Here is a 144,179-nt window from a genome sequence, read left to right on the forward strand (position 1 = left end):
AATTATTAAGTAGATCAAATAATTAGGTCAGGGATTTGGAAGAAATATCGAATAACTTGCAAACCGGATCAAACTGGCGAAACTCCTAGAGCTGACTCTTGACCTAACTGTCCAATAAAATCGGAGAAATGAAAATTTTAGAATTGGGAATTAAATTAAAGAAACAAGGAAAAAATAATTGAAAAAGAAAAAGAAAAGAAAAGCTTTATTTACATCATGCTTACCATATAAATATGACATCATAAATGAATTTTCTTATTTCCCACCAATTTTAACCAAGTCAAATACATAAAATGACACATAAAATCTTATAAAATTAAAAGAAAAAAAAAATTTGCTTCATCTTTTTTTTCCAAGTTGTGCCGTCCTCTTCCCTCTCTAATTCTCTCAAACCTCCATTTTTACACCTCCATGAAAGCTTGATTCAAGCTTGAAATCCCTCATTAAACCCTAAATTCTCCCATAATTACTTCATAAAACCTTATTTTCTTTCCTTGAGAAGGAGATTGAGTAAGAAAGAAAGAAGAAAAGAGAGAAGAAATTGGGTGATTGAACTTCAAAGTTGAGGTAAGTCATTTAAATTGAAAGTTTAGTTTACTACTTGTGTTCCTAGTTCAATTAACCTAGAAATTAACTTAAAATCAAAAGAAAACAACTATGGGGGATTAGTTAGGAATGCGGCCAGCAATTAAGGGAGTTAGTAGTGCATGATTTTGATGATAGTGAATAGCTACTTGAGGTGAATTAAGCATGTAGACAATGGATATACACTTCAAGTGTAGTAAATCTCATAATTGTGAAATTAGGGTTCTTAACCCTCTTGAAAATTTGGGAAAAATTAAGGAACTGGTCAAATGATGCAAATGACCTTAAGTGAGGTTGAAAATGGTCAATTGGGACCATTTGTGATGTGTTTGAATTGGTAAAATGAAATTGGAATTCGGATTGGTTAGGGTCACTATTCTGGATGCTTGACCTAGGTTTTTTCAGGGATCAAAACTAAAAATTGTGAATTTGTTATTGGATTTATTATACGTTATGATACTGAAATACTGTAAAATTGTGTGTTTCAGTTGAAAAGAATACCGGGAAAGAATCTGAGACATTGAGTCAAGGCCTAGAGGTGACTCGCACGAGGTTTGTGCACAACATAAAATCTTTTTATAAATTCTCCTTGACACTTTATTTTGATGAATAAATTATGATTTATCTTTATTGCAAATTTGTGACTGAAATGAATATTGTGCTTTTGACCTAAATTGTTGAAAATTCAATTGTATGTGTTTGAATTGTCAATAAATATTTAGTAAAATGTTAAGATAGTTTTGAAACCACAGTGTCATGACCATATATCTGAATGCCTCACTAGCATGCCTAGTGGGAGGAATTAGTTTTGAATTTTGATTCTCTCTCTGGCTGAAGTGTTGAGGTGTGTGCCAGTAGAGGAATAAATTGAATGGGTACCCATAGATTGAGTTAGCTAGCCTTGAGATTCCTCATAAGTCTCTGGCTATTGAGATGAACATTGTATTGATGGCATGATATAACTGTGTGTTTTTATGAAATTATTTTGTAACTTCTGAAATGAGAGTATTTGACTAAAAATATAAATTGTGTTTTTTATCTGCTTTTCTTTTTCAGTACCATAATTGAATAAATGTGATTTGATTTACACATAAAATTGTATTTTTGTTATGTTTTGCACCACTGAGTCATTATACTCAGCGATAGCTTTTCATTGCTATCGCAGATAGAGAGACTAGTAGAGCAGCGAAATGAGCTGTTAAGGATTTCAGAGCTACTTCTGGACCTTTTGTCGCGTATAATTTTATACCCTAATTATACATGTTTATTTTGATGTATGTAACTGTATATACATTTGTAAATTGGTCATGAGCAGTTGTACAGATTTTGTAATAATATTATTTTGGATTTTCTGATGTAATTTCTAGACTGATGAATGTAACTTAATTTTTATTTAATGAAATATGTATGAAACTAATTATAACTATTTTCGAAAATATTTGAATTGAAATGTTGAGTTGTGAAATTTTGATTTGAATTATGGGAGTTGAGCCAATTTGTGTCGATTTGAGTTGAAATGGTGGTTGAGATTTGATGAAGTGTTATATTGGAAGTATTTTCTACAGGTTAAAATTTTCGATTTTCTCAAATATAGCCGGCACTCTGCCGAAATTTTTTCAAAATTTACGGAAAAATAAAAGTGGACAAAAATTTTATCAAATCTTTAAACTTCAAGTAAATGTTTTTAATACCTGCTAGAAAAGCTCACCACTTTCAAAAAGTAAGAAAATTGTTTTAAAATCCCTTGTAGTATATTTAATAGGTTATTGGTAGATGGAGTCAGTAATTCATTAGGTATACTACGGGATCATGTTATGCCTTATAGAGGGGTAAGGTGTGACAGACAGAGTAGCTTAAGGCTCTTGATTTTACAATGCACTTCACATTGTATACGGATTTGATCCTATAATCCCTTCCTGAGTCATTCGGATATTTTATTACAAATTTTCATATGACTAAACAGGAATGCACACTAGCTGGTTTATTGAATTTGCTGGTCATAGCATAGTAAAATATGCCCGGTAATAAAGGAAAGGAAGTTGCTTTGGTTGCTTCTTCTTATTCTGAAAGGTCCAAAAAGAAGAAAAACAACAAGAAAAAAAAGACCTCTATCCCTGGTCCATCTGGAAGGATTTCCAAGAACTAATCATAGAACAAGAAGAAAATTGAAGCTATTCAGGATATTTCCACTGTCAGAAGGAAGAGCATTAGAAAAGGAATTACCCTAAGTATTTGGCGTCTCGAAGGACAAGAACGATAAGTCTTTAAAAGGTATATCTATATCTTATTATTTAGATTCATATAATACTCATAGTTTATCTACAGCTTGGGTTTTAGATACTTGTACAAGTTCTCACATATGTTTTGATATACAAGAACTAGCAAGCAGTGAGCGCTTGGAGGCCCATGATGTTAGACTCCGGATTAGAAATGGAGCAACTGTTACAACCTTAGCCATAGGGTCTAAATCATTGTATCTAAAAGGATATATTTTGTTTTTGGATCATGTATTGTATATACCTGATGCTTTTAAAAATATCATTTTTGTATCTAGTTTGACTAGTAATGAATATGACTTTTGATTCATAGATAATGTTTGCAATATTTATTTTAGAAATAAAATTATTGGTATGGGTTATTTATAAGATGGTCTTTATTATTTGGATAATAATAACAAAATAAATCAAAGCAATCAAATTGAGTTTAATGTCATCATTGAAACCAAATTAAGTTCAAAATATCTATGACATTTAAGATTAGATCATATTGCAGAAGATAGAATTACAAAATTGGAGAAAATAGGGATTTTGTCTTCATTGGGTTCTGAACCTACTCCAATTTGTGAATTATGCATTCAAGGCAAAATAACTAGATCACCCTTTGTTGGACAAGGGTTAAGGGCTGCAGATAATTTGGAATTGGTACATAATGATGTATGCAGTCCATTTAAAGAAATGACAAGATGCAGTTATCACTACTTCATTACCTTTATTGTAAATAAATCAAGGTATGGGTATTTGTATTTGATAAAATACAAATGTGAATCTTTTAAAAAGTTCAAAAAATTCAAATCTGAAGTAGAAAAACAAATAAAAAAAAAAGCATTAAATTTCTAAGATTAGATCGAGGAGGTGAATACTAGAGTACTGAATTTAATGAGTTCTTGAAAGAACAGGATATTGTTTCTCAATTAACTCCTCCATGAATGCCACAATTGAATAGTGTATCTGAAAGAAGAAATCATACTTTATTAGATATGGTACAAAGTATGATAAGCTATACTGACCTTCCAATTTTCTTATAGAGTTTGCACTAGAAACAACTTTATATCTTCTTAATCGTGTCCTTTCCAAATCATTCTCTTCTGCCCCATATGAAATATGGTATGGGAAGCAATTAAGTCTTAAACATGTTAAGATTTAGAGTTGTTCAACTTACATTAAAAAGTTAAAGACTGATAAATTGGAAATAAAATCAAAGAAGTGACAGTTTATTGGGTATCCAAAAGATAGTTTTGGATATTATTTCTATCTTTCTTCATCACAAAGAGTTGTGATAAGTAGAGATGTTATTTTTCTTAAAAAAGAGTTTATTCAAGAAAGTGACAAAGGAAGGCAGATAGAATTAGAATTAAAGAATTCAGACCAACAAACAGATAAAATGGATATTAAACCACCTAGTCTGCTAATACCTATTGATCATATATCCATAGCACTTCCTCGAAGATCAACTAGAATATCTCATCCTCCGGAGAGATATGAATTTCTTCATAAGAATGAACAAGAGTTATTTATTCATAAAAAAATAAATCATGAGGATGATCCTATGACCTGTGAAGAAGCTATATCAGATATAGACTCTTCAAAATGGATAGAAGCAATGAAATATGAAATGGATTCCATATATAAGAATCAAGTTTGGGATCTTGTAGACCCACTTAAAGGTATTATACCAATAGGGAATAAATGGGTTTTCAAATACAAAATTGATTATGATAAAAAGGTAAAGACCTATAAAGCAAGGTTAGTTATGAAAGAGTTTCGCCAAAGGCAGGGGATCAATTATGAAGAGACCTTCTCGCCTACAACCATGCTAAAATCCATTAGGATTTTATTGGCAATAACAGCATTCTATAACTATGAGATTTGGCAAATGGATGTCAAAACTACTTTCCTCAATGGGTACATAGAGAAAAACATATTTATGGAACAACTTAGGGATTTTGAATCCAAGGATCGTTCTAAAGTATGCAAGCTTAAAAGATCCATTTATGGTTTAAAGCAAGCTTCAAGGAGTTGGAACATCCATTTTGATGAAGCCATTAAATCTTTTGGTTTTATCAAAAATAAGGATGAGTTTTGTGTGTACAAAAAGGTTAGTGGGAGTGCATTTACTTTCCTTGTCTTGTATGTGGATGACATATTACTAATGGGTAATGATGTCGGTATGCTAACTACTGTAAAAATCTAGTTGTCTAACACTTTCATTGAAATTACACGATTACCAACTCAATCATTTGTTTAGAAGATTTCTTTGGCCGACTTAATAACTATTCAGTCTCACTTTGCACATTAATGAGAATAAAATGTTTACAATATACAATATAATGATATGCTCTAGGGCATACTACTAACACTTGTGTAGCAACTACCTTTGAAGATTGAGTTCTTTGTGGCATTCTGAACTTATAAAAGAATTTATCTTTTCTACTTATCTTTTTATCTTTCTTTTTTTTTCTTAGTTCAATTCATAAATATCAAAACTACAAAAATATTTTATTTTATCCTTTCTTTTTTTACTTTGTTGCAAGTTAAAACCAAAAATACCAAAAAAGTTTCAATATCGTAGAATTTCATTCTTTTGTTTCGAGTGTTCTTGCTTGATTTTTATTTATTTCCTATTTGTTTAATATTAGTTTTCTTATTTCTTTCTCTTAATTCAAATTTCCTTTTTGTTCAATTCGATTGAGTTATTTCTTCCCTCACCAAAGCACATCAATTTGATATTAGAGCTTAGATGGTAGCACTTTGTATTCTTGAGAGTGCAAACACATGAGGAAGTGTGTGAATTGAGTGTTCTATATATATATATATATATACTAAAAAAAATGTTTACAACAAGTTATGAAGAGGTGTTGTCACAGCTTCACAATATCATCCAAGTTTTGGAGAGAATGACTAGGCTGTGCAAATTGAAATAAGGTGACAAGTGTGTAGAAGAATATTTGATGGAGTTCGTTGAATGCTATGATTGTCAAGAGCCTCAACAATAAACAATTGTGAAATTTCTTGCAGGTTTGAGGTATGATATTGGAAGAATAGTTAAGTTGCAATAGTTTGATTCTTTGGATGAATTAATTCAACTTACATATTAGGCGAAAAGGCAATGTGTGTGTGATATCAAATTTGCTTCTACATCATCAAATTCTAACGTAAAAGAGGAGATAAGCTTTGAACCTGTTCAAGAAGAAATTGAGAATAAGCATGAAGTACTCTTGATAGAAAAGGTGCAAAATGACTTCATAGAAGAAATTATTGTGTATGCTGCTAAGGGAGAATTGCTTTCTTTGAATTCCATAGTACAAGATGATGAGGAGCAACATGAGGATTTAAAGCCTTTATCATTAACCATTCCCAATGACATTTCATTGTCTTTGTCAAATTGTAGTTGCAAAAAGGTGCAAGTCAAGGTACCAAAAGTGTTTGACACTCTTGTTCCTCTACCCCAAAGAGATCATGTTGTGTCCAAACAAATAATGAACTGAGTATTAAGAAGAGTGGACTTTTCAGATCTTGTTATTAATGTCCTTAGCGAGGATTTGAGAACAAATGCTTTTGAAGAAAGGGGCTAAACTAATGTGTCTTGGTGAGGGAAGAAATAACTCAATCGAATTGAACAAAAAGGAAATTAGAATTAAGTGAAAGAAATAAGAAAACTAACATTAAACAAATAGAAAATAAGTGAAAATTAAGTAAGAACACTCGAAACACAAGAATGGAATTCTGCCAGATTGAAACGCTTTTAGTATTTTCTGATTTTAACTTGCAACAAAGTAAAAAAAGAAAGGATAAAAGAAAATATTTTTTAGTTTTGATGTTTATAAACTAAACTAAAAACAAAACAAAAAAGATAAAAGGATAAGTAGAAGAGAGAAATTCTTTGATAAGTTCAAAACGTGACTAAGAACCTTATCTTCAAAGGTAGATGCCACACAAGGAATCTTGTGATAAGTCAAGTAATTTACTACAATTACAACTGATTTATAAGAATTAAAAATTGATAGTACTTTGCTAAGCTTTCTTTTCATTCTTTAAATTATCTGAAATCTTTGAATTGTCTTAAACATTACATATGTTAGTCTATTTATAGGCAAAGATAAGAAACTAAATTAGAAAATTACAAAGAAACTAATTAAAAAATTAAGAAATACAGATCTAGAATAAATCCTAATAGAAATAGGAAAAGAAAAGTCAAAGATTTCTAATTAATAATGTGCTAGCCAAGATCTTTCAAAATAGTAATAATTTCCCAAGATTGTATTTTGAGTTGACAAGTCAAAATTTGTTCATATTATTGCTGGCCATAATCTTTGAAGATCTTAGAGAATATTTGATGGTCAAATATTCCAAATTGACTCTCAACCCATATATAAACATAAAAGGCATAAAAAATACTAAAATCTCTTTAATATGGGCTTTCAAAAGTGAGGAAATAATAAAATATTATAGATCATGAATTTTTTAAGAATGATGGTCCACCACAAGGTAGCCCAATGCATGCCTCAATAATGTACTCCATTTGGGCTTAATTTTCTTAACTTCAAATAGATTTAATTTTTTTTCTTTTACTAAGCCCATGCAATCATAATGAAAGAGTTTTCTATATTCTTTTCACCTTACATACTTGTGATGAACATGCTTCCAAATTCTAAAATTGATGAAAATTCTTGACCCCTTGTAGGCACATCACTTTAGTTAGGCAGTTTTTAGCTTATCTATAAGTTTGTTTTTGAGTTTTTGGGGCATAGGCCTGAGATTGGTGTTTTGGGCAAATGGGTTTTCTACAAAATAGGAATTAGAAAAACTGAAAATTCTTAGGTTTAGCTGCAAAAACCATTGTTTTGATAGTTGGAGTAACTGTTGCTTCTCGAGAATTTTTGAAGTTCAGGACTTTGGCAGTCGAAGTTTCTTACTTCAGCAGCAAAAGTAGCAACTACCTGAGAAGTGCTTTTAAGGTATAGGACTTCGGTAACCGGAGTTCCTTACTTCGACAGCTAGAGTTAGTTCTGCTTCCCTTTTTTTTTTAAGGCTCCAAAACTTATTTTCAAACACCAAAGAGATCTAGAATATGTTGTATGATATATGTATAGAGTTATAGAGATCTGGATAACTCATTAGAGTCTTTATTTTAAAGGATTGGACTAGAGGTGACCACAGTTCAGGAACCGCTGATTACTGTTCCTGAACCGCCGGTAATCATGAACCTGAACCAAACTACCATGGGACTATTTGGAAGACGGTTCCTGAATCTCCAATTCCGGTTCGAGCCCTGGTTTAAAACGGTTTGAAGGACGGTTTGAAAAAGAACAATTCATGAAGGTTTGGAGGACAGTTTGAGAGTGGTTTAGGGGTGGTTTAAGAGCGACTTAGATGAAAAAATTAAAGAAAAATTTTATTAATTTAGAATTTAAGTTATATTTATAAAAATATTTTAATTTTTCTTAGAAATCTTTCAATCAAAATAAAATAGGAAAAAAAAGAATGAAAATAGCTTATTTTTAAGAAAAATTTAATAAGCAAAAACTTGAACTTATTAAAAAACTAGAGATGAAATTAATTTTTTTAAACAAAATTAGAAAAATGTGCATGAACTTAATTTTGCCTATGTATCCCTTTAGGATTTAGAGGAATCAAAATTTTCAGTTATATTACTTGCCCTTTTTTAAAAAATTATATGATAATTGATAATTAAAAAAGTATAAAAGAAAAAACAATTAAAATAGAGGGTATTGAAATTTTATTGAAGATATAAAATAATAACAGAGTAATTGAGATAGTATTAAAAATTTTAGTGAGCATATAAAATAATAAAGTAGGGAAATTGTAAGAGTACTGAGAATTAAAAGGAGTGTAGAAAATAATTATTTAGAAAATTTGAGAGAAATGGAAAGAGTATTAAGAATTAAAGAGAGTATAGAGAATACTTATGTAAAGAATTAATGATATATATATATATATATATATATATATATATATATATATATATATATATATATATATATATATATTGAATTAGGAGTGGAGAGAGATATTTAATGAATTCTTTTGTGTTTAAATTGCCGGTTTGGGCCTGTTCGAAATCGTCGGTTCAATCTAGTTTAGAATCGCCAGTTCACTGTTTTTAAAAAATGTGAACCTGAATCAAACCATAGAAGGACGGTTTCAGTCCGGTTTAAAGCCAATTTCGATTTTGACCGTTTCGGTCTGGTTTTGACTGAACTGGTTTCGGTTCGGTTTTGGTTCAAAACTGGACCGTGGCCAACCCTAGATTGGACATGAGGAACCCCAAAGGCTACAGTTAAGGAATAGCTACCATTCGCGATTATAGTGTTTGATAGGTTACAAGAGGTGAGTAATACTAACCTAAAGAATGCAAACCTTTTAATTAATTATAATGAGAATCATGATCATTCACATGAATCATTTCATGATATTATCAGGTTGTATATATCTAGAACACGAATATGCTGCATTATTGCGTAATCATTATTGATGCACAAAAGATGTTGGATGACCCATTGATTTCCCCATAATATGGATATGTTGCATGTTATGATCATGCATGATATTATGTGGTAAGACTAGATGAGGCCTAACAAGTCCCTGGCTCACTATTTATAATAGAGGAAGACTCAAAGAGTTTCTTTATGAGTCAAGCACATTGTTTATGTTATGTATTTAAGAAAAAGTCTTGAGGAGCTTCTATGTAAGGCAGGCAAATTAGTTATAGACAATCACTGGTGACAAGTTATCTTATGTTAATTGTTTATAATATGTAAACTCATGTGACTGATGCATTACATATATATGAATTGAACAATATGATAAATGTTTTGGTTGATTTACTCACTAAGTTTCCCCAAGCTTACCCCTTTTTCTTAACCCCAGGTGAAGAGTTGCAAGATTAGAGTTTTTTACAGGAAGAGCTAGCTAGAGGCAAATGTCTAGCAAGTTCCTTTGAATGCTTGAGTTTGTATAGTGGACATGTAATTTGTAAGTTATTAGATAATGTGCTTAGTTTCAAAGGACTGCAGTATGTTATGTGTAATGAAAGGAATAGTTGTATTGTTGCTGGATTCTCTTGTATTTATATATAAATGAATGTATGGATTGCACTTTAGCATTTTGTGAATGATATGAAAAGGTTCAAAGTTCTAAACCATTTTGAAAGAAAATGTTTTATGCTACGATGGAAATGCTAAAATGTAATTGCTTGTGAGTTGCTCAGATTTTTGGTAATATGGAATGAGTATATACTTTAACAGGTTTCAGGCTTGCTACCAGTTCCGGTAGCCTTAAGCTGACCCGTTCTCTAGTACCAATAATGGTTTCTAGTTAGGTTATTACAAAAATTCTTTAACTTTCAAAAAGTGCTACATTAAATCTCTCTTGCCATAATCCGGTAGATTTTTGGTAAGATACTTACATGGCAGTGTTATGTCTCAAAAAAAAAATAAATAAATAAAAAGGGAAAACTCTACATAAGAATAGGCCAGTGATAGGTATTGTATGTATATGAAGATGAGTAAAAGTAAAGAAAAAGATGTCTAGTTTATAATAAGAAATGTGGCAGATGAGTTGTGATAGTAATTTCTTATTTTATTTTATTTTTTTTTAATAGCACGGCATCGTCATGTAAGCGTCTTGTTAGAAAATTAATTAGATTTTGACTTCAAGGATTTTTGTGTAATATTTTCAAAGTTTAGAAATTTTACGGAAATAAAATGAAGATGAGGAACAAAAGTGAAAGACACTCAAACTTGAGATGATTAGTAAAAATTACCCTACTATGTTTAGCATATTATAATATGATTAATTAAATTACATAATAATATGGGTGAAAATTTATCAAATTAATATTTAAAGAATTAATAATTAAGAAATTAGAAATTTTATTATAAGGAAATATCTAAATGTATTTGATATGAAATGAAAGTAACGCGATAAAATTAAATAAAAATAATAAAAAATAAATGTATTATATATATATATATAGTAATTTCCTTAGTTTCCCTTTCTTAAACAATATTTTACTTTTTTGTTTAAAAAAATATGACTTGGTAAACATAGCTCCATTTGAAATTTGAGGTTGAAAGATTAAAAAAATATATTTTTAAAAAATAATTTATTTGCTACTAAAAAATTTTAAAAATTTTTTTAATTATTTTATGATTTTATAAATAAAACATATTAAATTTAATTTTAAGTTAATTTTTGATAATATTTAAATAACATATTTAATTTTTTAGCATTTTAAATTGTAAATATTGTTTTTGATACACGGTTAAAATTGTAAATTTACAGTGGATAAAAATAAAAGGAAGCAAGGATATAAGGAATATAGGGAATTGTTGGATTCAAGAAATAAATACATCACTTTTAAGGTTCTTTTTTTATAAGACATGAAGATATAAAATACATTATATAAATAAAATTAGTTAAAGATAAAATATATTTACAAACATACTAAAAAATGAAATATAATAAATTAAAGTAATTAATAATAGTGGATTCTAATTTGAAACTTTTTGATTCCATAGTCTTAATTTTATCTTATCTAATTCTACCGGCTGAAATTCTTTTCAGAATTATAAAATTTTAAATTTTAATAAAAAAAAAAAACAAATCAACACCAAATCGAGATATTTATAAAGAAATTGAACTAACATGACTATATTCTGAAAATAAAAATAAAGCATCAACGATCACTTTTAAAATAGTTGTATTATCTTATTGATTATAATCAAATTGCTTCCTCAATTAGAGTAATTTTTCATGAATCATTTCTTAACTTTTAAAAATTAATATAAATATTATGCGAGAAATATAATATTTTGGGTAGGGTCCAAATATTAAACATTATCTTCAAAAGTTGTTATCGAACAATACAAATACCTAATAACTAACCATTAATAAAATAATTGGCAGCTATTAAAAGAACTAACAGGATAATTAATATTGTAGAACAGACCACCTAAGTGTTTAAGGAAGCAATTTAGTGGCATTATACCAGCCGAATGAATTTTTTGAATTAAAAACATGAAACTATTGCATCTATTATGTCATGACCCAACCTATGGGCCGGACCGGCACTATGACCCGGGCCAGCCTAAAGCCTCTGAGACCCGTAGTAAGCCTAACTATTCCTTAACCCAACTCTAAGGCCCATTTGGGCCCAATTTCAAGAATTCAACTGGACAGAGTCCAGCCATAAAGTGGACCTTTCAACGGGGAGTTTTTGACTCACCCGACCTGTAAACACAATATATAATCAATTGGGGAGCTCAGCTCACCCTCCACATACTCAATATGTCATAAAAATAAATGGGAGCTCAGCTCCCTCATCCAGTCCAACAACCATGCATATAATAATAAGTTTACAGGCCCAACATGACAATTATATTACAGTCCCCAAAACAAATAAATATTTCTAACACATGCGGAAATTCTAGGAGTTAATAGAATTATACAAACATTAATAAACAACCTGCGAAAGAGAAAAGCAGGTTAACCACAACAAAATCCTCTTGTAGCTTAAAAAATAATGAACAGGAGTGAGCATTCGACTCAGAGAGTAAAATATCAATTTCAACCATAATCTCTATAACTATCTAAAGCTAATGCACCCTGTAGAGTGAAAATGCAACATCAGCAATATTTTCACATCATAACAGTAAAAATGTAATTTGGAGTACTCACACACCCAGTAATGTCAAATCATAAATATATGGGAGCTGATCCCCTATACAGCTCTCTTTAATCCAACCTGTACCAGCGAAGAACTCAAGCTGGACTTTCGCTTAATAAACCAAATCGGGGTCCCAGCGAAGAACTCAAGCCGTGTCTACCCCGAAGGACCGGGTCCCAGCGAAGATCTCAAGCTGTGTCTACCCGTCCTATCCATAGCCAACACCACATCACACGCACGCCAACACACGCACACTGCTCCAAATTACCACAACAACATCCATGGCACTTTAACAGTTGTGAATACAATATAAAACGTGCCTAGAGTTTAACTACATAAATATATACATATAAGTGATGCATGGGCATGCTTGAACATATAATAATATCGAAATTACAATTAAATTTAATATTTTACTTTTACTCACCAGACTTGTGATCCATGTGGCGGTCAAGGAAGAAGAAGGTCGTCGACTCACCTAATAATTTTATTATAATTATTTAATAAATTTGACTCAATACAACTAAGAAAAAGACCAAAGACGTCCTAAGTCGTGCCGAAAATCCGGCAGAGTCTCCCCTATACCTAGGACCTATCCAACCTGCAAAAGGGCTCAAAACACACTTCTATATTCACAAATCATACACTCACAACTCAATCACATCACACAACCCCTCCTGGGCCCATCCAAATAGTCATCAATCACAATATGTAAATTTACAGTTTAGTTCTTATAATTGATCCTTTTTGCAAAAACTACCCAAATAAGCTCTAGAAAATTACGAAAAAGCAAGGTTCGGGTTTACCTATGCCGATTCTGACTTTGGGGACGCTCTCGGGACGTCTGACAATGGGAGGGTATCCAAAATCTCGATCAAATTCGAAGACTTTTTCGATAGCCAGTCTGTCTGGCCGGAAATTCACAGATCCGGACAACTATCGAATTTCCACGAATTGAAGATACCTACACGAAGCCCACAACACGGGAGTTAGTATAAAATTTTTACGAAATTTTCTAAGCTCATTTAATGCTCGAAAAAACACTACGAAGTTCCGTGGGACCCACCGAAAAACGGTGTCGGAAAATTTTGAAATTTATATTGCCGCGAAGCTCTCGACGAGTGGAGCGCTCTGGTACTCTCGGTTTTCTCGTGGGGTTCACGGTTTGCGAGAAATCTAGCCCAAAAATCAAAATGGGCTAAAACTTCCCGGACAAAAATTGGACAAACCGCTTGATGGATTTTAGTGTTCTTGGTGTCTATGGAAAGGTCTCGAGGTGAAGATGTTGTTTGACACAAGACCCGGCCCAATCGGTGGTCGAATCAGCCTGATTTCGGCCGGGAAGTTGAAACGGCGCGCGCCAGTCGGGTGGTCTTTGCGCGCGTTTTCCGGCCGGCTGGAACGTCGGCCGACCGTGGGGAGGTGGTGGGGCGGCGCGCAAGTGAGGTGGGGTGGCTGGGGAGGCGGCAGCGCGGCCTGGGGGTGAGAGAGGAGAGAGAAAACGGGAAGGGAAGGAGGAGAGGTCGGGCGCGAGAGGGAGAAGAAGGAAGAAAAAGAAAAGGGCCGGTCCGATTCGACCGATTCGATCCGGCCCAGTTCGATTCGGCCGGTTCGATTCAAGATACAAAATTTTAAATTTTCACTCTGCCTTGGGACCGAAAACGAGGCCCAAAAATTTCGAAAAAATTCTAGAAAACTTAGAAAAATTCGTAAACTCCAAATATATTTTTAGTTTTGTCACGTGGTCTTTAAATTAATTTTTAAAAATCATCAAAGTTTTATATTTTCGAGAAATCAAATCCGATTTCGAAAATCTGAAAAATTTTAAATAATTTTCTAAAATTTAAATAAAATTAAAATATTAATATTACTCACAAAATAATAAATTTAAAAATTTGGGGTGTTACATATTAACTGATCTTTAAAGTGTCAGAAGCCCCAAACTCCAAACTGATCATAAATACCAAACCATCTTCCTTTTGGACAACCAACAGGCATCCCTCCAATCCTGGAAAGGAAACAATAAAACTTTCCTGGCATGGCATCCATGGCTGCACTATCATTAAAGAAGCTTCCCAAGCTATTGATTGTCGTGGTGGGTATAGCAGCATTGGTCCCGGCAGGACTATCACAACTTCTGCAACCACAGGGACCAACACCAGGTCCGTTGCCTGGAATTCCAGGGGTCCAACAATGCTGGTCATTTTTTACAAGCATACCAGGATGCATCATGGAGATTTATATTTCAATTTCCACTAGCCAACTAGGCATTATAGGGCCTGAGTGTTGCAATGACATTGAACAAATAAGTAACAAATGCTGGCTTAAGATGTTGCCCTTCAGTCCAATCTTCCGTCCAGTCCTCCTGAGTTCTTGTAATGCGCCTAGTCCTGAAGACTTGTTGGAATCCACAAAATGATGAAAGTCACTTTGCCAGGGCAACCTTAATTGAGTTTCCGCAAATTAAGGCCTTTTTCTGGAATAAACTAACCTGAATTAATAATGTTATTATTGATGTTTCGTTAATTTGCATGGTTTTTCTTTGGAGAAGTTCAAGAAAATCTCATCCTAAGGAACACCTTAACAGGGAATGCCGTATGACAATATCAACTTCATTACAATTTTTGACAAGAACAATAACTTATGATCCTAAAGTATTTCCCACCATAAGATGCTAACAAAGTGATACCATTTCAGGAGTGGTGCAAGCTTTTTTCTTTTTTCTTTTAAAAAGGCAATCAACACAGCCCAATGATAGCTATATATATATATATATATATATATATATATATATATATATATATATATATATATATATATATATTATTTTTTTTTTTTTTTTTTTTTTTGAAAAAAAATTATATATTCTTCCAAGAATACTTTCCCAGTAACAAAATAAAATTTTTGAATTTATTTAATTTCAATTGAGATTATCCTACCTAATATGAATTCAATTACCTGCTCTGTTAGTAATATGCTTCCCAAGATCCATGTATGCCACGCAGTAATTATATGGTTTTGATTACGGGAAATTTTGGAAACAAATTATGGATCAAAACATTACATATTCTTATCAAAGCAAAAGATTTGTGCTAAAATAAGCAAATAAAATTGAATTCTTTATCTCCTCGTCAAGCCTACCATATATGGCAAAAGAATTTGAAACAATTTGACGAAGATTTATGCTAAAACGACAACGTTTACCAATTTGGAAATTTTTCTTATCAATTTCATTGGGAAAAAAGTTTATATAAATGAAATCCATATGCTATTTCTTTTCTAATTATTGCTTAATTCCTATATCAAAAAAGAAAATCCATTTTCTTTCTAACAAAAGAAAAAATCCATTTTACAAATTACATCATCTTTATAATAAGTTAATCAAATCATTTTGTTGTGATTTGATTTTCAATCATGAATAAATATGTGATTTAATTTTCAATTATACTTCCATATTTATATAATTACAAATAAACATGGATGATGCAGAGTGATTAAATTGACTTAATCTTAGTATTATGATTAAAATGACAATGAATTAATGGCCATTTGTTTACTAGATTAATTGAGAAAAACTTTCCAAAATCTATTTTGTAATATATATATATATATATAGTAGATATATTTTATTTTTTTAATATTTGTAAATTAGCCATTTTAAAATTGTGATTTGTTAATGAATCCAAACCATAATCTTTGATAATAAACTGCAATTTTTTTTATTACAGTTTAATAATTTTAAATTAGATAACACTTTTGTGTCTAATTTTTTAATTACACTATACTTTAATATCTAAATTTTAAATTTTAATAATCATAACATTATATTTCTAAGATGATGGTAGTATAAAAACTATAATAAAATTAAATTATAGTCTGTTCATAATTTCACATAAACATTTTTTAATATATATTAAGTACATTAAATTTGTTTTACCTATACATGAATTAGGACTAGCATTTGATTGAGACTCTACTTATTGGACTAAGGGAGTTCTATGATTATTTTTTAATTAGTAGAAAAATATTAATGAATAGAGATGGATACTCTAACCACTGAATTATGGATCTTTGATAAATATATTTTTTATGAGTAGGGACTCAACCCTCGATTGTTATGACAATATGTTCCCTTTATATATTTTTATCTGTCGTATTTGAGTTTTATATAAATAATTAAATAATCTCATTTTTATAAAAATATATTAATAATTGATTATATTATTTTTTATCTTACTTAAAAAATTATATAAATTTTTATTGCATTTAATAGAGATAAAGAGTAAAATTAAAAAAAATAAATAATATTCTTTAATTTTCTAAACATGATAAATAATTTTAAATAAAAAAATTTAAATATGACAAATAATTAAATATTGATTTTTTTAAAACATTAAAAATTATAGTTTCTTATGCACAATTAATAAAAAATATAAATATATTTCTGTCAAAAAATTTATTGTCAACATAAATTAATATATATATCTTCCTTTAAAAAAATAATATATCTATCTTTAATAATTAATCATTCTAAAATAATCAAATAAAATTATTACTTATAATTAATATTACATTAAATCGTTGAGTAAAAAAAATAAGTATATTAATATAATTATTTTTTATTAATTAGATAATTAAATTGATATTCAATTAAATTCAAATCAATTAAATTAAAATCAGGTAAGATGGTGATCCACAAGAACACAACAGTTTTCTGCAGAGTCAAATTAATAAGAGCCAGAGAGTTTGAGATGATGATGATGAAGGTCTTAGCAGTTAACAAACTATTATCCACAGTACGTATGGATATATATCTGGAATTAATAATTAAAAAAATAAATTATCCTAAAATAAATTGAAATCCTCATCTCCTCAAAGCCTATGGATCAATCACATAATTTTTTTTTTTAAATTTTTTTTCAGCTAGACTTTGAAACAATGACAGAATTACAGATTATAATCAATACAACTCCCTTATAAAAAGCCTACCAAATTCCACATTTCCCTTTATTGATCCATTTCAAGAACTTGTTTTAATTAAGTTTTACCAAAATCATGATGAAGAAACAATTATCTTTCTCTGTTATTCTTGTTTTTCTTATTTGCTCAGCCACAGCCACAGCCACAGAAGAGGCATCAAAGAGGGCATGGTTGAAATGGTTCGGAGAGACTGAACATCTTCCACCCACTCATCCCAAATGGGACCCTAAAATTGTGAAGTGCTTCCAAGATTTCCAGGTTGAAAAGAAGTGCGTTGGTGAGCTTATAGCATCGATTTGGAATCACAATGTTTCTCTTATTGGCCCGGAATGTTGCGACTCAGTTAATCAACTCAGTGAAGATTGTGCAGCTACTGGTTTTGCTGGCCTTACTCATTCTTTCTACGCAGTTGTATTGAAGGATTATTGTTCTCATGTATCACCCCCACCATCTGCCTCCTAAAGCTTGATTTTTCTATCTGGAGATCATTATTCAATCATGTTTAGGATTCATTTGCTTGATTAATCTATTGATTATAATTATTAGTGATGTTTATTTATTTTATTATGGTTGCGTCATTGGCTGAAATCCTATTATATTATATTGATAATAAAGATTAGCTTTGAATTATATTTTATTTTTGGTATTGCTAATTGGATTAAACTAAGAACAAGTCATGTAACCCTGTAGAGTGTAGACGGGTATTTTCAGGTCAAGCACCAATTTGGAAAAAAAAAATTCAATTATTTGCTTAATAATTCTATTAATGAAAATCACATGGGGAAAAATATTCACTTTCTTCTTAAAAAAAAAAAACACACAATCCATCTGCAATAGCTTGTTTGAGAGGAAGTTTTTGGAGGTAAGAGATGGTTTTTAAAATACCATAAGTGTTTGAGAGGAAGATTTTTTTAAATGAGGTACAATTTTCGGAGATTTCAAAACTTCTAAAACCCTCACTTTTCAATATGCCAAATTGATGGATCGGAGAGATTTTGATACCTTACTTTATAAAACCTTCTCTCACTTCATTCGAATACACTGCAAATCTCCCCTCAAACAAACTCAAAATTAAGTTTTATTTGAACTTATTAGAAAATATAAAGATTAAAACTTAATTTTAGATTTATTTGACTCTCTATTAAAAATACAGAGATTTATTAAATATTTTTTCAATTTAAAATTGTTGTTGTTGCTAATAATATATGTATGTGCACAGCCATATCATTCGCAATGTTATGGCTAAAATTTAGTGGGTATTATTAATTTACCGGATTTTATTATGAAATTAATTTATTAAATTAATCAAGAAAAACTTTTCAAAATTTTTGCAACAAGTATTTTACATTTTAATAATGTAAATTAAAATTTTTTGATTTAATTAACTTCAATTAAGATACAAAATATTTAATATTCATTTAATTATTATATATAATTGAATATTTTAAATTAGATAATTTTTTTTATCTATTTTTCAAATTAGACTACACTTTAATCTCCAAACTCTTATATTTGTTTTTAAGACTAAAAGGTGATGTCACAATCCAATCTCATGGGCCAGACCCGCATTAGGACTTGAGTCAGCATAAGGCCCCAAATGCCCGTAATAAGCTTAACTATTTATTAGCCTAACCTTGAAGTCTATATAGAAGCCCATAAACTTGACCATTCAATGAGGAGTTTTTAGCTCACCCAACCTGTGATCACAATATACATATATATGGAAAGCTCAGCACTCCCTCACAATCATCAACAAATCATTATGAAATCAAATGGGAGTCCAACTCCCTGATCCAACAAGCTATCCATCCACACATTTACACATACATAGATTAATAAGTTACAACTCCAAAATAATTAATCTTATAGTCTCAAACTAAATAAAATGATTCTACACATGCAGAGATCTCAAATTCAAATTTAACAATACAAAATACAAAAATAACAGCTAGTAGACTGTGAGATAGAAAGCAGGTTAAATACAAGAATAAGCTTTCTTGTAACCTAGAAAAAAATAGGTGAACAGGAGTGAGCGTTCGACTCATAGAGTAAGATATTGATTTCACATACAATTTCTATAACTATCTAATTCTAATGCATCCTTAGAAATAAAATGCATCATATTCATACAAGCCATATAGATCAGGTCAAATCACATTAAATACAATCTAGAGCACCCACACACTAGTGTCAAATCCATACTCACACATACATATATAGGGAACTGATCCCCCTACACAGCTCTCTTAGTTCCAACCTCTGCCAGTGAGATCAACTCAAAGCAGGACTTTCTCTTATTGTCCAAATGCGGGGGCCAGCGAAATCAACTCAAAACCGTGCTCACCCCGACTTATCCATAATAAGGATCGGGTCCCAGCGAGTCAAGCTCCAGCCATGTCTACCCGTCCTACCTATATCAATGAACACCACATACACACCAACTCACACACAGCTCCAGATTGTCATAACACAACAACCAAGGCAATATCAACAAATATAAATGCAAAACAGGGCATGCCTAATATATATATATATATATATATAAGTGATACATGAGCATGCCTGAAATATATTAATATTGAAATTACATATAAGATCAATATCTACTCACAACTTAACTGAAGGTCACTATGGCGGTTGGGCGGAGGAGGAAGGCTGGCCCGGCTTATCTAAACAATTACATTACAAACTGATCAATATTTATTTAAAACAAAACTTTGAAAGAGTTAAAGACGACTTAGGTTTTGCCAAAAATTCGACAGAGTTTCTCCTGTACCTAGAACCTACCTAATCTGCAAAAAGGCTCAAATAACACTTCTAAATCATAGACCCCAATCCATATTCCATTAACATCATATAGCCCCTCCTGGGCCCTCTAAACTAGGCAATAATTACAAAATTAAAAAATTATATTTTAGCCCCTAAAACTAATATTCTGCAAATATCATTCAAATTAGCTCTAAAAATTCTAAAATTTTGCCCTGCGGTCGTTAACAAGGTTATAAGACTATTGCAAAAAGAATTATAATTTTCTAATCACCCATGCATATTTTATAAATTTTTATTCTAAATCTGATACTAAGAATTAAGGAAACTTAGAGTTCGGGTTGTTACATTCTTTCCCCCTTAAGAAAAATTTGTCCCCAAAATTTTAAATAAGCAGGGAATATTAAAAAGAAGGATATTAAAGTACCTTATTCTTCAAACTTTTCGTATGTTATAGTTTACATTCTACTGCTCTTTGGCTCTATTGTAGTGTCCTAGCTACCATTGTCATTTCATAGTGAAACTCGTACCTCAAGTCACTCCTCAATCTTTTTCTGACATCTTCAGTACTTACTATACCTCCATCATGCTTGACTTGATATCTCATAACTTCAATCAACTTTGATGCTTACCCCTCTTCCATTGCGCCCCAATGTGTCTCTTAGTGGCTTCAGTCTCCATTCCTCTATTTCAACAACCTTTGCTCCCTAAAAACATGACTTATGTTCCTTATCTTATGGTATCCTATGAGATGCTTTCCTGTAGCACCTGTCATAGGCATCTCATTCGAAATTTCTACTTGTCCTATAACCTCAATGGTCAATACCTATGCATCTTCTCACTCCCATGATACTTTTAATTTCCAATCTCCTTTGTGTCATTACTAAGGTTCTTAGACCAACTCCTGTCCATCTTATGTAACTAGTTATGTAGAGTTCCATCCAAATACCAAGTGTACCCTACACCATCTATGCTTCCTCTGCACTCTGATATGGTTTCCTGCAGCACTAGCCTTTATTCCCCTTTATTATCAATCTCTGTGGTGCAAGGATGTGACTCATATTGTCTGTTTTACAATGTCTCATGAAACACCCTTCTGAAACACTACTTTTGCATGCACCTTACCCAAGATCATTGCTAGTTCTATTAGCCATTGAAGCTTTAGCTAGATCCTCCCATACTAAAAACATTTTTACCTTCCTAATTCCATGATACTGCAAGCTTCTAACTTACTTTGTGTCACCAAAGAGTTCCTTATAACAATTCCTACCTATCTTAGGTAATTAGCTGTGTAGAGTTTCACCTAGTCAACACTACTTATCATAGCCTACTCCTTTCCTGAAAAAAGAGTTCCTTGACTTCTGCTTGAAACTTCTCACTATCTGACATGCTTTCGAACAGATTGGTACTTAAATCGAGGCTTTATTATTCCTTTAGTCTATCATCTCACCATAACCTATTTTAAACATCTCTTTATGTGTCCCTAGCATACTTATTCCTTCTTATTCTCATCATTGTAACCAACTCTACCGAGCTTTTCTCCCGTCCTTTAGATCTTATCCACTTCCTTTTCTTGTTTCTGCTATTGATGATATCTTTCCAACCTTCTATACTTATTCTTTAACCTTTGTCCTCTCTCACTCGTGTACCTTTTTCCTTCAAAGTTGTCCATCTCATCATCAACTTTAACCTTCTTTTTATTTTTTAGTCCTATCTTGATTACTAGTCCTATTACTTCTAGAATTCTAACCTTACAATTAGCTCCTAGTTGCATATCCTTCACATTATGTAACATGTGTAATTAAGCATAGAAAATTTATCTTGTATCTCCTTTCTCAACTTGACCATCAGAACATTATCATTCTCTATTATCCTTTGTAGAAAATTGTTCATCATGGTTAGATAGGAGCCCTTGAAACTATATGTAACACCCCTAATTTTTAAATTTATTATTTTATAGATAAATATTAATATTTTATTTTATTTAAATTTTAGGAAATTATTTGAAATTTTTCGAGTTTTAGAAATCGGGTTCGATTTTTCGAAAATATAAACTTTGATGATTTTTAAAAATTAATTTAAAGACCATGTGGCAAAACTAAAAATATATTTGGATTCTATAGATTTTTCTGAGTTTTCTGAAATTTTTTTTAGAATTTTTGGACCTCGTTTTTTGTCCCAAGGTAGAGTAAAAATTTAATTTTGAGTACCCTGAATCGAAGCGACCGAATCGAACTGGACTGGATCGGACCGGCCGAATCAGGCTAGCTCCTTCTTCTTCTTCTTTTTCTTCCCGCGCGCTTTTTTTCTTCTCCTCTCTCTCCCATTTTCTCTCTCCTCCCTCACCCCCAGGCTGTGCTGCCGCCTCCCCAGCCTCCCCACCTCGCCAGCGCACCGCCTCGACACCTCCCCAACGCCGGCCGGCCTTCCAAGCGGCCGGAAACGATGCGCGAAGCTCCCTCTGCGTGCGCGCCCCATCTCGGCTTTCCGATCGAAATCCGGTCGATCCGGCCACCGATTGGGCCGGGTCTTGTGTCAAACACCATCTACACCTCGAGAGCTTTCCATAGACACCAAGAACACCAAAATCCATCGAGCGGTTTGTTCAATTTTTGTCCGGGAAATTTTAGCCCATTTCGACTTTTGGGTTAGATTTCTTGCAAACCGTGAACCCCACGAAAAAACCAAGACTACAAGAGCGCTCCACTCGTCGAGAGCTTCGCAGCAATATAAATTTCAAAATTTTTCGATACCGTTTTTCGATGGGTCCCACGAAACATCGTAGTGTTTTTCCGAGCATTAAATGAGCTTAGAAAATTCCGTAAAAATTTTATGTTAACCCCCATGTTGTGGGCTTCGTGTAGGTACCTTCAATTCGCAGAAATTTGACAATTGTCTAGGTCTGTGAATTTTCGACAAGACAGACCGGCTACCGAAAAAGTCTTAAAATTGGATCGAGATTTTGGCTACCTCACCGTTGTCAGATGCCCCGAGCGCGTTTTTGATATCGGAATCAGCATAGGCAAACTCGAACCTTGCTTTTTCATAATTTTCTAGTGCTTAAATGGGATTAAAAATCCATAAAATATTCGTGGTTGCTCAGAAAATTATGATTCTTTTTGCATTAGCCTAGTAATATTGCTAAGGACCGTGGGGCAAAGTTTTAGAATTTTTAGAGTTTATTTGGGTAGTTTTTGCAAAAAAGGTCAATTATAAGGACTAAACTGTAATTTTACATATTCTGATTGATGACTGTTTGGATGGGCCCAGGAGGGGCTGTGTGATATGATTGAGTTGTGGGTGTATGGTTGGTGGATATAGAAGTGTGTTTTAAACACATTTGCAGGTTGGGTAGGTCCTAGGTATAGGGTAAACTCTACCGGATTTTCGATACGATTTAGGACGTATTTGGTCTTTTCTTGGTTTGTATTGAGTCAATTGTATTAAATAATTTTAATAAAATTGTCAGGTGAACCGGGACAGCCTTCTTCCTCCGCCCATCCGCCACAGTGACTGCTGTCAAATCTGTGAGTAAAATATTAATTTTAATTGTAATTTCGATATTATTATATGTTCAAGCATGCCCATGCATCACTTATATGTATATATCTATGTAGTTAAACTCTAGGCATGTTTTATGTTGCATTCACAACTGTTAAAGTGCCATGGATGTTGTTGTGATAATTTGGAGCAGTGTGCGTGCGTTGGCGTGCGTGTGATGTAGTGTTGGCTATGGATAGGACTGGTAGACACGGCTTGAGATCTTCGCTGGTACCCGGTCCTTCGGGGTAGACACGGCTTGAGTTCTTCGCTGGGACCCCGATTTGGTTTATTAAGCGAAAGTCCGACTTGAGTTCTTCGCTGGCACAGGTTGGATTAAAGAGAGCTGTATAGGAGATCAGCTCCCATATATTTATGATTTGACATTACTGGGTGTGTGAGTGCTCCAAATTACCTTTTTGCTGTTATGATGTGAAAATATTACTGATGTTGCATTTCACTCTACAGGATGCATTAGCTTTAGATAGTTATAGAGATTATGATTAAAATTGATATTTTACTCTCTGAGTCGAATGCTCACTCCTGTTCATTATTTTTCAGGCTACAGGAGGATTTTTGTTGTGGTTAACCTGCTTTTCTCCTTCGCAGGTTGTTTATTAATGTTTGTGTAATTCTATTAACTCCTAGAATTTTCACATGTGTTGAAAAGATTTATTTGTTTTGGGGACTGTAATATAATTGTCATGTTGGGCCTGTAAACTTATTATTATATGCATGTTTGTTGGACTGGATGAGGGAGCTGAGCTCCCATTTATTTTTATGACATTTGAGTATGTGGAGGGTGAGCTGAGCTCCCTAATTGATTATATATTGTGTTTACAAGTCGGGTGAGTTAAGAACTCCCCGTTAAAAGGTCCATTTTATGGCCGGACTCTGTCCGGTTGAATTCTTGAAATTAGGCCCAAATGGGCCTTAGAGTTGGGTTAAGGAATAGTTAGGTTTACTACGCGCCTCGGGGGCTTTAGGCTGGCCCAGGTCCTAGTGTCGGTCCGGCCCATAGGTTGGGTTGTGACACTATAAGTTCCACCTGAACTAACATGGTTATGGAAAAAAATATGTGCTATGCTATAATTCCAGACAAGATACTTCACGTGTTTATTATCCTTAATATAACAACATATGCTGCCAACGACTCTCCAAACTTTAGCCTCAAATTTGCCCATCAGCAATAATTTCATCCACTGAAACTCATCCACCAATAGTACTTCTTCCAGCTTATAGTTCAGAAAGGTTACAAGTTTTGGTAATTAACTGGATTTAACTCCTGTCAATACTCTGATTGTCCTTTCATACTTAACATTAGGTATGCACTTACCATCATTTTTACATCAGGGGATTGCGTATGAACTGGTACTTACCAAACTCTTAAATACTGGGTCACTTTGACTCAGAGTCCACTCCTTATATAACCCTCTAGAACCAAAAGCATAAGTTAAACTTGAAGAGAAAGAGAATATGCTCTTACAGTCTACCACATATGATTCCATATAATAATGTGTAACCCATATCTCTTAGTCTTTTTCTTCAACTTTTATAATCTCTTTATGAAATTATACTCTACCTATAAGGTATCAGCTGCATCAACCCTCTACTATTTAACCATCCTTCCTTATATAACATTTTATAATTTATTAACTTTACTTATACCCATTCTATATTTCATTCCTATCATCATTTGTATTGTGCCCCTAACTTTTGTTATATTCTGAAAGATATCTCTCATGAATAGATTCTTCCAATACTAACTTCACCCTACCTATAATCATTATTTTGATCCTTGCACCTTCTAGTGATTTATAACTACCTATACCTGTCGCTTCCCGTTCTACCCCTACTGTTGTTCCGTCATTATTGCCTCATTGCAAAGTGACTATTGATCACACTTAAGACATTCTCCTAACATTCATAATAAACCTTTAATTATCCTTTCCTTACCTCTATAATCTAACCTAATCCCTGTGTGTCGTTTCCTACCCTTCTATTCTCTCATTATACCTATAAGATCCATTACATTGATCTTAATCAATCTACTGTTAACTAGCATCATCCCTCAGTCTAACAAAACAGTTCAAGACATCATTGAATACTATCTAATCGCAACTTGCTCAGGTTACATTCCTTGCCCAACTCTTCTCACACTGTTAACAGGTTAAAGGAATCTCGTCCCATTGCCACCTACTCCATCTTGGGAACAGGAATAGACAGAGTTTGATCCATGTCCTGTAATTCTGAACTCCATGTTTTGGCTCCTGATACTTCTTTAACTATGACCTATTATAAGTCCTATACTTCTGGATTCTATATCTTGACAGCTATCCTCACTCATGCAATCTCGTTATAGGCTTTTTAATATTGCTCTTCAGTTCATCCTATTTACCTTGCTCAGGATGATACTTTATGTACTTATATCTCACTTTGATCTTCCTACTCTTGTCCTATTCTTGGCTATTCGTTTTTTTTTTTAATTTATCTCTTTTATCTTACCCAAAATAAAACCTTGATTACTTGAATCCTTAACTCCATTCTTCTTCTTAACCTAACGGTTATGCTAGATAACTGTACTTTTCAGTGATTTTCTAGGTTATCTTTACCTTTGTACTACTCAAAATTGGTCTTTTGACCACTTTGATTAGCACTTCCATTGACATTTGAATTTCTCTCCTATTACATTTGAAACCAATTATCCAAATTTTCATTTCTATATTTTCTTTTATCTACTAACATTCTATGAGTTATTTTTATTAACTTTCAGTCATTGTCCTTTCCTCTACTTAACTAAAACTACCCTCTAATACCTCAAGGAGGAAATTTACAGGATCTCCTTTTTCCCTTGCTACTCCAAAGCTCTGTATCCATCATGATCTGATCCCTTATAATCCTTACAATGAAAATTGTACTCTCCCTAAAGGGGTACTTGAGTCAACTATTTCCTATCACACTACAGTCCCATTTAGGACATTATTCCATAGATCATTATATCAGTGGTGCTCTTTTGTTTTTTTTTTTTTTTTTGAGAAGACATAAGATTAAACCCTACATCATAACTGACTACAATAAGAGTACTGCATCTGCCACCTTGCCAAAATCATGTCAAATCATTTACTCTCTTATCATACTGCAACTCTTTAAAATATCATTTCCCAGGCTAAGAACATCATTCCTATCTTCCAGTCTCCTTTAGGGAGTAGAGCCATACTTACGCTCCACTGTCACACCAAGGAGGTGTTACCTTTATTAAATCTTAGGCAATACATCCACCGTAACGTCAATACTGCCAATAATCTCATACCAGAGGCCGGATGATTCCACTAAGTAGGTGTCATCAGTACATTGAAACCATACTAAAAACCTCTAGGCTCGTGCCACTTATGCTATAACTCTATGCTCAAGTTAGGATAATTGAGTTACTGACTCCAGTTATCTCCCAACTATAACCTTTGATATTCTATCTCAAGGATCTTAAACCCTAATTAGGAGTTTTCCTAATTCCTTTATAGAAATAGAACTCTGCCTTAATATAACTATACCAAATAGAGGTCATTTGCAAATACCCTCGTTATGGAGCACCACGGGGATGCACGTAGCTCTACACAATAATTCCATATCGGTACAGTAATCTGTAGCTTACAACACAAACATCAAGAACATTGCATAGTTACTACGGTACATCCCACATGCAAGTTTTTTTGAACCTCTTATCTCTCTTGAACTTACTAATATTATACACTTACTCTGACTGGGCTATCCACTAATGACTGCTAGCAATGGTACCCTCACTCCCATCTAGGGTAGCTATGCTGTCTTAATTCACCTTTAAGTGCTTGTGCCTTGCACTAGATAGGCACATCGTTAGACCCATACTGACAATAACACAACATTCTTTGGAATATGTATTCCCATGGTAGACCTCAACACATCTGCCAACTTTATTTCACATCTCTATGTATTCCATGAAAATTAATATGCTAACTAAAGCACTTTTATATTAGCTAAGGTACAACGCAGAATCTAGAAATAAGGATTTATAGAAGAAGACAAAATAGGATCCTATACTCCGCATGTGACCTCCTAACAAGACTCCTTTTACACTCCCAATTATACTCTTTCTCATGAATCTAGGCCTAAGCTCTGATACCATTATTGTCACAATCCGATCCCATGGGCCGGACCGACACTAGGACTTGGGTTAGCATAAGGCCTCCAAATCATTATGAAATCAGTAAGCCTAACTATTCATTAGCCCAACCTTGAAGCCCATATACAAGCCCATTTTCAAGAAATCAACCGGACAGAGTCTAGCTATAAGCTGGAACATCCAACAAGGAGTTTTTAGCTCACCTGACTTGTGATCACAATATACATATATATGGAGAGCTCAGCTCTCCCTCACAATCATCAACAAATCATTATGAAATCAAATGGGAGTCCAACTCCCTCATCCAATAAGCCATCCATCCACACATTTACACATACATATATTAATAAGTTACAACTCCAAAATAATTAATCTTACAGTCCCAAGTTAAATAAAATGATTCTACACATGTGAAGATCTAGAATTCAAATTTAACAATATAAAATACGAAAATAATAAATAGTAGACTTACGAGGTAGGAAGTAGGTTAAACATAATAATAAGCTCTCCTGTAACCTAGAATAAAATGGGTGAAAAAGAGTGAGCGTTTGACTCATAGAGTAAGATATTGATTTTACATACAATTTCTACAACTATCTAATTCTAATGCATCCTTAGAAATGAAATGCATCATATTCATACAAGCCATATAGATAAGGTCAAATCACATCAAAGACAATTTGGAGGACTCACACACCCATGTCAAATCCATACTCACACATACATATATAGGGAACTGATCCCCCTACACAGCTCTCTTAGTTCCAACCTCTGCCAGCGAGATCAACTCAAAGCAGGACTTTCTCTTATTGTCCAAATGCGGGGGCCAGCGAGATCAACTCAAAGCCGTGCCTACCCCGACTTATCCATAATAAGGATCAGGTCCCAGCGAGTCAAGCTCCAGCAGCATCTACCTGTCCTACCCATATCCATGAACACCACATACACACCTACTCACACACATAGCTCCAGATTGTCATAACACAACAACCAAGGTAATATCAATAAATATAAATGCAAAACAAGGCATGCCTAATATATATATATATATATATATATAAGTGATGCATGAGCATGTCTGAAATATATTAATTTTGAAATTGTAAATAAGATCAATATCTACTCACAACTTAACCGAAGGTCACTGCAGCGGCTAAGCGGAGGAGAAAGGCTGGCCCGGCTCACCTAAACAATTACATTACAAACTGATTAATATTTACTTAAAATAAAACTTTGAAAGAGTCAAAGACAATTTAGGTTTTGCTGAAAATTTGACAGAGTTGCTCCTGTACCTAGGACCTACCTAACCTGCAAAAGGGCTCAAATAACACTTCTAAATCATACATCCCAATTCATATCCCATCAACATCATGTGGGCCCTCCTGGGCCCTCTAAACCAGGAAATAATCATAAAATTAAAAAATTATATTTTAGCCCATAAAATTAACATTATGCAAATATCATTCAAACTAGCTCTAAAAATTTTAAATTTTGCCCTGTGGTCCTTAACAAAGTTATAAGACTATTGCAAAAAGAATTATAATTTTTTAATCACCCATGAACATTTTATAAATTTTTATTCTAAACCTGATACTAGGTAATTAAGAAAACTTAGAGTTCGGGTTGTTACAGGTGAAATCACCTAAATTTTTGTATTTAATTATGCTTGAGATCATCATAATTTTATACTATTCAATTGGTTATGCTTTGCACTCGGCTATAATTATTTTTATTTTTAATGTTTTATATTTATAATTTAAATTTTATATATTTCTACTAAAAATAAAATTTATATTAAATAGTACATACTAAATTTAACAATAAATTTTATCAAATTCATAAATATAAAAGAAGAAAATTAACAATATTAATATTTTGATGCATAAGTTTTTCCAAGTGATAATAAAAGCATAGCAAAAAATAAAAATATAAGTTAATTATATGATAAAAGTACCCAGAAAATAATTAACTAAAAATTAAATATTAATAAAAAACTCTCATTTAAATTTCACCGCAATCACTCAATTTTTGCAAATAGTTTCATTTTAGTCATTATATTTTAATTTATTTTAATAAAATTATTATTTTTTTTTTTACTAATAGTCACTCAAATTAAAATCCGTTTGAATCTCTAGTAAAATTCTTATATTACATATCTTGTGTGGTTTTAAATCATAAAAAGTTATATTCTTTTTAGGTCAAATTAAAATTTATTTCTTTTTTAATAATTTTTAACTATAAATAGAAATGATCAAATATAATAAGCAATATATGGATAAAATTTGTGTTATTCTTTGATTTTTAATACTCAACTCAACTCAACTCAACTCAACTAAACCTTTATCCCAAGAATTTGGGGTCGGCTATATAGATTCGCTTTCTCCACTCTAAACGATTTTGGGTTAAATCCTCAGAAATCTATAATGCTTCTAGGTCATGTTGTACTACTCTCCTCCAAGTCAATTTAGGTCAACCATTTTTTTTCTTTCTATCCTCTAACCTAATGTGCTCTAGTTGTCTAACTGGAGCCTCCATATGTCTACGCTTTACATGACCAAACTACCTCAATCTCCCTTCTCTCAACTTATCCTCAATTGGCAACACTCCTACCTTTTCTTTAATACTCTCATTACGGATTTTATCTAGTCTAGTATGGCCACTCATCCACCTTAACATTCTCATCTCTGCAACTCTTATCTTAGACACATATGACTCCTTCAGTGCTCAACACTCATTAACATATAACATAGCAGGTCGTATGGCTGTACGGCAAAATTTTTCTTTCACCTTATTGGGAATCTTGCGATCATATAAAACTCCCGTGGCACGTCTCCACTTCAACCATCCGGCTTTAATCCTATGACTAACATACTCCTCACATCCCCCATCTACTTGAAGGACTGAGCCGAGATATTTAAAGTGATTGCTTTGGGACAGTACTACTCCATCCAAACTAGCTCCTTCTCTATCACCAATTTGGCCTTCACTGAACTTGCAATGCATGCATTATGTCTTTATTCTACTTAACTTAAAGCCCTTTGACTCTAGAGTACTTCTCCAAAGCTCTAGCTTTTTATTGACTCCTTTTCGTGTCTCATCTATCAGAATAATATCATTCGCAAACATCATGCACCAAGGGATACTCTCTTATATATGTTTCGTCAATTCATCTAAAACTAATGTAAAAAGGTAAGGGCTTATAGCTGATCCTTGGTGTAATACAATTGAGATGAGAAAATCTCTTGTGTCCCCTCCCACTGTGCGCACAATAGTACTTGCTTCTTTATACATATCTTTCAACACTTGTATGTACCTAATAGATACCATATTTTGTTCTAACACACTCCATAAGACATCTCTTAGAACACTATCATAAGCCTTCTCCAAATCAATAAAAACCATGTGTAGATCTTTCTTCACATCTCTATATTTCTCCATCAAGCTTCTAATGAGAAAGATCGCTTCCATAGTTGAACGATCGGGCATAAAGCCAAACTGATTGAGAGAGATAGAAGTGCCATGATGTAGTCGATGCTCCACAACTCTCTCCCATAACTTCATAGTATGGCTCATGAGTTTAATTCCCTTATAGTTTGAGCAACTCTGTATGTCTCTCTTATTTTTAAAAATAGGTACTAAAATACTCCTCCTCCATTCATTAGCCATTTTCTTTGAGTTTAGAATCTTATTAAATAATTTAGTTAACCATGCCACTCCCATATCTCCCAAACACTTCCACTTCAATTGGTATTCCATCGGGTCCACAGGCTTTACCCACTTTCATTCTCTTAAGTGCTTCCTTTACTTCTAAAGATCTAATTCTTCTAATATAATTCACATTCTTTTCTATTTTTCTATAGTCTATATTTACGCTATTACCATTTTGATTATTATTAAAGAGATCATTAAAATAATTTCTCCATCTTTCTTTAATGTCTTCATCTTTTACCAACACTTTTCCTTCTTTATCCTTAATGCAACTAACTTGATTGAGATCTTGACATTTCCTTTCTCTCCTCCTTGCTAATCTATAAATATCTTTCTCCCATTCTTTAGTTCCAAGTTTATCATATAACTTTTCAAAAGCCTGTGCTCTTGCTTGACTAACTGCCTTTTTTGCCTCTTTCTTTGCTATCTTATACTGTTCATATGCCTCATTATTATCACATTTAGGTAATCTCTTATACCATTCCCTTTTTCTCTTCACTGCCTTTTGTACTTCCTTATTCCACCACCATCTCTCTTTTAAGGGTGATCCATGTCCTTTAGACTCTCCAAGTACTTTTCTAGCTACTTCTCTAATCTTTGATGCCATCTGTATCCACATATCATTGGCCTCCATATCCAGCTTCCATGCTTCAGACTCGAGAAGCTCATTTTTGAACTTCACTTGCTTTACTCCTTTGAACTCCTACCACTTTGTTTGAGCTACACTATTTCTTCTGACCTTACTTGAATTGTTCCTAAACTTGACATCCAAGACCACTAACCGATGTTGACTTGCTAAAGCTTCTCCTGGAATGACCTTGCAATTCTTGCATAGAGCTTTATTTGTCTTCCTGGTTAAGAGGAAGTCGATTTGGCTTCTATGTTGCCCACTTGAAAGTCACTAAATGTGACTTTCTTTTTATAAAGTAGGTATTTACTAGTATTAGGTCGTATACCATAGCAAAATCCAAGATGCTTTTTCCCTCCTTATTTAGACTGCCAAAACCAAAACCTCCACGAACATTCTCACAACCTTGCCTATAACTTCCTACATGTCCATTCAAATCTCCACCAATGAAAACATTCTCTTCATTCAGTATGCTTTGCATTAAATCATTCATATTTTCCCAAAACCTTTGTTTACTCTCACTATCTAGTCCTATTTGTGGCGCATAAGCACTAACTACATTTATTATTTCTCCTTCTAGGACTAGCTTTACTAGTATAATTCTATCTCTTACTTTTTTCATAGCTATTACAGCGTTTTTCAATGTCCTGTCTATGATTATGCCCACTCCGTTTTTGTTTCTCTCCTTTCTGGTAAATCACAATTTGTACCCTGAATCACCCACATTCTTGCTTTTCTCTCTTACCCATTTAGTCTCCTGAATGTAAGCAATATTCACCATTCTCCTTTCCAAGGTATCCATAAGCTCCATTAATTTTCCTGTAAGTGATCCAACATTCCAAGTACCAACCCTGATCCTCCTCCTATCCTGTTCCTTCCTAATTAGTCTTCTTCTATGATATATTCTAATGTTTTCTATGTCTATCTTGTGTTTTGTTCCACTATCTATTCTATTGTCTGTCCTATGGACTAACTTTTTTACCCACACCCGTCCATGATGTGGGAACCCTTGCTCACTTAACACCATACCTAGGTGCCGGCACGACGCATCGCTTTCGGTGAATGCCCTACCCCCTTGCATATTTTTCACTACACCCGGGCTCCAAACGTTTAAAAATTCTTTGATTTTTAATATAAGAGATAAATTTTTTATGATTTAAAATCACATGAAACATGTTATATAAGAATTTTATTGAAGATTTTACCAAATTTTACTTGGAGTAATTGCTAATAAAAAAATAAAAAATAAATAATTTAATTAAAAAAAATTAAAATATAATAAATAAAATAAAATAATTAATAAAATTGAATGACTAAGAAATTTATCCCTTAAAATTTTGTGCATAGCCTCAGAATATTTGAATATCGTACACAAGTTTAACAATTCGAAATTTTCAGTCAATTTGATTTTTTTTTAATTTTTTTTACAAAAATAACCCTATTAAAAAATAAACTTCAAAAAATTAATTAAATTAAACTATTTTAATTGAAAAAATTGAATTAAATATATTTAATTTGATTTTTCAATTAAAATCAAATTTTGCTTAGTCTCATAAAAAAATTTTCCAAAATCAAATTCCTGATTTACCTCACGCAATTTTACCCATCAAAATAGTAGTATTGAGGTCATTTAGGCAATTTAAATTCAACCGTTTCACTTTTATTTCACTTGCTTCATTGTAGCATCAAGTAATTAGGGGTGAGCACTATTTGATTTGAATCGAATAAATTAAATCGAATCACTATAATTTGATAATTTAGTTCAGTTTGATTTTATATTTTTAGAATTTTGATTATTTCAGTTCAGTTCAATTTTGAAGAGAAAAAATTAGTTGAATCGAATCAAATCAAATTATTTTATTATTTTTAAATTAATTTATTTTTATAGAGAATTTATGAATTGTATATAATTATATATAGATAAATTATTTAATTTCATTGATTAATAGGTATTAGGTTCAAATCAAAATCAAAATTAAAATTAAATTAAATAACTTAAAAATTAAGCCTAAATTAAAAATTTCATTAAAACTTAAAAATTGATCAATTTAAATTAAATAAAAATAAAATAATTTAATTTAATTTAACATTTAAAATATAATAATTAATTAATTTAATTTTAATAATTTAATTCGATTTAAATTAACTACTTAACCCTTCAAATGACATAGTTTGAACGTATGATATACTTTTCTAGAATAATGGTAATATATAACTAATTTTAAAATTAATATATTAAAGAATTAGTATAATTTGTAGTCATAAATTTCACACAATCATTATAGAGATAATATTATTTTTTTAATATATTGAATATTTTATTTAACGTCTCTCATACTTAAAATTTTGACTTTGTTCTTAATAAAATAGCTTAAAAAAAAGATGTTTCCAAAAGAAAAATCAAATCAAATATACAAAATGAAAAGTACGAAAATATCCAAAGAATATCTGGAACAATGAAGTTTGGAAATGTCTAGGTACGGACATTCACAGGAAATATGCCTTCTCTCTCTGCGACCCATCTCCTTCTCGCCTGTGTATAATCCCTCCAGTCAACACGGACGGCTAAACGACCTAACCCCAAAAGCTTCTCCCTCTCTATCTTACTCCCTCTCCTTCCAATAAAAACCCTAAGTCATCCCTTTCCCTTACCAATTCAATTTCAGTTTCAATTTTTTTTATCCGAATTCCTCTTTCCCTGTTTATTGTCAATTTCTTGTACAAGAAATGTCATCGGAGATTGAGGTGGTGGAGGAGGTTCAATTTAATAATGGGGAATCGGCATCTGTTAATGGAGCCAATGGGATCGCTAATGGTGGTGTAGTTGGCGAGGAGAGTTTGAGGAACGATGTTTACACCGCCGCTGCTTATGGGGATTTGGAGAAGCTTCAGAGATTGGTGGAGACTGAGGGTTGCTCTGTTTCCGAGCCTGATAGCCTCGGATACTACGCGTTACAGTGGGCCGCTTTGAATAATCGGACTGCCGCTGCTCAGTATATCATCGAGGTATCTTTTTCTCCATAAAATGTAGTTTTTTTTTTTTTTTATGGCTTCTTCATTTATGGCCTCTTTTTTCTTTTTCAATTGGTCTTTATAGTGAGTATTTTGTGTTATCATTCGTTCTGCTACTGAGGATTTTCTCTCTCTCTTTGTTTGATGTTTGGATATTGATTGGTTTATTGTATTGGGTTTGCCCTGTTTTATACTGTTATGTTTTGACTATTTATTGGATTCAATTTGACAACTATGCTTGAATTAGATTGAAATTTAATGTACTGGCTAAATTTTCATCCACCAAACCTCTACTTTGATCTGCACTATCCTAAAACTTGTAATATAAAAGCCTTAAACTTTAACTTGGTGCACATGAAAATGCTTTCTTACCTAGATAGTCGGTTTACAGGTTATGTGATTAAGTTTCACCCTCCATCTGTTAACTTTGACTTTTGAAAAGGCGGTATCCTTAATTTCTAAGGTAAAACTTCCTAAACAGCTATTTAATGAACAAAAAGGTCTTAACTTATTTTTGCTACTTTACCGGTTATCAAGTTGATGTGACTGACATTACCAAAAAAAAAATCTCTCTCCCTCTCCTACTCCTAGTCACATTCTCTCTCTTTCTCTACTCTCTCAACCTTCTCTCACTACCTGACCAAGCTCAACTTTCATACCGAGTTGGCCTCTATGACTAACATCATGAGTTGTGTATGGAACTGCTCTGTCTGCTTTGACAGAGTGGTGAATGAATTGTCGAAGAAGACCAAGTCAGGGATGTAGATGTTGAAGTAAAGACCTGAAGTGATGGATGACATCACCCCCCACTGCCACAATGCATTGGTGCTTAAGCCCTAAGGCATGGATGAGGAGAAGATTGGGATTGGTTCAGCTGGGGCGTTAGGTTTGTGTAGAGGACGAAAAAGAAAGAAAAAAAAGCTCTCTTCTCATAGCCTTTTTTTTTTTTTTTTTCTGCAGTCGGTTTTGCTTGGTTTATAGGTGGTGATGATGGCTGGAATCAGGCGGAGAATGGAGAGCTTGATGATGGACATTGAAGATCCAGCAGAGCCACATCAGCTTGGTAATTGGGAAACCAACGAAAATATGTTATAGGAGTTTTGTTGTTCACTAAATCGATGTTTATAGAGTTTTATATTATGCAGTGCTATTACAAGGGTCAAAGTTGAGGGAGATTGGTCAAATTTAACTCTTTGTAACCTGTAAACCGACAATCTCAGTTAACAAGGATTTTCATGTGACCAAATTGAAATTTAGGGAAATTTATTAGAAAGGCAGCTGTTAGCTGCCACTTATTTTGCATTTATTTAGGGCATTTGTTTAGGAATTTTTGTGTGCATATTTGTTCTTACCTTTTGTTGTATGATTCTGATACAATTTTGGTAGTTTAGCTTAATTAGGAACCTATTTGTTAGCTGTAATTTTTTATATATATCTTTGATTTCTGGGGTAATAAACATCAGAATTTTTATTCCAAAATTTCTTAGTTCTTTTACATGGTATCAGAGCCATGGCTGATGAAAAGAAAAATGAGAGTTCTGGATCAGGGAAGAAAACTTCTAGTTCTTACACAATGACAACCTGTAACTTGATTACCCAAGTTCAGTTGAAGGGCGGGAATTACGAAGAATGGGCGCGAGCTATGTGGATTGCATTGCGGGCCAAAAAGAAATATAGTTTTATTGATGGATTTGTTAAGCAACTAGCAGATGAATCACTGGAACTCGAAGATTGGTGGGCGGTTAACTCTATGCTGGTTTCTTGGGTGTTTAACATCATTGAACCGACGCTTCGCTCGATCATCTCTCACATGGAGAACGTAAAGGATCTGTGGGAGGATATTAAACAGAGGTTCTTGATTGGGAATGGTCCACGAATGCAGCAACTGAGATCGGATCCTGCGAATTGTAGGCAGGAAGGTCAACCGATCGTGTCCTATTTCGGAAGACTCAAAACGTTATGGGATGAAATAAACAACTATGATCAGATACCAATGTGTATCTGTGCAGGCTGCAGATGCAATCTTACCATTGAATTGGAAAGAAAGCGTGAAGAAGAGAGAGTTCATCAGTTTTTGATGGGCTTGGATGAAGAAGGAAACGGAACAGTGCGCTCTAATATTTTGAGCACTGAACCCTTGCCCAATTTGAATCGTGCCTATGCTATGGTTATTCAGCAAGAGCGGGTGCGAACTATGACACGACCCAAGGAAGAAAGAGGCAATCCTATGAGTTTTGCAATTCGAGCAGGAAGTCGAAATTTAGGGGGGGATAAAGACAAATCCTCAATTTGTTCTAATTGCAACCGAGAGGGACATGATGCTGAAAGTTGTTTCCAGCTGATAGGTTATCCAGAATGTTGGGGTAATAGACCACGTGGAACTTGGAGGTGGTCAAAAGCGTGGCAATGGAGCAGACGTAGCAAGGAGGAGTTGCTCGTGTCAACACCACACAAGCAACTAGAGTTGATGGTGGGCGTGGAATTGTGATCGAAAGGGTCTTAGTGGATTAAATGAAGAAGCGGGCTACTTTGTTGGGCATGTTGAATTCTTGTCGAATGGTGGCAATGAGAGGTGAGGATATTTCCTTGGATTATTGACACAGAGCTTCCCATCATATGACAGAACGTTGGCATTTTTGAGTGAATTGCGTGACATTGTGCCATGCTCGGGTTACCTAATGGAAAAAGACCTAGGCGGTGAAAGAAGGAACTGTGTTGCTTGGAGGAGACTTGAAATTGCAACGAGTCCTTTATGTGCCAAATTTGAATTGCAATCTGATCTCTGTATCACAACTATTTAATGATTCAAATTTGGTTATTCAACTCACTAACAAAATTTGTGCTATACAGGATTTAAATTCGAGGAACCTGATTGAAGCGGGTGAGCAACAAGGGAGTGACATCGGTACATGCTTGCAAGGTAACTGATGTGGGGTCTTTTGAGCTTTGTCATCAGAGAATGGGTCATCCTTCTTATAAGATGGTAGAGTTAATTCCAGAAGCTAGTAGCGTAGTTAGGAAAACTAATAAAACTTGTGAAGTTTGTTTTAGAGCAAAGCAAACAAGAGAGATTTTCTTTTTTAGTGACAATAAAGCTGATGGTTGTTTTGAATTGATACATTGTGATTTGTGGGGACCTTATAGAGTCCCAACTTCTTGTGGAGCAATTTACTTCTTAACAATTGTTGATGATTACTCTCGTGCTATTTGGATATATTTGCTGAATGGAAAACAAGAAGTAGCTTGTGTTCTTAAGAAATTTGTTGTGATGGTTAAACGCCAATTTGAAAAAAATGTGAAAATTGTCAGTGATAAGTGAATTTATGTGCTTGAAAGAATATTTTGATGAACAAGGGATGTTGCATCAGACTTCTTGTGTAGGAACACCTCAATAAAATGGCCGAGTGGAAAGAAAACATCGCCATATTCTTAATGTGGCAAGAGCCTTGCGTTTCCAAGCAAATTTATCCATAGAATTTTGGGGAGAATGTGTACTTGCAACCGGGTATTTGATTAATAGGACTCCATCTATGTTATTAAATTGTAAAACCCCATATGAGATGCTCTTTGGGAAAGTACTTTCTTACAAACACGTTCGGATTTTCGGTTGTTTGTGCTATGCGCATAATCTGAATCGGGATAAAGATAAATTTGGTGGTAGAAGTCGTAGGTGTGTTTTTGTTGGGTATCCATTTGAAAAGAAGGGATGGAGATTGTATGATTTGGAAACTAAAGAATACTTTGTATCAAGAGACGTGGTATTCGCTGAAACGGAATTTACATATGCAAATGAGAAAACAATGGGTGATGAACTCATTAAAAATGGAGTTGAGGAGTTGGGTGATGAAGTTGATGGTTTAGAGAACAACTTAGGAAAGGAGCACGATGAAAGTGTGGGTAGAGAAAGTGAGGTGAATCCTGAAACGTAAGAATTGATCCATGAAAACAGTGAGGGAGTGGATAGAGGTGAAGTTGTTGAAGAGCAACTAGGTAGGGGACAAAGGGCCAAGCAACCTAGTGTTCGTTTGAAGGATTATGTGACAAACGCCATCAAAACAAGCCCCTCGGTATGCTCACTTTCCCAATCTGATTCCTCAGGTACGCCTTACTCTATAGCACATTATGTGGGTTATGATAAATTCTCTGCACAACACCGATGCTTTTTGGCAGCCATTACTATAGGATATGAACCAAGCTCTTATGCAGAAGCAGTTAAGGATGAATGGTGGAGAGGGGCTGTGAGAAAAGAAATACAGGCTTTGGAGGATAATGGTATATGGACATGTGAAAATCTGCCATTTGGGAAGAAAGCAATAGGAAGCAAGTGGGTATACAAAATTAAATACAATTCTGATGGAAGTGTTGAACGATACAAGGCGTGGTTAGTGATATTGGGAAATAATCAAGTTGAAGGCATAGATTATCAGGAGACTTTTGCTCCTACAAAATGGTTGCACCTTTCTTGCAAAGAATTGGGAATTCCATCAGATGGATGTCCAAAATGCTTTCTTATACGGTGATTTGGAGGAAGAGGTTTACATGAAGATGCCGCTTGGATTTGCTTCTCAATCACCAGGGAAGGTTTGTAAACTCCGGAAATTTCTATACGGTTTGCGGCAAGCACCTAGATGTTGGTTTGCGAAATTGGCTGCATCTTTGAAAGCTTATGGATTTCAGCAATCATATTCAGATTACTCTTTATTCACTTTTCAAGCTAGGACTGTTCAATTGAATATGCTTATTTATGTGGATGACCTTATTATCTCCAGCAATGATGTTTCCGCTGTACGAAAATTCAAGAACTATTTGAGTCGTTGCTTTCATATGAAAGACTTGGGGAAGCTGAAATTTTTCTTAGGGATTGAAGTAACTCGAATGGTATTTTCTTGTGTCAACGTAAGTATGCGTTGGATGTAATTTCAGAAGTTGGATTACTGGGTTGTAAGCCGGCTAAAACTCCTTTTGAACAAAATCACCCTTACCGAGAGTGATGATGTGGATGACCCTGCTCAGTATAGGCGTCTGGTGGGACGGCTTATTTATCTAACAATAACTCGGCCCGAGTTGTCTTATTGTCTGCATATCCTTGCTCAGTTCATGCAACAACCGAAGAAAGCTCATTGGGAGGCAGCTGTTGGAGTTGTGCATTATTTGAAAGAAAATTCAGGTCAGGGTATACTACTGCATGCCAATTGTGATCTCAAATTGTCTGCTTACTGTGATTCTGATTGGGCTAGCTGTCCTTTGACGAGATGGTCTTTAACTGGTTATTTTGTTCTTTTGGATGAATCCCCTATCTCGTGGAAGACTAAAAAGCAACAGACAGTGTCTCGTTCATTTGCTGAAGCTGAATATCGGTCTATGAGTACTACAACTTGTGAACTTAAATGGTTGAAAGGATTATTGAATTCTCTTGGTGTGGCGCATACTGAACCTATGAATTTGTATTGTGATAGTCAGGCAGCTCTGCATATAGCTGCTAATCCTGTCTATCATGAACGTACCAAGCATATTGAAGTGGACTGTCATTTTATCCGTGATGAGATATTGAATGGTAACATTCGAACAGATTATGTACGTAGTTCAATGCAACCTGCGGATATCTTCACAAAGGCGTTGGGAAAGGATCAGTTTGACTTTCTTCTTCGCAAGTTGGGCATTCGAGATCTCCATGCTCCAACTTGAGGGGGGTATTGGAAAGGCAGCTGTTAGCTGCCACTTATTTTGCATTTATTTAGGGCATTTGTTTAGGAATTTTTGTGTACATATCTGTTCTTACCTTTTGTTGTATGATTCTGATACAATTTTGGTAGTTTAGCTTGATTAGGAACCTATTTGTTAGCTGTAATTTTTTATATATATCTTTGATTTCTGGGGCAATAAACATCAGAATTCTTAGTCTAAAATTTCTTGGTTCTTTTACAGAATTCATGTTACAAATTGAAATTCAAGGATGGTCTCAACATAGGGCCCAAAGTTTAGGGACGATGGATAAAATTTACCCTAATACACTTTGGAGGTCTTTTAGTGGTAGATTGAAGTATCTTAGTGAGTTTGAATCACTGATAGCTGAATTAGATTTAAGGAGTAATATATTTACATGGTTTATTATGATTGACTGGTGATGAAAGGTTGAGTGCCAGAAATTGAGGAGAATGAGGTTAGCTGATTGCTTCTTACATAGGCAACTCAGTTCACCCTGCTTAATATTTGTCTACAAAATGTAGTTATTGATTAAGAGACTATTTAATTTAATGATTTTAGGATTTTATACTGAGGTAAATTTTTTTTTATCTTTAATCTATATTTTAGTAGTTTGAGGAGCTCTATGTTAACTGATTTATCATGGGGTATTCTTAATTGCCAGCATGGAGGAGATGTAAATGCAGTGGATCATACTGGGCAGACAGCATTGCACTGGAGTGCTGTTCGGGGTGCAATCCAAGTTGCAGAGCTTTTACTCCAAGAGGGTGCTCAGGTAGCGGCTGCAGATATGTATGGTTATCAGGTCAGTATAAATCAAAGGAGAGCCAACCATGGTGTTCTTTGATCATGGTTGCTAAGTTAAAACTTAGGAATGTGTTGCAAATATTACCTCTCCTAAATTTGATACTTGTACCACAAACTGGACCACAAATGCATTGACTTGGATAGTACATGCATTGACCTGGATCATGGGTCATTTTGTTTCAACATTTTACTTTTCTGGGGTGACTACATCCAGAAGAACTTAGATTGTACTTGCATTGCTTGATGATGTACCAAAACAATTGTTAAGGTACATAATCAGTGAATAATTGCAATTTATCCCAAATCTTTAGAAATGTTCTGCACACTAGTGCTCATACAAGCATATACTATCTACCAACTTTTGCTGCTTTCATTTTTGGCCTTGTCTTCTAAATCAAAGTGATGCAATCACACGCAAAAGTGAATTTGAGAAACTAGGATGATAAACTAAGAACAATCAACTACAAATTCAAGCATTTGTTGGATATAAGTAGTTCAATCCAGGCAAGATGATAAACATGAAAAGTAAACAGCAATCTAGACCAGAAAATGAACAAGTCATTCATAATTTCATTATTTCTGTTGTATTCATTTTATTTTGCAATAAAATTGCAGAATATTAATTACTGTAGTTAGTAATTCTTTTTGCCTGTGTTGTGATAACAAAGTACTGATTATTAATTTCGCATAATTGCAGACAACACATGTTGCAGCTCAATATGGTCAGACAGCTTTCCTCTATCACATTGTCTCAAAATGGAATGGTGACCCCGATGTTCCTGATAATGATGGAAGAAGCCCTTTACACTGGTACATGATAACTTCCACTGCACCTTTACCATATTGTTGAAAAGACTATAATGCTTTTTTTAATTATTTGTTTTCTTGCTGGATTTACACTGTTTAATTATTTATGTTCAATTGTGATTATTAAAATTGAAAACAATGCACCTAGTTTGTGAATGCTATCTATTAATTTTTATGATTGTGCATTTAGGTCCTTTAATTTATTATATTTCTTTGTACATTTTGAATATGTGAAAGTGTTCTATATAAAGTTGCTCGCTCTTAATCCATTATTTATTTTTGATAGCTCTACCTGACATTCATTTTTGTTTTGTAGTCTTGTTATTTGAATGCATTTATTGGTGAACTGTTTATTACCATGTAAGCTGGGCGGTAAAGCTTCATGTTGTCATTACAAGAGACAGTTTAAATCTGAGTCACACCTTGGATGAATTGATCAAGAGCTTACCTGAGATATATAGCCCAGCTGCTGAAAGAAAAGGATAAAAAGAGATTAATAGCGTTTAGGTTTTCTAATGATGATGATTTTTAGGTTCCTTCTATCGTAGTGGATCATTTCTACATTCTGGACCTTGGGATGTATTTCATGGTCTGTTATTTGCCAAAATATGTAATTGTCATAAATATATTTTGTATTATCTAATTTCATTTCTTTTTCATTGTTTTGTTGCATTAAATAGTTGCTAAACTAAATGACTTTTCATATTGTCCTTAGTCAATGATTAAGGTAATGATTCTTTTAACTTGTTCATTTGTTTCTTTTTGGAGAATTTTAGGGCTGCTTATAAAGGTTTTGCTGATTGTATACGACTTTTATTGTTTCTGGACGCTTATAGAGGACGCCAGGATAAAGAGGGTATATGCTTTTTGATTTCTCAATACCAGTTTATTTAGCCTATATTGGTGAGGGGAATAAAAATACTTGTGTGGATATATGACAAATTTCATCCTACTTCATCCTTTTGTCATATCTGTTTGTCAGGTTGCACTCCTCTTCATTGGGCTGCAATTAGGGGTAACTTGGAGGCATGCACAGTATTAGTACAGGCAGGCAAGAAAGAAGACTTAATGGTGACTGATAACACTGGTCTTACACCAGCCCAGCTGGCTTCTGACAAGAATCACAGACAAGTTGCTTTTTTCCTTGTAGGTGCTCCATAACCAAAATACTTTAAATTGGTTAGTAAAATTGCTCAGACAATTTTATTTATTTATTTTTTTTTTGTTGGGGGCCGCCGGGAGGGGGGGGGGGTGTGGTTTGTATATTTTCTTGTTTCAGTTTTTTAGGGCTATTATAGTTAGTTTTAATGTTTATTTGATGGATACATTATGTCTTAGTCAAAACACTCTTGTACTTTCTTTTATACTTTATTGAAAATAATTTCCTCGTGGCTAAATTAAAATAGTCAACAATTTGATTGGTGTGATGATTAGAAGCAAGTTATCTTATGCCTTAAATTGTTTGTTCCAAGACATATCTTAGAACATGTTGAATTGGAAGATGCAACATAATAGCTGGACTTACATAGAAAAGGTGCTTGTATTACCGTCTCATTTGATTCTTTCTTTTATGTTGCATTCAGTCTATGTTGCTTGAACTCAAGTACAGGTATTGAATATGGGTCCATATCTGGGGAGGCACCCATTTTCCAAAATTTTCATAGATCTCCCTGTAATTTTAAGTATCATACTATCAAAGTATGGTATCCATGTCCGAGTGTCCTTATATGACCCTTTTTCAATAAAGTGAAGAGTCAAAGAAAGTAACTATGCATTTAGTTTTGTGAAGTTATGCTGTTTCCAAGTAACTTCTATTCTCTTTCGGAATCCACCACCATTATTTCCTGGTGGGTTATATGGGTAAAGTAATTTGTGGTAAGAAGTGCAAAGTGCAAAATAACTTACTATTTTGTGTACAGTGAAGCCTGAGGCAACTCATATTTTTAGTGGTCTTAGTATGATGTTCTCATTTTGGTTTTCCATGTATTTTTAGAGAAATTTGAAACGTTCTTATGAAAATTGCTAAAGCATAACCTTGTATAAATTCCATGTCTAACTAAATATGATAATACAGGGAAATGCTAGGAGGTTGCTTGACAAACGTTGTGATGGGAACAGCCGCCTGGGACATCTCTCAAAGTTGGGACTTGCTCCTGTACTTTGGTCTATGATACTACTACTCTTGGTGACCTATATTCATTCTGTCATAATGGGTATTTGTTCTTATCCCTTCACTACAGAGTTCCTCACCTTTAATCATCAAGATTGCACTTCCCATATGTTTTCTTTATTTATTTGTTATTATTTATTTATTTGTTATTATTTTTTAAAATGAATTTTTAATTGCAATTTTTTATTTATTTTAATTATTATCGCCACAGATTCTAATCTACCAAGGCTAACAGCAGGCTTTGGCCTTCTTGCTTGGTTGGGTGTTTTCCTAGCAACTGCTGGACTTGTTATGTTTTATAGATGTAGCAGGTATGCTCTACAGCGCACTTTCACACTCTGTTTGGAAGGAAATGTATTTCAATTATGTGAAAGTTGGATACATTTTGACGTGGCGTGAAGCTCAAATAGAAACACACTCCATGCACAAGAGGAAAAATGAGGAGAGAAACCTTTGCTAAATTTTTATTAATAATAATCTGTCTCCTAAATTACATGTAAATAAGAGTATTTATGGTATTTTTTAGACTCCTAAACCTAATAGGAATGTAAAACTACTAAATCAGAATTTTAGATAAACTAAAATACAATAAGAAAATATAAACTAAATAGGAAAACTAAATTCTAAGTCCTAAATAGAGTAGGAGACTTTCTAATTAATTCTAATATAATCTCTATAGCTCTGGAAGTCTTCCCAAGATGTCCTAGATAAATTAGGACTATTGGACATTAAAATTAGTTAAAAAAGAAAAAAAAACGTTCTGTCTTGTTGTCCAAGCCCCGCATCACATTTCCTCCACTTAATGTATCTGCCCCATACTGGATGCAGTTTCCTTCCTTTCTACCGAATGTGTTCAGATGTATTTACACGCACTAGAAATGGAAATAATTATTTAAACATTCTAAAGTGTGCTCTAAACAGTTTCACTGTATTGGGTCAATAATACGATGAAATTTGACTGGATACACACTGAAACGCGCCTATGCGGATATTATAACATTGATGAGAGAAAAATGAAGTTTTCCAATTTTTTTATTGCTGCATTTTTTTTCCCATTATACATGAAACATGTTAATCTCATTTGATGTGACTTCTTTCTCTGTCTCTCTCCCCTTCTTTTTTTATTCCTTTTTTTTTTTCTGCAGGAAGGATCCAGGTTTCATTAGAATGAATGTGCATGATCCACAAAGCATGAAAGATGATGTGCGTTTCGTTCTTCTTATACTGAGCATGTTTTGTAGTTTTGTTCATTCCCTCACGATCCAAACTCTTCACCTCCAAGCTCCAACAGCCACCTACACAAAGAAGGGCATTCATTTGCATTTATTTCTTTATCAAATTGTCCATACAAGACATTTTTAATTTCTTTTATTCATTTCTTTTGTCCAATCCGTGCTGGTCTTTTCATGTTCCCTTACAGAAAAGGGGGCAAGAAGGCATTGTATGTTCTCTAATTACTTATCAATGCTTTTATATTATTATTATGCTAGGAACCTCTTTTGAAGATCGAGATAAATAATCCTGCTTTGCTAGCTGGAAATTGGACTCAACTCTGTGCAACATGCAAGGTACTGCATATTTTGATCTTTGAGCCTTGTAGCGTATTTATAGCTAATCTTATGATGCATTGTTCTTCCTGTTTCAGGGTTATTTTTGCTTTCCTTACATCGATTTTTCATTTTTCTATGACCAGATTGTTAGACCACTTCGTGCAAAGCACTGTTCCACCTGCGACCGTTGTGTTGAACAATTTGATCATCATTGCCCTTGGGTATCTAATTGCATTGGCAAGGTGTGTATGCAGTGTTGAATGATCGTATCTAATTGCATTGACAAGGTGCATATCCATTGTTGAATGCATGATCAATTCATTTGAACCAACGTATTCCACTTGATATTTTACGAGGAGAATATATAATTTATCTTTCCAAAGTATGAATTCAACCTGATAAGTTGATGGTCAACATCCTATTGATGATCCCTAGCTATTTGGAATTCCTTTGAAATAATTATCTATGAAAGTATGGCTGGAGGGTTACATTAATTGTTTTATCACGTATGACCTGAGATTTCCTAGGTCAAACTATGCCATTTTACTTTCATACTTCTTATCAAAGATTGATATTGTTATCACGTTGTTAATCACTATGGCTTTTCTCCTGCTTGTGATGCAGAAAAACAAATGGGATTTCTTTGCGTTTCTTGTTCTAGAAGTTTTGGCAATGTTGATTGCTGGTGCAGTGGCTCTTACAAGTATGTGCCTAATTGTTTTCTTGAATTCAAGCCTCCTTTAACTATTTTTATTTTTATTTTCCCCCTAAATTTTTTGGTAGTACTTGTCTTTTTGCTAATGGAAAATAATTTGGTGAGTGTAGGAGTTCTAACTGATCCTGCAGCTCCCTCTACATTTGGAGCGTGGATAAACCATGTTGGGACACATCATATTGGTGCTATTTCCTTTCTGTTTGTGGATTTTTCCCTGTTCTTTGGTGTGGCAGTATTAACTGTTGTGCAAGCTTCTCAGGTAAGGCTAGAATCTTCTATTAATATTGTATGCTTAGGGCTGTCAGTGGTATTTGTCCTGTACCAGTCATTACAGAAGTAATCTATTCATCAGGATTAGTTGTGCATCTGCACTTGCATATTTGATGTGATGGAGCATTTTTCTGGCTTATCTAGCTCTAATCAAGGTTCTAGGTGTTGAGTTGTCTTTTTAATGTGTCATGTTCTGGTTTTCCTGTGATTGATTTTTGCAAGTGGTGATTGTGCACATTCTAGGTGAAAAAAAGATATATGCATCAATTTATATATTGAGAAATATCAATCAAGGACTTTTTTGTTACTGAACTTTCATTTTGTTGGGTATTTGTTCCATTTGTTGTCAAGTTGTGCATTACATATCAACTTGAAAATGATTTGCATTATTGCTTCCACACCTGCTGAATCCTTTATTCTACTGGCACAGATATCTCGCAATATAACAACAAATGAAATGGCAAATGCAATGCGTTATAGCTATCTTAGAGGCCCAGGTGGTCGCTTTAGAAACCCATATGATCATGGCATCAGAAAGAATTGTTCAGATTTCTTGATATTGGGCTACAATGAAGATGTGGAGTATATTGAAGATTCTGCTCATTCTGAGGGGATTGGATTGATGCAAATGGCAAGGAATTCAAACTCACAAAATGGGGATGCCCATTCTCATCACATCAATGGCAATGGCCATGTTGCCATTAATGTAAATTCGGACACTAAGGAGCATCAGGGTCATCACCATTCTTCCCATTGCTGCCATAATAACCACAAACATAACCATCACCATAACTATAACCATAGCCATGGAAAATCCAAAACGGATAGCATTCCCCTGGGTTTGGGTCTTGGTCTTGGACGGAGCACTGCTCGTACTGTTGCGGCTTCATGATGATTAGTCAATGAGTGGTGGAAGCTGAAACTGATGTGTGTATCATAGCTCATCTGATTAGCTTTTGTAATTTAATTGGTTGTTGCTCTTTTTGGCCCCAAAGGCGTTTAATCTTGTACAAATTTTACTCTTTTAGAAGGTTATAGTGGCCGTCAGTGTTTATGGCAGATTCGGCATTCAGTCGTGAAAATTTAGGAAAATCGGGTAAAACGACAGTGAGCCCCTGCCCTTCTTCCTCTTGGCAGCTATGTTCTTTGTATTTGTTTATTTCTGTGGATGTTGTTTCTCTGCTTGCTATTGCTTGCCATCCAATTTGGATATGAAATTTCATATTGGAAACTTGAAATTTTTACCCCTGGATGGTGCCCCTTTGTTGGTTTCTTGATATTATATAATATGAATGGCTAATCATGTGGCTCTTCACAATCTTCTATTGGTGTGTGGCTCCTCTCTTGTTGTTGTAGATTCTTTTACCAGGATTGAGGGATTGAGACTTAAACTTGGCCGTACCAGTTAGATAAGTAATGTGCCTTCAGTTAGAAGACCAAGTCAGGTTAATGGTGGATGGGACATTGCAATTACAAAGGTTTCATGTTTGGATTGCTCATTGAAATTGAAAATAGTTATAATTGACTGACTTGATACAGGGGAGAGAAAATTATGTCTAAAAAAATCATATGGATAGAGAACTAATCATTTTAAATAAATAAAAATAACATTATCATTATTATTTGTCACTCATAAATACATTGCAAGAAGAAAGGGACATTGCCGTCCTCCACCTACTTTAATTATTTTTCTTGCAAGTAATGCTAAAATCAATGATACTTTGTCCATTCCTCTAGCAAATCATGTGCAAAATGTGTTCATGTTTTTTGTATTGTAACATTGCCTATGGCCAGTTCTCACTTAAGACCAATTCTAATAAAATATTATTTAAATTATATAAATTATTTTTATTATAATCAGGTGACAATCACATGTCAATAGATACTTTTATCCTACGTACAAATATATGTATACCCAGGAGCTAAAACGGCGGCGTCTTATGGTTCAGTTAGAGCTACAACGGGTTTGTAGTTATGATACGCAGGCTCAATCGCTTACTTCTCCCGCCGAATAATGCAAATAGGCCCCACAGCTGACATCTCCTCCTTTCCTTTTCTCGCTCACTTATAATAAAATCCCTCATCTCATCAACCGCTTCATGACTTCGATCTTTCCCCGTGTCGTTCATTAGACTGTTCTGACCCGAGCTCCTCACTCTTCCCGACTACTCCTCCTCCTCCTCCTAATCCCGTCCCTACTTTGCTGCTTTCAGTTTCAATCTCTCTCTCTCTCTCTCTCTCTCTCTGTCTCTCTCTCTCTATAATAATTGAAGCTTATTATCAGTTCTTGCTATGGATTCTCTCCCCTTAGAGCTTCCCTTTTCTTATAGGTATTTTTTTTTTATTATCTAAGATGAAAGTTTCTCTTCAGTGCACTTAGCTTCTTCATCTTTTCAGAAAAAAAAAAAAAAAAAAAACTATTGTTTGTGGTCATCATATTAAAGTCTTGTTTTGGGAGATGAGTTTACTGTAATTGTTGAATTGGGAAGTGTGTGATTTCTTAAAGGCTTTTATTTTCCTTTTTTTTGACAATTATATCTATCTAATGGTTTATACTGTATCCTTAATTAATCGATAATCATGACCTAAGAATTGATGGAGGGGTCCCTCTTCAAATGGGTGTTATTAATAATTACTCCCAACTTTTGAACCCTTCAAGATGAATCTTCTTGCATGGGTTGTGACACAACAATCTACCAGCAGTTTGTTAAATATGTTATGTTGTATTCTTTTATGGTACAGATGATGTTTCCAGTTATATATTTAGTCTATGTAGTGTGTGTTTGATGTATTTTTTTTAATTGTTGTCTGATCTTAGTTGAGGATTTTTTTTTTCTATGAATTTGTGATAAATTTTGAAACTATGGTGTTTCTGAAGTATAGTGAAGAAAGTTCATTTCCTTGTTGGTTACTCTGTGGTTCTGTATCCCCTTGTTGGGGGAAGGTAGAATTTTACGAGATTTCTTTTTGGTTAATTGAAAACAATTCAATTCTTAACTTAAAATTTATTTTAAAAGCATGATTTGGTGTGAATTCTTTTCTTGCAAATGATTTATTCCAAAGAAAGCTTGTTTGCATCACTAAATTGAGATTGCCTATATTTGTTGGCCCTGTTTGCTTCATAGTTTTTATTTTTATTTTTACAATGCCAAAAAGCAAGGAAGTGAATTTAGCAATCTAACCTAGTGAGGCCATAGTTGATGGGGCATTTTATTAGCATTCTGGTTACTTTTTACTGTACTTTCAAATATTAATTCTGTGCAGTTGTTATATATTTGATTCTACAGGATGAATCGATCTTAATGTTATATGCTTAGCTTTGTTAAAGGGTTCCAGCTATTCTTCCTCCCCCTTATTGAGATGAACATTAACCGGTAAAATAATCAATCAATGGGTGGAATTTGTTCAAGGAAGAGAGAACAACAGGTAATTGAGGACGGTGTCAGAAGTGGAGTCTGTGGAAGGTACAGCAAAAGTGGAAGTTCAAAATGGCTGGGAGCCTCACTTCCTCGACAGGTTGCAGACTTCCAGCCAGGAGGCAGTTGCCCAACCCTCATGGACTTATGCATACACAAAATACGCGAGGTTGCTAGCCTTCTTTGGCATGCTTACTTTTGAACTTTCCCTTTCTTCTTTTTCTCTAATCTTTTACTCTCTCCACTGTGACAGGATATTGAGAAATATGGCTCATTTTCAATGCTGCCAAGGGATATAAGTCAGCAAATCTTTAATGACTTGGTATTTTCACATTTTCTTACTGATGCTTCTTTTGAAGCATTCAGAGATTGTGCTCTCCAGGTACATTCTCTGGGGATGTTTTAGAAAATGAAAATTTTTTGATCATGATGTGCTTCACTTGTTTTTCAGTTCTTCTTACATTCCATATCACGTTGACAGGATGTCCTTTTGGGTGAATATCCTGGAGTGAAGGATAGCTGGATGAAGGTTGTCTCTTCACAAGGAACATCTTTACTTTCTGTAGACCTTTCTGATTCTGATGTCACAGATACTGGATTGGGTCTTCTCAAAGATTGTTCAAACCTCCAAGCGATGATTCTAAACCATTGTGACCACATTTCTGAACGTGGGCTGAAACACGTTAGTGGTACTGCTCTATTTGCTTTCTCATACTTGTTTGCCATAGTGCTGCAGTCTGTGGTGACTCTGTTGTTCTTTCTTTATTGTTTATAGTACGGTTGTTACTGAGGAGGAATATTATTTTTCCCAGAGTTTTATTCACATCGAATGCTATTTGGATATAATCTTCTTTGTTAAAATGAATTTTACCTTGATCAAAGGTTTGATGATCCATACTTTTCTTGTTTTATGTTATGCTTATACTATGTGAAGTGATTGTACTTGCTACGTCTTTTATCAGTTCTTTATTCTCAAGATGAACTGCTATGAACTAATAAAGTCCTTTTTTTAAATATTTTTTGTTACTCCAAGTCCATGCATTAAATCATTTAGTTTCTTTTCTTTTCTATTTGCTAGTAACTATATATATATATATATATATATATATATATATATATATATATATATCTTGAGTAGTTATTCTATCATTTCACTAACAGTATTTTCTGGTCATATGGATGATCATTGTAATCTTATTCTTTAGATCTTACCAACTTGACATCTTTGAGTTTCAAAAAGTGCAATGCTGTTACTGCTGAAGGGATGCGTGCCTTTTCCAGTTTAGTTAACTTAGAAAAGTTGGACTTGGAGAGGTGTCCCCGGATTCATGGTGGACTTGTTCATCTTAAAGGTTTGTCATGCCACATAACATGAATGCTGACGTTTCATTGTTGTATTTTTGGAGTACATTGCATCTTTTGCTTCTGGTAGTTATGCTTCTTAAGGGGACTGAATTGAAACTTTTCTTTCCAGAACATGATTTTATTTAAAGAATTTGAACATATTTTTGTCTGAATAAATTCGATCATATTCTTTGATTTCATGTTTCTATTGATTTACAAATTCGAGTACGTAGGCAATAGGCATGCAAGCTCATTTTTTATCTTCTTGTCCTTCTCCTCTTCTTCATCTTCTTTTCAAGGGAAGTTTTGGATCTAAGTCCTCCTACACTGACCCTTCCCTACCTTTTACCACTGGTACCTTGCGGCATATATACTTTCTCTCTCTCTCTCTCTCTCTCTCTCTCTCTCTCTCTCTCTCTTTTAAAGGTAAGATTGCACCTAACAAACCTACACTGAGGTGCATGATTATATCTGGTCAGGGGTGGAAAAAGATAAGCGGCTGTTGTAGCTGTTTTGAGGTAAGGGCCATTATAATAGAATTTGACTAAGGTCCAGGTAGCACTAGCCATATAGACTTGATAACTTTCTCATGGAGTTGTATGGGTTTGCTATTAATCTATCACATTTACAAATTATCAGGCTAGCATCTGTTTTAAACTTGTTTTTATTGCTCTGACATTCTTCTTTGCCCCCTCCAGGACTTATGAAACTGGAGTCTCTTAATATTAGATGTTGCAAATGTATTACTGATTTGGACATGAAGGCTCTCTCAGGTAATTGCTCTTTCCATTTTTGTTTGGCTGGAATGTGTGTATGGCTGCATGCATATGCATACTTCTATTATTTTGGGGGTCTATCTTTGCTTGTGATTGATGAAGTTACTTTATGCATTTGAAAATGCCCTCTTGCTAGTGCGTAGATTAATTTCCCAACTAAGGTTGCTGTCTTTTGGGTTGGGATTAGCTGTTGAGAGGTTGTCAAAAGGAAGTTTTTCTCATTGGCTATATTCAAAAGAAAGGTAGTGGTGTAGGCTTAAGATTCTCATCAGAGCGAAATAAAACTTGGTGCATTTTTTTTGCCATTTTCAGTACTCTCTCTCTCTCTCTCTCCCCCTCTCTCTCTCTCTCTCTCTCTCCACTGGCTAGTTTCAATTGAGGTCAGTTTATCTGAACTCTAATTTTTCAGGTCTCACTAGCCTGAAGGAGTTGCAAGTTTCCAACAGCAACATCACTGATTTGGGAGTTTCTTATTTGAGAGGTACTTGCATATTTTGAAGTTTTATGTAATTATTTGACAACAGTAACAGCTGCATGCTCTTCTTGTTCCACATTTATTGTGTTTTTGTGCTTGCAATACTTGGTCCTGCTTTTCCAATGAGATATTTCTTACTTAGAATTGGAAAAGAACCAAAGGTGATCTGCAGAATAAGAATTCAATGTTAGAAAACAAGAAAAAAAAAAAGCTTTTAAAAGTGGCAGCTGGCAGGCATCCTAGCTAAAACCTCTATAGCAATTGCTGTTGTTTCTAATGTCACAATTTCAGGGCCGTGGAGGGTTTCAACACCTGGCAAACTTTTATAACTCATCAGAATGTTCCTTGTATTGTTGGGCAAGATTGAGCTTGTGAATTGTGATATTATTTCAACAACACTTAAAACTGACTGTAGCAACAACTGGTGCAAAAATTGGTTAGTTTTATGTTATATGCTAGGAGTGCGAATAATGTGACCAACTAATGTATTATTTGAGCCATGTGAAAGGGATCATTCGGTTTAGGTTACTTTGTCCAAACACCCTCTTGTCACATCTGTTGCTCCTAATTACCCATTCCATGCTTCGAGTTTATGCTTTGTATAGTTGTATTTAGGTTTATGACTACCTCTCATTTTGCATTGGATGGTCTTTCTAAAATTTAATAAACAATCTTGTGTTACATATCATAGTAAAAGGAGAAGGAATGTTAGGAAAGTAGTGTAACTGCTTTTGGAGGGAAATACCTAAAATAGTTTAGGTTTGATAGAGTTAGTTTTGGATGTCTGAATCTGTTAGAGAGCAGTTACTGCTGTGTGTATAAAGGGTCAGCTCATACCTGTATGGATTCATTCAAGATTCAATTCAATAATATACTCTCTTCTTTTCTTTAAACCTATGTTCTCTTCTCTTCTCATCTCATTTCTCTATTCTCTTCCCATCTCATTCTTTTCTCTTCTCATCTAATTCTTTTCTCTTCTCATCTCATCTTTCTTCTCTGTTCTGAGTTCCAATCTCTGTTATCAGATTTGATCCATAACAATTTGGTATCAGAGCCTGTAGCGTGAGGGAACCAGCCAATTTCAGATCTGGAATGTCGCAAGATGACTAGATCTGGGACAGTTACTCAAGAATCTAGGGTTTCAGAGTTGGAGGAACAAGTTAGGGTTTTACAGGAGGATTTTAAGAAGAATAAGGAGGAATTGCGTGGGGAAAACAAGCAATCTGCAATAGAATTAAGGGAGGAAATCAAGCAATCTGCAATTGATACCAGGAAAATTATCCTGGAGGAGTTCCGATCCTTGTCTGGTGCAAATTTGGCTGAGAAGGCCAGAGGAAACCAGCATGGAGGCAATGAGGAGGCTGGTACTTCTATGGCTACTCTTGGAGGAAGGGGAATTCTTCCTGTGCCAAGGGAGAACATTAATACAAGTCAGAGAGGGGCTAATAATGTTGGATCTACAACTGAAGTTGAAGGTATGTCCAAATTTTTGCCCAAAGTTAAGTTGATTACTTTTGATGGCAAAGAACATAGGGCTTGGCGAAGGAAATGTACCAAGTATTTTGAGGTATATGGGGTTCGTAAGGATCAAATAGTGGGAATAGCAAGTTTATTTTTGATAGAAAGGGCTGATGCATGGTATCATAACTGGGTTAAGGGTGATGGAGGTCATTCTTGGGAAGATTTTAAGAGGGAATTGTGTGGCAGGTTTGGGGATGAAGGATTAGGGGATGTAGTTGAAGAATTCATGAGGTTAAGGCAACAAAGCACTCTTGAGAAGTATCAAGATAAATTTGAAGATATTAGAATTAGGTTGGAAAGGATGATGCCTAATCTTGGAGAAGCTTATTTTCTGTCAAGTTTTTTTGGGGTTTGAAGGATGATATTAGACCTATGGTTAAGATGATGAAGCCCGTGAATCTTTCTCAAGCTATTGAGGTTGCAAGATTGCAAGAACAACTCATAAACTCTACCAGGAAACCAATTTCTTATTCTAGACCCTACCAAAATGATATCGTTTCATCTTCAGTGCCTATTACCTATAAACCTAATCAACCTACTCAGAATTATCCTTATGCTCCTAAACCCCCTATAACAGACCAGAATGCCAATTCAAAACAACCAAATTCTGTGCAGAAAACCTTACCTACCACTAGTCAGTCTTCTGTCTACCAACCTGCAACTAAATTTACTTCCACCGATTACACTAATTCAAATACCATTAGACAACCCAGACCTTGTTTTACGTGTGGAGAGAAATTCTTTCCTGGCCATCAATGTAAACAGAAAACTCTCATGGCCCTGCAATTGCAAGAGAATGATGCCTCAGTATTTAAAACAAGGAATAGATGAGGGGGAAGAGGAATGGCATGATGTTATAGAAGGAGAAGTACCTGCTGTATCTGAAAAAGTTGCTCTGTCAGCGCATGCTATGGAAGGCAGTCATGGGGTTCATACTATAAGAATAATTGGGCAGCATAAGAACAGGGAATTGTTGATATTAATAGATAGTGGTAGTACCAACGGTTTCTTGGGTGCAAGAGTGGCAAAAGAGCTGAAGTTACCTATTGTTGAAGGGCCTGCAATTGCTGTGACAGTAGCTGATGACAGGAAAATTTCTAGCAGCAGCATGTGTCCCAACTTTAGATGGGGAATGCAGCAACACTCTTTTGTATTTGACTTCAAGCTATTAGACATGTGGAGTGTTGATATTATATTGGGAGTTGACTGGTTGAGGACATTTAATTCCATTTTATTTGATTTTCAGCAATCAAGAATTACTTTCTAGCATGCAGGGCAGTTGGTTACATTGCAAGGGATCAATGATTTGGGCACTCAATCTAAATTGCTGCACTGTACCAGTTCTCAATGTAAATTGTTGCATGGAAAGGGAATGTTCAGAAGTAATTCTGGTCATACTTTGCTGCATCAACTGATTTACCAGGGATAATTTGCAAATTCTTCAGGGCCTTATTAAGTGGGATAATTTCCAGCGGAAGAAGCTACATTTGGGCTCAAATCATTTGTCCTCGCTCAATTTCTTAAATTCTCATCTTCCTGGGGACAAGAAGATTCTCTTGCGGAGCGTATTGTTACATATTATAGTAAAAGGAGAAGGAATGTTAGGAAAGTAGTGTAACTGCTTTTGGAGGGAAATACCTAAAATAGTTCAGGTTTGATAGAGTTAGTTTTGGATGTCTGAATCTGTTAGAGAGCAATTACTGCTGTATGTATAAAGGGTCAGCTCATACCTGTATGGATTCATTCAAGATTCAATTCAATAATATACTCTCTTCTCTTCTTTAAACCTCTGTTCTGTTCTCTTCTCATCTCATTTCTCTATTCTCTTCCCATCTCATTCTTGTCTCTTCTCATCTAATTCTTTTCTCTTCTCATCTCATCTTTCTTCTCTGTTCTAAGTTCCAATCTCTGTTATCAGATCTGATCCATAACATCTTGTTAGTGCATTTGATGTCTCATAACCTATCCGTTCATCACTTTTTCCTTTTTTTTTTTTAATGATTTGAAGTTCCCCCTTTTGTTTTGTGTTAAATTTTCCTCATATACAATCATATATAAGGCTTTCCTTTATGAATTTATATTATTCTGCAATTGTTGTTTCTCCAGGTTTTAATATATTATTCAAATATTTTGCTATTTGTTGAAGTTGGTTCTTTTCATTGATTTCACACTTTAAAAAAAAAAATAAATAAATGCACAAATTTTGTTTAATTTAAAGAAATTTGTGCATTCTTGGGACTTATTGTCATTTGTGATTCTGCATTTCTGCTCCTTTCCAGTCTTGTAGAGCTGAAGTGACTGGATCTTTGTTTTTGCTTAGCAGGGTTGCAGAAGCTGATTATGTTGAACTTAGAGGGATGCAATGTTACCACCAGATGCTTGGATTCTATCTCTGGTTGACTCTCTCTTCAGTTCTTGTATTTTCTATGATCCTTTTTAATAATGGTGGGGAAATCAAGTCAGTGTTTTTCTGAATGTATTGATTATAAATTTGGAGATTGAATTGAATTAAGGATAGATTCTCAAGAAATTTTTCCCATCAAATAAGCATGGGTTTTCAGAAGCAAATTGCTTAAGAATTCTCTGGACTTTTATGGATGATAGCTTTGGTAACTTGATGTTAGATCAATTATAGATCATGGGCAGATAAATGATTCTTTTTTGCAGCTCTTGTTGCCCTTGCATATTTAAATCTGAACAGATGTGGTCTATCTGATGATGGGTGGGATAAATTTTCTGGTGAGCAAAATTTGGCTTATAAATGGATCAACCCTATTGTTAATGGAATGTATTATTTTTCTATATATTGCATGGCGCAGGTGGTCCTTAGTTCACTATATAAATCATATGCCTGCAGGACTAAAAAACTTGAAGGTGTTGAGCTTGGGATTTAACAATATAACAGATGCATGTCTGGTGCATCTAAAAGGTATTCTCTCTCTGTCTTGATTTCTAATATTTTTCAAATATTCCAGCAGCGTCTGAACATGTTGGTTGCATTGACTGAATCCATTACAATGTTGGCCATTTAATAGTATTATTTTTCTTTGTGGGTTGGTTTGGCGATACTTGAAGAGTCTGGTGCTTGGTTAGACTTGATGTAAGGTTTACATTATGTTCCAAGAGATGTTGTGTTGGCCTGAGTTTGTGAAATCTGTGTAAAAGTCAAAGCTGGTATGATATGGCTTTATTAGTTCGGCTGTCCCAAATTTAGATGCCACATGGTCTGAATGTTTACGTCAAATCTAGGACCATGACACAGCACACACAATGTCTAGCATACTTTGAATGACAATAAAAGGGCAAATTTTCTTTTACCCATCCTAGAAGCTATTCAATGCACATCTTGGCTTCTTTCAGCTGAGTTCTCACTGAATTCCTATTAACTGCGACTGGCTGGATTTGCATAAAAGAAAAAATCTGCACACTTTGTGTCATAGGTGAAAATTATTGATGTTCTTCATGTTCCTTCATTACAAATTTGTCTGATTCTGCTACTTTCCAGGCCTAACAAATTTGGAAAGCTTGAACTTGGATTCTTGTCAGATTGGTGATGAAGGGCTTGCTAATTTGACTGGTATGCTATTCCATCTTACATACTTTGCAGCTTGACAAACGTGATTACGAGTGACTTCTCTTGAATACTGTTTCCATGATGACTTCCTAACCTATGCTAGAACTCATCAGGAGATCAAAAGACCAACTTGCTTAACTCGATTTGTTGCTATTATCCTTTCTGAATCTATTCATTGTGAATGTCAAGTTACCGCCTTCTGTGCTTGTTTATCATGTTCTTCTAGGATCATTTCAAATTCTGGGCTGCTTCTCAGTGCATCATAAGGAAGCTGTTTTACTTGATTTTCCGTGTTAACCTTTAATTTTTATGGTATATTGGAGTTCCATAATAAAAGTTTGGAGTCATGATTGGGTTCTTTCTCCTGTAATTATTGTCATTTCTATGCAATTAATTATTATTATTTGTTTTTTTTTTTATAATTCATTGTTTTCCTCTTGTATCTAATAACTTTTTATTTTATTACAATGGTCTTGTTGATGGATCTTAGGGAAAGAACTATGTTGGTCTCGCAATAATTGAGTTGTGAAATCAACTATGATGTTATCTGAACTTTGTATTGCCAAAGGAAAAGAAATGAATCATGGAATTTTTATTCACAGAAACAATGTTAGTCACATGGTTCCTAATTTCCTTTTGTATAGATGATACTTTTTGGAATTAAATCTTAGGTTATTAGGCTATTAGCAGTTGAAATTTTCGAGTAAATTTAGTCGCTATATCAATGGTTGGACTGAACTGTTTTTGGAGTAAGGTTTAATTGACTTTGGCATTTGCAGTTGGATTTATTGTTCTGAAATTGTGAATTGATTCCTAGTGGTAATGCAACTCATAAATCATGAGCAAAGATGGCACCATCATTAGATCTTATTAATTTTTGGAACCTATTGCATGTTTGGTGATAATTTGGGAGGAAAAGGTGGTCAATCTAGAAGCTGAGACCATATTGTGCTACAATATTTCAAAATCTTGCTTGTGCCTACCTATGTAAGAAAGATTGTTACTCAATCATGTTCCTGCTGAATGGATTCTAGAACAGGGAATTGGAAACAGTTATATTTCCATCATTTTGTTAGAGGTGATTGTTTTTGAGTTCGAATTTGCATTCTTGTGGGGGTAATCTTAAGAAGTTAACATTACACCAAGTTCCACTGTTCCACCCATCCATATATGTCTCTTGGAATTGTAAGCTTCTCTAGTAGGATTTTAGGAAATTCGCAATATGCTTACTACCTACTAAAACAATGGGTTGGCTTGTTTTGATAATATTCTAAGATCATCATTATTATGTAGGAATGCTGGCTTTACTGTGTTTTATGCTTTAGTTGTGTGCTATATCACCAGGCCAAGAAAAAAACAATACTGAGATGTTACCTAGCAATTTGCATTTGTTAGGTGAACAATCTAAGGATTTATTGTGCAATATGCCTATTTACTACATTAAAGAATGTGATTGATTTTATACTGTGCTTTGGTTCTGTTTGCAGGCCTTCCACTTAAAAGTTTGGAGTTGTCTGATACTGATGTTGGAAGCAATGGGCTCCGCCATCTTTCTGGTTTGCATTCTAACACCAGTTACCATATATTATAGCATTGTATGATTCATTCCTTTTTCGGCCTCACTGTGATGATGTCTTCTTTTTATATCCCCTGGCAATCCATTTTAATTTATTGGACTACCTACTAGATTGAATAGCTTTTGGCATAGTTATCATGGATCTAAATCACGGTCGTGGTTGCTGGTAACAGAAATGGGTTTGTAACGATTGTAATGTAGCAATAGAAGCTTATCGCCATGGAAATTTTTTTGAGAAATTGCAAAGTTCATGAAATGAGTAGATATTTAAAGATATAATTAAAACTAAGATACACAAATAAATAATATGTATAAAGACATCAAATAAAGACATTAAACCCATCATTCGTAGACATCATTAGCATTAATAAATTTAAAATTAAAAATAACTAGGCAGATATCAGATCTCATTTCATTGCCTTTAAGTAACAGTTAATAATGTCCGTTTATTTTACATAACGGCTGTTACTAGCCTGCAATTTAATTGCCCTATCATAATATTACCCTTAGAAACCTTTATTTAACAGCTATGATTTAAAACCATGATAGTTGTACTTTGTTTTTGTATGCCTTTCCTTATATAGGATGGCTTTTCTCATATTTTCTTTACAAAATTTCATCTTTCATAAAAGGGAGAGAGAGAGAGGAAGAGAGAGAGAGAGAGAGATTGTTGACTAATAGTTTTTGTTGGAATACTGAAGGAGGGAACAAAATCCCTCATTGGGCATGGGAATTATAAAGGGCATATAAGTGCTGGAAAACCAAACCAAAATGGCTTACGCCATTTTGGTGATGGAGAGCCTAGTTTCAAGCTTAGTTTAGCATGGAGACCTGCCTCTTTATTGATCCACATACCTGGGCCCATGATTCTTTAAATGTTATCAAAGTGGTGAAGCCCAACGGCCATAGATCTGGGACCCAAAAGCATAGTGGGCTGAGTTGTAGTGAGCCAGACTTGTGAGCTAGACTTTGGTGGACCCACGTGCTAGTCAAGCATAGCTAGACTTTGAGGGCAGAGCCAGAAAAGGAGCCAAGCCCAAGTTAGATGGATCACCCTATGCAATGACAAGTGACAACTAAGCCTATGAGCCTGAGCTTGAACCTAGTTGCAGTTGATGGGGACTGTTGGAATATTGAAGGTTGAAACAAAATCCCACATTGACCGTGCATGAGAATTATAAAGGGCTTATAAGTTTTAGCAAACCAAACATCTTAGGCTATTTTGGTGATGGAAAGACTAGTTTCAAGCCCAGTTTAGCCTAGAGGCCTGCCTCTTTATTGATTCACACTTCTGCAGCTGTGATTCTTTAGTATTCCTCTTAATGAGAGAAAAATTTGTTGTGACAATGTAAGCATGAAAAACTAGTTGGCCTAGAGAAATAGAATGGTGACCTGGCATAGAGAAATCAACACAAGGGACTATATGGTTCGCCTTTCTTGGACTATAAATCTCTCTCTCTCTCTCTCTCTCTCTCTCTCTCTCTCTCTCTCTCTCTCTCTGATATAAATACCTTAGGGTTTGTATGAAGTTCTTATTTACGGCTTGATAATGCTCGCTTTCGCTCTCTCTCAGAGAGAGAGAGAGAGAGAGAGAGAGAGAGCGAGAGCGAGAGCAAGCGTTAACAAGCTGTAAATAAGAATTGCATACAAACCATAAGGTATTTATATGCTTTCATCTGTGTTTAGGAACCATTGCTTGGTGCAGTGGTAAAAATTTTGGGCTTTCAAGCACGTTGTTGCAGATCTGAAGTTGTGACAGCAAGTTTTTCATACAAAATTGTTAGACGTAGAATTCATATTCTTCCTTCCAATTCCCCATGTCATGGGACCATAACTGGGTGAAGGCTTTTTCACTTTGGCTTATGTGCTTTACATGTTGAAATTCATGTGTAAAAGGAGTTGAATATGAACTGGAGAAAGTCAACTACTTTTGCTTCATTTGTTATGTGAACTTTTCATGTTTGGCTCCTATAATATATCATTGTTATCATGCATTTTTGTGACTATTACAGTTTATATGTAGGATGATATTGGGATGTGAAATCTAAATCTAATGAGCAAAGCTGCTAGCTTTTCTAGGATGTAGGAAGTTTGAGAGTTCTGTGGGTATTAGAATTTCTCTACATTGGCTGATTCTTCTTTTTCCATTTTTCCTTTTCTTTTTTAATATGCAAAAAAATCTTATTGAAATATTACACAAGCAAAGCCACCTAAACCATGAGATTGGCTTCTTATCGTGCAAGCTTTCCATTACTTCTCTTATGATTTTCTTTGTGTTGTTTGGAATTGCTAATTTACATTAAAATGAATTCAATTTTAATGTGTTCTCGTAGTATGTCATCTGTATCCTTCTTAACAACGAGGCAGTTTTTCTACTGATCAGGTTTTAGGTTATTCTATACATGTTTGTTTCTTGGTGGGATCACTTAATTTAAAGACTGACTTGTAATCACTTTCTTTTCTTTCAGGTTTAACTCATCTGGAGGACTTAAATCTGTCATTCACCTTAGTAACTGACAGTGGTTTAAAGAAGCTATCTGAATTGACATCTCTTAGATCACTGAACTTGGATGCTCGACAAATTACAGATGCTGGACTTGCAGCTCTTACAAGTAAGCATTAATGGATTTCTTAAGATGCCTCTATGCATAAATGCTAGTATTTACTTTGTGCAACTAGTTGAGGCATTAGGTATCGTTGTGCATTGAAGTTTGGCTGGTGGAAATAATGTAGTTATATTATCAGGTGTGCTTTTTAATTGAGGTATTTGCACTTTTGAAAATGTGGTAAAAATTTTTGGGAAGCAGAAGTTAATTAATCAAATTTGTGTGTTTATGGGATATCCTGTAGGAAAGTATTATGGCAGCTGAAATTAGGACCAAGTTTTGAAGAATTTGGGCTTCATTGGGGATTCAAGATGTGGGAATCAAGAATATTATTTTGGGAGTCGGATATCTGATTCTAATAATGGGGCAATGGTCATAGAGAGGAAATTGGAATAATCACAAAAGTGTAGCGGGGTGGGGAAGAGGCTGTTGATGGGCCAGGCAAGAGAGGCAAAACTAAGCAGCCCAGAAAAAAAAAAAATTCAGTGCTTTTAGGCCAAAATCTGTTGATTGAAATTTAGGATATTGGGCTTCAGCTCAGCCTTAGGTCGTTGCATTTTTTGAGACTTCTCTTTTTCATGATTTTTTTTTAAATTTGTTTTCTTAAATTGATTGTCTAACATGGAAGATTACAAGTGTATACATTTGAGCTTGAAGAAATCAAATTCACTTGTGTTCCATTTGGATAGATATGCATTTGAAATGGAGGTGTATTTGGATTTGCTTTTCAAGTGAAAAAACATAGGATCAACATAATGGCATTAAAAGCAATTTCTAGTAGGGGTGGGCTTGGTTCAGTTCAGCTGGAGTTTGGGAAATCCCAGAACCAAACTGAACCAAACCTTGGTTCTCAGTTTGGTTCCTTGGTGCCGGTTCCTGGTTCTTGGTTTGGGTCTCTGTTCCTGACGAATTTATTTATAAGATGATTAATCATTAACTTAAAACATTTTAATATTTTGCTTTCATAAAATACCATTTACTGGCATGGATAGTGTTCTCACCATCTTATGCTGTTCATCTTTTGGTTTTCCGTAAGGGTTTGCCTATTAGATATGCAACAAACCCTTTTGTTTTTTGATATTTTTTCTCATATTTTTCTCTTTTAATACTATTTTCTTTTTTTATTAAACAAACCCCCCCAAAATATATATATATATATATATATATATATATATATATATATATATATATATATATATATATATATATGTTAATGCATGAGTTTTGGCAAACATGTATCATAAACTCATAATGTTATGGATCCTTATTTATACCGGAAATGTAAGCGTTCCTTTTGTGTATCCATGTCTTATCTATTAATAAGCATCCAAGGTTTTTTTTTTTTTTTTGGTCAATGCATCGAAGTTGAGTCCAGCCCAGATGTAGCAATCTTCAATCCTCTTACAAAGCTGATGTTCAAAATCAAACCAGCATCTGAATGTTGACTTTTAGCTAGCTTATCTTCATTTTTTTTCCGTATGTAATTATTATGATACCCTTATTAGTATTACTTTTAATGCAGAACTGACAGGATTGATACATCTAGATCTCTTTGGGGCTCGCATTTCAGATGCTGGAACAAATTCTTTGCTATGTAAGAATACATGCTACCACTGTATGAATACTCTTGTTATAATTAGTCAATGTCATTACGCTGCCAGAACAGTCGAGACATCTTGTTCTGGCCAATAAAAGGGAACAAATATCTTCATGTTTTGTTCTGGTAAAGATCTTCATCTGTTTGTCACTTGGTCTGGCTTCAGCTAATTTTCAACCAAAATTTCTCAATGCATACCAACCAAGACGTATTATATGAAATATGATAGATTTTATTTTTCTTAAGCTTTTTATGTTAACTTGATAATTTAGAACTTTTAATTGGTATGTTATAGCATTTTATTTAGTCCCTGTGTGTGTGTGCATGCATGCAATATAATATTTATGCATTTTTTTTTTTCGGAACACCAGAACAGCCAGTTTAATGATTATCCAGTACCAATAATGGCTCTGAATAATCACTGATTGTTATCAACTTAAATCCAACTTGCTTTTTTATTTTGTTACATCTTTTTATTTAACAATACCTGATTCCTTTCTTTGTTTAAACTACAGCCTTATTATGCTATTATTTTTGACTTGTGGTACAAGTCATCTGCTTTAACTCCCAAATGTCTTCGTGCCAAGCAGACTTCAAGAATCTCCAGTGCCTTGAAATCTGTGGTGGAGGATTAACTGATGCTGGGGTGAAAAATATTAAAGACCTAGCCCACCTGACAGTACTGAATCTATCACAAAATTGCAGCCTGACGGACAAAACCTTGGAGTTGATTTCTGGTAACATTTTACTTCTTATTACTATGAATATATATTCTTGAAGTTGCTGGTAAATACCAGTCAAAAATACAAGTCATTGCTATTGATGTGTAAAGTAAAAAGTCTAACATCCATGTGTGTGGTTTCATTAGTGATTGTTGTGTATCTTCTTTAAGTTCCACTTGCTTGGTCATGCTGCATTCTGTGATTAATTGCTCTCCTTCACTTCAAATAAACCTTCACTAATTGGTGATCTTAGCTCAAGAACTGAAGATTTGTAGAAAATGGAAAATTTGAGATGGAAATTTGAGAGAAACAGAAGGGAAGTGTACAAATAAAAAAGAAAACAAGTTCTCTGCCTCATTGCTCTTAGATAAAAAGGACAATGTGCCCATGAGAGTAACGACTGTTCCCCCCCTTTATCGTTACCAATACCTTTTCTTTTATGCTGTTATTTAACGTGGGTAATGGTAACGCCGCCCTCAAAAACCTGTATTTAAAGGCCGCCTTGTTACCTAATAGCTGTTATTTAAAACCATGGTCTCTGTTCATGCCTCGTGTAATATATATGGCTAGAAATGTTATTTTCCTGGATATAGGCTCGTAAGTTGAAAGATTGCATGCTTAGATAAGTCTTTGCTCATTAGAGGGCTAGAGTCCATGATTGATGGATCAGAGCCTACATTGATTAAGATGGTTGGTTTTCTCATATTTTCTTTAGCTTGGTGAAAAAATCAGTGCAAGATTACTCTATATCGAAGCAATTCTTTGATAGTCCCATTAGGGGTTCTGCAATATGACCTATCTAAACAGCCCATACATCCAGCCATATGCTTCCGCTGGGCAATTAAGATCTCTATGATCCTCTATTACAGTTCAACTAGAATAAACTCACAGATTGTCGAAATTGACTTGCATACTTGTTTTTCGTGTAAATGTAGGATTGGCAGAATTAGTGTCATTGAATGTTTCAAATTCTCTCATAACCAATGAGGGATTGCGGTATCTGAAGCCTTTAAAGAATTTACGCTCATTATCTTTAGAGTCTTGCAAGGTGACTGCATCAGAAATCAAGAAGCTTCAGTTAACAGCACTTCCCAATTTGGTAAGCTTTCGGCCTGAACATTGAGAAAGCAATAGTAAGACATCCTGTAAATATCCTGCCATCAACCTTGTGTAGCTTCATGTACAGTGTAATAAATTTTTATTGAAAGAAACATATAGGTTGGGCACAAGAATGTGATTGGTGTGTATGATTCCAGTGGTATATGTAAATATGGCTTGCTGCTGATTGAACTTTACGTAGTGGCTGGTGCTCAGTGCAAACTACTGTCTATACGCTGTAACTGAACTGCAGTTTGCAGTGTCAAACTCGGGTGGTGGAATTTAATTAAACATGCCAGAAATATGCTAGTAAATAATATTCTCAGAATCATCCTTGTATTGTTTGTATAGTTCATATGTTTCAGGCGAAAACATTCTGGTTCAGTTAAAGATGGTATTCCGATCTTTATTTATATGCACAATGATTGAACAATTTCATGTTTCCAATTCTAAGATGTTTTCTAAACTTGGAAACATGCTTCCCTTTTAGTAAAAGCTTAGGGAAGACGAAAAGAAATTTCTGAAGTTCACCATGTCATGAATCTCTTCTTATCAGGCCTGTCCAAGTTTTCAACAGGAATGTGATTTCTGATATGAGAAAATAATTTAATCTTTCATACAATCATATCTTTTGAAATATTTTTTTAAAAATTAAAAATAACTGAATTTTTTCATTTCAAATTTGAAAACTCATAAAAATAAATTAATTAGACTTGAGTTTTTATAAGATTTTAGTTTCAAACTGGGGGAAAAAAGTTTGTGAAGTCGACAGTATTTTGCATACTAACACGAAGAAACTGTGGTGTATAAACATTTCAAAATCCACATCTAGGATTTTCTTCTCCATAGAGATTGAAATTTATGCGAAGCAGCTACTGACGGTCCATTTAATCTAGCAAAATACATCAATATTGTTCTTTCCCAAAGCAGACTGAAACCACAACTCGAAGCGCTACAAAGATTGCGGTTAAACTGAAAACTACAGGCTTAGATGCTAAACAAACTACGTATTATTGTAACTAGACAAAATGAATGAGAAATGCAAACATCCTGTGACCTGTTGACTAGACTAAACAACGGGGAGACGATCGTGTGAAGGCAGAAACTTAACCCAAAATAAAAAAGGAATCCCTGCTACTTCATCTTGTCCCCATCATCACGTATAAGGAGAACATGGCTGAAACTGAATCCCAAAGGTACATTGCAAGAAACCTGCAGAATATATAAATAAGAGTTACATGCAGCCAAGCCAATTGCAATAACTGCATTAAAATAAGAAAAGGAATAAAACCATCCGCATATTATAGGAATAAAGCATTAAATAAAAAATAGCAGATAATAAAAACCTGACGGTCAATCTAAATTTGCCTATATTGATACGGACTTAGTGTTTAACAAAGTTGAATAGTGATAAAGGGTCTATATGATCCTAACTAGTTTGGAATTAAGACTCGGTTGTTGTTGTTATTTTTGCATAAACAAGAAAATATATATGTTGCCAGATCCAAAGATATAAAAAATGAGATTTTTGGTAATAGAAGTCTTAAGGTATAGAGGTGTGACGATAAGTCCTGGAATAGTACACAGTGAAAGAAGTACAAACAAATCAGCATCTTTGAATGCAAATCCAAATATGAACTTAGGTGAAGACCTAGAAAGTAGAAACATCTTGTGCATTCAGAATATCAAGTTTGCTATTTATGTGGTCTCCACATTAGAGAAATTGTTATTACTCATCAGCCTAAATATTCCTAATACCCTTTTAAGGTGTGCAGTAATTTTGGTGCATCTTCCTACATACCTAATTTTGTTATCCAATTTGAAGCTCCATGTTGTCCTATATGAAATCAAACATAAACTGATGTATATAAGCTAATTGCACCACTGGACTTCATTTACCATGTTTACTATTTTGATATATTTAAATTTTAATAGCCGCTGATCTCACTGGTGCATTACATTATCATAATCACAGCTATAACCATCTTTTATAAAGATCAATTGTTTATTTCTAAGCATGCAGATGCAGCATCAAAATCTAGGCAAACTTACAAGAAAAGGTTAGCTAAGAGTCTGACCAGACTCTATCCCTAACAATCCCAAAAACAGAGATCATTTTGGATTCTGCAGAACCTTTAGTCTGCCATAAGTAACGAAAAAATGCCATGCTCTCGAGAACAAGCTATTTGAAAACAAATATCTATTTAACTATACCACGAAATTAGCATTTTCAAACAATAACATAAATTGAGCAGCTTGTATATTGATAGCTAGTCTCCCTAACAAATAAGAGGAAACAACAACACAGACACACCCGCAAAAGGCCTAAGGTCACCACAAGTGTGCTGATTACAGGACATTTTATTGCAAGTGAACAGCTGCTAACAAAGCTTCCTTATTATTTTTAGAAGTGGCCAAATGACAATTTGAACTTTAAAATTATAGCGAAAGGTCGGAACAATGTCATACATATTTGAGTATCATATACAAATAAAGTTGATTAAAAAGAAAGACACACACACACACACACAGTCTTCAGTATTTTTATATATGTACCTTAGCAAGCAAGACTTCATCTATCCTAGATGAAGTTTGAAAGCGTTATACAAGATTTTCAAAGGATGCACCTCATGCGAACTCTAGAGCATGGTAAAGTTTTGAAACTCGTCTACGAAGTAATGGTTCTAACCGGAAGGAAGGAATTCCACTATGCAACTTTTTGGCTTCATACATCTCATTCCATGCCTGTACTATTTCATCAATTCTAAATCCTAGACCTGCAATGAAAAAAAAAAAAAAATTCGGCAGATATTTTTCTCAGCATCTTGGAGATGATTTGTTCATGATGCAAAATTTCTTACTAGTCTGAAGTTACCTTCTAATGCATTATCATTTGAAATATGGTTCTTTATCATAACAGCTATATCTGTTGGCGAAGCTCCAGCAAGCTCAAACTTCTCAACTGCAATTTCCAAACAATCTTGCCAGACTGGTAGCCCTAATTTGAATTCCATGATTGATCGCTCATAGAGTATGGTTCCCCATAGGAGATTAATCTGAGACCTCATGTTCTTCGCCTGCTCATTGGCTTCTTCTGCTGATACATCTTTAAATAGCCCATCGAAACCTGTTTTCTCAGATTGAGATTTAACCTCAAGTGAAGTAGACAGTTGACATTGGCGTTGTGCTTCCAATTCTTCCCACATCTGCATGCCTTTTTCCATGTAGTTCTCAGCACTATTATAAAGTCGTACAATCTCTTCTGGAGGCCATGATTCTAAGTCAACATTGTTGCCAACTGTGTAATACCAAGAAAGTTTAGCCTGCTCAAACTGCTGCTGCCCTAGAGCTGGAAGAGCTTCATAGAAATCTGGTTTGATTTTCAATGCTGCTTCATACTTCTGTCCTGCTTCAACATATTCCTTCTGTGCCCAATCATAAGCAGTTTTTATCTGTTCAAGCACTGATTCTTTTGAAGCATCTTCTGTGAAGTAAACCTTCTTCCTTGCTCTAGACATATGAACATTACCCCAGTTGAACAATGCCAAAGCTGCCATCTCTTGGAACGTCCCTGCTGCTGTGTTAAAAAGGTCTTGTGCTTCTTCATTTGTAACTGCCTCCTCCATAGCCTCAGAATATACCTTGACACCAAGTTCATGAAGACTGAGATATGCATCAGAACCAAACCCCACATGGTCTTTAAACAGCTTAGCAAACTCTACTATCCATTCATCAATATAACAAGATCCATTTTCTGCTTCGTTGCCTTTGTCCATCTTCCCATTCGCTGTGGATAAATTTTGTTCCAAATCCAGTTTGTGCACCTCCTTATTGTTAAGTTTCCAAAAGAATGGATCCTGCTGAGGATTGACTTTCACTAAATACAGCCTGATAGAGGTCTGGGATTCAGCTGATGCTTCAGCCCATCTCAGTTCTTCATCAGTGGTTATTGTTACCAAATCCCCTTCTTGATCCCTGTATTTGATAAGAACTGCTCCTGTGCCTGCAAATCGATCAGATATGGCTTCTCTGAGTTGCAGGAGGCTGCAATTAAGAGGAATCTGAGCCCATCTTATGTCCTCCCCAAATACCAGTTTCACAGTCTTCTTAGGTTCTTCCTTTGCTCCGCTAATTTGCTCCTCTACTACCACCTTATCCTCAGTCTGTTTCTCCTCAATTTCCCTAATAATCTTCTTATCCTCAATTTCGTCCTTAGCCTTCTTCTCCTCAACCTTTTTATTTTTCTTCTTCCGCATCTTCTGTTTCATTGCTTTTGGCACAGTTGAAGTGCTAGGAGGTTCAACATATTCTGGAGGCAGTTCAATGACTGTATCATTCACCCTTAGTCCTTTATGCTCAAGTGCTTTTTTCACCCTTTCTGCAATCTCTATTGCCATAACATTATTTGGTTCCATTTTCAAAACTGTAGTAACATCTTTCAAAGCCAAATCCAACTTATTCAAAGCCTCATAACACCTGGCCCTCTTTAACAGTGCTTTACTATACTTTGGTGTGACTTGCAGTGCCAAATTACACTCATGTATGGCCCTAGGGTATTCATCCACGCCCATCTGCATATAACATGCAGCCATGTTACTCCTAAGACAAGATACATCTATATGATTCGTGGGAAGCAATTTGATGGCTTTCTCGTATTTCATCATAGCTCCTTCATGGTCCCTCTTTTGAAACAGCCTGTTCCCTTCCTCCTTCAATTCTTGAGACATGGAAATGAAAACTGCAGTGTCCATGTCTTTAGCTTTAGGGCTATTTTGCTTCACATTACTGTCAACTGCCTGCCCTGTTGCCCGTTTCTTATTCTTCCCATTTTGCTTCCCCATCGTGAACACAACAATCCTAAGCACAATAGTTACAATCAAATATTTAACTAACTTACAAAGTTCAGAAATTGGTGACCAAATTGAACAACTGTAACCCAACAACCACTTTTGCATAAACACTTAAACAGGGTGAGAATTAATAGAAAATAACTTCAAAGCATTTGTTTCTTAGTATTCTCCAGAGCACATACTTACGAGCCAGTAGTTCTTATGGAGCAGAACCCATAACCAGATTCACATATAACTTCCAATCGAGTACCAATTTCTACAAAATAAGTTCAAAAAACCAATGTTTCTCCGTCGAATCTTAATTGGCTTCTCTCTTAAGCACCCCAAGAAAATATATATATATATATATATATATATATATATATATATATATATAAACGAAGAAGAAAACCACAGAATCAAATAACAGAAGCGAAAAACAATTAACTTGTTTCAACCTCTCTAAATCAGGATTTGTTATTGCTCATCCAAAGAAATAACAAATCCCAATTCAGAAAACAACAAACGCCGCCTAGTTCAGCTTAGAAATATTGCTTGAACAAAAGGAAAACGAGCAAGATTTCTCTCCGGCACGGAAAACTTATCTGGGAAATGAATTCTCGAGCTTATGAAGAGATTTTGCAGGAAAAATTTTTGCAGCAAGAACGCTTGGAAAAAAAAAAAAGGGAAACGAAATAAAACCGACCAAAGCCTGTACTTTTGTAGTGTCTAAGATTTTCGATTTTCACAGCTTAACGTAAACGCCACAAAAAAGCTGATAATCCAATGTCTCTCTCGCACATGTTTTCCTTTCTTTCTTTTTTTTTTCAGAATTTTTTTTTGATACTTTTGATGAGCCATTTTTTTATATTCAAAAGAAAATAAATAAATAAATAATTTTTTATTAATATTAAGGAAAAATAAAGTAGTGGGGCCCTCATGTTTCCTTGAATTCCAAGTATCTTGGGGACGTTTGATTAGCAGTTTGAGGCAAAGGTTCCATGACTAATCTGCCCCACACATCCATTTGTCTGCTTCTTTGAGTGTCAAATCCTTATTAACACTCTTTTATATATATATATATATATATATATATATATATATATATATATATATATATATATATAATTTAGTCTAATCCTATATTATATTATATTTTAATTTTTAAACTTTAAAAATTTAATTATTTAATTTTAAATTTTATATTATATTACACTTTAATATTTAAATTTTAATAAATTAATTATTTAATTTTTTTAATTTTAATATATAAAATAATTTAATCTATCTAATTTTAATATTTATGATAATTTAAAATGATTAAATTATTTTATATATTAAAATTAAAAGGAGTAAAGTATGATATTATATAAAATTTAGAGATTAAATAATTAATTTTTAAAATTTAAAGACTAAAGTATAATATTAGATAAAATTCATAAAATAAATTATAAATTTTCTTTTTCTTTTTAAGATGCTTGATTTAATTGTGTAGTTGATAGCAAATAAATATTTAAATAGTCGAGTCAAATTATTTTGATAAATTTATTAAAACCATAATCTATAACTAATAAGTTATCTATTAGCGACAATTTGTATCAATTCTAATTTTGAAATTTTTTTTATTTGAGTTTATTTTTATTTAAACTATATTACCTTGTTAAAATTTATTAATTATAAAATTTATGTATTTTCAAATTAATTTTTAAATCAATAAATTATTTTTAATTTTATATATCAAATACTGTGAATATATCAACTATAAGTCACATATGTAATGTAGAAGCTGTGTTCAACTAATTGCCATCTCATTGATTAATTAGTTAGTTTGGCTCATTTCTATCTTTGGCAAATTCCATGCCAATTTTTTAATTTCATCGACATTGACATCAAAACTTTAAATTTATTTATTGTTGATTAAGATACTCCAGCTTCTTTATTTTCAGTTTTTGATTGTTGAGGTTTACAGGAGATATATGTGTATTAATATTTTAATGTTTATTTAAATAATTCTTAATTATTGGGTTAGTAATTAAGTTTTTTTAATTAATTTTTTTATCTTATAGTATGAAAGATTAAGTAAACCTCCAAGACAATAGAATAACACAAAAAACCAAACGACCTCATTGTTGTTTTTAATTATGAGCATTTGAATAAATTACCTTTTAGAATAATAATAAAAGACTTTAAGAACTCAAAGAATAATGATTACAATAATAATAACAAATTCATTGCCATGCACAACAACTTCAAGATGCTAATAATGGAGAGAGTTGTGCAAGTGGCTTGTGATTGCAATATGCTTTAATAGGTTTGCAAAAGATGCTAATCTTTGTCTTAATCATCAAGTTTGCCAATTCTTATATATCATTGTATTATTTTTTCAGAAAATGTTATTGAATCAAGTTGGTCTACAATTAATAGATATCAAAAGTTTCTTAATAATATGAAATATCCTCAATACTCTTAACTAGTTTTGGAGGCAAAGTAAGAGGTTTTTCTCTCCATTGCAATCTCTCCTCTCTTTTTACACTTTTCCTCCATTTTCTTTTATTATTTTTGGTTTTTGGAGAAAAAAAATTATTATTATGTTTTCATTTCCTCTATCTCTTAAATGAATTGTTGTGAATAAAAAGTTGAACCTTAACTTTCTTCTACACTTTTTTCTTTGCACACATTGAAGAGAGCACACCTTGAATAAAAACATTCATCTATTTTCTTCTAATATATCTAAAGATTATTTTCTCTATCCTTCACCAGTAAAAACTTGAATATGCTAGAGTAACCAAGAGAATAATATGTTTTCATACTTCAATTATATATAAAAAATTTAAGTATAATATTGACTAATTTATACATTAAAATGATATAATTATACTTAATTTTAACATTAAATCAAAAATTAAGGATATATATATATATGTGTGGCGTATATAGTGATGCACCATGTCGTTCCACACGTGTGCCCAAGAGAAACCTTAAGTATGCTGATTAAGTGGCTATCGTGGTCAAGTGGAGAAAAGCTTGCTGTTAATTATTTGCTTATTTGTCTGTTTCTAGTTGTGGTTCTATTTTTCAGGATCATGTATGTAGAAATAGGAGTAGTTATTTGTTTTCAACCCACTCCTCAAGATCATGTGCGAGAAAGTAGGGATGATTGTTGCATTTCTTTTGTATTTAATTCTAGCTCATCATGAATGAGAAAGGAGGCTATTTTCTAGAACAGAACTGTGGTCCTATTCTCACCCAAAGCAGAATACCAAATTGAAGCTCTGACTGGGACCTATCATTGGTATCAGAGTTATGACTACCAACAAAGAATGCATTGAAAACCTGGAGTCTGGTCTTGGTGGACTTCAAAACGATTTCACTCGAATAGAAAGAGGTTTGAATGACAAGCTGCATCAGTTAGAAGTAGCTGTCAATAGGATGTTTGATTTAATGCTCTCCAACCGAGTAATGCCTAACCCTTCACTTTCTGAATCTACAACCCAATTAGCGTTACCAGTCATTCAATCAGCTGGCAACGTGTCGCAATCTCATTCAGAAGGGGGACGACAATTATTCTTCTCTAAATTTGCTAAGCTGGAGTTTCCCCGATTCTCAGGAGGAGATCCAACCGAATGGTTTGCCAAGGTCGATCAATCTTTGAATACCAAAACACCATGGAATCACAAAAAATACCATTGGCCTCTTTTCATCTTGAAGGAGAAGCTAATCAGTGGTGGCAATGGCTTCGTCACAGTTTCTAGGAAGACTAACAAGAGTTAACGTGGAAGTTGTTTTAGGAAGAACTTTGGGCCAGATTTGGGCCAACTGATTGTGAAGATTTTGATAAAGCCTTATCCAAAATAAAGCAAATGGGCTCTCTATGTGAGTACCAGCAGAAATTTGAAAGGCTGGGGAATAGAGTCCATGGGTGGTCTCAAAAAGCTCTCATCGGCACATTCATAGGTGGTCTTAAACCAGAGGTGGCTGAAGGCATAAGGATGTTTAAACCTAAGACTTTGAAGTAGGCGATTGGTCTTGCACTGATGAAGGACGAACAACTGCATTGCCACCAGAAATCTACAAGAATGGGAGGTCGAAACATTACTTACTCCACTCCTTTGGCAAAAACAAGATTTGCAACCACTTTCAAACGGCTGTCATGGGAGGAGATGCAAAAACAGAGAGCTCAAGGGCTGTGTTTTATTTGCGATGAGAAATTTTCCCCTGGACATCAATGTAAGGTCTCTCAATTGCTATTGTTAGAAGGATATGAAGAGGAAGAGGATGCGGAAAATTCATTACCAGACCAACCAGAAATATCACTGCATGCAATTAGTGGGTGGAGCGCTCAGAATACTATGTGGGTCTTAGCAAAAATTGGTGCTTATGAGCTAGTAGTCCTGATTGATAGCGGGTTTATGCACAACTTTATCAGTGAAAGAATCGTCAATATTCTTCAATTAACTGTCACCCCCACAGCAGCCTTTGATGTTAAAGTGGCTAATGGGAAGACATTGAAATGTCAAGGGCGATTCAATGATGTCAAAATTCTCCTCCAAGGTATTCCCTTTGTTCTCACATTTTATGCTTTGCCTTTAATGGGGTTGGATGTGGTTTTAGGGATTCAATGGCTTTCACAATTGGGGACAGTGACCTGCAATTGGAAACAACTGACCATGGAATTCCAGTGGAATAATCGTAATTGTCGATTACAAGGGGAAAGCGCACCACTAATTCACTCAGTGTCGATGTACACCATCTCTAAAGATGTACGACAAAGCAGTTCCATAATTGTTGTTTGTCTCCAAGCCACCGAAATTTCAATGTCAACCCATACGAACCCTGATATGTCTGCATTACTGGAATGTTATAAAGACCTCTTTTCGAACGTGTCACAACTTCCACCATAGAGAGCAATCGATCATCAGATTACTTTGAAGGAAGGTATAGAACCTATCAATGTTCGACCTTACAGGTATGCCTATTTTCAAAAAGCTGAAATTGAAAAACAAGTTCAAAATATGTTAAATTCGGGGCTAATCAGACCTAGCACGAGTCCTTTTTCATCTCCTGTTTTGTTAGTAAAAAAAAAGGATGGGTCATGGCATTTCTGTACTGATTATAGAGCGCTTAATGCTGTTACTATAAAAGATAGATTTCCTATTCCCACTGTGGAAGACATGCTTGACGAACTCCATGGAGCTATCTACTTCACTAAACTTGATTTAAGGGCTAGATATCACTAGGTACGAGTTCATCCTTCTGATATACATAAAACTGCCTTTCGTACCCACAATGGTCATTATGAGTATCTGGTTATGCCCTTCGGCCTTTGCAATGCCCCTTCTACATTTCAGGCTCTTATGAACTCTATCTTTCGCCCTCACCTCCGTAAATTCATCCTAGTTTTTTTTTATGATATCTTAATATATAGCCCCAATTGGACTTTGCATCTTGAACATGTTAAAACAGCTTTTGATATCTTACGGCAGCACCTATTTTTTTGTGAAATTAACAAAATGTGCCTTTGGGTTGCAAGAACTTAAATATTTGGGTCATATTGTTACTCCTGATGGTGTTAAAGTGGATCGGCAGAAAATTCAATCTATGGTGAATTGGCCTACGCCTACTAATATTTCTGAATTGCACTGATTTTTAGGCTTTACAGGTTACTACAGGAAATTTGTTCGCAACTATGGCCTTATTGCCTGCCCACTCACCAATCTCTTGAAGAATGGTCAATTCCGGTGGACTGAAGAAGCAGAAATTACTTTTGCTGCCCTCAAGACAGCCATGACCACAACACCAACTCTTGCCATGCCTAATTTCAATGAACCATTTATCATTGAATCTGATGCTTCCGGTGATGGTATTGGTGCCGTATTAACCCAGCACGGCCAACCTATTGCATTCATGAGTCAGGCTTTGGGTGTTGCTAAGAAGTCTTGGTCTGTTTATGCTAAAGAAATGCTTGCTATTGTTCATGCAGTTCTCACTTGGAGGCTTTATTTGCTTAGAAGAAAATTTTATATTCATACTGATCAATGCAACCTTAAGCATCTTTTGGAACAACGAATTGTCACTCCGAAACAGCAGAAATGGGTGGCAAAATTGGTTGGGTATGAGTATGAAATCAGGTACAAACCTGAACGTGAGAACAATGCTGCGGATGCACTTTCTCGGGCAGCGGGGAGCCCATGCCTTGAAGCACTTTATGTCTCTCACACTTCATTATGGGATGACATAAAAAAAGAGGCACTCCACAATCCATACATGTAACGAATTGGACAACAAGCTATTCATGGTCCTGGACAACCTTACAGCTGGCATAATGGTTTATTGTGTAATAAAATAGAGTGGTGGTGCCTCCTCAATCTCCTATCATTCACCAACTTTTGAAAGAGTTCCATGACTCACCAATTGGAGGCCATTCTGGGGTCCTGCGCATTTATAAGAGATTGGCACAATAGTTCTATTGGCCTTCCATGCATCGGTCTGTCAAAGATCATGTTGCTTCATGTGAAGTGTGTCAAGGCACTAAGTTGGAGACTTTAGCACCAGCTGGCCTTCTTCAACCATTACCCATTCCATGTCAAGTTTGGGATGATGTTACCATGGACTTCATTGATGGCCTGCCTGCTTCGCATGGTATGAACTCAGTATTGGTTGTCGTTGATAGTTAAGCAAATCTGCCCATTTTGTGGCTTTGGCGCATCCTTATACAGTAAAATTGGTGGCTGGAAAATTCATTGAATCTGTTGTGAAGCTTTATGGCATGCCTAAATCGATTATTACTGATAGAGATCCAATTTTTGTTAGTCGATTTTGGTAAGAATTCTTCAAAATGTCAGGCACCCAACTTAAGATGAGCTCCGCCTATCATCCGCAAACAGACGCCCAAACGAAAGTGGTGAACAAATGCATTGAACAATATTTGCGGAGCTTCGTGTATCAACATCCTCGCAAATGGCATTCTTTCCTCCCATGGGCTGAATTCTGGTACAACACCACCTACCATGCCTCCATTGGTATGACACCTTTCCAAGCACTCTATGGCAGACTTCCCCCCACCATTCCTAACTACAATGAAGGTCTATGTTCCGTCCATGAAGTGGATCAGTATTTGGTAGCAAGGGATGCATTGTTGCGACAACTTAAAATCAATCTTCATGTAGTAAATAATCGCATGAAATAGCAAGCTGATTCTAGAAGGCGTGATGTTGAATATCAGGTGGGTGATCTGGTGTTTCTTAAATTGCATCCTTACCATCAGCATTCAGTCTTTAAGCGGGCCTATCAGAAACTTGCAAGTCGATTTTATGGTCCTTATCCAATCCTAGAGAAAATTGGAAACGTAGCTTACAAACTCCAGCTACCACAAGGTTCTCGCATCCATCCAGTGTTCCATGTTTCTTTCCTTAAGAAAAAAATAGGTGCCACAATTGCAACAAGTTTAGACCTTCCACCTATGGATGAGGATGGCGTTGTGATGGTGGAACCTGAAGCCATACTGGATATTAGATGGTCAAACGTGGATCAAAGTTTGTAGCACAAGATCTTATCAAGTGGAAGAAATTACCTGCTGAAGATGCCACATGGGAAGATTCACAACTTATCAAGGATCGCTTTTCGGTTCTCAACCTTGAGGACAAGGTTGCTGCCACAGGGGGGGGGGGGTATTGATGCACCATGTCGCTCCACACGTGTGCCCAAGAGAAACCTTAAGTATGCTGATTAAGTGGCTATCGTGGTCAAGTGGAGAAAAGCTTGCTGTTAGTTATTTGTTTATTTGTCTATTTCTAGTTGTGGTTCTATTTTTCAGGATCATGTATGTAGAAATAGGAGTAGTTATTTGTTTTCAACCCACTCCTCAAGATCATGTGCAAGGAAGTAGGGATGATTGTTGCATTTCTTGTGTATTTAATTCTGGTTCATCATGAATGAGAAAGGAGGCTATTTTCCAGAATAGAACTGTGGTCCTATTCTCACCCAGAAGTAGAATACCAAATTGAAGCTCTGACTGAGACCTATCATATAGTACTTATGAATATATAATATATTCTATATAAGTCTTATACAATATTTTGTAAGTATATAATATATAAAATATGAAACTTAATGATACATTGATAAGATAATTAATAAGGATGACAACGGATAAGATACTCACGAAAATCATTTTATCCAAACCTGAATCTAATTAATATTCCTAATCCCAAATCTAATTAAAATTTATTCTAGATTACCATAATCTGTCCCAAACCCGATTATTATGACCCAAAAAATACCCAATCACATTTAATTTTATATTTTTTAATTCATAATCTACATAAAAATATTTTTATTAATAATTTATATTTTAAAATTTAATAATTCCATAAAATAATTAAATTCTATTTTTTAAAATAAAATGCATAAAAATTATTATAAAAAATATATTATATTTAATTTGTTATTTATACAAACGTGTTTAGGAAACGAATACTCAATACACAAAATCCAAATTAATCTGTACTCATCATGGGTATTATTAACTCAAACCTGAACCCGTCCAAAATTCAATTATATATTGCCCAAACGCATTTTATTACGATTCGGTTGGATTGAGTACCCACGAATACTCGATCCATAGCTATCATAAATGATTAAAGCTTATATAGTATTTTATGAGTATGTAATTTAAGTCTTACACAGGATTTTAAATATTTATAATCTATATAATTTAAACTATAATGAAATATTGATAAGATAATTAAGGTTACATAATATTTTATGAGTGTGTAACTTAGAATTATATAAAAGTATATAATACATCATATTTAATAAATGATGATATATTGATAAAATAATTAAAACTTATAGGCTTACTCATAAGTATACAATATAACTAATTTAAACTATAATGAAATATTGATAAGAGGAATTAATTTTTATATAGTATTTTATAAGTATATAATATGTCATGTATGGAACCTAATGACGTATTGATAAGATAATTAAGATTTACATAGTATTTTATGAGTGTGTAATTAAGTTTTATGTAATATTTAAAGTATATAACATATATGATTTAAAAAATAATAATAATATAATGACAAAATAATTAAGGCCTACATAACATTTCATGAGTGTGTAATTAAGTTTTATGTAGTATTTTAAAAATATATAATATATTCAATTTTAAAAAATAATGAGTATATATATATTTTTAACACCTAACAACACATTACTTAAATTAATAAGGTTTATATTGTGAGTATATGTAAATATATAATATATAATATTTAAAACATAATAATACACATAAAATAAAATAATTCTTATATAATAATCTATAATATTTAAAACATAATAATACACATATAAGATAAAATAATTCTTATATAATAATCTATAAGTATATTTTTAACACCTAATTACACATTGTTAATATTAATAAAATTTACTTTATGAATATATAATAAGTATACTATATAGTATTTAAAGCCTAATGATATATATATTCTATATAAGATAAATTAAATAATACTTATATAATAATTTATGAGTATATATTTAACACCTAATGACACATTACCAAGATTAAGGTAATAAAATTTAAAGCTTTTTTAATTGTGGCAAAACATAATTCTTTAGCATGTGTATAAAAATTAGTAATTTTTATTATAAGTTATAATTTATTTTTTGAAACTTGTAATGCTTTTAAAATTAATATAAATGGAGAATTTGAAATTTAAATTTTAAATTTTACACATTCTCTTTGGAAAATCTATAGAAGGGTAATAATGTAAAAGTATAAAAGTTTTTAGTTTGAAATTATAGAAATTTCTCCATTGATCCACATTTTATGTGGATTAACTTGATCCATATAGCACTACTATTTATTTTTTTTTAGATTTACTAAGATATCTCTATATTTGTTTTACGGTCCATAAGACTAATTTTTTAAAAATTTATGACTATCCCTCTTAACGATGCATCTTTCAAATATTGAATCTAAATTTCCCTTAGAGTGGAATTATCGCACCTAATATTTATTAATATATATCATTGTATTATTTCATAATATGTTGGTGTTTATCCCTTTCCATTCTTAATCATCAAACCTACTTTGTTTTTATCTCTAACTAATAAAAATGGTTTCTACTATCATAAATAAAAATCCCGAATTATTGCGCTTTATATAATTTTAACACAAAAAATTCCTTTAATTTTTTTACAACTTAATACAAAAATTAATTAATTTAAGACAATTTTAACATTTAACCAATTAAACTTTTAGCTACTAAAGGAGCAACCTATATGAAGGTTAGCCATCCATCCTCTAAATTCTCACTAATTTTTCAAAAATCAAGTACTGAGCAAATTTGAATTCACTCCTCAAATCCATTAGAAGTTTGGAATTGAATCCACTAACGATTTATTTTATTTTAAATCAATGTCTCAACTTCATCCTCTAGATTCAAGCTTTTAAATGAGTTAAATCCTTAAAGATTTCACCCCTAACAAAATTGAGTGGATTCAATTTGCTAAATCAAAATAAAAAAATTCAATCAATTAAAAATTAGCTGTTATTTCCTTCGATGAAAAAAAATTATAGAATTATTTGACAAAATTAAAAAAAAAATATATATATATGTATCGATCTCCTCTGTGATTGGATCACTCACTAACTGAGTTAATGATCCATCGATTTGATCTTTTCGCTGGATCAATCTTTGAGAAAGGTTTAATAAACATTATACCATCATAAAACACCCTCATCAATAATTTATTAATTAAAGTTACATAATTAAGATTAAAATGAAATTTTTACATCACCATATGAAATATAATTCATTAGCAAGAATTTGTGTAACTATATGAAATATATAGTATTATATACACATAAATGTTTTCTTTTATTTTTTTTTTTAAATTTTCAGTTGGATTATATCATTATTTAAAAAAAAGTTTAAATTTTTACAAGTTATAATATAAGATGAAAATATAATTAATGAATAATAAGTTATTAGGAACTATTTTTAAATAAAATTTGAAGTAATTGAGGAGGGATCAAACATGGGATTCATTCCTTTAATAATTAATGGTGAAAGAAATAACTAAAAAAAAAAAACACCAATTTGGGGAAGCAAGTTGGCAAAGCTAATAATAAATAAAGGGCCACATTGATGAGTGCCGATCCATCACCTTCACCCCTTTTTCGATGGAAGGGTGGAATTTTATGCGGCAAAAACCAGCGGTGGACAAACTGATGGGGTAGCGGGACCCTTACATTTTTGTACGCCAGGCCAAGGCAAGCATGTGACCTGGTCACGGTTTAGGAATCGTCGGTTACGATTTCTGAATCATCGGTTTGGGTTCAATGAAATTATGAATCTGAATCAAATCGTCAGGGGACGATTTGAAAAACGGTTCCGAAACCACCAATTCCGATTTGAGCCCCAGTTTAAAACGGTTTAAAGGGCGGTTCGAAAAATAACGGTTCAAAATAATTTGGAGGACGGTTTAAAAGAGGTTTAGGGATGGTTTAAAGATAGTTTAGAGAAAAAAAATTAGAGAAAAATTTTATTGATTCAAAATTTAAGTTATATTTATAAAAATATTTTAATTTTTCTTAGAAATCTTTCAATCAAAATAAAATAAGAAAAAAAAAGAAAAAAAATAATTTATCTTTAAGAAAAATTTAATAAATAAAGAGTTGACCCTGATTAAAAAATTAGAGATGAAATTAATTTTTTTAAAAGAAATTAGCAAAAAGTATATGAACTTAATTTTGCCTATATATCTCTTTAGGATTTAGAGGAATAAAAATTTCTAGTTCTATTACTTGCCTTTTTTTAAAAATTATATAATAATTGATAATTAAAAATTATAAAAGAGAAAAAAAATTAAAATAGAGGGTATTGGAAATTTTATTGAGGATTTAAAATAATAACAAAGTAATTAAGATAGTATTAAAAATTTCAGTAAGTATATAAAATAATAAAGTAGGAAAATTGAGAGAGTGTTAGAAATTAAAATGAGTGTAAAAAATAATTATTTTGAGAATTCGAGAAAAATTAAAAAAATATTAAGATTTGAAGAAAATGCAGAGAATAATTGTGTAGAGAATTAATGATATATATAAATGAATTAGGAGTGACGTAACATATTTATTAAATTTTTTTATATTTAAATCACTGATTTAATCTGGTTCGAAATTGTCGATTCAATCCGGTTCGGAACCGTCGATTCACGGTTTTTAAAAAATATGAATCTGAACCAAACCACAGAAGAATGATTTCAGTCCGATTTGAAGTCAATTTCGATTTAACAGGTTTTAGTCCGATTTTAACCGAATCAATTCTAATTCAGTTCTCGTTCAAAACCGGACCGTGGCCCCTCCCCTAACCTCAAGTAACTTAACTTATAGTGGGCCTCCAACAAGCGCCGGTACCCGAAAACACTAGCAAAGCAACCTTAAAACGGCAGAACCAAGACGGTCATTTTGAAAGGGCCAAACCCATATGATAACGTTGTAGTTACTTTCGGTTCAATCCGATTTAATCGGAATTTAAACAATATATAATTAAATATCAGACGCATTTAAATTAAAAAAATAATATTTATGTTGACTTGGAATCAAATTTAATTTTATATGTTACATATTTATCATTTGAATTTATTTAATTAATTTTAAAATATATATTTTATAATAATATTAATAAGTTATTATACATTCTATTTTTTTTAAATAAATAAATAGATTTTAATTAAATTTAAAATAAATTTATCTATTAAAAATAATAATAAAATATAATTTTAAATTTAATAATTTTTGTGGATATTTCACTGATATTATGTCTTTTTTATGAGATCTCTAATTTTTTACAAGATCCTGCGTATTGAATCGTAAATTTCTTCCTTAATCTAAAAGTGCAGAAAAAAGTAGAGGCGATTTAGTGATAGAAGAGCCGAGAAGAGAGAAATTAAGGAGGGATTGATAACATGCAAAAATAAGAATTACGTGAAATATAATAAAAAGAAAATGCTAGATAAAGTTAAACGCAAATGAATCTAAAAACAATGAAACTATATATATATATATATACATAAAGAAAAACACATAATACATTAAAGAAATATATTATAACGATCAATTAAATTATCGGTTAGGTTATTATTTGAAGCTAACACCTATTAAACTGTAAGTTTTGTTTAGTTTGATTGGTTAAAGTCAAACTAATGGAAATTAATTATTTATAATAATAATAATTTAAACGACATTGACATATATTTTGTGAAATAATTCACTAGGCTTTTGAATATTTTTATTTGATTATTAAACTATTGTCTATAATTATTATGATATAAGAAAATAATTTATTTTAATATTTTGAACATTACAAAAATATTGTCAGTTTTTTATTTTATTTAAAAAATTGCATTGTAGTTTTGAAGGTTATCTTTTAAAAAGTCTGGGTGCTTTTTTAGGCCCAATCTATATGGGCTGGATTTTCCAAGCCCATGCAATTGACTTCGCACGTCAGTATTCCAGTGCAGGAGGGCAAACAAGTCATGGGTGTCGTGGCAATACATCATTGGTCAATCAGCGTGGCGGTGACATTGTTGACAAAACCGAGTTACAGGCGCGAGGCGCTCTGTTTCTTCTTTCTCACAAAACCCGGAAGCTGTAAAATTTTTGTGCCTTTTTGAAGGTTTATAGATTATTATAGCCAGATAAGAGAGAAAACAACACAATACGAAAGATGAGATTTTTATGGTCAATTCTTGTTGTATACACTCTGTGGAGTCATGTTTTAGCCGATCAGATCTTCCCAGGTCCTGTGGGTAAGTCTTTGTTTTCACGTCTTATAATCAAGTTGATAGTTCTTTATTAATTTTTAGCATTTTTTATTTTTTTAAATCAGTGTAAGTTTGGGGGGTTGGTGTCCTACAGCTGTGGATTTTATCTGGGTTTTGTAGTTCTCTTCTATTTTCTGCTTTAGGGTATTTTTTGTTGAATTTTTTAACGAATTATTATTGTAGGAGTTTGGTGGTCTGTCTTTGTTGTTTTCATATTATGTACTCAATAAAGCTTATACTGGGTTTGAAAAGATTGGAAAGTAGATTAGAGGTATTGCAGAAAAAAATATAGAAGCTGTTAATAGTATTTTGTAATTTGCTGACGAGCCGTCATACACCCCCTCCACTCCCACAGCAAGGTCAGGTCAGGTGTTAGGAGATTTTGAAATATAGTATATATGGCTACAGACAATTGGTTGCCATTTGGAGAGCATAATTCGATGCTGCTGTGCTACCAATTCCTAGTGTTTTAGCATAGCAGAGCATTTATTGTTTATATGATCAGCATTATCATTTAAAAATTTCTAATCCAAATTTGTATGTTTTACAAGGACAGAAGGTTTAATTCATGTTAACATTTTGGCCAGAGAGTTGCATTGGGTCAAATCTGATCTGAGGCTTCTTTATTGTTTTCAATTTGTTTGTTAGCAATTCGGTTTTTGGGATGGGGTGTTTAGGATTCATGCTCAAAACTATTGTAACTGATCTCATATCTCAGTGCATATTGACATGCAAGCCAATCCCATTAAGCTGGGCCATCGTTCTGCTCTGTCTTTTGATGATAGAAGTCAGGACTATTGGTGCATAAACCACAGGAGGGGTGACTAGGAAATACAAGGTGATTATTTTTCTAATCCAATTTGCGTGGTTCAGACAAAGTGGGACAAGACAACTTGGTGCAACATATGAGTCCTTGAGAAGGCAATAAGGATAAATGTTGTAGTGGGTCAACAGTACTGTAGCCATCACAGAAGCTGATGGTGCATTAAGCCAGTAGTTACAATTTAGTGGTTTTGAATCCTGCTTTGTTATGCTCCTTCAGTCATCAGTCATGAAGAGACTTTCATGTATTTTTGTGTTTTGCTTGTTAATTAATTCAGATCATTATATACGACTTAACCATCTATACATTCATGCTAAGAAACTGTCTAGTTGTACCATTTTTCCTCAAGACATGCTCTCTTCTTCTGTGTCTTTTTATTCAGTTGTACTTCTCTAACTTCTGCAATTGGCAGGTGGTTCCTTCAGTCGCAGCTCTCGTGAACCAAAGTATAAGATTGAATTCCATCCAGAAGACTCACCTTTTCATCCTGTAAATAAGCTTTGGTTTATAGTTTTCCATTTGCTTTATAAATGATAAAAACTGAGTTTGTACCAGCATCATCTCAATCTGAGACTGATTTTGTTATAGTCGTTGTTATTCATTAAGTTTGTATGTCTATTTCTCAAACTTCTTACTAATATTCATATCATGGGTCTTAGATGGCAGTATTACATTATGCATACTGAATGGGACTTTTGGACAGTATTACATTAGATTGCAGTTATGGCTTGAAAAAAAAAAATCCTTTGGTGGATCTTGTAAGATGAGGAATGATTTCCAAACATTACAGATTGTGTTGCTGTTGAGACCCTATCATATTACTGAATTATATTTTGTCTTGAATAACTGAAGTTTCAATTTGTATGAAATCTTTACTACCTTGGTTTTACTCTGCTCAGGTTAGTATATTAACTTTCATTTTTTAGTCATTATGGCTTCCACAGGGCCTAGTGAGGCTTTTTGATGAAAACTGTGTTGCCACAAAAACCTAGTGAGCACTTTGGTCTTTCTTGCGACTATAACCTGTGGTTGACTTTCCCTACCAGTTTATGCATGGAAATTGTATTCTGGATGTTAACTGCAGAAGTGTAGCTTTTCTTTTAATGTTAACATGGATGCCAACAACTTTGCAGGATGATGACCAGGAGTCAGTGGTTATGCCTGACAAGAATGGACAGAATTATTTATGTTACTTGCCCAAGGTGGAGAAAGTCAAGAGTGGAAAGCCTGTTAATCAATTGAATGTGAGCAGCATGATTGTCGAAACTGAGAAACGTGTCAAATTGAAAACACCAGATGAGCTGCTTGAAGTGTTGAAAGATCGATGTTTCATCAGAGTTAGTATAAACAACTACCTTGAGCATTTCTTTTGTTTAAATAATGCTCTTCTTTGTGCAAAATTGCTACGTATAATCCTTATTTCTTGGTTGGAGTTGGTTACCTTGCTAGTAAATTCCTTTATTTGTTTTAGCATGACTTCTTGAACAAATTCCCCTGTCATGAATCGTTGTTATCATACTTATTCTTGTGCAGCAAGAGGGTTGGTGGTCTTATGAATTCTGCTATCAGAAGAAGCTGCGGCAAGTTCATTTAGAAGATGATAAGGTAACTCACTGAAGCATCTTAGAGTTGTCTTATGCTTACTTTAATTTTTCTTGTTGTTGCCTTCCAATTATGCTTACTTTGTATTATCAGTGGAAGCATGCTGATGTTTGTGGAGCAAATTTTATGCACTTCTCATTAGTTTGAATGTTTGATATCATAGCCAATGGATTAATTTGCTAAAGTTCTAATTTGATTGGATAGTCAAATATGTCCAAAGTTCACTGTCTTTGTAGTAGCACTGATGGCAATAGCACCAGTCAATTGTTACTATCATTAGAATTTGGAAAAGTATCCATGTCAATGAGATACTTGTTGTGCCATTGCAGGTGGTTCAAGAATTTGTTTTGGGTGTTTATGATGAAGAAGCAACAGCTGCGTACAACCAGAATCTCTCTGATGTTTCTACTTTGAAAGATCCTCGCTCAAAAGATGCATCTCAAAGGTATGATTGTGTGTTATGAGCTTATGGAAATAAATTTAATGAATTGGGAGAATTTTCTTTTTGAGAAAGAAACTTGAAGAAAAGATATTAACTAATATTTTAAAACTAGATTTTCACATTTTTGAAGTTTGTATCTGTACAGGTATCATGCTCATCAATACACAAATGGAACCATGTGTGACCTTACAAATCAGCCCCGTGAAACTGAGGTATAGACTAAAGGAATAGCTTTTTTTTGGCCTTTCAGTTCTCTTTGTTTCTAAGTGTACATATACATTTGTATATGTATTGTTTTACCCTCAATGTTAATGTGCAGGTGAGGTTCGTATGCTCAGAGCCTAGAGCTATGATTAGTTCTATCACAGAGCTATCTACTTGCAAGTATGCCCTTACAATACAGTGTCCAATGCTTTGCAAGCACCCGTAAGTTTCTCTCTCTCTCTCTCTGTGTCTCTCTCTGTCCCTCCACCAGAGATAAAAAGTAAAAACCACTGATGTTAGATAAGGCATGATAAATCTTTGTGACTTTACTATCAAATGTTGTTTAAGAGTAGAACATAGAAGCATGTTTAAGCATCTTTACCTGTAATAAAACAGCAGGGCACTCTGTCCCAGTTGTAACTTCTTTGCAAAGTAAATTCATATCAGGTTGTGGGCCATCTATTTGATTGGTGTAGTTGAGTGAATTTCTTTCTTGCTTGGACCAAAGAACTAGCCAATCTTTTTATGATAGTGAAAATTTAGTGGTAAGGTGCATTTGAACACCTTAAAAGTGTTAGGAAACAGAAGAAGAGAAAGCAGCCGCAAAAGGACCATGCATGGAATGTGCCACTACCACACTTTTCTTTTGGTTTGTGAAATTCAACTTCTTAAGCACAGTGTTAAAACTCCTATATCATCTTAACACTGAAAATTGCAGTTTCCAGATAAAGATTAATACTCTAAATGTTTATATGAATTAGAATCTGTGGTCATTAAATTGCTTACGTGCAGTCTGGAAAATATTCTCATCATAAATTTGGTAAAAACACACCTGTTTCTTCACCTGTTTCCTGAATAGGTATGGACTTCTTGTTACATTTGATTTAATGTTACAACTTTGTTCAGAAACATTCTCTGCGGTAGATTCCTCAAAACCGCATGATAAAGCAAGTAAAAGAGGGGAATGCATATAAATAGGGGGTGATGTGCTGGTTTATAATTCAGTCACTCCAAATAAGTGTGTTTATGTTGTTTTTTGTACTGTACTGGTTTATTTATAACTTATTGCATCTGTTTCTGACTCTGCAGATTGTTCCAAGAAGAGAGACCAGTTTGGCACACCATCAACTGTAATGTCCTTCCCAAAGATACCAAGGAAACTAAGGCAGAGAAAGACAAAGCTGAAGATAAGCAGGTTATTATGGCCACTGACATGGAATATCCATCAAATTTTGATTCAGATGAATAGGTTGGGCACTGCATCCAGGGACCTTTGTCAGTACCAACTGAATTAACTAAGGTGATAAAATGTATTATTATTAGTAGACAATGTTCTGCGTTCAGTTGCAATCTTTGCACCTTTTAAAAGTTTAAGCTTCTGAATCTAATGAAAAATACACGGATCATTCATGAAATAATACCTTCCTAAATATCTTTAGATGGAACGAGAAATCTGATCAGATCAACCCTGCTATAAATTTTTGCGAGTTAACCGAGTTGAAACCATTAACAGTATGCATCCATTAGCAAATTACCAGTGCGTACTCAATCTTGGCCAAGTGTAATAATTCCATAAAATTAATAATTTAGAATTACAAATGAATTTTTTCCCAAAACCATATAAAATTCATTTATACCGATCTCATTAACGTAGAATTTGGATAAAAATACTGAATTTTTTGTCATCTGGCAAGTATATAAAGCAGACTAGCAGTTTTTCTTATCAACTGTCTTTTCGACTAGTTTTTATCTGGTATCCTGATATAAGATTTAAATAAGCTTTTATAGATGAAATGCTAAATTCATTAACTAAAGGAAGAGTTTGTACCGACATAAGCATTACTGATCAAATAAATTAAGTCAGATAATGATAACGCTCATTGGTTGTAAAATTAAGCATGGATCTTCTTACATCTATTCTCATTTTCAGTTTAGAAGAAATTTATTGCTATGCAAACAAGTCTGATAAACCCAATCAGTATGCACTACCAAGTAAAATCATCATCAAGATTCAAGCTAAACAACTTTGTATGACAAAGACCCTAGTGGCTTAAATACATATTCATATACCATAATTTAAGGGGAAATGAGCAGAACAAGAGATACGACTCATCCAACTCTCCATGTGCAAGAAATCTTCCTCTGCCGAAGTCATTGACAGTGCAAGAAAATGGTTGCAGCCTTCTTGTTGGAGAACAAAGAAATTTATTAAGAGCAAAACTTCCTCCAGGCATCATTTGATTTGGTGGGTGTAATATTCTGAACCTCACAGCATTAAGTTGAGCTTTTCCAAACCATGAAATAACCACATCCAAACTCTAAAAGTTGGAAAACAGAATATGAAAGGTTAGGACATGCACTACCATTTTGATTTCTCAATAAGCATTTAATTGCTTTTGGTTCTGTAATGATGGTAAGAGCTTTGCTACTTGTATTACTTTCAACTCGTGAATTCTAAACCACAAGCTAGAGATTATAGGTATTGACCTCTATTCACAAGAGTTGCATTTTGCATCATTGTTTTAGCCAGTTCCTTCTCACTGCGAAGAAGCTTTCTCACTACTGCCAACAGAATCCAGCAATGCTAAATACTCATTTATGGCCTCGCCTTCTTTTGTTACTTCAATGTCATAGTCAGTCAAGGCATCTCCTTTTGCTATTTCATCTGCGATTTCATCTTCCATCTCTGCATCCCTCTGTTCAATTTTGCTGGTAGATGGACCTCCAACATCACTATCATTGCTCATATGATCTTCGCCCATACCCTCATTGTTGGTAGGTATTAACCCAGGAGAAATTGTACTGTTAGCAGGATCTGTTGGGTTAGAACTTGATTGTGTGAGCAACTGTTGCATTGCTTGATCCATCGAGCCACCAGCTTGAACAGCTTCAACCACTATGGAGATCAGACAAGAAAAATTAGATAATGACTTGATTGTTGTCTAATACCCAACAGCCTAAAAATCAGTGGCACCGCAATATATATGTAACATTCAATTAGTACCTCTTGATCTTTCAAAACCCATGGATACAAGCTGCTCAATTGTAGCCTCATCTTTTTGTCGTTGTCTTTTTCTTTTCTTTGATTCAATATCGCGCTGCAGGTCAAAGAAAGTTATTGATATGTACTGCAGGATTAAAATAAATATCAATACAACATTTTCATGATATAGCAACCTGGATGGCTGTATTAGTTTCTGGATTTGTCAAGTCATCTAATGCCTTCTGAGTGTCATTTTCATTTCTTCGTAGAGCTTCAGCAGCAAGCTCTTTATCAAACCTGCCAAGCGTAGTTATTAAAAGCACAGGCACTAGCATGAATGAGGTAAGGTTCAAGAAATAAAAATTCAATAAAAAATTAAAATTAAAATCAAATAATTATAGATGTAGCTCCATTTAACCAAACTTACTAATATACAAAGCATTAATAAGCATAGAAAAATAAATAAAATGAATATAGATTTCATCATTAATAACGTTTTTTTCTCTTTAAGAGAACACTATAAGAAATTGTTAAAAAATAAAATAAACCCACATTTTGGACATTCAAAAATAAACCCTAGATTTTTGATATCCACAAACAAACCCCAAATAGCATTGTTAGTGTTAGAAAAAAGAAAGGAAAAAAAAAAAGCAATTTTAGATAACCTAGAAACTTAGGAGCTAAACAACATGTTAATGTTTCATACTTCTAGAAATTGGGGTCAAATGATCAAGAAATTAATACCTAAATAGCATGTTAATGTCTTTTTTGAAAAGAAAAAAGAAAGAACTAATCTCAGAAAATCCTGAAATAAATGACCCATATAGTTAGTGGTGGTAAAAAAAAAAAATGACAATCTTAGAAAAACTAGAAATAAAGGAGTCCAAAAAGCAGTAAAAGTTGTGAGAGATAATGAGAGAAGATAAAAAATAAGACATGAGTGTTAAAATGGAAATATGATCCGTCTATGATCTTGAGTGTGGTGGTTTGATGAGATTTCAATGACCTTTTATCACCAGCAACACTAATTCCGACAGTTCCTTTATGTGTCAATGGCCAAATTCTAGTAGATCAACAAATTCTGATTCTAGTGGTACTGGCTTTTGCCAATGGAAGTGCTTGACAAAGGTGGAAATAAAGAAGGGGCGCCTTTCTAGAGCCTTGCTACTGGAATAAGGCACACACCTAGGCGCATAAGTGAGCACCTGCTAGAAGTTGTCTACCTTTCTCCTGTAGAAGCATTATAGTTGAGCCTTTTGAGCTTTGCGCTTGAGGTGTATCTTTAACAAAACTGCTGCCAAGTTGACAAACACCAAGTTTTTGCTTTGACTGCTTTCTCATTGCATATAAATGGGCATGGATGTGTCCATCGACCAGTGAAGTTATTTCAATTTACCATTACAAAACGCACTTGAAATTAAACACCATGGGAGAGATCCAACAAGTCAATAGTGGGGCAGTTGATACAATATTATACCCTTCTTGAAAATACGAAGATCAATTAGCAAGCATTGCATCCCAAGATGAATGTTTATCCCAACAGAGAAGCTCAGTAGCAACAGTAACTCCCAATGATAACTCCAAATTAGTTTTTTTTTTTTTTAATTTTTTTTTTATTTTTTATAAAGAAATTGCATTATGATAACCCCAAATTAGAGTAGTAAGTTTTCATAGGAATATAATTAACAACAATATTGCAAATGCATACCCAACAGAGATCAACTCTTTCAATCTCTGGAGATCCACAGCTTTCCTTAAGGGTGTCACTCCATAACGTTGTTGCTCCCTGTGTACATAGACCAATTAAGAGTACTGACACAAGATACAATCATGCAGAACATATATTAAATTGGTGACATTCACCTAATTTCATTTCTTCGACGAATGTCATCCTCCCGTTTCTTTCCTTTCTTATCTTTCTCCTCAACAAGAAAATTAATGGCACTTTCAACATCCTGATTGCTCATTCTCAGTGCCTTCTTTGCATCTTGTTCCTTAAAGCCCATGCTCATAACAGTTGATAAGGCTTCATCTGACACTTGTAACTGGAACCAATGGCAGGAAATTGTATTGAGGAGAAGAAACATGAAAAGAAGCTATATTACTTGTATCATAAGACAATGAGAGAGAGAGCGTGGGCAATAAAAAGAAAAGGGGAAAAAAAGATTCAGAAACCCAGAAAATTAAAAATTATTCAGAGCACCCACCAACACAAAAAAAAAAAAAAGTCCATCAACATTTCTCACAAATATCATAAGTTATCATAGAAGAACATACTAAGATCAAGTATTCACTATTTTTGATGTGCCAAATTCCATGTCAGTGAACGATAGAGAGAAGAGAGAGAGGACAGAGGAGGAATAGGATAGAAATGGAGAGAAACAAAATAAAGAACACATTTGTCTAACCTGGAAGAATCTTGCTTGTGCAGAGGTCAAAAACCTCCTACATTTATCAAACTGGCCACTATGATATGCCACAACTCCTTCCAACAGCTCTAGTCTCAAATATCTACGAAGATGTATTTGTAAAGAATTCAGCGCCAATTGCCAACCAAGACCAGACTTCAAGTTCTGTTCTTGAATATACAAAGATAATTGCTGATAAATACTCACAGAGCAAGCTCTGAAGAGCGACCTGCTTGAAGGAGTCTAAAACGGGAAGAATCCTTGCCATGAGCATGTTCAAGTCCTTCTCTAGCCTTTTCAAGGCGTACCCCCGCCACTGAGAGCCAGGCAATGTCACGGAGCATGAAATAGCACCACACCATGTCTATTTGCAGTATTGGGATATTGTCAACAAGCTGGAAGCAAACAAAACAACCAGAAAATGAAGGATATTTTATAATCAAAAAAATCTTTTTAAAAACATAAAGAAATAACAAAGTAATGGATTACTTACTTCAATAGACTTGGGATTGCATAAAGAGAAAGCTTCCTGCAGATAGAAATTTAAGCATACTTAGCATAGAGTTCTTTTCACAATCACAGTTTTGGAATTGCTAATAGAAGACCAACTCCAGTGACAAAACAACAATCATTGAGAATCTAAAATCGTTTGATCTGCATGAAAAAGCCTTCAATAGAAAGTTCATTTGCAATCATATACCATACTAAAACAATTAGAACATACATGCAGAGAAATCACATCAATTAAGTTGACAGAAAAGTATGAAAATGAATATCCACAATGGCACTATCTCCATATCTCAAATTTAAAATCCAAAATATACATTGAAATTTGCATTAATAACTTGCTCAAAATGATATATTTTGAATTTAGACCACAGAAAAAGTAAATTTGGAATTAATTAAGAAGGAATGACCATTTAAATAAATAGAAATGCAAACCAACCTCTCCCATAGTGAGCACTTCTAACGCATCTTTAAACATTTGCCTTCTAATTAGCCCCTTTCCATTTGCATGAAGCATCAGACCCATCATTATTGCTCTGTCAAATAATGGTTAAAATCTTAATTCTAGTCAATGATAGGAGGATAGATCCTTAAACACCTAAAAAATATAAATAGTTGTACTTATATAAATAAAATCTAGGAAAGTCACAAGCACAAGCTTCATAAAAAGCATACTGTTGATCAGTCTCAGAAAAGTGCAATTTCTGCCCACTTTGATCTTCAAGTTCTAAATTGAAATCCTCAATTGGCAACGAACCATCTGCATGTCTTTTGGACAATGCAGTGACAGCTGCTCTGCCAAGTTTAAAGAAAACAGACACGATAAAATGACCAAAAAAAAAAAAGGATAAGTTCAAGCAGAACACTTACAAAAATAAATGCATCAAGATACTATTCTCTATGGGCATCAACATATGGAACAACCCAATAAGCACCCAATTAAAGTATAAATTTGAAAGGCCATGCTTCATTACCAAGTGGCTGATACAGAAGAGTAAGTCAAGACTTTCCTATAGCAGATTGAAACAAATAGCTTACATGTCGTCAGTTATAATATTTTCAAGATACAGTTCCAAAAATCATTTCATTCCACAGTTTGGTAAACACAAAAAAATTGCTTCTGAAAGAGAAATGCTCGCTTAATAGAACTATTAAGCAAAAAAATTTTCTTTCAGATACAAGTTTTTATTTACTCATTGAAATATTTAATTTATTAATTTTACATTATAAAAGAAAGAAAAAAAATATAAGTTATTTCCTGTAAAGCAAAAGGTAAAGAAAAGATGAACCGTAAAGAGATGCTTCACTCAAATATATTACTTTTTCACTGAAACTTTGGAATAACTTCACTGAAAAATGCAATTCCTTAAGCTTAGATGAATAATAACCCACATAAGAAATCATGTCCAAAATCACACCGATCACAGGAACTCCAGAAAATATCAAGTTCTCCAAGGAATTCATGCTTAATATTCTCCCCAAAGTCTAAACATAGCTTATATAGAACTAGCTCAGAAAAGCGTCATGACCAGCAATCTGATTAACATATAAGAAAATATGCAGAGTGATTAGTGAGCCTGATAAAATTTTGACTGCCGTTCTACATATCAAAACACCATCTGAAGATAACCATAATTATAAAATAAGCACAAAAAAAAAAATCATCAATTTAAAAAAAGCCTAACGAAGATTTGATTTGGACACTAAATAGATTAAACGAATTTCAACCAGAGCTCTTAACATATACAGTAAACCCAAAGTCAAAAAAGAAAAAGAAAAATCAAAAACCTGAAACACAGTTAAACAGAGTGTCACAGCAAAAACTCACTTGACTCGAGCGAGTCTACGGTTTCGTTCTTCATCGGCCATTAATTCCTCTTTCAACGAGTTACCCTCCTCTAAAAAGACTCGAGTAACAAGAATCTTAGAGTTGTTTTTGATACCCAATTGACAAAGCTTTTCACTGCCATCACCATCTTTCAAGACTTTGCCAGCGCATATTAAATTGATTGAGTGAGTACCCATGTTTGATCGCTTTGCAACTTCCTGTCTGAGCATGGAAACCGTCCAATTCTGCAATTCTACCTCCAGAACACCTACCCATGTCCCTGCTATCTTTAGTTTCGCCATTGAAGTTGGAGAGCAGAGAGAGGAAAAATTGAGAGTGTCTTCGGAGTAGTGTTTAGAGCAAGAGGAAAGACGATCAATTTTAGGGAGAAATTTCTTAATTTCTTCTTTAAAACTGTCGCAGCTGTAATTTGCTTGGGGACGAAGATTTCCTTTACAATTGGATGCAAACTAAGAACCTTTCGCTTGTGGCTATCCACAATTGCTTAATTAATCCTTTAGAAAAGGCCCAATTATAAAATAAATAAATAAATAAATAAACTTTTTCATTTATTTGTATTTTAATTTAAATATTTTAGCGAAATAGTTTAATTTTTCAAATTTTTCAAATTTTATTCTATATCCTATAACATCTAAATTGGGATTGTATATAATTAACTTAATTTAAATTACATGCTAAGGCAAGATGATAATTATGTTAATATCTCTTAATTTAGAAACGTAGTATGTTAAAAATTATGTGTGTGCGCTTTAATATGTTAGTATAAATAATTTGTGCATGTGATCTTAGTTTGCATATGCATGCTGAGAGAATTAAATAAATAAGGAAAGTAAGGCAAGTTTTAAAAAATAATTAACAAAGGTTGGCTCTTATTCTAAGGTAAGCCTTTCGTATACTCACTATCTCGAATCTAGGTTTATTGGACTCATGGTTAAAAAGAGTTATTGACATATACAATGGTTAAGTTGTCACACATATTTCTTATAATAATTTGTCTTGGTTATTATTAGAGTGACAACTCATTTCCTTCGCTAGTGGCGTTAATATCCAAGTATTATAATGGTGTTATGGGAAAGCAATGCTAATTGAGATTCTAGAGTACCGCATAAGGCTTAATGACTTAAAAAGTCTAAACCTTTGCATGTTTTAGCAATCTAATCTAATACTTTCAATTTTGGCAAAATTAACAAAAATTTCAAAATTAATAGAAATTTTATCCAAAATTAAGATTGAATTCGAGAGGAGTGTACCCAATCCTAATTGTAATGACAAGCAATCATTTTTATCTAAATGAGTAGGGCCCACATGATACATGGGCTCAAAAAAAGCATTTAATGCTAGCTAGGAGCTTAACAAAAGGGTAGTTATGTAAAATCAAACTAACGTAATCGAGCTTATAATGCTCTTTCTCAACCTTATTCATAACATGTCATTCTTCCACTTTGCATGTATTTAGTGTGAAAGGAGTTATCCATGGTTGCCAATAGTGCTTCTTTGTTGATAGTAACAGCTGAGACGAAACAATGAGACAAAAAGTTGTGGGTCTTACTGATACAATGCTGATTAAACCAACAAACCACACCCCCCCCCCCTCCCCATTCGAGCTTATAATGCTCTTTCTCAACCTTATTCATAACATGTCATTCTTCCACTTTGCATGTATTTAGTGTGAAAGGAGTTATCCATGGTTGCCAATAGTGCTTTTTGTTGATAGCAACAACTGAGACGAAACAATGAGACAAAAAGTTGTGGGTTTCACTGATACAATGCTGATTAAACCCAACAAACACCCCCCCCCCCCTCTTATGACTGTGCTAAATGGAAAAACTATTCAGAGACCAAAAATCCATTTCTGGAGAAAGCTTAGCCAAAACTTTATTGATACAAAAATATGAATAGAGAAGTAAAGATGCGAGAAATTGAAGCTAAAGTCAGAATGATGAGTGTTGAGTAGCATAAAATCCAGATGTGAGGGTTGAATATTAATTTATTAAAATTGAAGAACTGGAAAAATTAAACCCAGTAAGGTAATGTTCAATAAAAGATCCCAAATCCAAAAGTTTAGAAACTATAGCCGAAGTTAGCTTAGGGAAAATAAATCATGAGTCAAAATTAGAAATGGGCAATGTTGGATATGTAAGGTAAAGCCAATATTAGAAACCAAAAGTAAAAAAATGTGAATAAGAAAAACAAAAGGTAATATCAAAAGATAGAAAAAAGAAGGAAATGGCTAAAATTGGCTAACCTAGACTTTAGGGGAGTGAAGTCTAGAACTCAAATCTTAACACCAATTTCACTAAGAATTTGAAGCTTCACTCTATCATTCAACAAAGCATCATTGATCAAATCAGTAGCATTGGCTTGGATCAAGCTATAGCGATCAATAGAGATAGTAACATCCACTTATTGCTTGTTATGGGCCTCCTAATAAAACCCAGGAATTGAAGCTTTCTCCGAAGGAATCTCATAGTACATGATAGTGAATTAGGACTTCCCATACTTAATCACAACCTTGTTGGCATTAACAGTGATGAATAACAAGTAGATGGTTAAAGAAAGTGAAGTGGTGGTGGGGCCAGTGGTAACAGTGGTTATGGCAATGGTCGAGTCTATTAGAGATAATGTATAGATATTGTATTTATCTTGTATAGTTATCTAATGTGTAGTTTAGTAACTGTAATTGTACCAAACTCTCCTACAGTAGAGAGTTATCCTCTTATATATATATATATATAAATATACAGTCCAATCTAAGATTGGTTTTACCATATCATTGTATCAAAGCCATTCTCGGCTAGATCACCATGGATATCTCACAGATTATCTCTTTTAGCAATGCTAATTTTTCTTCTTGCACCCAACTTTTTGTTCCACATATTACTTAATTTTAATCTATCAAACTGAACTTTACAAATTATTTACTTTTGAAGGCCCAAATTCTACCTCTTTTCAATGGTTATGGTCTTACTCATCACTTTGATGAACAAGCCAACCCACCCTCCACTACCTTGGAGAATAATGACCCAAACCTAGTATATACACTTTGGTTTCAACATGATCAGCTTATTTTAAGTTGGCTATACTCTTCAATTTCTGAAAATTTAATTCCTCAAATAGTTGGTTCCCCAATAACCAAGGCGGCTTGGATTAAACCCTCCATTATTTTCACATCTAGATCACGGACACAGGTAATGCAACTCCACAAAAAATTGAAGCACTTATCTATGGGCTTTGATAGTTTTGAGATGTATATGCGCAGGCAAAACTAATATTTGATCAACTGGCTGCACTTGACTCTCCTGTGACAGAAGAAACATTAGTCAGCGATATTCTAGAAGGCCTATTTAGTGAATACAGGTTATTTACTTGTGATATAGAGGCATATAATTTTCCTATAACATATGATGCTCTATTTTCCCTCTTGCATAGTGAAGAAAGTCAATTAAAGATGGAAAAAACTTCGCATTGATAATTCTTTATAGACCACCTCTAATCATGGCCAAGGATCTAGACGTGGTCGAGGATGACGATCCCTTTCCTATAATAGTTCTTCTCAACCTTCTACTTCACCTATTATTTGTTATAATTGTGGTGGTCAATGACGCATTCAACACCAATGCCCATCTCCTAAGACAAATTCACTAACCAAATGCTCAACCACGCCTCCTATATTTAACTTTACTACTTCTACATTTAGTTCAAAGCAACAATGTATAGTTAATTCAGGTGCAAATTTCCATCTTACCACTTAACCTGGCAACATCATGAAACTAAACACATATTAAGGCATTGATGAAATCGCTCTTGGCATTGGTAAAGCCCTTCCCATCTCCCATGTTAGCAAGTCTTCTTTCTTTCTTAATCATCATCCTGTTAAATTAGATAATGTTTTATGCTCTCCTTTTATGCAACGTAATTTGCTTTCAGTTAATGCCTTTACATCAAAATAACATATCTATTAAGTTCTTTCCTGATTGTTTTATTGTTAAGGATATCCCTAGAAACAAATGGTGTTCCAAATAGGTGGTGTTCCAAGGCCCAAGTGATGGTGGCCTATATCACATGCCCCTCTAGTTGCCGCATCCTTAAGCACACATTATTGAGTTCAAAGCGTAGCATGCTTGGGGGTCATGCAAATGACTACTAAGTTCATCATATTTTGTCTTCTTTTAATTTGTCTTCTAATGTCAATAAGTTTGTGACATCTCTTTGTAATGCTTGAGTGTTAGCAAGAGTTCTGTCTTTACTACTAAATTGTCTAATCCTTTAGAATTAATCTGTTTGGATGTGTGGGGACGTTCTCCAATCCCCTCTGTTAATGGTTATTCTTATTATGTTCTATTTTATTATCATTTTAGTAAATATTCATGGATTTATTTTCTCCAAAAGAAAGTTGATGTGTTAAATATGTTTATTAAATTTTGTCAATTGGATAAGAAATACTTTAGTTTGCCAATTAAAAATTTCATTGGGGAGGGGGGTTGCATTTTAAGCTTTAACATATTATCTCTGTGACAATGGAATAACTTAGCACATCTCTTACCCATATACGCCTAAATAAAATGGGTGCGCTGAATGAAAGCATAGGCATATTATTGAAACTGATAGAGTTATGTTAAATCATGATTCTGTCCCCTTTAAATATTAGACCTATGCTTTTGAGACTGTTGTCTATACTATCAATTGCTTACTTGTAGTCACAACAAAACCCTTAACCCCATTTGAAATACTTTTCAAAACTGTGGCCATTTACAAAGATTTATGCATCTTTGGGTCCCTTTACTACCATGGATTAAGCCTTATGCACCTAACAAGCTTGCATCTAGAACCACAAAATGTGTTTTCTTAAGATATTGCAAATTACATAAAGGGTATTAGTGTTTGGATATTTTAACTAGTAAAATTTATATTTCGTGCCAGGTGCTTTTTCATAAATAGGTGTTCTCATTTGAATAGCAAAGTGGAAATTCATCCGCAACAACAGTACCAGATTTGGATTGTTCTCATATTGCTTTCCACTAATACCAGCCCACTTAGTTCATGTAACACCCGCCATCTTTCAGTATCAGAGTTTCTGTCATTGATAGAATATTATGTCAGAATTCAAGATTCTACATATGTAGGATTGGTGGTGCAAAGTGTATGTATATGCATACATATGTATGTATGATGTGTTAAAAAAAATATGTAAGAATGACAATGTTTTAAATGATTTGACCAAAAAAAGGTTTAAGTGCTATTTTGGGCAGAAGGAACTTCGATAACTAAAGAATGAACTTTCAACAGTCGAAGTCCCTTTTTTTGTTCAAATGCTCTTTTGGAGAGAATGGACTCCGATAATCAAAAGCTAAGCTTTTGATAGTTGAAAGTCCTCTCGATAGAAAGGTATAAAGAGCCATTTGAGTTTAAATTTTGAAGAAAAGTGATTCTTTATTTCTTTCTCTTCCAAAGCCTAATTATATGCAAGGTTTTCACTTGAAATTTTCCTTGATTTGAAGTTTTTAAAAGCTTGAATACTCGGATTGGTTGGGAAGCTCAAAAATTCAAGGAATCTTGAAGACTTCCTCTAATCTCTCTCTATCTTGTTTGCAAGGGGAGAAAGGTAGTTCTTCCTCTATTAAATTGAATTTTCTTCATGTTTTTAGTATGTGTACATAATTAGGATAATAAGGCTTGAATCACATGTAAGATTGAGAAGTTTTAATCTTGGTATTGTTAAGTGAGAGTTGATGCATGTATACTTAGGGGTATGTTTTGTATGTTGGGTTTTGGTGTTTTGATGCTAAATTATGTGTTGTTCTTGGTTTTCGTCAAGTTTAAGTATTTATAGATCTTAAATGGCTAGTTTCCTTATATGAACTTAAGGATTTCTTGTTAATGTTGTGGGAAGAACTTTGAATTCTTGTTCATAATGAAAGCATGTGGACTTTGAGCTTGAATTCAAGTTGTTTTAGGCCCTAGTTATGTGTTATGATGTTGGGATTGTGTTTTGGAGCTTGGACTTGAGTTTTGGTATGGTTGGGAGTTTCATTATGTAAGTTTTCAATGTGGAAATTCTGAAAATTCTTAGGTTCAGCTATCGAAAACCATTATTTCAATAGCCAAAGTCATGTAGTTTCTTGAGAAAATCTAAAAAATTTTTAGTTTCGATAGCCGAAGTCCAAGATTTCGGTAGCTGCAATAGCTATTGCTTGAAAGGGAAAGCCGATGTTCAAGATTTTGGCAGTCGAACTTAGTTCTATCAGTCTTATTTCTCCTTTAGTTCAAAGGCTCCAAAACATTATTTTACTATCCAAAAGGACCTAGAATTGTCTATTTGATGTATGTATAAAGTTTTAGAGCTTTTTGAATAACTCTTTAGGTTCTGATGTTTATAGGATCGGATTTGAAGTATTTGAGAAGCTAAGGATCTAAGGCTAGCTACCGTTTGAGTAAGGTGTTTGACAGGCCACAAAAAGTAAGTAACACTAACCTTAATGAATGTAATTTATTTAAATTGAAATCATGATCATTCACATGCATCATTTCATTGTTATTAGGGTGTATGTATCTAGAACACAAATATGTTACATTGTTACATATTTGTTATTAATGCTTGATGGACCTTGGATGACCCACTGGCCTCCCCCATGTTACGGATATGTTATGTATTATGATATGATCATGCATGATATATGATGATAGGTAACACCCCTATTTGCATAGCCTGGTATATTTCACTGTTCCGATGACCGGTGTCGGTTCGGACAATTAAGGAGATTAGTACCACACTTAAGACAACTAGAGAAGCCATAAACACAAATAATTAGTAATGTCTAATTAGTTAAGTATAAACAAGAAAAATAGAACATAAGAAGTTAAACGAGCCGAGAGTCACAGCGATGGGTGACCTTCTCGGGAACGACTGCGAAGTCGATTTAAACTCAAATTTCGAACCGTAAAATGTGACGCCGCGGTCCTTAGGACCATTATGAACATAGTGGAAAAGAGAAAATCACGAAAAAGAATTGTTAAGTCAGTCAAATAATTAGGTCAGAGAGCTGGAAGAAATATTGAATTATTTGCAAACCGGGTTGAACCGGTGAGGGGCAATTTGGTCAATTGACCCCGAGAGCTGACTCTTGACCTAATTGTCAAATAAAATCGGAGAAAATAAAATTTCGGAATCGAGAATTAAATTAAAGAACTAATAAAAAAAAAGAAGAGAAAATGAAAAAAGTGTAGGGAGATGACATCATGCATGATGCCATAAAGAATATAATTAATAAATTTACTTAAATTGATTTTTGGTCTTCTTAAGACATAAAAGAAAAGAAAAAAAAAATAAAGTCATCCTCATCTTCTCCCAAAAACGTGAACCATCTCACTCTCCCTCTCCCACACCAAAACCTCCATTAAAGCTCAATTTTGAGCTTGCATATTATAAGATTTCACCATAAAAAAGTAAGCCACCATAGTTAAAGCTTGTCTAGGCAACTTAAAAAGAAGTTTGAGCAAGGAAAGAAAAGAGGAAAAAGGAAGGAATTGAGGAAAAGGAAACTCCAAGTTGAGGTAAGCATTAGATTGAAATTTAATGTTTAAATTTATATGATTTGAGTTACTTTAGCTTAGAATTTTAATTTAAAATGAAAAGAGAATTATTGTTGAGGGACCATATGGGAAATTCGTCCAGCCTATGTAGGGGTGAGAATTGCATGTATTTGATTGAATTAAAAGTAAACATGAGCTTGAATGAGTTGAGTAAGTAAGTTTATATGTGTTGAATTAATAAAATGTAACAAAAATTGTGAGTTAGGGTTTTGGACCTAGGGTTTGGGAGACAAAAATGTGAGAAACTTGTAAATGGTGTCTTTGACCTAATGTGAAGTGAAAAATGGTCAATTGTGACCAAATGAGGTGTGTTAGAAATGTTGGAATTAAAAGCCAATTCGGATTGGATAAGGTCATGTGCTGGCAGCATGACTAAAATCTCCGTTGAGGGACCAAAAATGAAATTTTACAAGTCCAATGGATATGGGACCAATTGGGGATGAAAATAGGCACTAAATGACACAATTTTTATTTAGGAAGCATGCCCAAAAAGTGACTAAAACCTAGTGAACAAATTGACCAAAGTTGAGAAATCACAGTTTGCCTCTGCACAACCTGACCAAATAAACAAGTGTTTGTTCATTTGGTCATAACTCGAGCTAGGCAGGTCAAAATGACCTGAACGTTTACCAGTGGTTAGATGAGATATAGATCTAAAACTTTCATGAAGAACACAAACCCAAATTATGCCATTAACCAAATCAAATTACTGAGCAAATTTGAGTCACTGAATCTGCAGACTGCAGATTTGCCATTTGAACAGTAAAGTTTCAATGGCTATAACTCTCTCTAGAAAACTCTGATTTAGGTGATTCTTGAACCGATTAAAACCTAAGACATAGTAGAACATTTCATATGCAGAAAATTAGACTAAATTATGGACTTAACTTGATCAAATTGCTGAACAAAGTTGGAGCAACAAATCTGCAGAACCAAATTCTGTAGCATGAACAATAAACGTAATTTGCTTATAACTTGAGCTACAAAACTCCAATTGGGGTGATTCAAAAAGGAGAATAAACTTAAGACAATAGGGAACATTTTTTATGAAGAAAATTTTGCCAAATTCTAACAGTAAACTGACCAATGAAACAGTACAATTAGGGACACCAAAACTGAAAATTTGGCCATTTTGCCTAAAAGACCTAAGTTTTGAGAAAATGACCAAAACCAACAAGTTTAGTGACCAAAATGTGGTATGTGGGTGAATTTGGAGTTCCCATACCTATTAAGCCTTAGAAAGTTAACAATTTGACTTGAATAGTGTAGTGAATAGTAACCCAAAACACAAAATTTCAAGAACGTCGAGTTTAGCACGTTAGAGCTAGGTAAAAATGAGGCTAAATTTATTTTGGATTTATGTTAAGTTCTAGCACTGAAACATTGTAAAATTGTGTGTGTCAGTTGAAAAGAATACCGAGAAAGGACCCGAGGAACCGAGTCGAGGCCAAGAGGCGACTCGCTTGAGGTTTGTGCACAACGTATAACTTTTGTAAATTATTTCTGCATATTGTTTGGAATAATTTGAATCAGTGAATTATGAAAATTTTTATGATGTTTTGATTTAAATTGTGGAAAGTTGGTTCTGTATATTTGAAATGACAATATTTGGCAAATTATTAAGATAAGTTTTGAAACCACAGTGTCATGAACATATATTTGGACACCTCACTAGCACGACTAGTGGGGGTAATTAGTTTCGAATTTTGATTCCTTCTCTGGAGAAGTGTTGAGGTGTGCCAGTAGAAGAGGATGTGAATGGATATCCATATATTTGAGCTAGCTAGTCTTGTGATGTGATTTCTCTTTATCCTCTGGCTATTGAGATTCTATTTGTTTCGAATGGCATGATCTAACTGTGGGTTTTATGAAACGTGTTTTGATACTTCGAAATGAACTTGGTGTGCATTAAAATTTCATAATTCATGTTTTGTGTTTAATGCTCATGTTTAGTCAAAATTTTGAATAAATGTGATTTATATTCTGCATAAAGATTATTTTAGTATGTTGTGCACCACTGAGTCCTAGTACTCAGCGATAGCTTTTATTCTTTGTCATGATTTAGAAACTAGAGGAAGCGATGGGCTAAAGATTGAGGATCATTCAGCTTGAAGTCTTCGGGTATAATTTATACCCTAACTGTAAATATTTCTTTTGATGTATATATTGCACATAAATGTATGGACATGTAAAAATGGGTCTTGAGCAGTTTGTATAAAATTTGTATAAAGTTGTAATATATATTGTAGTTTGAAATTCTCTTAATGTAAATTTTATAATGATGTATCTAAATTGTTTTGTTTCTAATGAAATATGAATGGAACTATTTTATTTAATTTGAATGAAATGGATTGCTAGTATTTTGATGATCATTGGATAGTGGATTTGAAATTTGAAAGTTAATAAATGTGTTGAGAAATTGATTGAGATTGAGTATGAAATTGAAGCAGTTGTTAAGAAAAATATTTAGAAGTGCTTTTTACAGGTATTTGAAGAACTGTTTTCTCAAAATACAGAGGGAACTCTGTCAAAATTTTTATAAAATTTGCGTAAAAATAAAATGGGCCAAAAATATTAACTAGTTTTAATTTTAACTAAATGTTTTAAGTACTTATTAGAAAATGCTCACCACTTATCAAAAGTAAGAAAATTGTTTTAAAATCCCTTGTAGGGTACTTAATGAGTTATCGGTAGGTGAAGTTCGGTAGTTCATTAGGTATTCTACGGGATCATGTTATACCTTACAGAGGGGTAAGGTGTGACATGTTTTAGTGGTATCAGAGCAAATTTTTTGAAGTATGTTTTAACTTGAGAATTTGTGTCTTTCCTTGTTAAGTACAACTGCTCAATGTCCATATTTGTTACATACAGTGCATTACATCATAATATGAACTAACGGAGGGAAATCTCCATGTGTTACTTGTTCAGGAGATACCCTACTTCAGACTGAAATGGAAGAAGGGGATCGCTCAGTTGAGCAGTCTGTTGAAGCTGAGGCACAAGGGGAAGCCCCAGCTTTACCGAATGTCAGTGGATCCGTAGCACCAGCCCCGCAAATGCTGCAATTTTCTGCACAGTTCGCACAGCAGATGGCGGCAATGTTTCAACAAATGGCTGGGAGTATGCTTGTTCAAGCTCCACCCCAACCACCTGTGGCACAACCACTGCCTCCAGCCAGACAATATGATAAATTATTGAAGTATGGGGCTGCAAAATTTAAGGGTACAGTGGACCCTTTAGAGGTAGAGCAATGGCTTGAAAGAATGGACAGAGTGTTTAAGAAAGCGCCTGCCGGATGAACCGAAGTTTGAATATTACGTCGCTCATGCAAGGGATGCATATGATTGGTGGAAGACCATCCCCACGGCTTAGTGAACCACGATCTTGACACAGGATGACTTCATCGAGAGTTCGAGGTAAATACATCCCAGATACATATGTTGATCAGAAGTTACAAGAGTTTCTGAGTTTAAAATAAGGCAACAGAACAGTGGCAGAGTATGAGAGGGAGTTCTCCCGCTTAAGTCATTATGCTGGGAGTCTCCTTACTACTAGTAAGGCAAGGTGTAAGAGATTTGAGACGGGTTTGAAGCCCAGTATAAGGATGCAAGTTGTGGAATTCCGACACAGCAACTTCTCAGAACTCATGTCTCAAGCACTTGAGCTAGAAAGGATTGAATCAGAGGTGACCCCGATAAAAGAAAAATCAGAAAAAGTTGAGAAAGCAGAAAAAGACAAGGGGGAAAAGTCAGTAGAGCCGAGTTCTGGTGGGACTTCTGGGAAGAAGAAGAAATTTAGTAGACCTAGCAGGGGTTGAGGTGGAAGATTTGGTAGGGGCAGATCCGGACAGAGACCCCCTAGGTCCAGTCGTGATCGGCGAGGGTTCACATTACGCCGCCTGTGAGACTTGTGGCAAGATTCATGGGGGGGAGTGTTATTGGGCCACTGGAGCCTGCTTTAACTGCGGAGGCAAGGGTCATTTGGCAAGAGACTGCACTAGTGCTGCGTCTTCGAGATATGGTCCAGCTCCTACTACTGCCGAGGGATCTATTGCAGTCCCGCTCCCGGAGATTCACACGATCGGTTAGCGAGAGGAAGAGGAAGAGGTAGAGGCTCTACTTCAGGCAGTCAGGGTACAGTTGGTCAATCAGCACAAGGAAGTGCTTCAGCCAGAGTTTACACGATGAGACAGCGAGAAGAGGCTGAGACTTCCGATGTGGTAGCTGGTACATTCTTTATCTCTGATCAATAAGTATTTGTATTGTTTGATCCGTGTTCAACCCATTCATATGTTAGTGCTAGCATAGTCAGTTCACTTGCTGTTCCATGTGTGCAAATGGGTTTTAAAGTGCTAGTAACTAGTTCGTTAGGACAAGAGGTCCGGGTCAACAAAATTTATAGAGACTGTCCTTTGGTGATCCAAGGACATGTTTTCCTGTCAGACTTGATTGAAATGCCATTCAGAGAGTATGATATCATCTTAGGCATGGATTGGTTAGCCAGGCATCATGCCATGATTGACTATAGACTGAAGACAGTCACTTTTGGTCTCCCTTTATACGGTGATGTAATAATACATGGGGAGAGGCATTTACTGCCATCAAACATCATTTCAGCTGCACTAGCCAGAAGGATGATCAGAAAGGGGTGTGAAGCATACTTGGCACATGTGATAGACACCCAAGTGGGGAGTCCAGCACTGAGGGACATCCCTATGGTATGTGACTTTTTGGATGTGTTTCCTGATGAATTGCCAGGATTACCTCCAAAAAGGGAGGTGTAGTTTGAAATTGATGTTATGCCTGGTGTAGACCCAATCTCCATAATACCATATAGAATGGCACCAGTAGAATTGAAAGAGTTGAAAGTGCAATTGCAAGAATTGCTTGACAAGGGCTTTATCCGCCCTAGTGTGTCACCTTGGGAAGCGCCAGTATTGTTTGTTAAGAAGAAGGATGGCACTCTTCGTTTGTGTATTGATTATCGGCAGTTGAATAAGGTGACAATAAAGAATAGATATCCATTGCTCCGCATTGATGACTTGTTTGATCAGTTGAGGGGTGCAGCTGTGTTCTCCAAAATTGACCTGAGATCAGGTTATTATCAGCTGAAAGTACAAGAGCAGAGTATTCCTAAAACTGCCTTCAGAACCCGCTATGGCCATTATGAGTTCCTAGTTATGCCATTCGGGTTAACTAATGCTCCGGCTGCTTTTATGGATTTGATGAACACTATCTTCAGACCATACCTCGACCAGTTTGTTGTGGTATTCATTGATGATATATTGGTCTATTCGAGGAGTGCAGAAGAGCATGATAGACATCTGCAGATTGTACTACAGACTTTGAGGGAGAAACAGCTATATGCCAAATTGTCGAAATGTGAATTTTGGCTGAAGGAAATATCTTTCTTTGGGCATGTAGTATCAGAAGAGGTCATCAAGGTAGATCCAAGTAAGATAGAAGCTGTCCTTAATTGGAGGCCACCCAGAAATGTCACAGAGGTTCGCAGTTTTCTGGGTTTAGCTGGATACTACCATAGATTTGTAAAGGGATTTTCCATGTTGGCATCTTCATTGACTAAGCTACTCCTAAAAGATGTAAAATTTCAGTGGACGAATAAATGCCAACAGAGTTTTGATGAATTGAAAAGATGTTTGACTGAAGCTCCACTCCTGACTTTACCTACACCGAGTAAAGAATATACAGTTTACAGCGATGCTTCTCACAATGGGCTAGGTTGTGTGTTGATGCAAGATCGGAATGTCATTGCCTATGCATCACGCCAGCTAAAACCGCATGAGAGGAATTATCCAACACATGATTTGGAGCTTGCAGCTATTGTGTTTGCTCTTAAGATCTGGAGACATTATTTGTATGGAGAGAAGTGCTACATCTACACAGATCATAAGAGTTTGAAGTATTTGGGCACCCAGAAAGAGTTGAATTTGAGACAGAGGAGATGGTTAGAGTTGATAAAAGACTATGATTGTCTGATAGACTATCAGCCAGGGAAAGCTAATATTGTGGCTGACGCTTTAAGTCGCAAGACTATGGCAAGTCTACGGGTTACTCCTTTGTCTTTGGTACATGAGTTGAGATCATTGCATGCCAGCTTAGAGATTAATGATGATGGGCAGATAGCAGTTGCATGGCATGTACAGCCAGTGTTGATTGATCAGATTAGAATGGCTGCTCAGAATGATCAGAAGTATCAGAAGCTGATGGAAGAAGTCCGACAGGGTAGGAAACCAAAATTCTCAATCAGAGATGATGGTCTACTGCTACACCAGGGCAGAATGTGTGTTCCTAATGATGTTGATTTGAGGCATATCATTTTGAAGGAAGCACATGAGTCTCCTTTTGCCATGCACCCTGGTGGCACGAAAATGTATAGAGGGCTAAAGGAGCATTACTGGTGGATGGGTATGAAAAGAGACGTGGCAGAGTTTGTTTCCAAATGCCTAACTTGTCAGCAAGTGAAGGCAGAGCATCAAGTACCCACTGGGTTGTTACATCCACTACCAGTACCATAATGGAAATGGGAAAGAATAACGATGGATTTTGTGACGGGACTTCCGAGGACACAAAAGAGTCATGATGCAGTATGGGTCATTGTTGACAGACTAACCAAGTCTACTCATTTTCTGCCAGTCCGGATGGACTACAGTTTGGAAAGATTGGCCAAGTTGTACATTGATGAGATTGTGAGACTGCATGGAGTGCCAGTGTCCATCGTATCAGACAGAGATCCTAGGTTCACTTCTAGATTCTGGGGTAGTCTTCAGAGAGCCCTAGGAACTAGATTGAACTTCAGTACTGCATTCCATCCACAGACAGATGGCCAATTTGAGTGAGTAATTCAGATCTTGGAGGACATGCTACGGGCTTGTGTGATTGAATTTGAGGGCAGTTGGGATACATACTTGCCTTTGATTGAGTTTGCTTACAACAACAGCTACCAATCAAGCATTGGGATGCCTCCATATGAAGCTTTGCATGGCAGAAAATGTAGAACCCCGTTATGTTTGGATGACGTGGGTGAAAGAAAGATGATTGGACTCGAAATTGTTCAGCAAACTGAAGAGAAAATCAGGGTGATCCGAGATCGACTTAAGACTGCATCAGACCGTCAGAAGTCCTACATTGATTTAAAAAGAAAGGATATTGAGTATGCAGTGGGTGAGAAAGTTTTCCTCAAGGTTTCTCCTTGGAAGAGAATTATGAGATTCGGCAGAAAGGAAAAACTGAGTCCTCGCTTCGTTGGGCCATATGAGGTTCTGGAAAGAGTGGGTCCTTTAGCATATCGTTTGGCACTGCCTCCAGAGTTAGAGAAGATACATAATGTTTTTCATGTGTCTTTGTTGAGGAGGTATCGATCAGACCCATCTCATGTACTACCAGTAGAGGAAATCGAAGTAAATCTAGACCTCACATATAAAGAAGAACCCATAGAGATTCTGGCTTATGAGGTGAAGCAGCTACGGAACAAACAGATACTGTTGGTAAAAGTGCTGTGGAACCATCATTCAGGCTAGGAGGCTACTTGGGAACGAGAGGAGGACATGAGGAGACAGCACCCACAGCTATTCAGAGATTAATACCAGGTAAAATTTCGAGATGAAATTTATTTAAGGGGGGGAGAATTGTAACACCCCTATTTGCATAGCCTGGTATATTTCACTGTTCCGGTGACCGGTGTCGGTCCGGACAATTAAGGAGATAGAACCACACTTAAGACAACTAGAGAAGCCATAAACACAAATAATTAGTAATTTCCAATTAGTTAAGTATAAACAAGAAAAATAGAACATAAGAAGTTAAACGAGCCGAGAATCACAACGATGGGTGACCTTCTCGGGAACGACTGCGAAGTCGATTTAAACTCAAATTTCGAACCGTAAAATGTGACGTCGCGGTCCTTAGGACCATTACGAACACAGTGGAAAAGAGAAAATCACGAAAAAGAATTGTTAAGTCAGTCAAATAATTAGGTCAGGGAGCCAAAAGAAATATTAAATTATTTGTAAACCGGGTTGAACCGGTGAGGGGCAATTTGGTCAATTGACTCCGAGAGATGACTCCTGACCTAATTGTCAAATAAAATCGGAGAAAAGAAAATTTCGGAATTGAGAATTAAATTAAAGAACTAATAAAAAAAAAGAAGAGAAAATGAAAAAGGTGTAGGGAGATGACATCATGCATGATGCCATAAAGAATATAATTAATAAATTTACTTAAATTGATTTTTGGTCTTCTTAAGACATAAAAGAAAAGAAAAAAAAAATAAAGTCATCTTCATCTTCTCCCAAAAACGTGAACCATCTCACTCTCCCTCTCCCACACCAAAACCTCTATTAAAGCTCAATTTTGAGCTTGCATATTATAAGATTTCACCATAGAAAAGTAAGCCACCATAGTTAAAGCTTGTCTAGGCAACTTGAAAAGAAGTTTGAGCAAGGAAAGAAAAGAGGAAAAAGGAAGGAATTGAGGAAGAGGAAACTCCAAGTTGAGGTAAGTATTAGATTGAAATTTAATGTTTAAATTTATATGATTTGAGTTATTTTAGCTTAGAATTTTAATTTAAAATGAAAAGAGAATTATTGTTGAGGGACCATATGGGAAATTCGTCCAGCCTATGTAGGGGTGAGAATTGCATGTATTTGATTGAATTAAAAGCAAACATGAGCTTGAATGAGTTGAGTAAGTAAGTTTATATGTGTTGAATTAATAAAATGTAACAAAAATTGTGAGTTAGGGTTTTGGACCTAGGGTTTGGGAGACAAAAATGTGAGAAACTTGTAAATGGTGTCTTTGACCTAATGTGAAGTGAAAATGGTCAATTGTGACCAAATGAGGTGTGTTAGAAGTGTTGGAATTAAAAGCCAATTCGGATTGGATAAGGTCATGTGCTGGCAGTATGACCAAAATCTCCTTTGAGGGACCAAAAATGAAATTTTACAAGTCCAATGGATATGGGACCAATTGGGGATGAAAATAGGCACTAAATGACATAATTTTCATTCAGGAAGCATGCCCAAAAAGTGACTAAAACCTAGTGAACAAATTGACCAAAGTTGAGAAATCACAGTCTGCCTCTGCACAACCTGACCAAATGAACAGTGTTTGTTCATTTGGTCATAACTCGAGCTAGGCAGGTCAAAATGACCTGAAATTTTACCAGTGGTTAGATGAGAAATAGATCTAAAACTTTCATGAAGAACACAAGCCCAAATTATGCCATTAACCATATCAAATTACTGAGCAAAATTAGGTCACTGAATCTGCAGACTGCAGATTTGCCATTTGAACAGTAAAGTTTCAATGGCTATAACTCTCTCTAGAAAACTTCAATTTAGGTGATTCTTGAACCGATGGAAACCTAAGACATAGTAGAACATTTCATATGAAGAAAATTAGACCAAATTATGGACTTAACTTGATCAAATTACTGAACAAAGTTGGAGCAACAAATCTGCAGAACCAAATTCTGCAGCATGAACAATAAACGTAATTTGCTTATAACTTGACTACAAAACTCCAATTGGGGTGATTCAAAAAGGAGAATAAACTTAAGACAATAGGGAACATTTTCTATGAAGAAAGTTTTGCCAAATTTCAACAGTAAACTGACCAATGAAATAGTACAATTAGGGACATCAAAACTGAAAATTTGGCCATTTTGCCTAAAAGACCTAAGTTTTGAGAAAATGACCAAAACCAACAAGTTTAGTGACCAAAATGTGGTATGTGGGTGAAGTTAGAGTTCCCATACCTATTAAGCCTTAGAAAGTCAACAATTTGACTTGAATAGTGTAGTGAATAGTAACCCGAAACACAAAATTTCAAGAATGTCGAGTTTAGCACGTTAGAGCTAGGTAAAAATGAGGCTAAATTTATTTTGGATTTATGTTAAGTTCTAGCATTGAAACATTGTAAAATTGTGTGTTTCAGTTGAAAAGAATACCGGGAAAGGACCCGAGGAACCGAGTCGAGGCCAAGAGGCGACTCGCTTGAGGTTTGTGCACAACGTATAACTTTTGTAAATTATTTCTGCATATTGTTTGGAATAATTTGAATCAGTGAATTATGACAATTTTTATGATGTTTTGATTTAAATTGTGGAAAGTTGGTTGTGTATATTTGAAATGACAATGTTCGGCAAATTGTTAAGATAAGTTTTGAAACCACAGTGTCATGACCATATATTTGAACACCTCACTAGCACGACTAGTGGGGGTAATTAGTTTCGAATTTTGATTCCTTCTCTGGAGAAGTGTTGAGGTGTGCCAGTAGAAGAGGATGTGAATGGATATCCATATATTTGAGCTAGCTAGCATTGTGATGTGATTTCTCTTTAGCCTCTGGCTATTGAGATTCTATTTATTTCGAATGGCATGATATAACTGTGGGTTTTATGAAACGTGTTTTGATACTTCGAAATGAACTTGGTTTGCATTAAAATTTCATAATTCATGTTTTGTGTTTAATGCTCATGTTTAGTCAAATTTTTGAATAAATGTGATTTATATTCTGCATAAAGATTATTTTAGTATGTTGTGCACCACTGAGTCCTAGTACTCAGCGATAGCTTTTATTGCTGTCGCAGATTTAGAGACTAGAGGAGCAGCAGACTAAGCTGCTAAAGATTGAGGATCATTCAGCTTGAAGTCTTCGGGTATAATTTATACCCTAACTGTAAATATTTCTTTTGATGTATATATTGCACATAAATGTATGGACATGTAAAAATGGGTCTTGAGCAGTTTGTATAAAATTTGTATAAAGTTGTAATATATATTGTAGTTTGAAATTCTCTTAATGTAAATTTTGTAATGATGTATCTAAATTATTTTGTTTCTAATGAAATATGAATGGAACTATTTTATTTAATTTGAATGAAATGGATTGCTAGTATTTTGATGATCATTGGATAGTGGATTTGAAATTTGAAAGTTGATAAATGTGTTGAGAAATTGATTGAGATTGAGTATGAAATTGAAGCAGTTGTTGAGAAAAATTTTTAGAAGTGTTTTTTACAGGTATTTGAAGAACTGTTTTCTCAAAATACAGAGGGAACTCTGTCAAAATTTTTATAAAATTTGCGTAAAAATAAAATGGGCCAAAAATATTAACTAGTTTTAATTTTAACTAAATGTTTTAAGTACTTATTAGAAAATGCTCACCACTTATCAAAAGTAAGAAAATTGTTTTAAAATCCCTTGTAGGGTACTTAATGAGTTATCGGTAGGTGAAGTTCGATAGTTCATTAGGTATTCTATGGGATTATTTTATGCCTTACAGAGGGGTAAGGTGTGGCATGATAAGACTAGGTGAGGCCTAATAAGCCCCTGGCTCGCTTTTTATTTAAGCGAAAGTCCTAAGGAGCCTCTATATAAGCCGGGCACATTAGATTTGGGAGATCACTAGTGACAAGTCCATCTTTTGTGAAATGTTTATGATGTGAAAACTCATTTGGATGTTGCATTGCATATGTGTGAAAAGAAAAAGATAATTCATCTATGTTTGGTTAGTTTACTCACTAAGCTTTTAGAAGCTTACCCCTTTTCCCTAACTCCAGATGCAGGATTGTAGGAATAGAGATGTCTCTCAGGAAGCTAACAATAGAAGGAGCCTTAGGATTGCTTATGTATATTTGATATTGTTAGACTAGATATGTAAAATGTTAATGTGTAGATACTGTGCTTGGTTGTAAAAGTTTTTTTTATTAAGATTTGTTTAAGTAAAGAAAATATGTAAGTTACCATAATTTCAAGCATACTTGTGTTTCCAAAGTATGAATGTAAAAGTCACACTTTGTTTCTTTTTGGAAGGTTCAAATTCAGAACCATTTTGCAAAAGTTTCAGATTGTGCATGAAATGGGTTGCATAAATTATGGTTATTATGAAAAATGTTTTATGTTTAACAGGTTTTTAAGCTTACTACGGGTTCTGACAATCTTAAACTATCCCGATCCTTAACACCGGTAACGACCCCTAGATTGGGTCATTACAAAGTTGGTATTAAAACTCTAGGTTAGATGATTGGACCACAATGCTAGTAAAGAGTTAGGATAAGAATGGAAAGAAAGTAAGTTAATTGACATAGTTAGGAAAATACATGTCCATTAGGGTTGTGTTCCTGTATGCTATGTGATTTATGTATGTTTTATGCTATGTTGATGATATTTTTTTTGTTCATGTGACTCCATATGAATTTTATGTGTGCTTAACACTTCTTATTTGCTTTTAGAAGATACGAGGTTCTATATGGTCTACAAGGTTAACCTGTGCCTCACCTGAGAATGAGGTTTTGGGGCATTACCTGCTAACTCTATTGCCAGGGAGAGAGCAGGTAGAAGTGGAAGGAAAGAATCCTTGAGGGCCTTAGAAGGTCTTTGGAGGTTAGCAGAAAGACCTCTAGTGCACCTATAATGTCAGTATATGCACGAAAGGGTTCTCATGGCTTTCCACAATAGCATAAGACCCCTATGCTTTCCAGTATGGGAAGGATAGGAGAAGACAGTTTTATGGGGGGAGGAGTCAGAGTTTGTATCTCTTCCTTAGCAAGGACCAAAGTATGGGTTTGGGTATTGTTATCCACAACAGGAAAGTTTTGGATGGGCTACCCCCAATATCCTTCTTTCATGCCCTACCTACCTTACTTCCCACTGTTTAACCCATACCCCATGTATTCTTCCTAACAATACCCCAAAGTTCTTTAAACATCATGGGAACTCAAAACCCAATAGAGGGAGTTAATTGAAGGTAAGCACCGCCACCACCCCCTGTGGCCCCCTGTAATTCTAACACAAGAAACTGGGACAAGTCATAGAGGTAAGGCAAAGATGACAGACTACTTGAAGCTGGATGCACCAAAATACAAAGAAGGAAATGATCTTTTCAAGTATGTTAAGGTAGTCAAGATGATAGCTGAGGAATTAAGTACCAATGATAGTAGAGCCATTTAGATGATAGTAGAGCCATTTAGATGGCTAGCTTTACCTTGAAAGGTAAAAAGGTGAAGGAATTATATAAGACCTATGTTATTAATAGGGTTGACAGCATGATTTGGTATCAGTTTTTAACAAAATTTACCAACTCGACTTTTCCTGAAAGCTCTAGGGAGTTGAAGGTGTTGGAGTTCAAACAGTTAAGGCAGACTGCCAGTATGAGTGTGGAGGAATACACAGTTAAGTTTATGGACCTCCTACATTATGTGGGGCAAGAGTATAATACTGGCAAAAAGAAAGCCAAGAGATACACCCAGAGACTACACTCTAGATACTCTTATCTGATTTTGGCTACTGAGACCCTAAGCTTCCATTCAATAATAGATGCTGTAAGAAAGATGGAAGCAGGGGCTATTATTGAAGGGAGTCTACATCTGAAAAGTACAAAGCCCAAACAGTTCTCTATTTCAAAGGATAAGATGTAAGGAGGTTCAGTTATCTAACCAAGACTATTTCCTCTTCTAGGGCTAAGAAGGAAAAAGGAGGGATACTTGGCAAGAAACATGAGAAGAATAAGTTCTGGAGCAGAATTAAGTCCAGCCTTAGAATGGGAAGTAGATATAGTTCAAGTTTAGACACTTCTGGTTATGTTAGGTGTGGGAAACCTCACAGAGAATCTTATAGGTCTGAAACAAATTGCTACAGATGTGGTTAAGGGGGACACATGTCAAAGGAGTGTTCCACTATGGAAAGAGTAGTTTCTCAACAACAAGCAGAGTTTGGCAGTGTGACCCAACAGGTAGCAAGAAAGACTCCTATGGGTCCCTCTTCAGGAAAGGGATGGTGTAAAGGAAGAAGTTCTTCTTCCTCCATGGTAAGCTTGCAAAGGAGGGTTTTAGTGGCACCAGCTTGGATCTTTGCTATGACACAACAGAAAGCCAACACTTTTAATACCATGCTGTCAAATAATGTTTATATAGGAAGCTTCAATGTGCATGCTTTGATTGATCCTGGTGCATCACACTCTTTTGTTAATCCTAATACAGTCTTAAGGTTAGGCTTAATTATTTCAAGTTTAGAATGTTCATTACTTATTAGTAGACCCAAGTGTGATCCTTTAGTGATGGAAATGATATGTAACTCCCATCTCATGATGTTTGAGGACAAATGTTTTCTGGTTAACCTAGTTATAACGACTAGGGCTAGGGGCCATTACCAGCGCTAGGGATCGGGTCAACTTAAAGCTATCAAAACTTTTAGCAAGCCTAAAACCTAAAAAATATACATACATTCTTGCTTCTCAACATCCGAACATATATCAAATCATTACACCTTAGTCTTTTCATCCATACATAGACATTCATAACATGATAATGGTTCATAATTTGAACTTTAACATACATAAGATCCAAAGTGTAATGGTTCAACATGTGTACCCTCACAAGGATTAACACAATATAAACATCATTATACTTAAATAGTATTACATACTTTCAAATTCCTTTAATCACTAGCATAGAACTATCTATTCATAATTACATGCCCATCTACCCATACATCATATATAAGGAAGGGTTAAGACTACCCCTCATGCTCTCTCTTTAAGAAACTCTTTTAGTACTATAACCCTACACCTAGGGGTTAAGGGAATGGGGTAAGCTCACACAAGCTCAGTGAGTAAACTAATCATCATTAATTTTATCATTCATTCATACATATGCAATGCATCATTCACATGGATTTTCACATCGCAAACATTTATGTAAGATGGACACTATCCCCAATAATTCCTCAAACTTTTCTTTTAAACATGAGCTATGTCATATACCCAGGGGTGACTATCAGATCTCCCTTGAAGGGAAACATCGAGATCTCCCCTAAGGATTTACTTATGGATCCATAACATTACATAACATGGAAGGAGTAGTGGGTCATTCAATATCCATTAATGCACTAACAGTAATTTATGCAATTATGCAATACCTTCGTATTCTAGATACGTATATCATAAATAAATATGACATGATGCATAAGGATGCTCATTAATGACCTGTAAATAGTATTTATTTTATCAAGGTTAGAGTTACTCACCTCTTGTTGCCTATCAACTTCCTTACTTGAATGGAAGCTACCCTTGGATCCCTACCCTTCCGAGTCCCTCAAGCCTAATCTTATAAAATCGGACCCTAAAGTATTTTATAAGGCTCTAAAACTCTATACATAACATAAACATCCTATTCTAGGCCCCTAGGAACCATGAAATTAGGTTTTGAACCTTGGAATAAAGGAGAAAATAAGTGGATAGAATCAAGTTCGACTGCCGAAACCTTGGGTTTTAGCTGCCGATACCTTGGAACATCAAGTACCCAATTTTGGATAATTGCCACTATGATTATCGAGTCTAGGATTTCAGCTGCTGAACATGAAAAATTTTTAGATTCTCTGAGAAAATGCAAGCTTTGGCTGCTAAACCTCTAGCTTTCAGCAGCCAAGCTTGGGAATTTCTTAAATTTTTAAGTCTAAAACCTGCAAATTCATTCACCCCAAAAGCCTCAAAACTCATTTCAAGGTTCCAAAACATAATCTTATCATATATACACATTTCTAGGGCCTAGAATAACTAGAAAACATGCTTAATACACACATACATTCATCAAAACTAAAATCCTAGGTTTTCCCTAAACCCAACATAGCATAAACTTTCAAAAACTTAACTTAAAATAACTTTTCATGAAATTAAAGCTTTAGAAATCTAATTCCTCATTAACTCTCTTAGATCTATCTATTAGATCAAAAAGAAAAGAATGTTACCTTTTTTCTTGGAGCTTAGAGGCAGGAGAACCAAAGCTTTAAAAGTTGAATATACTCGTTCATACTTCTAAATGGAAGAATCTACCTCTAGATCTTTAAAATCTCAACTTCAAAGAGCCCTTTGTATGCCCTAAAGTTGAGAGAAAGAGAGAGGAAAGAAGAAAACCCTGAGTGTTTTGAGTAGGAAATGAACTAAGTTCCCTTTTATACCCTCTCTGTCAAGGGACTTTTGGCTGCTAGAGTTGGTTCTGCCCAAATGGACATTTGAACCATAAAAGGGACTTCAGTTGCCGAATCTTTCGATTACCGAAACTTCTTCTGCCCAAAACAACCATTTTAAAACTTTTAAGAAACAAAACCTTAAAACATTTTTTTTCATTATTAAATACATTTTGAACATTTTAAACATATATATATGAACATATTTTTATATCTTACTGCCACTCTCTTGTCAGTGAAGTATTAATTTTTATCAGAATATTCTATTAAGGACAAATATTTCAACATTGAAAAGTGGTAGATATTACACTAGTGGTCCTAGAATTGATGGATTTTGATGTCATTCTGGGGATGGATTAGCTTTCAGCCAATTATGCTACCTTAGACTACAGGAATAAGGTGGTAAAATTTAAGGGACAGAATTAGTCAGAGGTAGCATTCTAAGGAGATCAAGTACCAGCTGTGAAGGGGATGATCTCTACTATGTAAGCCAGAAGAATGCTCCGAAAGGGATGTAAAGGGTTTCTAACACATGTTAAAGAAGTTATTGAGAACAAAAGTGGACTGAGATTAGTTCCTGTTATAAGAGAGTTTCTAGATGTTTTTCCAAAGGTGCAACCTAGGTTACCACCTGAAAAGGAGATAGATTTTAAAATTGATCTAGTGCCTAGTACTAGACCCATATCTATCCCTCCTTATAGGATGGTTCCTGCAAAGTTGATAAAGGAACAACTATAGGATCTAGTGGATAGGGGGTTCATCAGATCGAATACCTCTCTTTGGGGTGCTCTTATGTTATTTGTGAAGAAGAAATATGGATCCTTGAGGTTGTTCATCGACTATAGATAGTTGAATAAAGTAATTATAAGGAATAATTACCCTTTGCCTCTCATTAATGACTTGTTTGATCAACTAGCCGGAGCTAGTTGTTTTTTTAAGATAGGCTTGAGGTTTGGATACCACTAGTTGAGGATTAAAGAGTTAGACATTCTAGAGACTACCTTCTAGATTAAATATGGGCATTATGAGTTTTTGATGATGCCATTTGGGTCAACCAATGCTCTAGCAACATTCATGGATCTCATAAATAGGGTATTTAGGCCTTATCTGAGTAGCCTTATGATTGTATTTATTGATAACATATTAGTGTATTCCAGAGTTCCCAAAGAACATGCACAACATCTAAGAGTAATCCTTTAGACCCTAAGAGAGCATTAGTTGTAAGCCAAGTTTTCGAAGTGTGAGTTTTAGCTGAAGAGTATATTTTTCTTGGGGTATGTGGTATCCGAAAATGGTATTGAAGTGGACCCCAAAAAGGTAAAAGCTATAGCAGATTGGTTAAGGCAAACCATAATGATGAATATCAAGAATTTCCTAAGCTTAGCTAATTATTATAGGAGATTTTTCCCTGATTTCTCTAAGATAGTTAATCCAATGACTAGGCTAACTTAGAAGAATAAGAAGTTTAAATGAAATGATCATTGTGAGGAGAGCTTCCAGAAGCTTAAAGAATGTCTAATTACAACACTAATGCTAGCTTTGCCTTCAGATAATGAAGATTTCACCATTTACTGCTATGCTTCTAGAGTGGGTTTAGGGTGTGCTCTCATGTAGATTGCGAGACTAATGGCTTATGCTTTGAGGCAATTAAAGAAGTATGAAGCTAATTATGCCACTTATAACTTAGAGATAACGGCTGTAGTCTTTGCCTTAAAGATGTGGAAACACTATTTATATAAGGCTAAATGTGAAATCTTTATGGACCACAAGAGTCTCTAGTACACCTTCAATTAGAAAAAGCTAAATCTCAGACAGAAAAGATGGGTAGAATTATTCAATGATTATGATTGTACCAACCAGTACCATTCAGGGAAGGCAAATGTTGTTGTAGATGCCCTCAGCGGAAAATATTTGGCAATTTGGCTCATATATCTATAGAAAGATGGCCTATCTTGAAGGAGTTGTACCAGTTGACTAGAGAGGGGTTACAGCTAGAGTTATCAACTAAGAGTGCCTGAATAGCTCAGATGAAGTGGCACTAGTGCATTTAAGACAAGTGGCAGAGAGACAGCATGAAGACCTTGAGTTGGTAGATGGCTAAAGCAGTGCAGATGGGTGAGAACCCTAAGTTTCAATTTGATGGAAAAGGAGTGTTAAGATATGATAGTATGTTATGTGTACCAAATGACATCGGACTCAAGGGAGACATTATGAGAGAAGCTCATAATGCTAGGTATAGCATACATTTTGGTGCCACCAAAATGTTTCAAGATCTAAAGAAGGTGTATTAGTGGCAAGAGATTGCATAGTTTGTGTCTGCTTGTGAAGTCTATCAAAGAGTGAAGCTAAAACATCAGAGGCCGATAGGAATGGTTAACCCACTACCCATTCCAGAATTGAAATGGGAAAATGTAGCAACGGATTTTATTATGAGATTACTATTAGCCTCTAGCCTCCAATAGACATGACTCAATATGAGTTATAGTGGATAGGTTGACCAAGACTGCTCACTTCATTCCTATTAGAGCTAACTATTCTATGGATAAGTTAGCTCAGGTGTACATGGTAGAGATAGAAAGGTTGCATGGAGCTCTAGTAATGATAGTCTCTGATAGAGGACTGCAGTTCACATTAAGGTTTTGGCATTATCTTCAGAATGAGTTAGGCACCAGGTTAAACTTTAGCACAACTTTCCATCCTTAGACAAATGGACAGTCAGAAAGGACCATACAGACCTTAGAAGATATGTTAAGAATGTGTGTACTTGACTTTGGAGGGTCATGAAAAAAGTACCTTCCTCTAGTTGAGTTTGCATACAACAACGACTATCACTTTAGCATTAGAATGGCATCATATAAAGCTCTATATGGAAGGAAGTGTAGATCTCTTGTGTGTTGGGAAGAAGTAGGTGAAAGGGCCTTAACGGGGATGGAGTTGGTGGAAATCACCAATCAAGTTATGCCTCTAATCAAGGCAAGGTTAAAAATAGTAATCAGTAGATAGAAGAGCTATGCAGATCTCCATAGAAGAGAAGTAGTTTTCTAAAAGGGAGATATGGTGCTTCTAAAGGTATCTCCAATGAAAGGTGTTATTCAATTTGGAAGGAGAAGCAAATTGGCTCTAAGATATATTAGACCATTTAAAGTACTGCAAAGGGTCAGAAATGTATCTTATAAGCTAGCTTTTCCACCATATATGGAGAGGATCCATTCTATTTTTCATGTTTTTATATTATGAAAGTTTGTGTCAAATCCGAACAAGGTTATAAATGAACCAGACATGTAAATTTTAGAGGATCTTTCCCATGTCAAACAACCTATTAGGATTGTAGACACATAAATAAAGAGGCTGAGGAATAAGAAGATGCTTATGATCAAAGTTCTGTGGAATCACCATTACATGGAATAGTGCACGTGCGAGACTCGTGATTCTATGTTACAACAAAATGCTCACCTATTCTAGGTATGTTTTGCTATGTTTGTCTATGTTATGGTATATCTGTTCAAGTTGTTATGTGAGTGTTTTAACATTTGAGGACGTATGTTCCTAAGGGGGAGAGAATGTAACACTCACAATTTTCTAGTATCATAATTTCTATCATTGATGGAATATTCTGGTGAAATTCAAGATTTCACAAATAAGGGAATAGTGGTGGAAAGTGTATATATATGCATATATATATGTATCTATGATGTGTTAAAAAAATGTATTTAAGAAATAAAATGTTTTAAATGATTTAACCAAGAAAAGTTTTAAGTACTATTTTGGGCAGAAGGAAATTTGGCTGTTCAAATACCCTTTTGGATAGAATGGATTTCAACAGCTGAAAGTCTCATCAACAGCAGGGGTATAAAACCCATTTTAGTAACAACAGGAGGAGCTTTAGGATTGCTTTTGTATATTTGATGTTGTTATATTGGACATGTAAAATGCTAATGGATGGATACTGTACTTGGTTATAAAAGTTTTGTATTAAGATGTTTAAGTAAAGCATGTATGTATGTTACCATAATTTTAAGCATACTTGTGTTTCCAAAGAATGAATGTAAAAGTCATACTTTGTTTCTTTTTGGAAGGTTCAAATTCAGAACCATTTTCCAAAGATTATGTAATATGTTATGATGTAAGTTGCAGAATGTATATAACATGGGTTGCGTAAATTATGGTTATTATGAAAAATGTTTTATGTTTAATAGGTTTTTTAGCTTGTTATGGGTTTCGAAAGTTTTAAGCCGACCCTGATCCTTAGAGCTGATAACGGCCTCTTGTTTGGGTCATTACAGTTCATTCACATCCCTCTACACCAAATGACCGTATTCTAGGCCACCCCTATACAATTCATAACCACTTTCTCTACTTCTACCCTCTTTTAACCAAGTTAATCTCACTGTTACACTAAGCAGCTTACCTATACCTCTATCCTCTCATGATGCCACATCATCATGCTCAAATCTATCCTCACCCATTGTAACTTATAGTCCTCGACCAACACTCAATTCCTCTTCTACCTACATTACTGTTTCCCTTTAGTTATTCATCTTACATCTTCTCCTCCATAGTTAACTCGTACTCACCCCATGATAACAAGGTCCCAAACTGGTAATCTTAAGTGGAAAGTTTATCCAGTCGTTACCTTTCTTCCCATAGTTCCTACATGTTATACTCAAGCTATAAAAATCAAAAAATGGAGGGAAGCTATGCAAGATGAATTTAATGCTCTTATCACAATAGGAATTTAGGACTTAGTCCTTCCCGCTTAAGCTCAAAATGTCATAGGCTGTAAATGGGTGTTTTGCATAAAATAAAAGCAAGATGGCCCTATTGATCATTATAAAGCACATCTTGTTGCTAAGGGTTTTCATCAACACCCTGACATAGATTTTGTGGAGACCTTTTCCCTAGTTGTCAAACCCACTACTATTAGACTTATTCTTTCCATTACAGTGCCAAAAGGATAGGATATACGGCAACTTGATGTTTTTAACGCCTTTCTACATGGTGATCTTGATCATGATGTGTACGCGATATAGCCCCATGGCTTTTTTGATATTGACAAATAGAATTATGTTTGTAAACTTCGCAGGTCACTATATGGACTTTGCCAAGCACCATAGCAATGGTACACATAACTTACTTCTAAATTGTTGCATATTGGCTTTAAAATGTCCAATTCTAATTCTTTAATATTTTACTACACCATGCCAACTTATCAGGCTTACTACTTAGTTTATGTGGACGATATCATCTTAACTGGCAACTTTAGTTCAAATTTGTAATAGGTCATTCATCTCCTCTAAAATGAGTTTATGTTAAAGGATTTAGGTGTTATGGATTACTTTCTTAGTATTAAAGCTACACACATATCTAATGGTTTGCTTCTAACTCAATCCAAGTATATTCTTGATATCTTAACTAATGCTAATATGGCACAATGCAATACTATCTCTATTCCAACAAACACCAATAAGAAACCAAGCCAGACAATCGATAAACCAGTTAAAGATCCACACTTATACCGAACAATAGTTAAAGGTTTGCAATACTTATCACTTACACATCCTAATATATCCTTCTCAGTATACAAAGTGTCCCAATTTATTCATAGTCATATTGGAACTCACTAGCCAGCGATAAAAATGATTCTTTGCTATCTCAAAGCAATAATGCACCATAGGGATCTTCTTTCCAAGTCGGTCAGTTTCATTTTAAATGTATATAGTAATGCTAATTGGGCATCCAGCTTAAATGACTGGAAGTCTGCATCCGAATATGATATCTTTAAGGGCAAAAATCTTGTCTCTTGGTCCATCAGAAAGTAGAACATTATCACCCATTCTTCTACTAAAGTTGAATATTGAGCAATTGTGTAACTGCGATAGAAGTGATTTAGATCCAATCTTTACTTCAAGAGATATCACGAGTCTTTCCAAATGTTCCTATTTTGTGGTGTGACAACATTAGGGTGACATACCTTTCTACCAACCCTTTATTTCATTCATGCATGAAACATATTGAAGTGCAGTTTCATTATGTTCATAATTTAGTCACCTCAAAATAACTTCAAGTCAGCTTCTCATCCTCGAAAGACTAGCTAGCTGATGTTCTTACCAAGTCTCTCACTTCACATCTAACAATTCAACCTAAACCAGGGTAGAATTGTGGGGGCGTATTAGAGATAGTATGTAGATATTGCATTTATCATGTATAGTTATCTGATGTGTAGTTTAGTAGATGTAATTGTACCAAACTCTCTCTCTCTCTCTCTCTCTCTCTCTCTCTCTCTCTCTCTCTTTCTCTCTCTGTGACATCCTCGTTTTAGGTAGTTCTGTACATTCTACTGTTCTGGTAACTAATGTCTGATCGGATAGCCAGAATGTCTAGAACTATGCTTAAAATAGAGTGAAAAGCCATAAATAAGCTAAACAATAATTAAGCAAAGTTAAAGAGAAATCAAAAAATGAAATGCAAAGAGGTTAAAGAGCACAAGGTTCCGGCGATGGGTAACCCTAACAGGAAGCAACTGTGAGTTCAGATGCTAACCCCAGACTAATGAGGAACCTTGTGAAATAATTATTTGGGACTTAATTGAAGGATTAATGAGAATAAAAATGTCAAGAAAATGTAAGAAACTTTAATGCTAATCGGTAAAGGCAATTATGATGTGATGAAAACTATGAAGGGCATTTTGGCCATTTCATCTTTAGAGATAAATTTTGACCTAAATGTCAATCAAAATGAGTGAGAAAAAAAATTTAAAATAATTAAAAATCATGAATTGTGTAATAGAAAGAGGAGAAGAAAGAAAAGAAAATATAATTAAATTATGACATAAGCCTTACCACATGATGATATCATTAAAAATTAAAAATCTAATTAAAAGAAGATAAATATGTAAATAAAAGACAAAATCCTTTATCTTCTTCCTTGGGTCTTCTTGGTCGAACTCCTCCATAACTTTTCTTCCTCCATTTTCTTTCATTTTCATCTCCAAATTTTTGCTTTTCTCACCATATTTTCCCAACCTCCAAACACAAAAACTTGATATTTAACCTAGCTAGAGAGATTAGAAGCAAAAGTAAGCTAAGAAATTGAAGTTTGGGAAGCTTGGAAATTGACATAAGAGAGGTAGGTGCAAAGTAGCTTTAAATTTTTAAAGATTTCTTGAACTTAAGTTAGGATGCATAGAAATTTTGAAGAAAATGATAAAATATGTGTATGGAGGGTTAAGCATAAAATTTTGGCCAGCTTGCATGAAGGAGATTTGATGTGCTTAATTCAATTTAAACTTCAATCCTAGCTTAGTTATGGTGATATATATATAAAGTATACTTTAAATTGCATGAGTTGGATGATATGGTGGATTGGGATGGTTAGGGTTTTGAATTTTGGGGGTTTTGGTGCTATGATACACAAATGATATTGTTGATGCCAAATAATGATCAATTTATATATTTTGATAGTGAATTGATGTTGTTGGTTGAGTTGAATTAAAGAATTGGAAGTATTGATTGTGTGCTGGAATTCTAGACCCTTGAGTCCAGTGGATTTATATTGCTATAAGTAGAGCTAGACAACTCCAATTGGTGTGAGGCCAATTGGAGATGAAACTTAAGACCTAATGTCACAATCTTCATGAAGAAACCTTGAATAGAAACTAACCACAAATTGCCTTAAAATTTGCTTGAATCTGGAATAACTTAATCTGGACCTGTAGAAATGATCATATGAACAGTAAATGTTCAAATAGGCATAACTCATTGTAAAAAGCTCCAAATGACCTAATTTTTGAACCTATGGAAAGCTTAGACAGAGTAGAACATTTTTTTATTGGGATTAGGAACCTTAATTCTGATCCTAACCCAATCAATTTGCTAAGTAAAGTTATTTCAACAATCTTATCAGGACCAAACCTGACCTAGAAATTCTGGAATTTAGGCCATCTAACTAGTTGAGGCAAAAATGCCATAACTCAGCCTACAAAACTGTAAATGTAGTGATTCAAAATCCAAAATCTTCATAAGATCTAGAACTACAACTTTGATGTTTTGACCAAAACCCAAAACCAACTGCAACTTAGGAAATTTGCTAGGAGAAGTCAGGAATTCCCAATCTGGAAATTCCTACACCTGGATAGATTAGCCCTTTGATATCTGAGTAGTAAATGAGCCACAACTTCCAGTGGAAAACTCCAATTGGGATAAGCCCAATTGATCTAAAAACTTAAGAAATAGAGCTACAATTTTGATTTAGAAACCTTACTCAAATTTTGAGTGTAAGGACCTCAAATATGAGTTGCAAATATTGACCTGAACCTGAAATCCTGCATGGACAGGGTTAGGAGTCCAGGTTGGTTAATTAGCCATAACTCACCCTATACAACCCCAAATTTAGCGATTCTTGAGCCTGTGTAACCATGAGACATAGGAGAATAACTCACATGAAGAACATTAGGCCAAATTATGGCTGTAACTAGTCCAAATAGCTTGACAAAATTGAGTTCCAGAATCTGCCTTATTCTGGAACAGTATTAGTCACTGGACTAGTACTTGGTAAATTGTCCATAACTAGAGCTAGAAAACTCCAAATTAGATTATTCAAAAAGGAAATTAAACTTAAGATAATAAGAAATAACTTTTATGAAGAAAGTATGGTCAAATTACTACTGTAGCTTGACCTAAAATGAGAGTGAAAACAAGACTGAAATTTTGGAATTTATGAAACATCACATAAATGACTTTGGAAATAGTTGGTATTCAATACCATTAGCTCAATGAGCTTGAATGTGAGAAGAATATGTATTTGGGACCCATGTTCCCAACATGATTAAAACCAAAAATGCTATGAAACATGAAAATAAAATGTGATGAGAATATATGACCTATGAATGCTTAGAAACACTAAGTGCCCATGTAGGCCTAGACATTTGTGCTTGGTTGGATAGATTGGCATGCCAAGAAGGGACCGATATGTTTAGTAGTATTGCTTATGGCTTTTATGTCATTCTGTTATATATGACTTGTGTGCCATTCTGTTACATTCGGCTTTATGCCGCTAATTTATGACTTTTAAGTCATTCTGTTGATATTATGGCTTCTAGCCATTCTGCATACATGATTGACATTCTGTGTCTCATGGCATGATGGCCTGAGACATTGCGATGTCCAGTGCTCAGTAACCCGTGTATCCAGTTCAGTCAGTCTGTTATAAGTTACTTGGGCATTGAAAAGTATTAATAAAATTAATTATGTGTTGAAAATATCAAGATAAAAGAAAAAGAAAGATCTCAATAGAATAAATGTTCCCAAAGATCAGCAAAATAAAAAATGATGTCTAAAGTCATTATAGGATCAACCAATAAAATACTAGAAAGAGTTGATATCATAAATTTTAATTAGCCTTTAACTAATCCATAATTTATTAAATATGCATTTTTCATTATAGGCACTACAACCATGAAATTATTATTTTTATTTGTATATTATATTTTCATTGTATTATTGCACCACTAAGCAAAAATACTTAGTGCGTTGGATTATTTTCCACGCGTAGGGGCACTGGAGATAAGGATAAAGCCCATTAGACATCTGCACTTGTGTCCAGTCTCACCTCCTTATTGCAGTGCATTTTGGTAGGGCTCGCATGTATCATATTAGTGTAGTTTGTTTTTGTTCATTGTAATTAATTTTGAAATTGTAATATGAATTATAAGTTTGTATAATTAATTTGTACATCATGTAAATTAATAAATTTGTAAATTCCATGTATAATATGAGTTGAAATTTGATGTGGATGAATATGGAAATTTCATGGAAATGGATATGGATGAAAATGGATGATGTTATTTGATATTATGGAATGAAGAAAATTGATATTGAGATGAGATATGAAATTATTTTAAACAGGTGAATAGTATAATGCACTAAATGTGAATAAACGAGGGAAACTCCGTCAGTTTTTCCAATGAAAATAAATCGAATAATTAATTAAAATGACAATAAAATTAATATAGAATAAAATAATATAAGAAAAGGTGCTTCAGCATAGAATGTGGCATAACTTGCTCAGCTACACTGTAGATCGAGTAAGGGTGTTATTCTCTATATATATATATATATAAAAGCTTTATAACAGTCCAATCTAAGATTGGTTTTACCATATCAAGGTCTAGTGAATTGGGATTGGAAGCAAAAATGCTCATGTACTGGATGCCGACATGTTAGAGATTGAATTGAGGCTTCTTAGGCTTGACGACGAGAATAATGATAAGGAAGATGGTAAGAACAAGAAGAGTGAGGAAGGAGAAGAGGAGCAAGAGATAGCAACAACAACCTTTGAAGGAGGTTGAGTTGGAAGACGATGCCATTGTTGGTTATAATTAGTGATAAAGCTTTTATCCCCAATTGGAAAAGTATGAAGACTGAAAAGTGTTTAAAAATTCAGGAAAATTTGGAGGAAACTTCAAAATTGCCAAATAGAATTAGGCTTGACTATTAAGTAAATAATATGGTCAAAAGATGGCATTTGGGATTAATTCAAAAAATTAAATTAGTTTTTCCTTTTAATTTATGTTTTATTAATTAATGGTTATTATTACAAAAAGCTGGGTTTTTTTTTTATTTTAAGAATATTTCTATTTTGCTTAAAATATATTAATGTTCAAAAAACAATTAAATTTAATTCTTCATTATCATATTGCTAAATTTAAACAATAATCATTTTTTATCTTATAAAATTTTTACATATAAAATATAAATTTTACAAAATATTATTAATTTTTCCGGCACGTATATAGGTTTGTACATATACGAAAATTTTTTTTATTGTTTGCCCATTTTAGCTCTTTAATATTAAATGAATTAGAATTTTTCTTGATATTTAAATAATTTTAATTAAACCTTTTGTATATTTAACTTTAGATAATAATCATATTCCGCACATGATATAAATTAATTTTTTAACTTTTAAACACTATTCAATTACATTTACAAATTAAATTTTGTAAAAGTAGATGGTAAAAAAATATTCAATTACTTTATTTAATCATAAGAGACATCACAAATGGAGTATTTATTATAATTAAGTTATAAATTTAATTATTCAACTTTTTGTTCAATTCTTTTATATATATAAAAAATGAGCCTTCTAAATGGCTTCAGCATATTGTGCCACCTATCTTAATGAGAAAGCTTAAAAAATTGCACGTGGCAAAGTGTCTCTTTTTTTATATTTTTTATATAAATATTACTTTATCATATTAAATATCAATTTTTTTACTTAAATTTTTTAAACTTTAACTACTAAAATCTTATTTTATATAAAAAAATAATTTTCTTAAATTTGTTACCTCAAAAATCGTATTAGCATGGCATTTTTTCCTACTTTATTTACCATTTTATTAATATATGATTATATTAATTAATTTAAAAATAATACATTAATAACTTATTTATTTATCAACATTTGAAATAAAATTATAATTAATTAAAAATTTCATAATAATAAAATTTTATAATATGATTATAAAAGTAAAAAATTATGCTACGAAAATAAAATAATAAATAATTCATGTAATTTGCGGACAAAATGACTATTGTGAAATTAAAGCGCACTCCAACCCTTTTTTTAAAACAATTAAGAAAAATCTTTTCTATTTTATATAATATAAATTCCTTTATTTTAATTGTCGCTAATTCATATTAATTTGTGACTAATTCCCTTTAACGACAAAATATATATTGTTGATTACTTCAGTAAGGAAACTTTATCTATAAAACTTGGTCGCTAATAATGTTTAGTGACGACTTATCTATCACCAAATTCATAAATAATTTCGATTTTTAATATTACTATAATTAGCATACACCAAATTTTAATATTATTTTAATAATAATGCTGCTTATATAAAAAATCCTATTGCAACTCTATAATTCTTAATTATATAAGAATTATTAGTTTATTAAAAATTATTTAATTTATTTTAATAAAATTAATAAGAGAAATTGGAACACCAAATCTCACTTTCATTTTTTTTTTAAATTTTTCTAAATGTCAATAGAAAATGGGTTATTTATGAAGACTTGATTTAAAAAATTAAAAAAAAATCTTGGAATAATTATCTAATTAAAAAATTAGTGTTAATAATTTAAATAACTAATAGCAAAAATTTATAATAAAATTTATGGATTATGGTGACCTATGTTTTATTAAAAGTTTCAATAATGTTCATGATAATTATTTTTTGTAAAATGAATTTCTTTTTTAATTACTTCCCATAATTTTTATTTGATTAACTACTATTCTTAGAAAAATCAATAATTTATTAAAAACATATTATTAGCTGAAAAATAACAATAAAATTATATTCATACATGAAATTTATTAGGTTTTGATATATAAATATTATTTTATTTTTTTTAAATAAAATATTATTTTAGTTATTAAGTAGTTCTTCATGTTTAGAATCATAATTATATATATTTTTAAAATGATCTAACTATTTTACTTTTTATTAAAAACTATTGTCGTTGATTTACTCTTCAAACACAATTACTATCTTTTAATTGTATTGAAATGTTATTAAGTGCCCCATTATAATAAAATTCTTTATTTTCATACATAAGCTAAAAATCTCTAATTTAAATAGAAAGAATAAATTAAATTAATAAAAATTATTTACAAAAGTTAAAACACACAAATTTAAATGTAAAAAAAAAATAAATTGATAAAATTTATTTGAAAATAAAATTTTTATTTTATTTAAAATCACTTATCAAGTTAGAATAAAATTATAATAAAAGAACTTCTATTAATAATTATAAATTATCAAAATTTTTAATATTAACCAAGAGTGCTGGGATGGACGAAATTTTAGAACATTTAGAGTTATAACATAATAAAACTTTTAAAATTAATAATTTTTTATTAATAATTATAAATTATTAAAATTTAATTGATATTAAAATTTTTTGTATTATAATTATTATAAGGATTATATATATTTTTGGTAAAATAAATGTGCCCCTTTCATACATCTATATTTATACATACATTGATAAGTATCTTTATAAATATATTAAAGCTGAAACAAAGAGAAAGATTTATATATTTACAATATCTTCTCCCTAAACAACTTCTTGATTTATCTTTTTTAATAGAATTTTGAAGTTTTATGAATTTTTCTTAATATTTTTATTTTAATAATAATAATAATAATAATAATAATAATAATAATAAAGAGACATTCAATGAATTTTCAAATAATTAAATATAAAAGAGAGATATTTAATGAATTTTGAAATAATTAATAAATGACTATTAATTAAAAAAATTAAAAAGTTATTTTTAACAAAATAATTTGTATAAAAAATAATAATAAAAGAGAAAAATTCAATGAATTTTAAAATAATTAATAAATTAATATTAAATTAAATTAAATATTTTTATGAATTATTAATAAAAAAGATTCAATGAATTTTCATATCTCCACGTCTTCTCACTCTTACAATTTCGAATTTTTTATGAAATTTTCAAATTTTCGTTTACCTTAATAATAACAGAAGATGAATATTCAATTAAGCTGAAACAGAGAAAAAGATTTATATATTTACAAGATCCTCTCCCCAAGCAACTTCTTGACCTATCTTCTTCCCTTTTTTTTTTTTTCAAATATAAAATTTTGAACTTTTATGAATTTTTTTTTTGTTATTTTTACTTTAACAATAATCTATCCTCTCTTTGTTTAGGATTCTTTTTTTTTCTTTTTTTACAAAATTTTAAATTTTTATTATTAATTTTTTAAATTTTTTGATATATTATTAATTTTTTATTAATAATAAAATTAATTGTTTTATTATTAATTTTAAATTTTTTAAGTAAAAACACCTATTTATTATTATTTTTTTTTTAAGAAAGAAAAGTTGCAGTTACGCGTGCCATCACCGTCTGTTTTCTCGCCAACACACTGAGCTTCACTATCAGAAATCACAAATGTGATCACTCAGTTGAGCTTCACGGCCCATCTCTATGGCTGCCGCCGGCGGATCCTCCAAATCTACTGCCCAGAAAGCTCCTATAAGCCCCAAATCCGCCCCAAAATGCAAACCCGGAAGACCAAGAAATCAAAACAAGCACTTGACCAAACAACTCATTTCTCTGCTCTCCTCAGCTACCTCCGCCGCCCACTCTTTCCTCACCCAAAATGACCTCCTCCTACTTCCCTCCCAATCTCTCTCCCTCGAATACTTCCTCTCTTCTATCCCTTTTTCTCCCTCTCCTTCCCTTTCTCCTCCTTCTCAGTCCTTCTTCTATCGCCTCCTTTCCTCCGCGTCGGACTTCGACCCTCGCTGGTGTCAAATTTTTCGCATGTCCAAGCAAACCTTTACAAGTCTTCTTTCTCTTCTCTCACCTTCCCTTCTCTCTTTCCTTCCCTCCTCCATTCCTCCCGATTCTGCCATTGCAGCCACCCTCTTCCGGCTCGCCCACGGCGCGTCTTACGAATCAGTAGCGCCTAGATTTGGACTTGATTCACCTGCCGCCGCGTGCCTTGCGTTTTACTCTGTTTGTAAAACAGTGAACGAGAAATTGGGGGACTTGGTGGACTTTGGGAGGGATTTGGAGCGCATAGTGATGGGATTTGAATGGATTTCTCTCCCTAATTGTTGTGGGGTTTTGGGGTTTGGGAAATTTGGGGTTGAAAGTGAGCTGCTGGGGAAAAATGGGTCCTTGTTAGTTCAGGCGTTGGTGGATTCTGAGGGCAGGTTCTTGGACATCTCTGCTGGGTGGCCTTGCACAATGAAGCCGGAATCCATCTTCACCCAAACAAAGCTCTATTCTCGTGTGGAAGGATCAAGGGAGTTGCTAAACGGGGCTTGTTATCAGCTTAGTGAAAGCAATTCAATTCCCCAATACATATTGGGGGATTCATGTTTCCCATTGTTGCCGTGGCTATTAACTCCTTTTATTAGGCCCAATGAGGAAGATAGTTTCGGTTCAGCAGAAAGGGAGTTCAATGCTGCACATAGCAGAGCAATGGGGTTGGTTGGCAATGCGTTTGGGAGAGTTAAAGCTCGGTGGCAGCTGTTGGCGAGGAGGTGGAAAGAGGATTGCGTTGAAATTTTCCCATTCGTGATTGTGATGGGTTGTTTGCTGCATAATTTTCTAATTAAGTATAGTGAGCCATTGCCAGAGGAGAGCGTAGGACGCATTCTACGGGAGGAGGAACTGCCAGTTTTCGAAGGAGAGGCAGATGAGAAAGGGGAGAGGACCAGGTATGCGCTTGCCAAGCACTTGAGTTGGGTAAGCATGAGACGGTAAATAATGCTAGTAACTACGCTGGTCTTAGCGGTAGTAGTATAGGTAGTTTGCTTTGCTTTCTTTTCTGTAAATAAAAGGCAGCTGTTGGCTTCTTGCTGGAATTAGAAATTTGATGTTGTAGGAACAATTATCTGTGATTCTGGATTGTGCCTTGTTTACATTTTCACTTAGGAAAGTTACCCAACTACGGGTGGTGGTAAAAATGTCAGGGAGTTTTACCAGTGGATTTCTCAGATTAAATTCATTTCCTATCAATCACTTGCCTGACATGGCAGGATAGGAAGTTTGAGAACCCTGAATTTAACAAATGGAAAAAGTTAAACCAGGGTTCATTATTCAGGAGCAACAAATTGTTCTGTTTTCATAAGCCATAGATGGAAACAAACTGATGGATAAGCGTAAAAGTTTAGGCCCTCAAGAATGTAGCAGCCCATCTCGGGCTGGAACCAACGGTTTTGAGTCGAGAAAGAGGATGAATCGAAGCTGGATTGGTTTCAAGTAGTTTTAGTTGGTCTCGATTCAAGATGATTTAAAGCAGATATCAATTGGGTTCAATCATGGTTCTGGTTTTTGAGAGTTTTAGTCTAGTTTAGTTCACCTGAACTGCCAGTTTTTATTTGATATTTATTTTAGTTTGGGTAGGAAGGAGGGGATTGCAATCAGGACCTATACAAGGTTCATGATCGGTTTGGATCCTTAAATTTTTTTTTACCATAGTTAATTCAAATTTTTAACCATAGTTAATTCTAGGTTTGACCTGGGTTGATACCATTCCAATTCAGAGGTTGAATCGCCCCAGCTAGGCCTCCTCTAGAACACATAATACTGCAAATCTGATCACTAAAAGCTTTTGAATTTCTCCATTAATTTGAACCATAACCAAAAAAAAAAAAAAATGGTCAGTGGGCAATTTTAAAAATGTATTTCGTAAGATTTGGCGATCGGTCGATTCCTGCCCGATACCATTAGTTTGGTCGGCCTATTGATTTGAGTTAGTTTCAATTTGAAGATTTTGATTCCGCTCAAGATATTAATTAAAGAGATATAAATATAAACTTAATATAATTTAAAAAAAAAATTTAATCGAATTATTTTAGGTTGGTTTTAGTTAAGATTCAAACAAATAGGGCTGAATATTGGGTTCAAACTAAGCTGAACCGAACTGAATTAAATTATAAAAATCGAATTATATATTGTAGAAACTGAACAGAATTAAAATGGATGAAAAACTAAATCGAATTAAATCGTTTTATTTCGGTTTAGTTCAGTTCAAATCAATCGGTTTTATTTTTATTGATTTTTTAATTTAAATTTAATTTTCAAGTTATTTTGTCTGATTTTAATCTTAGTTTGAACCTAATAAACATTAATCAAGGAAATTGAATAATTTATAAATATAAAATTATATATAATTCATAAATTCCCCATAAAAATAAATTAATTAAAAAATCAATAAAACTATTTGGTTCGGTTTAATTTAATCAATTTTTTTCTTTTCAAAATTGAATCAAATCAAAATAATTGAAATTTTTATAATATAAAATCAAATTAAATCGAATTATTTTAAAAATCGAACAGAATTATTAAATTAAAATAATTCGATTTAATTTATTCGATTTGAATCGAATAATACTCACCTCTACAAGCAAGGAGGATTGAAACTAGCCTTCTTACAATTGAGTTTTGGGACCATTTACGATTTGACCCGAGTTGGTCTTAATCTAATTCTCGCGTGGAGCCGAGTTGCACAATGGAGCCGGAATCCATCTTCACCCAAACAAAGCTCTATTCTCGTGTGGAAGGATCAAGGGAGTAACTGAACGGGGCTTGTTATCAGCTTACTGAAAGCAATTCAATTCCCCAATACATACTGGGGGGTTTCATGTTTCCCTTAGTTGCCGTGGCTATTAACTCCTTTTATTAGGCCCAATGAGAAGGATAGTTTCGGTTCAGCAGAAAGGGAGTTCAATGATGCACATGGCAGAGCAATGGGATTGGTTGGCAATGCGTTCGGGAGAGCTGAAGCTTGCTGGCAGCTGTTGGCGAGGAGGTGGAAAGAGGACTGCGTTGAAAATTTCCCATTTGTGATTGTGATGGGTTGTTTGCTGCATAATTTTCTAATAAAGTATAGTGAGCCATTGCCAGAGGAGAGCGTAGGACGCATTCTACGGGAGGAGGAACTGCCTATTTTCGAAGGAGAGGCAGATGGGAGAGGGGAAAGGACCAGGTATGCGCTTGCTAAGCACTTGAGTTGGGTAAGCATTAGAAAGTAAATAATGCTAGTAACTATGCTGGTCTTAGCAGTAGTAGTATAGGTAGTTTGCTTTGCTTTCTTTTCTGTAAATAAAAGGCAGCTGTTGGCTTGTTGCTGGAATTATAAATTTGATGTTGTAGGAACAATTATCTGTGATTCTGGATTCTGCCTTGTTTAGATTTTCACTTAGGAAAGGTACCCAACTACGGGTGTTGGTAAATGTCGGAGTTTTACAGGAGGATCTCTCAGATTAAATTCATTTCACTGAAGGTCACAACTTCAGTTTCGGTGCTTCCTGCGAATCACTTGCCTGACACGGCAGGATAGGAAGTTTTAGAACCCTGAAGTTAGAAAATGGAAAAAGTTAAACCAGGGGATCATTATTCAGGGCCAACAACTTGATTGATTATGGTTGGGCCAACTAATTGTTCTGTTTTCATAAGCCATAGATAGATGGAAACAAACTGATGGATAAGTGTAAAAGTTTAGGCCCTCAAGAGTATAGCAGCCCACCTGGGGCTGGAACTGACAGATTTAAATTGCGACAAAGGATGAATCGAAACTGGATTAGTTTAAGTTGTTTCAGTCGGTTTCAGTTCAAGATGGTCCGAAGCTGATATGAATTCGGTTTAATCATGGTTTTGGCTTTTGAGCGTTTTAGTCTAATTTAGTTCACGTGACGCCTGAGTGGAAACCATTACAATTCAGAGGTTGAATTAGTCCGATTGGGTCTACTCTAAAAGACGTATGATGCAAATTTAAGTGTTTGTTTGGATGGGGTGAAGGGAAGTTCAGTAAAATAATGTAAGGTTAGGTAAAGGAAGATATGGTATAATAAGATAAAATAATAGTTTTATTCAATTTTTTTAACCAATATTATTATTTTATTGGACCCTTACTTGTGTTACATTTAGCATTTAGCACTTAATGATTAATAGTAAGCAGTTGAATGATTGCCTGATAAATTATGGCATTTCCAATATATATATATAAACAATTGTGTAAATTTCTTAAAACAGTTTAAGTTGTTCTTCTTTTTTCTTTGAGATTATTTTTTGGGAGAAAATTAGCTCTTCTCGGATTGTACAAATTTGGATTAGGCATAATAATTAGCCATCTATCGAACAAACCAGAAAGAATTGCTTTGCTCAGTCCTTTCTATGATAGTATTTGCATAAAATTAATCTAATTTAGATATTAATAAGTTCAATCATATTGTTAAAGAAATAAAATAATAGACCATGTAGCAGCTTTCTTAAGCATAGGCTTAAAAAAAATTCAATGCTAGGAGCAAATATAGTATTCTAAACACAGGTTTTACATCACTGGTTGAGATTCAATCTCTTGGTTAATTGAAGTAAATTAAAAAAAAAAAAAAAGAACCTACATAATATTTGCATAATAAATTTCATTTACAAAAGTTACAAAATCTAAACTTGGACAAAAAAGCAAGATTGTCTATAATAAAATAGTAGCAATTGTTTGTACTCACCTCAATGTAGTAAAACCATGCTTGTCGCCAATATGGATTTATGTACAAAATTGCAGCTATTACCAACAACACCATAATGTAAGTCACCCCAAAACTCGCATGGAAAGCATCCTTATCGATGAAGCAACTGCTTTCTTTATTCTCAATTGAAGTTCTTGATTTTGATGGAGGTAATGATATTTCAGTACAATTTTTCATCAATGGACATCCATAGAGAAAAAGGTTTCCTCGATAGCTGCTTTCATCAAATGTTGCAAATTGTTTAACATCGGGTATCTTGCCAGATAAATTATTGTATGACACATTAAAAACAGCCAAAAAATTTAACTCAGTAAGCTGAGAAGGAATGCTCCCTTTCAAGTTGTTGTATGAAAGATCCAAACTCTCAATTTGGTGTAAGTTGGAAAATGATGCTGGAATTTCTCCTGTCAAACTGTTATGAGACAAATTTAGAACATGGATCTCATTGAGGTTTCCAATTTCAGTAGGAATTCGGCCTGTCAAATGGTTGCATGAGAGATCAATTCCAGAGATGTAAGATAGCATGCTTCCTTGGTAAGAATAGGATATACTCTTTGTTGTAAACTCTAAAGGTTCATCCATAGAAACAGGAGCAGAAGCATTATATGAACCATCTTGTTGCCTATATGGGCTGCTTGTAGATCTTAAGCAAGGGAGAATAGGACCAGAAAGATGATTATGAGAAAGATCAATCAAACTTAATTGAGTCAAATTGCACAACTGAATTGGGATTTTCGCTTCAATATTGTTGTGACCCAAGATTAGATAGCTCAATTGAGAAAATTTTCCAATCCAAGGCGGAATGCTTCCAGTCACATTATTATGGCTAAGATCTAACACAATCAGCTCAAAGCAACCATAAAATGCATCCTTCAAAGATCCTTGCAGCCCATTTCTAGACAAATAAAGTTTTTGTATGTTTGTATGGCAAAAGTTAGATGGTAGATTTCCAGAGATATTATTCATTGAAAGATCCAAAATCTCAAGATAAGACATGTCCCCCAACCACCATGGAATTTTACCGGATATGTCGTTATGACTAAGATCCAACACTCGTAAAAAAGTGCAGTTAGACAAGCTATGTGGAATGCTGCCAGTGAATTGATTGCCATCCAATTGTAACTCTCCCAAAAATCTTAAGTTAAAGGTTCTAGAAAATATTTGGCCTTGCAAACTGTTGTTTGAAAGTATGAGCTCAAATAATGAGACACAACCCACGGTTAAATACTCTGGTATACCACCTGACAATCTATTGTTGGATAAGTCTAAGCTTTCCAATAAGCTCATATTTCCAAATGAAGAGGGAATACTACCATTGAAACCATTTATCGACATGTTTACATATGTCAATCTCGGCAGATATGTTCCTATCTTTATTGGAATAGAGCCAATGAAGCAATTGTCTGAGATATCCAGGTATGACAAATTCATATAAGAATGAAGTGGTAATTGGAGAGGCCCTGAGAGAGAATTGTTGATCAAGTAAAGTTCTTCTAATTTTGTGTTGTTATGTAACAACCAAGATGGAAACCCTTCTTTGATTTGAATATGTGATAGATCAACAAGTTGTAGGTTATATTGATGATAGAGGAATTTGGGGAATGCTCCACAATATACACGGCCAGATAAAATAAGCATCTCTAACTGAAACATTGGGTTCAAATTATGATGATTGGGTTCAAATTCTGCATATATTTTGTTACCCCAAGCATCCAAGTTCTTGAGTTTTGAATGGTTGAAAAATGAACTTAATGAGATTGGGATTTGGAAAAGATTGTTTGAGAGTGATAAATGTTCCAGATTTTTTAAACCCCTAAGTGGAGATGAAGAGATGTTCCCAATAAAGTGATTGGAAGAGAGATCTAGCCATTGAAGGGATGTCAAATTCACTAGAGACAAAGGCAAGCTGCCACTGAAATCATTGTAGCTAATATCTAGCATTTGGAGATGTATTAATTCGCACAAACCTGAAATTAATTCATTTATTAAAACCTTTAGCTAAAATCTTTAATTAAGATGAAAGAGATCGCAAATTGAGAAATGCCATATTCAGTTTACCTTGGTTTAGAAATGTTGTACTATTAAGTCCACAATTGCGCAATGATAATGTTTGAAGGGAGGACAACTCTCCAATTGATTGTAGAAAATTACTGTTGACAATAGAGTAATCCAAATGCAAATACTCCAAATCCTTCAGATGTGGCAAGCCTACAATAATAATAATAATAATAATAATAATAATAATCAATTAAATAATAAGAAATTCAAATATATATTAGGAAAGGATAATGTTATATTGGTCTTTAATGTGAAGTTTAACATTGTATTATCTACCAAATTAAAATGGAATCATTTTTCTTTGTAAAAGAGCGATATTAGAAAACAAATTTACCTTGGATTGGTAGGGTGCAATTCAATTCACCTAAAGACAAAACCCTAAGAGAAGATAATACTTCAAGACTTTGGAGAAGGTTTTCATCCAGGGAAGACCCGTCTAAATACAGCTCTTTCACATTTATCACTTTAGAACCTGTTTAAAAGAAGCAGCAAATTTTAATTTTTTGTGAAAGTAGTGCAATTGTTATATGCATATTTAATTACGTACTAACCTTGATCAAATATTGTCCCTTTGAAATTACTCCCTGTCATATATAGGGTCTTGAGTTGGGCCAATGCTCCCAATGACAATATTGTCCCTTTGAAATTACTCCTTGTCATATATAGGGTATTGAGATGGGTCAATGCTCCCAGTGATTCTAATAGCATGCTTCTTCCTTCTACGGTGATGTCATCTAAATAAAGGATGCTCAAATTTTTTGGACTTCTGATTTCTACAAGTGAGAATAAAGTTAAAATAAAAAAAATTTCATAACATATTCAATATTTATTTTATGAAAAAAAAAATCATCGATTAAAAAAAAAATTCAATCTAGTGGTGCAATTTGGACAAAAATTAAAACAATTTTCAAAAATGGGGTAGATCCACACACTAGCCACATATTAAATACGCAAATAATAATATATATTTTTATAAATATTATGGATTTGTTTTATAAACAATTGCATGAAAAGTATGATATAGAACATAAAAATAATGAATTATTAGCATAATACATTTTTTATATTCATTTTCAATTCTTTTTCCATTTAACTTTGGATTCAAATTAGAAATAACATAATTTTGGAGATAATACTATTAAACTAAAATGTATTTTCAATAGCATAGGAATATTTTCAAAACTGTGCAATCTCGAGTTTGAGTTTCAATCAGAGTTAATTGTATAAAAAATATTAAAATATATTAATATTATAAATGATATTTAACTATAATAAATAACCATTTACAATATTATTGTGGAATTATAATTTATATAGTAAAAAAAAAATTAATAAGAAAAATACACACTAGTAAAAAAAAAATTTCACAGCCCATCATCAGTTGATGAAGTTTGAAGGAGGGATGAGAGCGTAGGGGAAAACATTCAGAGAGAGAGAGATTGCATATTATAAAAAAAAAAAAAAAAGCTTTTATTTTTCTTAATTTTCTTAAAAATAAATCTTTTTTTCAGTCAAAAATTTTAGGCGCGCAGTGGACAACGCTTTTTCTTTTTTTTTTTTTAACTCATTTGTGGCAAAAGGACCCAGTTTCCCATTTTGAAGTCGCCTTTGAATAAAACTTTTAACACATTTTTAGCGGCGACTTTATTTTCTTCACTAAAAATTCAGCACAAAAACTTTATTTTGTTCTAGTGTAGTCACGAGATAAAAAATTTGAGTAACTTTAAAAAAGTGCACAATACTGATACAAGGTATAAAGTAAATTAATCCAAATATTTACTGTATGTATTTATTTTTTAATCCATTAATATGAATATTGGACTATTCATTAATTTTTTAGAATCATTTAAATTCAGATTATTTTAAATTTTGTATAGATTGAAACAAGTTATTGATTACATTGTGTTGAGATTATTTTTAATTTTAAATCGAATTGAAAAATCAAATTAAAATGTATTATTATTAAAAATAATTAAAAAAATATATACAATAAACGTGTTATGGTTGGGGATACATTCACAAAATTTTATTAGAAAAAAAATATCATATAAATGAAAATATGAGTTCTCGCAAACAAACAAATTTAAATTTAAAAAATAAAAATAAATTATTCAGATTTAATTTTAATGTTAAAAAGTACAAAGTAAATGAACTCAAATATTTACCATATGTGTATTTAGTCACGTTCCCTTTCTTATATAAGGAAAGTTTTTAGACAGTAAGTTAAGAAAAATCTCCGAATGTATAATTATGGAAATAGTTTTTAATAATATTTTAAAATATTATTGTACGTTTAACTAAATACCAATGGTTTCAAAAAGGAAAGAACTAAATATCAATTTTAAATTTCTGTTTTTAAAATAATAAAAAATAAAAAAAGTTAAATTAGTATGTAATCAATACCTCTTGAGCTGATAAATTTTGTAATGTTATTTCCGCTCAAGCTCAGCTCCTCTAGATTGCTCATCGCATCCAATTCTGATTAGTAAAAAAAGCTCAAAATAATTAAATGATTATGAATACTGAGCAATTGAATCAATTAGTAACTTCATCAAAAGGAAGGAAAAATATCTAACCTGTCAAATTGAATGGTCCTTTCAATAGATTATATCCTATCCATAGAGTTTTGAGGGATGAGAGCCCCTTAATGGATGATAAAATATCATTACCAAAGTTATTGTAACTCAAATAAAGATATTCTAGATTGCTCATATTTGGTAATTTTTCAGCACCTGCATATATAAAAACAGTTATACATTAATTTTTTTTTTTACTTATTTAACAAAACGAAATAAATGCTCTATAGAAATAATTATTCATACCGTGTAAAGAATTAAAGCCTTCAATTTCATTGGCCATTAGATCCAACTCTTTTAGATTTGTTAGATTATTCAATTCTACACGCATTAGTAATAATAAGCGTTAAATGTGAAATAGGGATAATGATATGATTTGTGTGTTGTGTAAGACACATAAAGATAGAGAAGGATAGTAATACTCACCTTGAATATCAATTCTTCCTTTCATTTCATTTTCATATAGATATAAATATTTCAAAGATGAGAGATGACTTAGAGATGATAAAATGTTAGTGTTGAAGTTATTAAAACCTAAATTGAGAAACTCCAAATTCTCAAACGTTGATAGTTTTTCAAAACCTGCATAATGACAAGTAAAAAAAAATTAATAAATAAAAAAGTAGATAAAAAAAAAAAAGAAAAAGATAGTATAAAGTTCACTTTGATGGATTTCCAAATACGGATTTAATTGGGATTATTTTTAATTTTAGTAATGAAATAGACAGATAGACCTTCATTCTTCAGGCAACCAGCTATGTTGTTTTTGGATAAGCCAAGCTTCTTCAGCTGTTGGAAGGGAAGAAACAAAGAGGCATTTAGATACCAAAGTTCGAAGGAATTCCAACCTCTTATTTCCCCAAGTAAGAGTTGGGTAACATGCCCTGTAGCGGCACTGCACCTGACTCTTTCCCAGTTACAGCACTTGACATCGTCAGAATAATAGTTGTAATACCCTAAATAATAATTATAGTCAAACTGAGGAGAATAATTGAAATGAGCCTGGAGTTGCAAGAGAGCAATTCTCTCAGTCTCCCAACAACCATAAGAGGGCCAACTTCCACGTAATAATAAAACCATCATCACGAGTAATGCCCAAAGGAACTCGTTAATAACCTCCATTTTAATATTACCTTTTGCTATGTATCTCTTGCTGTGATCTTAGAATGCATAAGCTTTAGCCTTTTATAGATATAGGGTCATGGCTTTATGCATTTGTAATTAAATTAAACTATCTCATGAAAAATAATGTCTAATTAAAGTCTTCTTAATTAAATGATGATTTCATTTTCATAATTGTTAACATCATTGATGTGATGTATATTTAATGAGCGTATTA

At 33.8% G+C, this 144,179-nt stretch overlaps 7 protein-coding genes across 12 annotated transcripts; 4 read left to right on the top strand and 3 right to left on the bottom strand.

The window, feature by feature from the left end:
* The first annotated feature begins 34,783 nt into the window (after positions 1-34,783).
* On the top strand, positions 34,784-48,610 carry LOC110642652 (protein S-acyltransferase 24). Of its 2 annotated transcripts, XM_058139835.1 has the most exons (14): positions 35,197-35,336; positions 36,303-36,405; positions 41,710-41,850; positions 42,550-42,662; positions 43,436-43,515; positions 43,642-43,805; positions 44,734-44,872; positions 45,041-45,140; positions 45,975-46,032; positions 46,320-46,397; positions 46,523-46,621; positions 47,004-47,082; positions 47,205-47,353; positions 47,795-48,610. In XM_058139835.1, exons 3-14 carry the CDS (start codon positions 41,836-41,838, stop codon positions 48,254-48,256), a joined length of 1,536 nt encoding a protein of 511 aa, XP_057995818.1. In that variant the 5' UTR covers positions 35,197-35,336; positions 36,303-36,405; positions 41,710-41,835; the 3' UTR covers positions 48,257-48,610. The 2 variants fall into 2 exon arrangements, with proteins under 2 accessions (XP_021650449.2, XP_057995818.1); XM_021794757.2 differs by lacking the exon at positions 36,303-36,405 and having other exon boundaries at positions 34,784-35,336.
* A 787-nt stretch (positions 48,611-49,397) lies between these two features.
* LOC110642656 (uncharacterized) lies at positions 49,398-66,397 on the top strand. 2 transcript variants are annotated; one of them, XM_021794763.2, is made up of 16 exons: positions 49,401-49,694; positions 50,652-50,949; positions 51,034-51,162; positions 51,262-51,469; positions 51,986-52,132; positions 52,823-52,897; positions 53,310-53,381; positions 57,220-57,291; positions 57,564-57,635; positions 57,754-57,825; positions 58,402-58,473; positions 59,958-60,026; positions 62,515-62,658; positions 64,175-64,246; positions 64,840-64,986; positions 65,907-66,397. In XM_021794763.2, exons 2-16 carry the CDS (start codon positions 50,755-50,757, stop codon positions 66,092-66,094), a joined length of 1,734 nt encoding a protein of 577 aa, XP_021650455.2. In that variant the 5' UTR covers positions 49,401-49,694; positions 50,652-50,754; the 3' UTR covers positions 66,095-66,397. The 2 variants fall into 2 exon arrangements, with proteins under 2 accessions (XP_021650456.2, XP_021650455.2); XM_021794764.2 differs by lacking the exon at positions 57,564-57,635 and having other exon boundaries at positions 49,398-49,694.
* Positions 66,398-66,874: 477 nt separating this feature from the next.
* LOC110642655 (protein PHOX1) lies at positions 66,875-71,725 on the bottom strand. 2 transcript variants are annotated; one of them, XM_021794762.2, is made up of 4 exons: positions 71,106-71,725; positions 68,945-70,926; positions 68,626-68,846; positions 66,875-67,281 (listed from the first exon to the last, which is right to left on the bottom strand). In XM_021794762.2, exons 2-3 carry the CDS (start codon positions 70,908-70,910, stop codon positions 68,698-68,700), a joined length of 2,115 nt encoding a protein of 704 aa, XP_021650454.2. In that variant the 5' UTR covers positions 70,911-70,926; positions 71,106-71,725; the 3' UTR covers positions 66,875-67,281; positions 68,626-68,697. The 2 variants fall into 2 exon arrangements, with proteins under 2 accessions (XP_021650454.2, XP_021650453.2); XM_021794761.2 differs by having other exon boundaries at positions 68,945-71,724.
* Positions 71,726-84,507: 12,782 nt separating this feature from the next.
* Positions 84,508-89,226, top strand: LOC110642654 (protein OS-9 homolog). The gene is made up of 8 exons (XM_021794760.2): positions 84,508-84,722; positions 85,973-86,049; positions 86,694-86,897; positions 87,094-87,165; positions 87,492-87,607; positions 87,750-87,816; positions 87,924-88,030; positions 88,898-89,226. Exons 1-8 carry the CDS (start codon positions 84,641-84,643, stop codon positions 89,055-89,057), a joined length of 885 nt encoding a protein of 294 aa, XP_021650452.1. The 5' UTR covers positions 84,508-84,640; the 3' UTR covers positions 89,058-89,226.
* Positions 89,227-89,731: 505 nt separating this feature from the next.
* Positions 89,732-96,041, bottom strand: LOC110642653 (uncharacterized). Of its 3 annotated transcripts, XR_002492494.2 has the most exons (12): positions 95,535-95,995; positions 94,382-94,501; positions 94,146-94,242; positions 93,693-93,728; positions 93,407-93,594; positions 93,200-93,302; positions 92,655-92,836; positions 92,500-92,577; positions 90,986-91,088; positions 90,813-90,906; positions 90,296-90,704; positions 89,732-90,126 (listed from the first exon to the last, which is right to left on the bottom strand). XR_002492494.2 is itself a non-coding variant. In XM_021794758.2 (11 exons), the coding sequence occupies exons 1-11, from the start codon at positions 95,834-95,836 to the stop codon at positions 90,346-90,348; spliced, it is 1,662 nt and encodes a 553-aa protein (XP_021650450.2). In that variant the 5' UTR covers positions 95,837-96,041; the 3' UTR covers positions 89,732-90,345. The 3 variants fall into 3 exon arrangements, 1 of the variants encoding a protein (XP_021650450.2); XR_009145667.1 differs by lacking the exon at positions 94,382-94,501 and having other exon boundaries at positions 95,535-95,996; XM_021794758.2 differs by having other exon boundaries at positions 89,732-90,704; positions 95,535-96,041.
* A 36,991-nt stretch (positions 96,042-133,032) lies between these two features.
* Positions 133,033-134,660, top strand: LOC110652193 (protein ALP1-like). The gene has a single exon (XM_021807748.2). It carries the CDS (start codon positions 133,150-133,152, stop codon positions 134,437-134,439), a length of 1,290 nt encoding a protein of 429 aa, XP_021663440.2. The 5' UTR covers positions 133,033-133,149; the 3' UTR covers positions 134,440-134,660.
* A 3,265-nt stretch (positions 134,661-137,925) lies between these two features.
* On the bottom strand, positions 137,926-143,985 carry LOC110669686 (cuscuta receptor 1). The gene is made up of 9 exons (XM_058140071.1): positions 143,575-143,985; positions 143,267-143,422; positions 143,087-143,161; positions 142,841-142,996; positions 142,668-142,742; positions 140,816-141,037; positions 140,599-140,736; positions 140,265-140,414; positions 137,926-140,173 (listed from the first exon to the last, which is right to left on the bottom strand). The coding sequence occupies exons 1-9, from the start codon at positions 143,960-143,962 to the stop codon at positions 138,102-138,104; spliced, it is 3,432 nt and encodes a 1,143-aa protein (XP_057996054.1). The 5' UTR covers positions 143,963-143,985; the 3' UTR covers positions 137,926-138,101.
* Positions 143,986-144,179: the final 194 nt, after the last annotated feature.

The sequence above is a fragment of the Hevea brasiliensis genome, chromosome 17 (assembly GCF_030052815.1).
Source record: "Hevea brasiliensis isolate MT/VB/25A 57/8 chromosome 17, ASM3005281v1, whole genome shotgun sequence".
In the NCBI taxonomy this organism is placed as follows: domain Eukaryota; kingdom Viridiplantae; phylum Streptophyta; class Magnoliopsida; order Malpighiales; family Euphorbiaceae; genus Hevea; species Hevea brasiliensis.

Coding starts and splice junctions, on each gene's coding strand:
- LOC110642652 (XM_021794757.2), top strand. CDS start 35,058: ATGTCATCGGAGATTGAGGTGGTGGAGGAGGTTCAATTTAATAATGGG. Junction 43,516..43,641: donor AGGACGCCAGGATAAAGAGG/GTATATGCTTTT, acceptor TCTGTTTGTCAG/GTTGCACTCCTCTTCATTGG. Junction 47,083..47,204: donor TGGTGCAGTGGCTCTTACAA/GTATGTGCCTAA, acceptor TGGTGAGTGTAG/GAGTTCTAACTGATCCTGCA.
- LOC110642656 (XM_021794763.2), top strand. CDS start 50,755: ATGGGTGGAATTTGTTCAAGGAAGAGAGAACAACAGGTAATTGAGGAC. Junction 51,163..51,261: donor TCAGAGATTGTGCTCTCCAG/GTACATTCTCTG, acceptor TCACGTTGACAG/GATGTCCTTTTGGGTGAATA. Junction 57,636..57,753: donor TGGGTGGGATAAATTTTCTG/GTGAGCAAAATT, acceptor ATATGCCTGCAG/GACTAAAAAACTTGAAGGTG.
- LOC110642655 (XM_021794761.2), bottom strand. CDS start 71,024: ATGCAAAAGTGGTTGTTGGGTTACAGTTGTTCAATTTGGTCACCAATT. Junction 68,847..68,944: donor AAATGATAATGCATTAGAAG/GTAACTTCAGAC, acceptor TTTTCATTGCAG/GTCTAGGATTTAGAATTGAT.
- LOC110642654 (XM_021794760.2), top strand. CDS start 84,641: ATGAGATTTTTATGGTCAATTCTTGTTGTATACACTCTGTGGAGTCAT. Junction 86,050..86,693: donor AAGACTCACCTTTTCATCCT/GTAAATAAGCTT, acceptor ACAACTTTGCAG/GATGATGACCAGGAGTCAGT. Junction 87,608..87,749: donor TCAAAAGATGCATCTCAAAG/GTATGATTGTGT, acceptor GTATCTGTACAG/GTATCATGCTCATCAATACA.
- LOC110642653 (XM_021794758.2), bottom strand. CDS start 95,836: ATGGCGAAACTAAAGATAGCAGGGACATGGGTAGGTGTTCTGGAGGTA. Junction 91,089..92,499: donor AAAGAGTTGATCTCTGTTGG/GTATGCATTTGC, acceptor TACGCTTGGCAG/GTTTGATAAAGAGCTTGCTG. Junction 90,705..90,812: donor GGGTTTTGAAAGATCAAGAG/GTACTAATTGAA, acceptor TGATCTCCATAG/TGGTTGAAGCTGTTCAAGCT.
- LOC110652193 (XM_021807748.2), top strand. CDS start 133,150: ATGGCTGCCGCCGGCGGATCCTCCAAATCTACTGCCCAGAAAGCTCCT.
- LOC110669686 (XM_058140071.1), bottom strand. CDS start 143,962: ATGGAGGTTATTAACGAGTTCCTTTGGGCATTACTCGTGATGATGGTT. Junction 143,162..143,266: donor AGGAAGAATTGATATTCAAG/GTGAGTATTACT, acceptor TAATGCGTGTAG/AATTGAATAATCTAACAAAT. Junction 142,743..142,840: donor AGGACCATTCAATTTGACAG/GTTAGATATTTT, acceptor TTTACTAATCAG/AATTGGATGCGATGAGCAAT.